This window comes from Pelodiscus sinensis, chromosome 9, assembly GCF_052426305.1.
Source record: "Pelodiscus sinensis isolate ZL-2025 chromosome 9, ASM5242630v1, whole genome shotgun sequence".
In the NCBI taxonomy this organism is placed as follows: domain Eukaryota; kingdom Metazoa; phylum Chordata; order Testudines; family Trionychidae; genus Pelodiscus; species Pelodiscus sinensis.
Genome location: NC_143060.1, coordinates 59,500,389 through 59,610,429, shown reverse-complemented (window position 1 = coordinate 59,610,429; position 110,041 = coordinate 59,500,389). Strand labels below are relative to the sequence as shown.

Sequence of the window (110,041 nt, the reverse complement as noted above, 5' to 3'; positions counted from 1 at the left end):
CACCCCCTTTTGGCCAAGAAAAACATATTTATTACTTGAATTATGAATCATTGTCACATTGTACTAGGCCTGTGCTGCCCCACCAGTTTTGAAGCCACTGTAGTGGCCACTGCTATAGTGAACTAGCAACACTCAACTGGTCAAATAGCCACATGTGGCTAGTGGCTAGTGGCTAGCATGTTGGACACCACGGTTCTAGGTGATGCACAAACACTTAACAAGTGACAATCCCAAAAGTGATGGGATCCAGTAAAACAAATACATGGAGTTTCTTTGACTTACTGTACACAGAAGCTGAATTTCTCAGAGAGAAGGCTTGCAAGCCACATGCTGAAAGAATGTTTTCTTTCCTTGCCTCGTGTGTGTGTGTGTGTGTGTGTGTGTGTGTGTGTGTGTGTGTGTGTGTGGTGGTCAGCTGTCCAGAGTTCCAGAGGAACTGCAATATCACTGTAACCCTGGCTGAGCTGCTATGAGGTTTGCATGTTGACAGCATGCCTTTTCTCTCTGGACAAGCTTGTTCAAACTTCTTAGTGGGTGATAACTCCTCCTTGAAAGCAGGAGGCTCTTGGAAAGTCTGACAGGGACCATCTCTAGCCTCTCTTCTCATCTGTCAAACTGAAACAAACAGAAAGCACTTGCTGCACAAAGCATAGAAAACTGGAAGCTATTTATATGCAACAGTGAGGGATCTTTTAAGAAAAGACATTAAAAACTAAAGTGGAAGAAACACTAGAAAATGCTTCCGGGAAGAAAGAAATTATATTAAAATTTTCTGTATCTCTCAGCTACGTCAGAGGGAAATCCTTAAGGGAGTATTGTTTCCTCCACACATAAAAATATTGGCAATCTTGACAGTTCAAAGTTAACATGACACTTTTGGGAAAACAATCCAGCCGTGAGCTAGTTCAAAAATAATGCACCATAGTGTTAGGCATAAGAGCTAGCCTTGATGCTGGAATCGGGTGAGGTTCTATGGCACCTAAGGCCCGGGGGTCAGATGCAGCCCCAGGGTTGCCTGGATCTGTCCCTCGAGGCTTAGGGTCTCTCCCAGCATTGGGGAGCCCACACTGGTACTCTAGCCTCCTCTTGGTTAAAGATGCAGTGTGTGTGTGTGTGTGTGTGTGTGTGTGTGTGTGTGTGTGTGTGTGTGTGTGTATTACGACAACAGAAGAAAGAGGATGCTTGTGTTAATGAGGCTAATCAGATCAGGGTGGATGTGGCTCCTTCCCAGCAGTTGATGTGGAAACGTGGCTATCCAGAGGGGAAATGGCCTTTGTAACCAATGAAGCTCCTTAGGCTTGTCCACACACAAACGCCCTTGACTGGACTGTGGGGGCTGGAATGGGAGCTGCCTGTCAGGAGGTACCAGGCTCACGTGAGCCCAGTTTGTCAGCTGTTCACATAAGCACCGCGTGGGGTGGGCATGGATTTGTGCCTCCTGCTTGCACTGCTTCACAGTCCCCCGAGGGCCAAGAAAGGCCAAACAAGTTTGCTCACTGCACTGTGTCGCGTGGTTCCGTTACTGCCACACCAAAGGACCCTGGGTATGCTTCCCCCAGGCACTGAATGAGTAATGAGGGCTCTCCTTTACAACATGCGTCTAGAGTGAAAGAAATGAGCCAGTTGCCCATCACTAGATCCACCCCCGCCAAGAGACCAGAACCAGACTGCTGATAGGAAAACTGTCAAAGGGAGAATACATTTAATGTACCGCCCAGGTACAAGATGGGGAGATAATTTCATGGGCCCATACCCGAGGTCCTAGTATCCAAAACACAGATAGGAAGGTTCAGGACAGTAAGTTAAGAAACTGATCCCAACTGAGGGCTGGGCTGTACATGGAGTATAAAGTGCTTCCTAACTTGTAAACAACCATCCTATAAATACCAGTGATTTGGGGGCTGTTTTTTGAGCACCAGTTGTGTAAGGTGAACTGAACATATTGCAAGAATCTGCTTCCCGGATGGATAGACGATGTATTAAGTCTTTCTTTCCTGTATCATACTGTTTTGCTGATAACCAAGCTCAGCCGAAGTATTACCTGTTAGGTCTCTGAAGAGCATTTTTCATAGCGAATCACAAATGTAGTCAGAATCAATTGGCTCTACATTTTTTTAAAGCATTTTTTAAAAACACTACTTTTTTTTCATTTTAATATAAATACATCCTCAGTGAAACCTGTGCCCGCACTTCAGACCAGCAAGCTAGTGGGCCCAAGCTAAAGCTAGCTCTCAAAAAGGCTTCTGCCTAGAAAGAACCCCAGTTAAATGGAGACACTGAGCCAGTGAATGAATCTGATCCCCTGCCTTGATATCACTTAGCAAGCTAGAGAAATTGAGTCAGTGAAGTCACAGTGGTCCATCCTTTGCAGGGGCACTAGCAAACTAGAAGTACAAAGACAGTAGTAACCTGGAGCTTCAGCCTTGACTTGAAGGTTTTCTGCCTTCCTCTGTAGCATGGGGCACAGATCACAGCTGGAAGATTCTCTGCATCTTGGGGCCTTCAAAGTATTTGAAGGCTTCAATATCTGAGACATAGATTAGAGGATTATTCTAAGAGGGGTGGGTGAGATTCTGTGGCCTGCACTGTGCAGGGGGTCAGACTAGATGATCATAATGGTCCCTTCTGACCTTAAAGTCTATGAGTCTATGAGACTTTAGCCTGGCATGCTACAATTGCTGAGATTGTGACCTCACAGAGGCTGGAACGTTGATATCAGACCAGGATGCTAGAGATACACAGCAACGATTGGGATAAAGGAGACTTGTTTGACTGGCTATAGGATTGCTTAGGAACACAGGCCCCTTTCTGGTTCATTTATTCCCCCTCTAGCCACTGGGGACATGGAATAGGCCAGACAGTGGACTCTCTGGAATGGTTTGTCCCTGAAAGACATTGTTGCATCAGCCCAGGAAAAAGTAGTGTGGGTGACCCAGTCATAGGGCCAAGTCTTGAAGAGGAGGCAGGGGTTTTTGGAGCAGGAGGAGTCTGCAGGATGAGAGGACAATGGAGAAATACCAGCTGAGGAGGGCATGAAATGAGCCAGAGCTAATTCCCAGAACGAGGTTCTACTACCAGGGAATGGACATCAGCATAAGGTATCAGACCTTAAAAACATGATAGGGCCTAACCCTTCCTGGACTTCAGAGCAAAGGGCAAGGGGGGAACTGTGGTTTCCCTTGGGAAGGAGGAATCAGTCTCTGAAAACTTGATTTTTATTTTGATCAGCGAGTGGCTACTTGAGTCTGCTCAGAGGCTTGGAATGTTAGTAGTCTTGGGTGAGATGGATTTGTGGGCAGAGTGCAGATGACCGGGCCGATGGTGCAAAATAAGGGCCACATTCTTCAAGCTGATGTGGGCATGGAGCAGCTTTCAGGATTGGGGCCAAAATATACTTAACATGTGGTTGCAGAAATATGAATGGGATTGTATGTAAAGTGAGGGGAGGGGATGATATGCAGATGCAAAGGAGGGGAAGTCGAGAGCATTATGTCCGTCAGTAGGTAAGAGTCACAAACTTCAGATTCTAAACTGCAGGGATCACCAGCTGCTCCCAGGACTGTGAGCTGAGATTATGGAGATTTGTCCGTGACTCTTTCTAACATAGCTCATGTTCAGCCTGAAATAAACCAGATGATCAAAAGTATATGAAAGTGTCACAAAGTCTCTTGCAAGACTGGGTCCACAGAACTCTTGCACAGTGACATCGATGGATAGTACTCTGGAATTCAGTACTTGGAAGATTAAGAAGTCTGGCCCTGACTAGTCCATCTTTTCTCAGCAGATCAGAAGATTTTTTTGAAGGCTGCCCGACAGCAAGTATTGAGGACAGGAGAAATCTGAACAACCAGACAGAACTCTCCTGCTTCTTGCCTCTCTGAATGCAGCCCAAGGCGCGTATACATCACCAATCTAATAGAAGGCCCATGTGATGCACTTAATGAAGTCTGTGCCATGTTCTTGGGGTCAGATAGTGTCCTTAATTATAGGCAATGATGAACAAATGATGCACTGCATTTGAAATAGTTAGCAAATATGATCCTTTTTGCACAGGGGCACTGATGGGTTTGGGCTTTTTCAAAGCTAATTCAATAACAGATTGATTTTTGTTCCTTTAGCATTTTCAGTGACTTTTTTCTATCCTTAGAGCCCTGGAGACTGAGGCGTGTGGTGGATAGGATGCTCCTCTGGCAGTCAGAGGACTCATCCCAGTTCCTTCATAGCTAATCTGCCATGTGACTAGGCTATGGCTAGACAGCTGTTTTTTGGCGGAAGAGCAAATAGCACTCCTGTAAACCTCGATTTTTGAGGAATAAGGGATCTTGCAAAAGGGGGGGGGGAGGGAGTTCTGACAAATGGCCTATCTACACGGGACTTTTTATTGGCAAAACCTCTTCCGTAAAAAGAATCGGAAGAAGATATGCAAATGTGAGCGTGATTTGCATATCCTCTTCCGCAAAAAAATGGCAGTGTAGCCGTGGCCTCACGAGTGAGTCTGTTTCTACATCTGTGAAATGGGGAAAGCTGTTCCTTGTAAAGTGCTTTGGTATTTAGATCAGTGGCAAATATTTTTGTCAACGCAAAGTTCAGGCAGTGGACTCTGTGCACTGTGTTGTCTTCCTCACAGGCGTCGGCCCCTTTCTGGAGGCGTTGCTTCTCGGAGAACGTTCAGCCTCCATGTTCCCATCAGCCTTCACATCTCGATTAGTGCTGCCAATAACGGTGCTAAACAGAGCTGGGACGATGGCTTCCAGGAGGTGCTAGCTGATTGATAACCCCTTTCAGACACTGGCTCAGATGCAAACCACTACTAGAATAATATTCCTCTCTTTGTAGTCCTCAGTCATCCAGTTACACTTGATAATAAGGAAGAAGAAGCAGAGAGGAGGAAGATGCTTCCGTAGGGGCTACAGCAATATTCCCCAAACTGTCACTTGTTTTGGAAATGCTGTGGTACAGGTTAGATTGCCCTGGTCTGGCACCCTTGGGACCTGACTGGTCCCAAACAAGGGAGTTTGCTGAACCAGGGGAGGTCAATTCTGAGACACACCTGCCTGCCACACCCTCCCGCCAGACTCTGCTCCTGACCCCACCTACTGGCCCCTTAATTGACTCCCTCAGCCCTGGCTACTGGCCCATCAGCCACCCTTCCTGCCCTGGCTGCTGGCTCGACTTCTAGCCCCTGCCAAGCTACCCACACCATTGCCACTGGTTCTGCTCAGGCACCAGCCCCACTCAGGTTGCCTGGCCCCACTAGGTTGCTGGCCACTGGCCCCAGCTGGACTGCTAGCCTCACTGTCACTGGCCCTGGTCAGACTCCCGGCCCCAGCAGGGCTCCTGGCTGCAGACCCTCCTGTCACTTGAGTCCCGTCCATTGTGGCTCTCTGGTCCATGAACATCCATGGTCTATCCCAGAGGGTCCCAGTTTTTAGAGGTTGAACCTGTAGATGAGTCTCTGTATTTCTTTTACCCTTTCTCTATCTCTGTCTCAATTCTCATACTGGTGCTTGTCACCAAAGCGTCTTAATCCTGCAGACACGTTCTCCTCAATGGGCTGGAGGAGAGGACATGGCAGTTTGAGGATACTGGTTCAAGGATGGCCTCCGTGTAAAGGAAGCACAGTCTGAGGTCATCTGACGTCCACTGCGTGGGCAAAGAAGGAATTTTGCAGCTCTCTGTATAGACTCCAGTTTACATGGCAAAAGCCTAATGACAACCCATAAAAAGGGATTCAGGTTAATCGAACCAGTTTCCATTTTCACAAAGCACTTCTTGGTTACGTCTACACTGGCATGATTTTCTGGAAATGCTTTTAACAGAAAAGTTTTCCGTTAAAAGCATTTTCGGAAAAGCGGGTCTAGATTGGCAGGACTCTTTCTGCAAAAGCACTTTTTGCAGAAAAGTGTCTGTGGCCAATCTTGACGCACTTTTCCGCAAAAAAGCCCCGATCACCATTTTCATGTAGACAGCTGGCAAGTTTTTCCACAAAAGCAGATGATTTTGCGGAAAAACTTGCCAGTCTAGACACAGCCCTTGGTTTTAGCATAGCATGGTGGAAAAGGGTGCAAGAAACCTCCCCATCAGGCACCAGGCACCATCCCCGCACGCTCCTGCACACAGGGCCAGCTCCGTCCTAGCACCACCTGGGTCACAAACCATGCCAAAGAGGGGAACGAGCAGGCCAGGTCATGACCCCGCTCTCCTTCCATTCCACCAACAGACCCTGCCAGGGTTCCCAGGGCTGTGGTTTGGTTAATGCAGCCCTAGCACCAGGCTCTGGCTAAAAGCCACAGCTGAACCTTAGCAAAAGACACCAGAGGATTAAAAGAACCACTTGCAAGATGAGGCTGAGGAAGCTGTGAGGAGCTCATGATGCGGTGATCTTGGATGGTTTATGGCTGTTGAGTTGCCGGTGAAACCAGTTTGATATTCCCCAAACTTAAGTTGTTTAGTTTTGGTTTATTCAACTGAACTGCTTTCAAGTCAGTGCACTATTAAACTTCAGTGATAGGAAATCCTGTTTTTCATTATGGGAAGGTGTAATCCTCCATGGATCCTGGCCCACAGAAGCCAAAAGTGGCCTGAACAACTCCAGCCATGTCTCCACTTAGCAGAGGATCAAAGCTCTGATGAATAATCTACCAGGGTTCAATACTGTGGGTCTAGTATAGAACACTAAATTGAATGCTAAGGACACGCATGTTGGCGAGGACATTCCTTGTGACAGCGAGGAGTAAGGAAAGTTGATGGAGCGTTTCTCCCATTGACCTCCTATTGCGGGGCCACCCCAGAAAACTGATGCAAGCTACATCGACTACAGCTATACCATGTGATGGAGTTGCACATCTTGCATTGATTTTCTCCGCCAGTGTAGAGAAGGTGGTGCGCTGGAAGGGAAATGCAGTTTAATGTTTTGTTGAACTGCTTCGAAACAAAATCTTTGAGATTAGTTAAAGCATTAAGATGTTACCTCTGGTTGAAACAACCCAAAATTATTTAATTTTGATTTTCCTAATGGGGGGGGAAAAAAGATTTTCAGCAAAATCAGTTTTCCCCACAGAAGACTTTGATTTTGCAAAAATTGCATTTTGTGTTGCAAAATCATTGACAATTGCCAAACAGGTGTATGTCTCATGGACAGGGAGGGCTGGATAACATGTGTCTGGAAGCAAATGACTTCAAAAGAAGGAAGAGCAGCCGAATGAGGAAAAAGGTGGAGTCGGAGTGGCCTGTAAATGCAGTGCTAATAAGATGCAGGACTGGACTGCCCAGGAGAAGAGATGCTTTGATTCTTGTGCAGGCATTGGAGTTCTTCTACTGTAGTCTATCCCGGAACATAGCTTAGAAAACAAGGCTATTGATAAGGATCATTTACAAGCTCCCACCTTAAATCATAAGGGGTTTCCTGGCCCTGCTTGCAAGCTAAGGAGCTTTCAAGGAAGTATCTGAGCCTGATCGTCTGCGGTCCAGAAAGAGCCAGCTTAAAGCAAGCTGGGGTGAGCTGTGCTTTTCTGTCTTCAGGAGCAGCCTGGGCTTTTTCTTTCTCTCTCTGTTTTGGCTTTTGTGTGTCAGGTTTCTGGATTCATACAAGAGTGTTATGGTCCAGCGAGAGTATTTTATGATGTTTATCTAACTTTTCTGTCTCAGTGCTATTAACATAAAAGGGGATGTTCTTGAAAACCCTGCACTAGTGACATTTGGAGAAAACAGGCTGAATTTCAGGTAGGCTGATATTTTTAAAAATAATTAGGGGCCTAAGCATGTTCCTAATCATTTCAGATGGATATTTTGGGCCCAATTCTAAGCCCCCTCCCCCATTTATGTTAGTAGAAACCTTTTATATTGACTTCAATGAGAATAGGGTTGGACCATACCCAAGCATAGAAGGATCAACTCCTCCAGTAGTGCGGGGCCAATGTAATGACTCTGCTGATCCTCCCTCCTGACTTGTGCAAAACTTCTTGACAAGAGCATGTCCACACCTCAAAGCACATCGCAAAAGCCATGTGCTTTTGCGCAAGAGAGCGTCCACACTGCATGGACGCTCTTGCGCAAGAAAGCTCTGATTGCCATTCACAGAATAGCCATCAGAGCACCTGTGCTTTTTCCCATAGGGGTTTCTTGCGCAAGAAACCCCTCTGGAGCATCCACACTTGCCTTTTTGCACAAGAACTCTTGCACAAAAGGGAGTTATGCCTCGCAAAAGGAAGTTTTACTCTTGATTTCCTTGTGGAAAAGCACATTTGAGGTGCAGATGCTCCATGGGCTTTTGCGCAAAAACCTTGCAGTGTAGACGTAGCCTTAGGGTACATCTACACTGCAGCGCTATTTTGGGATACTTCTCGTATCCCAAAATAGCTATTCTGCATCTTTGACGCACGCCTGTTATTTCAAATTAGAATAGGCTCGCTACTCCGAATTCCTTGTAAACCTCATTCCATGCGGATTACAACGTTTCAGAATAGCAGTTTATTTTGAAATTACAAAATGAGCTATTTTGAAATTAACTCGAAATAAGCCACATAATTTGCATAGCTCAAATTATGAAGCTTATTTCGAGCTAAAGGTGCCGTGTAGATGCACGTCCAGTGAATTATGGCCTTCATGCTTCAGGGCTTTGGGTCAAGCCCTAACTGAATCTGTAAATCGCTTGACAATGAATATTGAAACAGAATTCACAGAGCAGTTCAGCCTTGTATAGCATGATCTAATTCTGTGCCCACGGTTCACAGCCAAGGTATGTATGTGGGAATGTGTTCTGACTTTTTCCTCCCCTTTCCCATGTGCCAGTGTGAGAATGTTAGGCAGTGAAAGGATGGGAGTGCCTGAGAAGAAAGCAGGAGAGACACAAATGAGAGCTGGGGGGGGGGGGGGAGGGGAGGATGTGTGTGAAAGGGAGAGGTTGATATTCACAAGTCTGTGTCATGCTTTCACATTGTCAGTTCCATTGCGCTGGGTGAGAGGAGGGAAAACCTTTCACCTGAAGACATTTAAATTGAGAGAAATTGGATTCCTTGTTCAGAGCTAATAAATAAGCGATTCCCCTTGTTCACAGAACCCCAGCAACCAACTGTCCTTCCCTAGTGAATTTTGCAATGCAACATTTCAAAGTTCAAAACCCTCTGACACTTGCTCATCCTTAAAAATTAAGGCGCAACAAAACTGGTTAAATGCAGAGAGCTAGTCTCTCTGGAAGACCTCTAGAATGACACTCACTACTGGTTCCAATAAGATAGATAGTAGGAACAGGTTCTGTGTTCTCATTGCTCTTGGCCTATGTTGTTGTGACATCTAAACAAAACCAAAGCCTATAAATCCAGTCCGCATAGAATAAGGCATTGGGATGTCAAAATTTAACTTTTTAAGATGTCAGATTCAATGAGCACAAGTGGAACAAAATTCAACAATTGCTAAAGGGCTAACCTTGTGGCAGAGCAGACCACATCAAGCAACTATCAGGGAGTAATTTTGACAGGTTTTGGCCTCTGCTATGGACCCTTTAGACTGCTTCAGTAGCCATAAAAGGAGTTGAGTGGCCCCTCAGGGAACTGCCTAAAGCAGAGGCAACGTAGAGCTGGCAAATTTTTATTTTGCTCATTCTTCTCTGTCAAGATGAGCTTAGGATGAAAGAGTTGCTGCTATTTCTGGTCGCAGCACAGCCTTTGAAAGTGGACCTCTACAAGCATATGCTTGCAAATTCATGCACTCTGTGTTCAGAGCACAGACGTCTTTTGCAATGATGGGTCTAAATGAGCTGTTCCCAATCAAGAAAGATCGTGGAGTCATTGTGGAAAGGTCTCTGAAAATATTTGCTCAATATGCAGTAGCAGTCGTCAAAGCAAACAATGTTAGGAACCCTTACAGAAGAGATGGATAATAAGACAGAAAATATCATACTGTCACTAAATAAATCCATGGTGTGCTCATACTTTGCTTATTGCATGCAGTTCTGGTTACCCCATCAAAAAATGAGGACTGGGAAAAGTATAGAGAAGGGCAACAAAAATTATTAGGGGTAAAGAACAGCTCCATTTGAGGAGAAATTAAAAAGACTGAGGCTGTTCAGCTTAGACAACTAAGGGTTATAATAGAAATCTATAAAATTGTGAATGGAGTTGAAAAAGTGAATGGGGAAGTGTCATTTACCCCTTCACAGAACACAAGAACCAGGAAACACTCCATGAAATTAACAGGCAGCAGGTGTAATACAAATTTAGAGACGTGCTACTTCACACAATAGACTGTCAACCTGTGGAACTCCTTGCCAGGAGATGTTGTGAAGGCCATATGTAAAAGTGGGTTCAAAAGAAAAATTAGATTGGTTCATTTGAGGATAGGTCCATCAATGACTATTGGCCAAGATGGTCAGGGATGCATCCTCATGCTCCAGGTGTCCTTAAACCTCCAACTGCCAGAAGCTGGGAGCAAATGATGGGATAGATCATTCAATAATTTCCCTGTTCTGTTAATTTCCTCTGAAGCATCTGTCATTGGCCACTGTTAGAAGACAGGGTACTGGGCTAGATGAACCATTGGTCTATGTTCTGATCCCATTAAGTCAATGGCAAAAATCCCATGAGCTTCACTAGAGGCTTGATTTCAATGAAGGTCTTGTATTAAAACCTGGAGTTAATTCTTTTTGAGATGGCCTCTATTACATTTGTTCAAGTCCTTATCAGGACTGTCTAGGATATGGGACTGGCTTTCCAGGACATCCCAAGAGGCAAGAGCAGCCTACTATTTAATCAGATGAAAGTTGGCCCACAAACTGTGATTCATTTATTTACTAAAGTCTCTTCACAGATCTAATTCTGGCTTCCTTAGGAATTATGTGAGGTTCTATAACCCATTGCTCAACTTACCTAGATTTATAGGTCTGCACAGGAATAATCTGAGCTATATTCTTGGGCACAGAGAAAGACTGAAGGAAATAACTAGCCCTCTAAAACTATGTCTACACAGCTTCCTTCTTCCACAAAAGTGTATGGAAATGAAGCTCAGATTAGCATATTGCTGTGCTTCATTTGCATAATTAATTAGGAGCTGGTTTTGCGCAAGAGGTTTTGCTCAAGAGCCGTTCTTCCTCATTTTCTCAGGAAGAATGGCTCTTGCACAAGAGGGGCTTTTTGCACAAAATGGCACTGTGTAGACGGCACCTTCTTGCGCAAAACAGCTCCTAATTAATTATGCGAATGAAGTGCAGCAATGTGCGAATCTGCACTTCATTTGCATAATTAATGTGCTAATCTGCACTTCATTTGCATAGGCTTTTGTGGAAGAGGGAAGCTGTGTAGACGTAGCCTAGGTGTGGACATCTGAGGTAGCACGTTATGATTCCTTTAATTTCTAGAGCTCTGGTTCTAATTCACATCAGTCATCACTTTCTGCAGGCTGGTGAAGTGTGTCAGTGTGCTCCATATGATAAGCATTACAACAGAGAAGAGACTAAACTGTCATATTCTTCTTGCTGTGAAAAATGCCCCTCCAGCTGAGGGCTGGTATGTTGTATTCATGGAAAACTTGTACTGTCACTGCCTGTGTTATGTTCAGTGGACTCCAGTCTGATAGGTAAGCTTGCCCAGAAGTTAGAGTGCTCTGGGTTCAATTCCTGGATCTACCATGGATTTCCTGTGTAGCTCACGTAGTCTCTGTGTCTCAGGTCAGGAAGGTATAATAGCCCTGTTCTATCTCCTAGGGTTGTGGTGAAATAAGCATTGTGAGGTAACAGGGTCTATATATGTACCTTCAAGGGATGTCTCTAGGGCTACGACTACACTGCAGCGCTATTTCACGATACTGGAGGTATCCCAAAATAGCTATCCCGCGTCTTAACAAGCTTGCTGTTATTTCAAAATATAATGGGCTCGATATTCTGACGTCCCTATAAGAGACATTTCGGAATAGTGGGTTATTTCAAAATTACAAAATAAACTATTTTGAAATAAGATCAAAATTCCGTATCTTATTTTGACCTAGGGTGCAGTATAGATGCACCCTTGTGGTGTAAAGCTGGTCCCATTCAATGATACTAAATAGAGCAAAAAGCTAAGGGTTATTTGGGCTAAGGCAAAGTTGGAACAAACTTTCCCATTTTTTTTAACTGCTGTTTTCTGCAGTGTTAAAGGCTTCCTCCGAAATTGCGACAAGTAGTCAGCAGTGCAGACCTCTCAGCATCTCCGAGCTGTGGTAAATTAAGTTGATCCAGGAAAGAATTAATCTTCTAGTACAAAATGTCTGTGTGAGGAACGCAGTGCTTGTGAAAATATGTTGACTGTTTCACTTCTTCTCTCAATTGGAGCTCTGATGCTGACTGTTTTTATAATATCAGTTTTTATGGACACACCTCATAAGCTTTCTATTGTGTGCTTGGGGTTTTTGAGTGCTTGTTCAGCCACCATACTCATAATGTCTTTGGGTTGTCCCTTTCAAGGCCACAGCTCTGCATGGAGTCCATAAAAAGCTGAATAGTTTTCAATTTTCCATTTTAAGAAGCTGCTTCCTTGTCCCAATTACATTTTCAAGCTGCTGAAAGGAATTATTCTTACTGAGCACCAGCATTGTGCCTGGTTCTGTAGCTGCACTGAACATTACAGAAAATCTGGTCCACAATTAAGGTTAGTTGTCTGGTTTGCACTTGAAGGGAATCAACCTTTGCTGTATTTTTCATGTAAAACATCTCCTCCCCAGATCTATAGCATTTATTGCGGAGTACGGATTGGATTTTCTAGGATTTTTTTAAGTAATTCCATTTCTTAGTCTAAATTATAATTAATTGAAAGCTGCATACTTTAAGAAATACAATACCTGTTTCAGGGTTTTGTTTTGTTTTTGATTTTTGTCCTGAATAATCTTAACAAGAGAATAATGCAAAGGGCATGTCTACACTGCGCTATTATTCTGGAATAACAGCCCTTGTTCTGGAAAAACAATACTATTTGTTTTTAATTATTTAAAAAATAATACCACATAGCCATTGCATTATTTTGAAAGAAAATCGAAATAAAGGAGGGCTTTTTCTGATGCTGGTAAACCTCATTCCACAAGGAATAATGCCTCTTCTGAAAAGCTCTTTTGGAAAAGGGTGTGTGTGGATGCTCTACTTCTGCTATGTCGAAATAGCTCCTTACCAGGGCCATTCTCAGTTATTCCTCCCCAGTGCCTCCTGGGGCTCTAAATTGAGATAGCATGTCCACATTAGGGGAGCCTGCCTCAGACTAATTTTGAGGCTTCCCTGTAGTGTGGACGCTCTATTTTGAAATAAGCTATTTCAAAAGATCTCTTCTGGAATAGCTTTTTCCAAAATAAGCTTGCAGTTTAGACGTACCCAAACATTTCAAGCTTTCCGTACAGTTACATTTAAATGAAATCTTGTCCCTCTCTAATTTCTCCTATTAAAATCGGTGTAATCTCATCTTAATCCAAAGACACAAAAATGCCTTAATCATAATTGTGTGGTTATTACATGGGGTCACTACAGGGCAGAATGAAAGTTGTCTGGATACCTTAACTGTGCATTTCTTACTTTAACATTGATACATGTAAATGCAACTTTAATTCTGAAATTACCTGAGTTTATAATTTTGAGATAAACTAACTATTCCACAGATGATGATGTTATCTGGGGGTTTTACCCTTACCTGGAACTTGTATGTGCTCTCAATCCATAGTTTTTGGTAGGAAATGGAAGAAATAATCACTGAGTCAAGGATCTTGTAGTCAAAATGGTTAGCCCACTGAGAGGAATGCTGTCCCCAGTGGTTAGGCCATTATGGGAAAATGCTGGGGGAAGGAGAATGAACCTTTGGGAAATGCTAGGATTCCACAATATACATAGGGCACCACAGATAAATCAAGGCTGGACAGGGAGTATTCAAGGAAGAACAGGACCAGGTTAGGTGTTAGCTTGGCATACAGGGCGCTCTGGTTCAGTTCCCTACTCTGGGTGGTGTGACCTTGAGCAAGCATCTCTGTGCTTTAGGTCCTTGTCTATACAACAGGGGGTAATAGTCCTTCTTTACTTGTTGGGGTGCTGTAAGGATACATACATCATAGCTTGTGAGGTGCTCAGGTCCTATGATCATGAGGACTCTAGAAATATCCAAAATAGATTCTGGTTTGGGATATCATCTCCTGCTAGAGAACACAGCACTGCTCTTCCTGCCACTTCAGCTGGTACGTTCCTTTGAGTTGTTGGTAGACAGAAGGTGTAGGTGGTTGTGTACCTAGGTTCAGATAGTATCTGCATTCTCTTGTTAGCTGTGCAGAAAATCCTTTCAAGCCCTCTTCAATCAGAGCAAGACACTCTGTGGGGTGAGTAGGCCAAGGCCTGTTTCCTTACTCTGTGTGCGTGTATGTGTGTGTGTGTGTGTGTGTGTGTTTCCTTACTCCTCACATGCGTGTGTGTGTGTTAGGGCTGGGATACATTTTGAAGGGGAGCAAAAAAATACCCCACAAGAAAGTCACTTTGAGAAAGCACATTTGATCTAACTATATGTGGTTTATGTGGAGACGTGGCGCGGGCAGGTTGCAATTGTCAGTGAAAAATTTTCCTTTTCTTTTCTTTTTCCCTCCAATGGGCACCCACAAGGAGAGGAGTGAAAAGGTGCTGGTGACACCATAGATACGCCTGAAACTGTGGCTCTCTTCCCCTTTGAAGGTGAAATTCAATTCTCAGGCAGGAAGTCTAAAAGGAAATGATTTTAACTCATTTTGTGGCTGATAATCCACTTCACTAATCAGTGCTCTTGACATGTCATTGAAACCCCTATTATTCAGACAGCTTTAGTAGCGCAGTAAGTTGATAAACCAATAGAGGACTGAATACTAAAAACCTCACGCCCCGGAAGATTAAAGGCTCTTAAATATATCCTGCATAAAAGACATTTCAAATAAAGCCTTCAGTATGAGACACAATTAGCTTTATGGAAAATCCACAGTTCATTTTTTACCAATATGACAGTCAGTAAAGTAAAAGCTTGATAATAGAGGAGTCTCTCTAGGCATATTTTTGGCTTTGGAGTGGACCTTGAATCTCACCAGACTGAAACAAGACCGCCATTGAATCAACCTCTCCTGCTAACTGACAAGACAATGAAGAAAAGTGCATCTTCTTATGAACGGTGAAACATGGGCTTGTCCTACCAGAGCAGAATGCTCAAACTCAAGCTCTGACTTTGATACATTCCCCTTTTGACATCAGCATGCAAAAGCAGACATGACAGGCTTGCAGGGATGAAGACATGTTTTTGTGCCTATATCTCATGTTCGGCTCACACCAGTGCTAGCAGTCAGAAAGAATCTGTGTTCTGGTTAGTTAAAGGTTGAAACCAGTGCTAAGCTTGGATTTTAAAATATCAAATTGGCATTGGAATCATCTTTCCTTTGAAAGCAATACTGCCCGAGTTATCCCCAGGACACTGTGAGCACAGGCATGGAACATAAGGCAGCTCAAATATCAAGATGCCATTTTAAATGTAACTGTTTAATTAAGGTATGCAGTGTGGTTGTGCCATTTAGTTTGGCTTCAAAAGCGGAGGCCGATTGCCTGAAGGGGGCTCAACCACAGTAAACAGCAATAGCCTCTTGCTCAGGAGAGGGAAGGTGCCAGGAGACAGAAAGGTGGAAAGTTGTTAAATTGTTTGATCACAATTAGGAGAGTTTAGTGGGGCAATCACCCCATTCTAGAGTAAAAAGGGCTAAAAACTGCCTTGGGAGAGGGCTGTCCCAGGAGCCAATCAGAGGTGAGCTAGAGTGGACCAATGAGGGCTTGTCTAGGCCCTATTAGAAGAACTACTGGAGGAGAGGAGCACACATTCTCCTCCAGCGCTGGAGGGACAGGGACCTAGCTCTCTGCCAGTGAAGTACCATGGACAGAGCAGTGCTGGGAAAAGACAAAGTGAGCCAGGGGAGCTCCAGACAGAGTAATCCCAGGCTGTGGCCTGATGCAGGGGCCTGAGGGGTACTAGGGCTGCAGGGAGGCAACCAGGACAGGAGAAGGCAGCAGAAGGCAGGAGAAGCCTATGATGAGTGGCCATTTCAGACTGCAGTTTGCCCCTGAGGGGTCTGGGAAGGATGTGGGTCCTGATACAAGTTGGTGGAGAATGGCCAAAAGGTTACAGTGGGCAAGACATCAGCCAGAAGAGGGCACTCTGAAGGCTGGTTTGAGCTAATTCCCAGAGTAACCAGCAGCAGCCGCCATGCTGGTGAGTCACAAATTGTTACAAAGAGCAAGAGCCCTTCTACAGAAACGGTGTTGGTCACAGGCCTGGCCACAGAGTTTGCGGGGCCCAAGGCAGCATGCTGTGGTTGGCTGAGCCGCCCGGCCAGGTGGAGGGGTGGCGGGGGGGGGGGGGGATTGTCTGGGACGTGCTGCAACCCAGCTCGGTGTTTAATGTCCAGCCAGAGTGGGTCACAGCCCAGCTGCGCAGGTAGCGAGGGGCTGGAACGCTGGTCCAAGATGCGTCCCCTAATTAGAGTGGCACCAACCCCCAAGAGTGTGGGGGGTTAGCCTGGCTGTGCCTGGCCAGCTCAGGGTGACCTGCTCCCAGCCAGGGTGGGGACGGGCGGGGCAGGGGACTCTGACAGCCTATCACCTTCTACCGTGGGCAGCTGCTGCTCCTCCGATCTCATTCCCTCTCAACCCCCACCCCGCCCCGCCCTCCACCAGTGCCTGCTCCCCGCCCAAGCCTCCCCTGGAGCCCCGGGGCAGAAAGGCGGCATGAGCCAGGCCAAGGCAGCAGAGCAACCCCCCCACATTTAAAAAATGCAGATGGAAAAACAAACCCATCTGTGCTGGGTGCTTTCCAGTCAGGGCACTGAGTGAGCAGTCAGGTGGGCAGGGCCAGAAGCTGGGCAGCACAGGATCCTGAATGCGCAGGGCCCAAGGCAACCACCTCGCTCGCCTTGCCCAAAGGCCAGGCCTGGTTGGCCATATCCTCAGACAAGGGGACAGGCCACGAAGAAACTTAGGCCAACTAATTACAGGGGATGCATGACATAGGAGACATGTCCAAGGGACCAGAACATTGAGCAGAAGACCCCTGGCACAGTCCATCACAGGCTTCAGCGGATGGTGCCCAGTGGAACTCTGCTTGGATGTGTATGCATGAGTGCTAGGAATCCAGCTTCCAATCACCAAGAGCCTCATCGTCCAGCTCCCTCCTCCTACCTGTTTGAATCCAGAGTCCATCAGGATCACAGTCCATCAGGAGAATGAAGGACCCATTCCATCAAGTGAACAGAAGAGCCACCGAATCCAAGAAACAACTGACAGCAAGGGACAAACAATGAAAATATGGGGATGCAGGTGCAGGCAACGGGGTCAAAACACAGGATGCAGAAGGAGACTTCAAGCAGAGAATCCCGAACACCCTCTGCCCTTAGAAGAAGTCCAAGAATTCAGTGGCTCAGAGAAACTCTGTCTCAATGCATGTGCATGTGAGTACTAGAAATACTGTACTCTGCTGCAAAACGCCTCCCCATTGAACTTCCTCCTTCTGGAGACTGAAGTCCTCTATCACTAACACAGAGACTGCCCAGGCAAGAACAATGCACATTTCAATTCTGCATGGGTGGGATTATGCATAGGAGAAACAGGGAAGCTAAATCGCTAATCTCTGACGAGGTTTTCACCAACAGCACCAGTTAGTGACAAATATGGTGTTTTATGATGTGGCCACTTACCCATCAGCAACTGGACTGACACAACCATACTCATGTCCCATATCCCAAATTGTATCTGCTTCATCTCCTCAGATTGCCCCTACGCTATTGAATTCAGTAGCAGTTTTGTCCACATAAAGGCAGCTTCAGGTATAAAATGAATAATGAAGTAGATAAACCCCACCTATCAATTTGTTTATGTACTGACATCCTTAAGTATTATATAAAACAATCACACCTCTGAGAAATAATAATCTATTACTGTCTATTGAGCCTTCCTCTGTGAAGGGCCTGATTCTCAGGGAACTTCATTTCTGCAAGAGAAGCGGGGTCAAGGTGGGATTTAGGTTAATTCTTAAGAAACCTTTATGTGCTCTACATTCTAGGGCTGTACAGGGCATCATCTGGCCCCAAAGTTATAGCAGCCTTTGAGTCTTCTATTGGCACTTTGCAACAACTGTTCAGTTATGATTAATGCATTTTAAAGTATATCCCATATTAGATTAAATTGATTTTAAATACATGTTAGTGGCTTTGTTTGTTTATTTCTGTATTTGGGGGGGGGGGGTAGGGCTGGTTTTGTGTGTGTGTTGGCTTTTATTTTCCCATCTCTCTTCTCAATGGTACCACCGCAGGGCAGAGTTAAGGTTGTTTGGATGCCTTCACTTTGTGTTTCATATGTTTAACATGCATATGTTCCTTTTAGGGTTCACCATGTATTTTCTGGGTCGGTCATACTTGATGTTGGGATAAGAACTGTGTGTGTGTGTGTGTGTGTGTGTGTGTGTGATTGTAACATTCTTTTACTCATAAACTTCTGATATATACTCAGCCATACTTTGTTTTTAACATAGTTGTAATTCTTAATGAATGCCAGGAGTTACTCTCTTTTTAAAATGTTTCTTGGTCTGTTTAACTGTAACTACAATTTCTAATGTTTATTTTGTTTGTTAAAAGCTTTTCCCTGGATTTCACTTCTCTAAATATGAGGCTTTACATAATTTGTCTGTTACTTTTGTATCTAAAAGTTACTTTTAAGTTCCAGACTAGGAATGCTAACTCTCTCTCTAGAGAATTTATGTGCTTCAGTAGAAAAAAATCAAGACTCCTCCGCCCCCATCTATCCATAAAGAGAGAGAAAGTGGTCATGAGCTCCCTCCCAGATCTTTTCACCACATGCTCTGGGTGGATTTACAATGAAACATACTGTGCTCGGGCATGGGCCCCCCCCCCCAGCGGCATGGGGCCCCCACGGCTGGGCTGCCCAGCCCCAGATCCGCCACACACCCCGCTCCCGGGCAGTGAGCCATTCCTCTGCAGAGAGGGCTGTGGGGGTGGGGGCATGAGGGTGGGGAGGATCACCTGTAGGCTGCAGCCTCAGGAGCACTGGTAGGAGGTGGTAAGCAGTGTGAACACGGGCTGGAAGGCTTCAGAGGAGCACGGGGCAGGAAAGGTTATTATGTTTATAAAGTGCTCTTATCCAACACATTTTACAATAGTTAGCTAATGGTACAAACAATATTTGGAAAGATCATTAAGTTTTCCACTGAGACCCTCAGCAATTTTCAAGTAGTCTGTGGGGGAAAAAAGTTAGACTACAGAAACAATTGAGGTACCTCACTTAATTTTTGTTTACTTCTTATTACTTATAATATAGGAGGAGGAAGAAAAAAGAATGAAAATGGGAGGGACAGGAAGGCTGAATGTTCTTTTTCTTGGCTGGGTCCCCGGAGGACCCCAAAAATGAAGCTGAGCACAGGGCCTCACTAACTCTAAATCTGCCACTGTCACCTGCTTGAGGGTCATGGCCTCCAAGTTAAGAACCAGTGAGTTAAAGGATTTTGCCATTCTGCAAAGAGATTTTTATAAATCCATGGTGATTTTTGTGTATCGTACCAGAGATTGGACCCTGCCACTTTGTGCTCCCTTTTGTGATGCACATGCCTCCCTATAAGCACTCTCCATCCAAGCATCTGAAAGCATGTTAACATTTGTAATTTAACTCCAGAGCAGCCGCATATGGGTTTATTCAGACAAGGCTGCCAAACCCACAGTTGCATGGAGCCTCCCTGAGTCAAGACACTACCATGGGACAGGTCAAACTGCTAGCATGAGCTTTACAGCTGTGTTCCAGTGCCCATAGCTGGGCGTGCAAGCTGCTTTGTGCTGATTCAGAGCTTTGTGGTGATCTTTGATCTGCCCAAAGAGTTGGAATGTTCCCTTGTTGTAGCCTTTGCAGGGACATATCCCAGGTTTCTCTCTTCACATTCTGTTAGGCTTTAAAACAAAATAAAAATGAAATAAAACGAGTATATAAGGAATATCACAGATTCTTGCTACATTTACATGAATAAAAACAAAAATGACTTGAGTTAAGGATCCAAGCAACGCCTGGTAAATCTTGTAGTATTATAATTATGATATGCTTTTCAGCACCTTTTAAATCTGTTTATCCATTTCCTCACATTGTATGTAGCACATTTCTCTTAACTAGCTCTACAAATGCAAAGACCAGGTCTGAATCCATTCTCTTAGGCTGCGTCTAGACTGGCAAGTTTTTCCGCAAAAAACTTGCCAGCTGTCTACACTGGCTGCTTTGAATTTGCGCAAGAACACTGACTATCTAATGTAAGATTGTCAGTGTTCTTCCGTAAATACAATGACTCTCCCATTCGGGAAAAAGCTCTCTTGCGCAAATGCTTTTGTGCAAGAGGGCCAGTGTAGACAGCTAAAAACTGTTTTGCGCAAAAAAGCCCTGATGGCGATCGGGGCTTTCTTGCGCAAAACCGCGTCTAGATTGGCACGGACGCTTTTCGGCAAAAAGTGCTTTTGCGCAGAAGCGTCCATGCCAATCTAGATGCTCTTTTCCAGAAATGCTTTTAACGGAAAAACTTTTCCGTTAAAAGCATTTGCGGAAAATCATGCCAGTCTAGACGTAGCCTTAGAGTCTAGTTAGCACCCTACTTTGATAGCACAACAGAGAAGACTGGACTGGGACAGAGGCTGAAACTGAATTTTGGTCCTCTATAGCTTGAAGACACCAGGTCTGCTTGAGCTAGCCCTGGCCCCATGAGAAGGACAAGGGTTGTTATTTAGTTTGGTCAAAACCTGCAATTCCCATTCAGTGGGAAATGCCAAACAAAAAAAATCTTGACAAAAATCAAACCATTGAAATTCCATGTGAAGGGGAATTCCAAAAATTTTCTTCAGAAAAATTGAAAAAGGACCTTTTAAAGCATTTGCCAGGATATCCAAGCTGCTTGTCTTTCCTTGCTCTCCCCCTCCCCCAAGCTGTTGGTCTGCTCAGATCATGAATGCCTGACTAATTGGTGCTTCTCAGCCACCAGGTTGGTAATCAGGGAAGTATGGATTCTAGGGCATGGAGCAGTCCATACTAGCTCAGGGAGCTGAGAATCCCTGACTGGTTTCAAAAATTTTAATGGAATTGACACCTTTGCACAGAGTATTTTGATTCCATTGAGTCCTCATTCTTCATCCAGCTCTAGTTAATATCCTTATATTACAGATGGAGGCATAGAGAGGTTAAAGATGAGGCATAGAGAGGTTAAAGGTATCTCCCAAAGTCAATAGACCGCAGCAGTTAGCCTTGTGCTCTAGCAATAAGACTGCACTATCCTCCTGTACTAGCCCTTTTTGCACCATCAGTATCAACTTGCTGTTGCTACTGCTGGATTTGAACTGGCATCCTAAAACCAGGCTACTACCAATCTCCTGAGTCACCCACCACTCTACAAGATGACTAAATTATAGCTTTTTTCTGTTGGTAACTCCCTGATCCTCCCTACTGCAGACTGGCTGTAGATATTTTGCTAATATTTCCTGCAATGTCATTTCAGAGGGTGGGTATAAACAAAGCTGAGGCTCCCTGCAAAGACATTGTAAACTGAATCCCTAGCTTTGGAGCCTAAGATTCAAAGTGGGGCTTTATGCTCCCCAACCATCGCCTTCCCCAAATGGTGAGGCTAGGGAACCGCAGAGGTGTGTTTGTGGAAAAGTTAGGGGAATGAGGCATGTGAAAGTTTTACCTAAAAGGAAAATTGGAGAGAAACGATGATATGTCCAAGTCAGGGCCACAGTACATATGGGGATGGATATTCTGATTCTCCACGGAGCTTCAATTACTATCTCCACAGAGCTCTTAGCACAAAGCCACTCATGTGCCATATCATGCACAGTCTGATCTCAGAGGGATGAAGCTCAGATGACCCAACTATTCTTCCTTTGCACATCTGGCAGTCTGGTTGGAGGAGTTTCCTTCTCCAACACAGATTCTCGCTGGTGCTCTGCTAGAGCCAAGGAATGCCTGATATAAGTGAACCAGCTAGCAGGACTGGGCAAAGTTGTGCTGCTGCCCTCCAGCCCCATAGGTGGAACTGAATCCTCCCCAGCAGCCAGGATGGCAGAGAAAACAGTGGAGAGGCTGCCCATTTCAGGATCCTGTAGAGGAAGAAGACGGGTCTGCAGTAACAGTGGAGATAACACCATGGCATCATCTGGCCAGAGATCTGGAAGTTCTTTAGAAACACAAACCTGTCATCCCTCCCAAATTACAAACTGAGAAACTGAGGGACAAGAGATTGAGGTTCCACATTTTTGTACTGTAAATTACTAATACATTCTTTTAATCTTAACTCCATTTAAACTTTTTGATGAGGGACTGGCAACAGAAACCAAGCCCCCTGCTGTCCAGGGCCATGCCCTAAAAGACAGATTTTCAAACAGTTCTGCTCCTATTCAGGCATACAAATAAAGTAGGTGGATTTTCCAAAGAACTCAGCATACTGTGTGCAAATTACAGTACCAACCACCTAAGTGCTCAAAAATCATAAACTGGGCTCCAATCATTAGATTGTCTTTAAAGTGACTAGTGTTTTTTTTAATACATTTTGAATCTCTTTGTGTTCTGTTTTGGGGTTTAAAATATTTTCTCTGCAACCATGAGCGGAACGAAACAGTTTTAAAACCCTCAACAAGAGATATTCTTACACAATCACAGAACTCCAGGACCGGAGGCTTTAAGACCAGGGTGGGCAATCATTTTTGATGGAGGGCCGGCTACTCCAAGATTTTGGTAAGTGGTCAAGGGCTGCACTTTTCTATGGAGGCAGTGAAGGATCAAGGATGTACATTGGATGCAGAAGGGAGCTCGCAGTAGGGGACTGGAATGCAGAAGAGGATGTAAGGTCCAAGAGAGAGTTTGGCTGAAGGAGAGGGTTGTGACCAGGGGCAGGGGATTGGGTGCAGGGTCCAGGAGGGGATGCAGGTGCAGAAGATATTCTGGCCTGGGGAGGGATGTACATGTGGGTCTGGGAGAGAGCTATGACTTAGGGCGGGGGAGCAGGTGGTGACCTGAGGCAGGAGATTGGGATGCAGGGTCTGGGAGGGGGTATGGGTGCAGGAGAGGATTCTGTCCTGGGGGAGAGGTGGAGGATCTGGGAGGGAGTTGGGATGTGGAAAGGGGTGGGGTGTCAGAGGCTGGTTCTGGCCAGGAGGTGCTTACTTAAGCAGCTCCTGGCCGGCAGCTATCTCAAGCAGCCTTCCCTGTCTGCCAGGAGTCCCAGACTGTGCAAAGCCACTGGCTGTTCCATGTGGCTCTCTGTGCTGTGGGGGGAAGACTTCCTGCACTGCCCTGCCATAGCAAAATCTCTCAGCACCTATTGGCTGGAGACCCTTTCCGGCCAATAGGAGCTGAGAGGCAGCATGCAAACCCTCCCTACCAGCACAGAAAGCCATAGGGAGCAGCCAGCTGCTTTGAGTGGGCTGCGGGCTGGAGTAAAATCACCAAATATAATGAGATGTATGATAACACCAAAAGAGAAAGCAATACTGAGCTGTGTGCTGAATTCTTGGAAATCTGGTTCCTAGTGTGGATGCAGATGCTTGAAAGTCAGACCCTAATTGTATTACATGAGGGCTACTCAACTTTGGAAACCTTAGGGCCCACAATGATACTCACAGCAAATGCTGAGGGTGCAACTTAAGTGTGGTTGCATATACATGCAAATAGCTTATTTCACATTGATGGGCATGAATACAAACTTTAAGGCTTAAGCCCCACGCTGGACCCAAATGTGGCCAATGTGAGCCAGTCAGCACCTCTCAGGCTTTGCCTACAAGGCTAAGCAGCCAGCACTTCCCAGAATGCCGCAGTGCTCCTGGCACCTCCTCCCTGGGGGCTAGAAACACCGGCACCCTGTACCCGTTCCATCCAGCCTGTCCATTTGTGTCTTTAAATGCTCACCCTGCATGGGAGACACCTTGCCACTGTGGAGAGTGTTCCCAGTGGAGGCCACGTTCGTAGAATCCCACCTGTAGGCCGTGTGTTGAGCCCTGTGTAAACCCAAACCACACAGCAGGCTGCAAACAAATGGGCTGCGGGCTGCACACAGCCCACAGGCCACGTGTTGAGTAGCCCTGCACTACACTGTACTTCCTCCCAGAGAAGGAAAAAGCCAGTTTGCCCTGCTAGCTGGCAAGGAGCAGAGAGGAATGGAGAACCAGCATCAGCAGCAAAACGTGGGTATGTGTGAGAGAGTCAGGAACTAAGTTACCTTCCCAGGGAGAAGACAAAGAGGGTTTTGGTGGGGAGCGATAAGAACAAGGCCACCCTTCTAATAACGAACTGATGGATAGAAAACGACAGCAGAAAGAACAAAGCAACCCGTGGGAGTAAGGAGCTGGAATAGCTCTAGCCCTGGAGAAGGCAATGAGAGGTGCTCTCTAAACCACTTAGATCACTCCCCCATACAGAGAAGCAGGGACTGCATAGGGCCTTAGTTATTATTTTTCACATTACTGGCGTGACAGGCACCCTTCCTCGTTAGCTGGAGCGAGTCCCGCTTACATCAATGTCTTTTTTAAGTTCTCTCGCTCTTGTGATGAAGGCCTTTTGAATGAGCCTCGAGCATCTCCCTCCCAAGTGCTGGAATCCGCTCCTCGTTTCCTCCGTCACGGCTGGGGGCGACCGGCGCCTCCTGGAGTCCTACGCGATTCGATCCGTGACACAGCAACATTGCCTCCTGACGTCAGGGACAATGACGCGCCTGGAGCTCGCCTGGCTCGCTCCCCTCCACCAGGAGCATCCTCGGACTTCCCCGGGATGCAGGCGGGAGCACAGGGCACGTTGCTATGACAACGGCACTCAGCTGGGACCTGCGGGCTGGGACCACGCCTGGCAGCGCAGCTTTCTGCGGGGGCGGGCCGGGCTGCGCTCTGCCCAGGCGGGGGAGGGGAGACTGGCGCCAGCAGGTGGGCACGAAGCACGGGGGAGGGTTTCTGTGGCTCCCCCGAGCGACTGGCCAGCCGGCCCGCATATGGCAGCAGACAGAGCACGGGGGGGGGGGGGTTGGCAGAGGAGTAGCGGGGCCACGCGGGAGCGGGCGGCGTTCGGAGGCGCATGGAACGGGGCGGAGCTACTTTCGTTGGCTGCATTCCAATCCGGAAGAGCGGCACGCTCGGCGGTTGCTATGGGGATCGCACAGCAAACCCCCCCCCCCCCGGTTGCTATAGCAGCAGCCCAGTCCACGGGGTGGCGGGGAAGGCTTTGGCGGTCGCACCCGGCAGGAAGTGTGGCGGGGGGAGGCGTGCCCGGGCCCGGAAGTGTGGGGGAGGAGGACGGCATTGGCTGTGAAGCCCGGAGGCTGCTGCCTGCCCCGGCGCGCGGAGGCGGCGGCGGCTGCTCCTCGAGCCCGGTGGCTTGAGGCAGACAGCGAGGGCCGCGCGGGGCCGGAGCGGGTCTCGCGAGATCGGCTCCCTCTCTACGCCCACTCCCGGGCCGGCGACCCAGCGCGGGGACACCCGGCGGGCAGGAGGAGCCTGGGCCCAGCACGGGAAGATGGCGGCGGCCGGAGGCGGCGGCGGCTCCAGGGCGGCGGAGCGGCCCCGGCTGTGAGACCCGCAGAGGGGGCGCCGGGGACGCAGCGAGCGGCGGAGGATGAGCCTGCTGTGCGCGCAGTATCTCCGGTGAGGGGGCGAGGGTGAGGTGAGGGTCAGCGCCGGCCGCTCGGCCCGGGCTGTAAGGGGGGCCGGGGGCCGAAGGTGAGTGGCGGGGGCGGGGCTGGCTGTGCACCTCGGACAGGGGGAAGGTGTTGGGGAGCGTCGGCGAGAGGCGAGCAGCGATGCAGGGGAAGGGGGGTGCGCGGGGAGGAGGTACGTGCAGGGGACAGGAGACTGGGGAGCAGACGAGGAATAGGTGGAGAAGCTGGGGCGGGGGTGGGGAACCTTGCTTGGGTCGGAGGCTGCTGACCCCCAGGCAAGTAGATTTAGCGTGCTCCAGCCCCACGGTGGGATAGTGGGGGGGAGGGCTGGAGCACCAGTGCAGGGCTCCCCCAGTGTTGGGGGGGGGGAGTCCTGAGCCTGGGGGGCTAGATTCAGGCAAGCCAGGGGGTTCAGGTTCCCCATCCCTGAGGTAGGGATAACCTCCGAAGTCTCAGGAGGTGGTTTCAGGGAGTACCCAGTAGGGAACAGTGGAAGGATATAGTCAAGGAAGAAGGAGGAGAGCCATATGGGTGGGAAAGGTGAGGGAAAATAGTCCTGGGTAGAAAAGGAAACATGTGGAATAGATGGTTGGGCCAAAAGTTGGATAAGCAAATTGGGGACGATTGCATGGCAGAGTGGGATTAACTGTAGATGGGGAGAGAGTCATTGTTCAGATGAGAAATCCCAAATATTTAGTTGCATTGTTAAATACCACATAGGAGTTATGTAAGTTCAAGTATGCTAATGGTTTCATGGCTTCATTCTAACTTGGGCTATTGCATTCTTCCTGTCTGCGTTCTTCTGCAGCTTCAAATCAATACAGGGCAAACTCTGAGTTATACTGTGCAGTGTTAAGTGGATGTTACTCATAAAGCAAAATCTGTATATGTAGTCTGTAAATTGCTTTCAGTTTCTTTGCTATGAAAAAACTTAAGACAACAAGTAGTCCTGCAGCACCTTAGAGACTAACAAAAATGCTGCAGGACTTTTCATTGTTTTTTAAGATTTTTCTATTACAGATTAACATGGCTACCCTTTGAAACTTTTGCTATGGAAGGCAATATAGCAGTGGTTCTCACATTGTGGTCATTGGACCAGTAGTCTACAAAGCTTTTTCTGGTGACTTGTAGCGTTAAAACCAAGCAATTTGGGGGTTAGAAGAGGAAATAGTTAACGGGTTTTTCATAGAATTGTGGAATCCCAAAAGTATGGAAATGCACAATACAATAGTTTGCAATGGAGCATATTGGGACATAAGCTTTAAGCAAACTTAATTCTTTGCATTTAAAATCCCAGCCCTCCTGTAGTTTAGATGAGCAGTGAGTGATAAGTTATGTGAATGATTTAAAACAATTCATAGCAGTGTCAGCAAAAAAGCCTAGATGATAAGCCTAGTACTAGTATATAAACTAAAGAGAGAGAGAGATTTTTTTTTTTTTGAAGAGTCAGGGACTGAAGCAAGAGGCTCTGAAAGATGCAGTTAATATAATTTTGCAATTCTAAAATTCCTTCTGTTGAGCGATCGTAAACACTTCCGTAGCTTCAGCTAACTCCTCTCCCTCCCCCCCCCCCATAATGGCAATCCCAAAATTCTTTTTCTCTCTCCATTCTTGTATTCCTGGCTGCCTCTCAATCCTCTTGGATGTTGCCATGCTATTTCAGCCTTGTTCTTTTGAAAACAACTTTTCTTTTCTCCATCGCCCTTCTCTTCATGGACAACATCACTATTCTTCATGTCTCCCAGGCCTGTAATAATGTGTTGCATTTGATTTTTTTTTCTCCTGCTCCACCCCCCTGCTGTCACATTTTCCTTGTTAAAAGCTCCCAAATGAGTCTTTTCTATTGATTCCAGTGGTTAGATCCCTATCCATATACTTGCCATTTTTTTGCTTTTATAACTGAAGTCTTGTCTGACTGGCCTTTCTGCTTCTGGACACTTCTGCCACCCTCTAGTACCACCAATTTGACAGACCTGAAGTTATCTTCCTTTCTCTCTGTTCTGAGCAATTCCTCTTTTCCTCATTGGAAACAAAACAAACTTTGTGAAATCTTTTCATTGGCTTTCTGCCAACCCTGCTGACAAAGGTGGGGGTGTGTGAGTGAATGAGTGATATATATCAAGATCAATGGGGACAACTGCCCCAGAACCCTGCGGCAGGAGCCCCAGGCACTTTCAATTGCTTGGGGCCCAAAGGCGGGGGGCTTGCTCCAGGCAGTGCTGAAGGCTGGGGATGGTCCTGACAGGGAATGTCAATGTCCTGCAACCACCCCCTGCCTTGCTCTGGGACCTGAAGTAGCTGTCAGCTCCCCTGTGTTCTGTATTTTACCACATTAAGTTCAAGATCCTCATCTGCAAGATCTTCCATAGTCCCCTATATCTGTGTGCCTGGTACCTTTCAAATCTTTAGTGTTACTGCTCTCTTTGGTCTTGCCTATACTATCGGGCCACCAACCTAAGTTATGCAACTTCAGCTATATGAATAACCTAGCTGAAGTTGAGTATCAGAGAGGTAGCCGTGTTAGTCTGAATCTGCAAAAGCGGCGAGGAGTCCTGTGGCACCTTATAGACTAACTGAAGTGTTGGAGCATAAGCTTTCGTGGGCAGAGACCCACTTCGTCAGATACATAGCTGAAGTTGACTTTACTGTGGTAAGTCAACAGCTGAAGCTCTCCCATTGTTTCTGCATACTCTTCTCATTTTGGTGGAGTACCAGAGTTGATGGGAGAGTGCTCGGTGATTGATGTATCGTGTCTATACTAGACGCAATAAATCAACCCACGCTGGATCCATCACTGCCCAGCAATCTAGCAGATATTAAAGACATTCACTTGATCTCTTTTTGCTTAGTCTTTGCACATTGGCTAGCACAATGCGATTGAGGCATGTGAATATTAATGCAATACAAATGATAAATAAAACACTTTTGAAAATATTCTTGTCTTTGATTGGCAAAAACTTACACCCTTCTTTAAAACCACTTCTTTAAATAGTTTTTGTCATTACAGGTTGCACCTCCCAAATCTGGGATTCTCTTGTCTGGCAACATCTTTGGTCCAGCATGACCATGGATGTTCCTGGATGTTCCCGGATCAGGAGAGCCAGCAGCTGGGAGCCCAGTGCAGACCTGCAAGTCTGCTAGCAGCAGGGCTGCAGCACCCTGGCCAGAGCGCGATAGGGACTGTCTGCCGTCCGACAGCAGGGTCGGGACCACAGCAGCTCAAGTGGGGAAGCCTGATTGAGCCATGTCAGTCTGGGAGGTGGTGGGGCTGCAGCAGCCTGAGTGGCAGCAGTGGCAAAGTGATTGGGGCTGCTTATCACCCTGCAGCGGGGTTGGGACTGCAGCCACAGCAGCCCGAGAGGAGAAGCCAGCCGTGGCAGTCTGGCAGAATCAGCATGGCCATGTGCCGCTTGGCAGCAGGGTTGGGGCTACAGCAGTCCAATCAGGCATCGTGTTCTGTTCAGCAGTGGGGTTGGAGCTGCCCGGCTGTCCAGCAGTAGACCGAGGGCTGGGGCTGACCCGTAATCAGCCCAGCCGGGCTGAAGGAGCTGGCAGCAGGGAAGGGCAGCAGGCAGAGTGGCTGTTGTCAGGGGACCACCCGTTGTCCAGCAGATTCCCTTGTCTGGGACCGGTCAGGTCCTGAGGGTGTTGGACAAGAGAGGTCCAACCAGTAGTAGTTTCACATTTTTTCTCCAGAACTCTTCTTTGTCTTTTTTGACCTATATATTTTGGTGGGGGGGAGGGGAGACAGCTGTGTGGTTTTTTTTTTTTTCCCCCCCCCCCCCCCCACAGATGGAAAGTGCTACATATGTCTATAGAGCTATTTACAATTTTATAACTTCCATCTGGAAGAAATTGGGGTGTAGAGGGGTCATTTGAGATAACTGTTGCCCAAGGTCATACAGCACTGGAGCTGAAAATAGAACTTGGGTTCTTACTCTCCATTCTCCTAGTTTTGTGCCTTAAGAAGGCCATCCTCCTTCTTCCTGCAGTAGAACAACTCTCAATTGGAATTCACTGATGGAGTAATTTAATTTAAGGTTGTTGTGCATAAGGATAGGTGAACAGGATGGTGATTTGTACAGAGGTCTTGCCAATAGGAAGTATGTATGGGGGGGGGGGGAAGAGTACTCCTTTGTTGTATAAATAAAGCTTTGAAGGGCTTTTGCAAAAAGTTAGGAATTCATGTATTGTCTATCTTGAGAGACTAATGATTGAAGAACTAGTCAGATGACTTTGCAGGAATCAAGGGAGACTGAAAGATGAAGTAATAAAAAGAGAGGGGAATTTTAGCCAGAATGCCCCAAGCTTCCCCCCCCCCCGTGCATGCAACCATTTAACACATCTAGCTTTAGTGAGTCCACTCTTGAGAACTTTTTTGTTTAAATTATACTGAATCTTCCATCAGAATGTAAGAGGTGACAAACATCTGAGACACCTATAAATGTTTCTAGCAAAACCAGGGAAGGTCAAACTTGAACAGCCTGATATTTCCACAGGGTTTAAAAAAACCAAACAAACCAAGCCCAAGCCAGAGGTGGGGGAAGGAGAATCCCCTTCATTTACCTTCAAATGTCATAAAAAGGGTGAAACCCCAAATTAAAAAAGAAAATCGCTACTGGTCATCTGTTAAGCAGCATCACCAGATAATTACCTATATATAGCTGATTTTTGTGGATTTCTGTTATCACAGGATTCAGTGTCGTTGTATATGCTGTAACAGAAACATTTTAGTTTGTCGCCTGGGAGGAATAAGAAGTATTAAAATAGGAATGCAAGGATTTGCATAAAGTCTGGTGAGAGAGACAGGAAAGTAAAAGATTGTAATTAAGGTTTCATTCAGGCATATGAGACATCTCTCAAAGATCATATTTATGGTTTTCCAAGAATACCCATCTGCATGATCTCCCTATCTTATGAAAATGGTGTCTAAGATGTGTCTTATAAATTGAAGCAATTTTGATTAGTCTCTCTCTGATTATGTTTACTTGGGAATTCTCATGTACTTTTATCACCAAGCTAGGTATTAATCTGACAGGAGCAGATTTGTTTGGGTATCTCTTGTTTGTCCTGCTTTCTCTTGGTAGAGCTCGGAGAGATACCTAAAAGGAATACACCACTAACAATGAAATTCCTAATTAGAAGTTTAGTCGATTTAACCAATAAGCTTTTGCTTATTGGTTAGTGCTATAGACCACATGCATTTCCCCCCTCCACCCCCCTTGCCAGTACATTTTTTAGCAGGCTGGCTTGTGCCGGGTCCAGAACCTACCCCTGCTGCAGCTCTGCATTTAAAGTGTATTAGGAGCCAGGTGGGCAGGCAGCCCAGCTCATGCTGGGTACAGCAGCTATTCAATTAACTGATATTTAACATCCCTAATTAGAAGCCACAAAGAGCAACTTCTGGAGTACACTGCCTTTTCCTCCTACCTGAAAACTCTTTGGTCTATTCCTTTTTAAAAGATTATGATACTGTATGTTAATGTTGGTCTTTTCTGATGTTCCTCTTAAACAAAAAATCTAAAACCCAACCACCAGAAATTGGGTGAGGCTTCAGGTCTGTCTCACTGACTCAGTATCAAGCCTGTCCAGTTCATAAAATAACAGGATAACAAGCCTTGTAGATAGGAGGTGATGTAAAGGTAGGAGCAGTAGAAATAGTATCTTAACTTCAGTAAGTCTTTTTGTATTGGCTTGCATGACCTACTCATAAACAAACTAGCCCTCCCTTTTCCAGCACCCTTGGAACCTGACCAGTCCCGAACCAGGGAGTTTGCCGGATTGGGGAGGTCAGTTCTAACCCCTCTACTGCCCAGCTCTGATCCTAGCTGCCAGGCTCCTCTGGCCCCAGATACTCCTGCTGGGCTCCTGGTGGCTGAGCTTCTACCCTGGCAACTGATCTCCAGCCTGGGACTCTGTCCCAGTCGCCTGCTGGGCTTTTTTGTCTGGGAACATCCCTGGTCCTACTGTACCAGTTCCACCCCCCCCATGAGTGCTCCGACCCTAGAGTACCTTCAGGATCACAACCATGCCTGACCAGGGATATTGCCAGACAAGAGAGTCCTGGACTAAAGAGGTTCAACTTGTATAGTTTAGATGGAGCTAATATAAGTGTATGCATATCTGGTTAGAAAACTGTTCCCAGACAGTAGTTACCAATGGTTCTCAGTCAAGCTGGAAAGGGTTATCAAGCAGGTTCCCACAGGGTTCTGGGTCCAGTTCTATTTAATATCTTCATCTGTGATTTAAATAATGGCACAGAGAGTACACTTATGAAGCTTGCAGGTGATACCAAACTGAGAGTGGTATGGCAAACGGTGGAAATGGTCTGCAGAAAATATGATAATTCAGAAAGGTCAAATGTAAAGTATTCCACATAAGAAGGAACAATCAGTTGCACACATCCACAATGGGGAAATAATTGCCTAGAAAGGAGCACTGCAGAAAGAGATCTGGGGGATCATAGTGGATCAAAAGCTAAATGAGTCAACAGTGTGACACTTGTAAAAAAGCAAACTTTGTTTTGAGGTTCATTAGCCAGAGTGCTGTAAACAAGACATGAAAAGTAGTTGTTCTGTTCTATCCTTGCTGTTTCAGCCTCAATCATTATGATGTCCAGTTCTGGATGCCACGCTTCAGGAAAGATACAGACAAATTAAAGCAAGTCCAGAGCAACAAACATGCTTACGAGTCTAGAAACTTGACTTATGTGGGAAGATTTGAAAAAAAAAATGGGGGTTTTAATCTGGAGAAGAGAAGACGGAACATAAGTTTTCAAATACATAAAAGGTTTATACAAGGAGGAGGGAGACAAATTGTTCTTGTTAATTTCTGAGGATTGGACAAGAAGCAGTAGACTTAAATTGCAGCCAGAGTGGTTTAGGCTTGACATTAGGAAAGACTTCCTGTTAGGGTAGTTAAGCACTGTAATAAATTTGCCTGGGGAGGTTATAGAATCTCCATCATTGGAGATATTTAAGAGCAAGTTACACAGTCACCTGTCAGGTATGGTTTAGAGAATACTTCGTCCTCCCATGAGTACAGAGGACTGGACTAGATGATGTCTTTCTGTCCAGTCCTATGAGTCTATTGGCCTTGAGTCCTAAAGACTTAAGCATGTGTTTAACTTGACATGCTATGAGTAGTCCGTTTGGCTTTATTGTGATTACTTGCCCCATGTAACTTCTGTCTTTATGAGAACAGGATAATATATTTTTTCCCAACAGCTAGGCCTGTGAACTTACCCACATGACCTCAGCCTTCACTGTGGTTCTTGAGGTGTCATGGAAGGTAAACTTTATTACTCGCTGGTGATATGCGAGAAGGAAAGAGTCTGGCTTATCTTTCAGGATTCCAGGTGAGTTTGCAAGGCTGTTGCTAAATATTTATTTATTTTTTACAAAATACAGAAAACTAAACCCGCAAATATTTATAAATGGAGAACACTTGTTATGGAATCTGTGAAAGAATAAAGCTGACATGCCAGGTCACACTCAGCTATACATAGAATGGAATAGAAATCTTAATATAAACTGGAACTAACTTTTACTTCTTGTAAAAAGCTTAATTTTTATTTTACAGAAGAATCAAACTGTCAGCTCATTTCTCAAGTTTTCTGTGAAGAAAATATATTTTTCATAGCTGACTTGAGTTAGTTTAATTGTTAAACTCTTAGCATTTTGAGGCTAGAACTAACACGGATGCATTTCATAAAGGTATAAACTATAAATTTTAGCTAAATGTAGCTTTACTCTGGTAGAATATAGCTGTGTCCTACATTAACATAGAAGGAAAGATGATTGAATTATAGCTCTTGACTAGTCAGCACCAGAATTACTCAATAGTATTCAACAGTAACGAGGGTTCATATGACTGATGTAATCCCATAATGAAACTATAGCGTCTTTATTCAAAGTTTGACTACTTTTTTTAGCTACTTTTTTATAATTCACATTGTGTGTCTGTCTTCATGGACTCACTAATAGCTCCATTTCTTGCCTGCATCTGCTGTGTTAATCTCCTCTTGACCGGTCCCTCCCTGTCTAGCATTCGGTTCCATATTACTAATACCTCACCTTCACTGTTGTGCAGAGGAGAGTTTCTCTGGTTGCAGTCCATGTCTTGTCCGACTTTGTTTCCTATGTCTATTGGATAGGAATAAGAGTTATTTATTTGAGCCAACAGCTCTCTCTGCCTGTTCCTGGACCTGCAACCAGCTTGGGGCCCCCACACCTAATATATCAGTCTGAGGAAGTGAATAATATAAGAGAATGAGTTTAATGTGACAGGTGAACTAAAAATGCCACATCTCATCTAGTCTTTCCTGTTGAGCATATATATTGGTTGCCTAGCTTCCTTATGGCGTGAAGGCATTCTGGATCTCTTGGGGCATAGTACCAAGTCCTTAGGTGTATTTTGCGGGCAAGCAGTTTTATCACCCCTATGAACAGCGGTACTTAGAGCCTGCAAGGGACCTTCTGCTAACTCCAGGTTTAATTCCTTTTGTAACTGGACAGTCAGTACCAAATTCCTGAGGAGGCCTGTAACTATTTTTACTCTCGCCTAATCCTAGAAGTGATCTCAGTGGTAGTGGCCAATGAGAGATCTTGCTAGGCTGAAGCTTCTAGACTTGCATCTAAGAATAAATACCAAGCAATTCAACCTTTTGGGGCAGAAAAATTATGCTAAGACTACTTGGTAGGTAATGATTGGTAGTTATCAAGTAATCCTAATCCTGATGGAGAACATCTCACAGGTAAATTACAATAACTGCTGAGGAATGGGGCTTGATTTAGCTAGGAAAAGGCAGCATTTTCCATTTCAAGGTTGTCATAACCAAGGTGGTCTCCTGGGATAGGGTAGGTTTGCTAACTGCACTTGCCCACCTGGAATTTGTGAAGTGTGCTGCTTGGATGCAGAGGGAGTGCACAGCTCTTAGTCATTGTTGTGTGCAATCAGCACACACCTCCCTTCATATGCTTTTGCTTTTCATGTGTGTTACTTTAGTAATACTATTTGGGGGGGGGGGGAACTACACAGATGGAAACCAGCAAAATCTGGCAGCCTTGTGCATGGGCAACAGTAAAGAAAAAGTCTCGTGGGCCACTTGTAAAACCCTGATAGTCTGAAGGTTGCCCACCACTGTAATGGCTCTTTGTCAGCTGGGGAAATTTTAGACAATGTTTTGACAGAATCTTTGAGAGTTGGCAACAGCATGAATAGTTTCATGTTTTCTGCAAACCAGCTAGATTTCTTTGCCACCAATGACTGCCAGATATCTCCTAATATGCTTCAGAAGCAGGTAGTATCCAGATCAGCTGATGATACTCCCCTCTGGACTAGAGGCAAGAGTTTCCTTCAGCCTTGAATCCAGAACAGCATCAGAAATTGGATAAGGATGTAACTAAGATGCAGCTATTAGCCTTGACCTGGGCATGGCAATTTTGATATTCTGACAGTCTGAAACTATAGTTAAATCAACTAGTCTGGGCTCCCAGTCTACTAGATAGGCTGTCTTGGTTGGGATGAGGTTGTCCAATGGAATCTCAAGTTGACATCTTGGTTGATTGCTGGGAGCAGTGGATCAAGAGCTTTACTGAGGTTCAAAAGTAGGAAACCAATAAGACGTTCCTGCTCAATGAAATGGAAGACTCTCATTGTGCACAATTCAAAAAGTAGACTAAGTGGCTCTTCATCTGTTCCATGTATTTCCTCTGATATGTGAACTAGGGATGTAAGTAACTAGTGATGCGATGAGTCGCTCCCCCCCCTTGCTGCCTCTATCAGAGAGAGGCAGGAAGAGGTGGGGGAGCAGGAGCCGGTGCTGGGGGGGAGCTGGCTTAAAAGCTGGTTACCCCCAGCACCATCTCTGCAGGTAACAGCACAAGCGAGGACTGAAAGTCCTGGTGGGGCTCTTGTACATTTAAAAGACTCACCTGCTGCAGGGAGTGAGGCCAATCCCCTGCTGGACCTTCAGGGCTTTCACTTTTGAACTGTGGCAAGATCCCGGCAGGGCTCTTGCTACAGTTCAAAGATGGAGGCGCCTTTATCAACTAATCGAATATTTGATGGAAATCCCATCGACTATTCAATGAGTTAATCTAAATTTAACATCCCTAATGTGAACCATGCCTCTTGTGAGCAAAACCTTGTTTTCACAAAGTTCCTTAATTTATTTCCTTGAAGCTTGGATAGACTATTTGCAGTAGTCACAGATAGGAGACCGTATTCCTCATTTCTGTAACATCAGACTGGAGAGTTAGTGAGATACGAGTCCGATGGCTGAACCTTCCTTTTACTGTGTTTTAATAAAGGTAGGTAATGCATCTTTGCCCCAGATCACTGTTTAAACTTCCATCTCATTCAAACCATTATTCTGCACATTCCCCCTCAATCCCCCAAGCCTTGTATTCAAGACTCAGGGTATGTGTACACCACATTTCCTCTTTCGAGAGAGGAATGCAAATGCAGCTGAGTGAAATTGCAAGAAGGGTTTTCTTTCGAAATAACCGTATCTAGACAGCATTTCTTTTTTCGAAATAGGGTATTTCGAAATAGCGCCCGGATGCGATTATGCAAATGAAGCATGGGAAATTCAGATCCGCGCTTCATTTGCAATTTCGTTCAGCTGCATTTGCATTCCTCTCTTTCAGGAGAGGAATGAAGTGTAGACGTACCCTCAGCACTTAAGACTTTTGGGAAGTCTGATGTTATCTGCACAGGAACAGATCTATCCGTAAGTTCTCCAGACTTTTTGCGACTCATGTAGATAAAATCGGGGTAAGTCCATCTCAGTTTAATGGCAGTTCAAACAATGTACATGTGGTAACATGGTTTTATTAAATATCTAGTGACCTGCAAGTTTCTACAGAATACTTTGGTGAGTATCCATCCCTGACAAGGTTGCTACTTGGGGCTCTCTTTTACTGCACTACAGCCTCAATTTGGGCTTTAGTTCTGATGCACAGTTTGGATGAATAATAGTATTATTAATGCTATTTGGGAGCAGATTCTACAAGGTCATTATTGCTTGTCTTCCCCTCTCCCCCCTGACATCTAGCAGCAGTCAAGTAGCTCGGAGGTACTTAATGTAGAAGTCTCCTAGTAAGTTTAATTTCCCCAGCCAAGCTAAGGTAGGCTATATAGCAACTCCTAGAATTCCCATAATTTAGTGATAGATGCTGCTTGATGCCATTACGGTTTTTAGATGGAGAATAAGTGTATAATATATAGGCTGCAGTCAATTCAAATGGGTTATTTTTGTCCTGAGAGGCAAGTATTAATCTAACCAGCCAGCCTATCCAGAATAAGCTTTGTATTGAGACAATAATTAGCAGCTGTTTTAATTTACAAGTCAATCATTCTATTACTGTTCTAAATATATATAAAAACTGTATACTAACCTGTGTGTGAGACACTGATCACAGCTAATGCTGAGATGCTTTTTGTTTCTTTTTTCCACAAGTACAAAAAAGGTATAATATGGATGAGTGTGTTTAAGATGTGAGTTCCTAAAACATAACCATGCAACATAATAGGGAAGTTTAATTTTGATTAATTAACTAATCGAATAGTTGATGGGGTTTCCATCAACTGTTCAATTAGTTGATAAGGATTTCTGCGTTCCACTTTTGAAATGTACAAGAGCCCCAGAAGATTGAAATACTCTGTGGAGCCCAGAGACAGCAGGGAGTCCCGCTGCCCCCAAGGCTCCATGAGAGCCCTTCTGCTTTGAAATATACAAGAGCCCCAGCAAAGTCTCTTGCACATTTCAAAGCGGAAGTGCTGCATGGAGCCTGGGGTCAAAGTTGGCATTCTAGTGGGGGCTCTTGTACATTTCAAAGTTGGCTGCCGCTGTGCCCCTGTCCCCTCTCACGGAGCTGGGAGGAACCGGCTTTTAAGCCAGCTCCCTCTTGTCTCTCCTCTCTCCCCCCTCCCACCCTTGCTGCCTCTTTGTGATAAAGGGGATGGGGGGGAAGTGACTAGTCGCTTACATCCCTAAAACATAAGGTCATGTGCCACTTTGATTACATATGCCCTCGACATTTCAGTTTTAGAGATTTTGTAGTTGTCTACAACTTGTATGCCAAAAGCAGCTTTAATCTTGGATAAACCATTTTTGGAATCGTATGTGAAAGGTATTAATATAGGTAATTGCAAAGGTAAAATGTCTCATACGCATACAGGAAACTAAATTTATTACTGTTCTTGGGGGTGATAGATCTGTGATTGAGCAAAAGTTGATACACATCAGATTTATTCAATTTTGGTGTAATAGATTTTACAGTGAGAGACAGTTTATGGCATCACAGGAATGAAAAGCATTGAGGTTGCAAATGACAAGAATTACAAGAGATGAATTTAGCTGGTGCCAAAGTATTCTTAGTCCAGTCTCAAAAATTTGAATCTGTTGTGAATGACATTTTCAAATCTTACTGTGTAATTCCTCGAAGATGACGAGGCATCTCGTGGCACTTCAGAAACTAGCAGATTTATTAGGGCATAAGCTTTCGTAGGCAAAACCCACTTCATCAGATGAATTGGAGTGGAAGTTACAGAAGCAGGAGCATATAGAAAGAAATTGCTTGTGTTAATGAAGCTAATCAAGTCAGGATGGAAGTGGGTCATTCAGAGCATTTGGTGTGGAGATGTGAATATCCAGAGAGGGGAAATTACCTTTATAATGCATTAACCAGTTGAGATCCTTATTGAATCCAAGTTGATAGTGTTGAATTTGCAAATGAATTCCAGTTCATCTATTTCCCTTTGTAACCTGTTTTTGAAATTATTTTGTATAAGGATGGCTGCTTACAAATCCATTACTGAATGTCCAGGGAGGTTAAAGTGTTCCCTGACAGGTTTGTGTGTTACCATTCCTGATATCTGATTTGTGTCCATTTATCCTTTGGTATAGTGACTGTCAGGTTTGGCCAATATAGATGGCAGAGGGGCTTTGCTGGCAGTTGATGGCATATGTCACATTAGTGGATGTTCAGGTGCATGAGCCCCTGGTGTTGTGGCTTATGTGGGTAGGTCCTGTGATGGTGTTGCTTCTTTAGATACGTGGACAGAGTTGGCAATGGTTTTGTTGCAGAGATAGGTTCCTGGTTAAGTGTTTCTGTGGTGAATTGTGTGGCTGCTGGTGAGTATTTGATTCTGGCTCAGGGGCTGTCTGTAGGCAAGGACTGGCCTGTTTCTCAAAGTCTGTGAGCATGAGGGATTGTTTTCCAGGATTGGTTGTAGATGGTTAGTAATGTGCTGGAGGGGTTTCAGCTGGGGGCTATAGGTGATAAACAACAGAAGGCCGCTGGTTACCTTGTTGGGCCTGTCCTGAAGCAGGTGACTTCTGGGTACTTGTCTGGCTCTGTCAATCTGTTTCTTCACTTTTTGAGGTGGCTATTTAAGTTTTAAGAAGGCTTGATTAAAGTTTCCAGTATCGAGTGGTGTTTGTGACCATCTTTTATTTGTACTGTAGAATTCAGGAAGTGGATCTCTTGTGTGGATTGTTCCAGGCTGAGGTTCATAGTGGAGTGGAAATTGTTGAAATTCTGGTGGAATTCTTCAAGAGTGGTCTCCTTGTGATATGATGATGTCATTTAATATAGCCTAAGTAGAGGATGAGCGCTAGGTCGGCCCTAAAAATGTTGGCATATTGTGGGGCCATGCGGGTACCTATAGCAGTGCCACTGACTAGAAGGTATAAATTATCACCCACAACCATTTCCGATTTGGAGAGGACAAAGTCACATAGCACTGCCATCAGGTGTGCCGTGGCATTATTATAGATACTATTCCTGACATGACTGCAATTACTTGATGGCTGCGTCTAGACTGGCATGATTTTTGCAGAAATACTTGTAACGGAAAAGTTTTTCCGTTAAAAGTATTTCCACAAAAGCGCGTCCAGATTTGCGCAAAGTATCTGTGCCAAAGCATCCGTGGCCAGTCTAGACGCAATTTTGCGCAAGAAAGCCCCGATCACCATTTTAGCCATCGGGGCTTTTTTGAGCAAAACAGTTCTTCCCTGTCTACACTGGCCAAAAGGGCTTTTTCCCGAGCAGGAGCGTGAAAGTATTTGCGCAAGAAGCACTGATTTTGTACATTACAAAGTCAGTGCTCTTGCGCAAATTCAAGCGGCCAGTGTAGACAGCTGGCAAGTTTTTGCGCAAAAGCAGCCGCTTTTGTGCAAAATCTTGCCAGTCTAGACGCACCCGATGGGTTTTGAGGTAACTACTAACTGTTTTGACAGCATTCACCATGTATGCAGGCTTGTTGGTTAGGGCACTGAAGACAAAAACCAAATGTGGGGATTACCCATTTGGAGCATATTGAGTTACTGTGAAATAACCAGAATTAGGGGTATTCTTTGCGATCAAAACAGGTACTTTTGTATATGTTTTGAAATTTTATGATGGATTTAATCACCACTGTTAACTGAAGTCTTTCTTTTATGGAGAGAATACTTTTATTAGAGACCTGTGAAAGCTAAAAAGTTCTATGATGGAGCTTGTAGCAATGAGACATTTTAAGCCTTGTATTGAAATTTATCTGCAAAGGCAAAATTATAGAAAATCAAATTTATATATAATTGAACATTCAGTTGAATGTATAGTTGCTTGGTTGTCTACAATCAAATTATGATTCATACATTTTATTTTCACACAGTGACTTGGTGTTTATCAAAATTAGGTCTTTTTTGTTGTTGTTGTTTTAATGTAAGAATTGAATATGCTAGACCAGTATACATAGAAGTACGGAGTAATGCGTGTCCTAGGTTGGTGGTAGCTGCTAAAATGTCACTTGTCCCCTGTTAAATACACAGATGAACTGTTAAGAGATTTTGGTTTAGACTTCGTGGTTGTTGGAATGTCTTAAATTTATTTGGGTGCTGGTCAATGAGAATTCAAGGGCTTTCTTTTTTTTTTTATATATATAAATTTTGAATATTTTTGACATTTTGTAAAAATTCTGAAATGTTGGTAAACTACATCTGTCTTTTGACTAGGGATGTGAACCGGAAACTGGTACCAGCTCCACTCCCACGGCCTGTGCAGGTGGAGGGGCAGCTCCAGTCCTGTGGGGTCGGGAACTAGCTTCCCTTCGTTGGGGGGCGGGGCAAGCTGGGAGTGGGGGTTGGCCACCCTCATGTGTGGGGCATCCTGTGCTGCTGGCAGCAGCCCCTTTGGGGAGGGAGGTGGCGGGGGCAAAGGGGAGCACATAGGGAGATATTTCAGAACAGCTGTGGTGAAGCTAGTTGCTTCACAATTGCTGTATTGTTCAAATTCCTCATATAGGCAAGCTGGGGTATCCTCCACTATTATTCACCTCACCTGGGGTTTTGAGTACTGAATCTGTTAATTACCTGTCTCTTCGCTTTTCTGTTGCAAAGAAGTTGTTTTTGCTATTCCTCAGTTCCCTGAACTTCCAGTGTCAAGTCCCTCTTGACAATGGATAGTTGTAATGCCTGCTTCTACAATTGTTATGAAGGTTCTTGTTTCATTACTGTCCACATTAGGGATGTGAAAAAGGTTAACTGGTGAGCATCACCCTAAATGGGAAATGCTTACCTTTTCCAATTAACGGATAACCAGCGGGGACTGGAGCAACTCCCTCCTCCGCTGTACGCTGGGATTGCTCTCGTGTGGAGCAGCTCCTGTCTATGACGGGCTTGGCATCTCACAGGCAAGGGCTGTTCTGTCAGGGGCTGGAAACTGGGAACCAGCAGCAGCCCCAGTCCCAATGCGGGGTTGGGGACAAGAGCTCTATGGTCTGGGAGCTGCTCCAGCCTGGATTCCACTTAGTTGGTTATCTTGTTAAATGTTAGGTCAACCTAATGTTTAACTGATTAACTGGGTTTTTACATCCCTAATCCACACACATCTGAAAACTGACAAGACTACTCCACTTACACTTGACAGCAGCTTGTGGAATCTGTGAGCAATAAAAAAACCAGAAGTGGTCTTCTGCAGTTTGAGGAGAACAACACTGCACCAGTTTAACCCTGTAAGAGCAAATTGAGGCTGGAATCTTTTTCTGTGTCTCTTTTAAAATGAACACTTGGTTTACAGAAGATGATGGTATTTGCTGGGGAGAGTTTCTTACTTGGCCAGGACAAATGGGTTTTTTGGAGTGCGTACTGGCTAACGAAAAGGTGAGTTTTACATTCTCTGACACAGGCAACTTATATCAACTTATGGAGATACAGTCTGCTTTACTAGAGCAGTGTTTCTCAACCAATGGTACGAGTACCCTTAGGGGTACTTGAGAGACATCTGGGAGGTACATCAGCACAACTGAAATTTGGAGAGAACTGAATTTTTATTTTTATTTTTTCAGCACTTTTTATTATTTTTGTACTTTTTACACCCAAAAATATCATTGCCCGCCCAGCTACGATTACATTGTTTAAACAAATGTGTTGCAGTGGTAGGAAAAAAAAATTGTCTGAAAACTGTAGGTACTGGGGTTACTTTTTTTTAAGGGGTACTTTATAAAAAAAAAAAGGTTGGAACACTGTACTAGAGGAGTAGCGTTCAGTAGACACACAATACTTTGGAAGACACTTGAAATGTATCCAGTTTGTCTGTTTTACATGTTTGTTGGCAGTTATAAACTAGGAATGTTAACTTTTTTTGGGGGGGGCTAAACGTGTAACCCCTAAAAATTTCAGGGGCTACACATTTACATGTGGGGAGGAGGCAGTTCTGTGGGAGCTGGTATGTGCAGGGAGCTTTCAGCTGGCGGTGGGGGGAGGGGTCTTGTGTATAACCATGAAGGTTAACAGAGCACAAGTTCATTGGTTAACTGATTAAATTTAAACTGTCACATCCCTATTATAAGCCAGATTCATAGTCTTCAGAAGACCTCTGACAGCCATTCATTAGAAATAAAATTTAGCTAGGAGACTGGAGGATAATTTTTATGCTAGTGACAGCTACTCTTTGCTGTTTAGGTCCTGCAGAATGGTAACAGTGTGAATGGAGGCAGGCTCCGCGCCCTGTGTCCCTGGTCACACGGTGCCCCATGCTCCACCACAGCCTGAGTCCACGCCAGCAATGAGCTGCCCTAGTGGAACCCGCCGCTGCGTCCGGTAACCCCTGAGGCATCACAAAGGGGAGGCCCGGCAGCATTTGCAGTTGCTGCCAACACAGCCAAGTGGGGACAAGGTAGCTAAGGGGTGGGGGGTGGGGGGGGGGAGGCACGCCTGGCTCTGCATAGTGGCACCCTGAGATCCTCTTCATTGCATGGCCCTCTTTCCATGCTCCATGGCCTCAGCCCCTCTCCTGCCCCCTCATGGACTCCAGTGCCCCCTTTCTCAATCTGGTACCTCCTTTTCGTGCCCCTCCCTCCAGCCTCCTTCTCTGCCTCCTTTCCATTTCTTCAGCCCATAGACACCCCCTTTTTCTGTTTCATAGCACCCCAGCAATGCCACCTTTGCTGCCCCTTCTCTCCAGGAAGCTGTCAAGGCACCTGGAACAGCCTTTCCCCTCCCCTGAAATTTCTGCATACAGTCCTGGTGCTGTTTCTTTGCTGGTTAGGTTGCCTGTTTGTGGGAGGGGGTAGGGTGCATAGGGAGGGAGGAAGGGGGATAGGGTGTAGTGGGGATGGGTGGTAAGGTAAGGGGGGGATGGTAGGGTTGAGGGGGATATTGGAATGGAAGCAGGGGGATGGACAACGTGGAGGTGCAGGGGGTGGGTTTAGGGACAGATGAGGTATAAGAATATTAAGGAAAGGTGGGGGTAGGGATAGGCAGTGTGGGGTGGGGTGGGGGTTAGGAAGGGAAGTGGGGGTAGGGATGGAAGGAGGGGAGTGGGCAGCCCCCTAGCAATTGGTGAACTGCATTCTTATGTCATACACCGCAATAAGCCAGAGGCAGCTGTGAAAATTGCTAATTCAGTAACTACTCTAAAGTAACGAGTCTAATGTTGGTGTTGAAAAAGTTTTAAACCTAATATTGCTGTAATAACTTGTTAATATCGAAGTCACAACCCAGACTGTGTGTTTCTCTGTGTGTGGACTTTGGAGATGAAAAATTACTGATGTCATTGTTCTCCCCATTCTCTGTCATAACCATAGCATAGCTTTTATTTAGGACACTTTAGTGTCTTCCTTGGTTGCTTTCAAAGGAGCTTTGAAAAATTGTCGTAGAATATATAACAGCTACAAAAATCCACTGTCTTTATCATAATGATGGTGAAACTGATTTGTGACTTGTCAAAAACAGTTTTTCATTGGAACAAGACTGCAAAATTCTTCTTGTTCCCAAAATGTTTGGAACTAGGTTATACACAGACTGATAAATTGGAGAAGACTTTTGACTAATTTGTCTTGTGTTGCAAAAATTTTTCTTTAAATTGCTAGAACAATTCAATGAGATGAATAATGGATTTTCCCAGGGTTGAATTGAATGTCATTCACCTGTTCCCAGTGGACTGTCTGCCAGCTAATATGTGCAGTTTGACTGTGTGTGCACTATGTTACTGACAAGGGATGCTGAGGATATCTTATAATGGTTATTTGGTTATTTGAGATCTGTTTCCTGCTAGAAATGGCTCAGTGTGCTTACCTTATTCATCCTTAATAGTCTAGAGACCATCGCTGTTCTGCGCGCAGAATCCAGTGAACCCCAATACATTTGGGTAGAGAGGGAAAGGGATGGGCTTATGTTCCTCTTCCCATAGAATAAATGATAGCAGGCATATAGGTTTACTTTTCTTGGAGGTCATCTTGTATTGCCAAGTCTTGTGACAAAGTGTCTCTTCACTACATTTCTAAAGAAGCGTGATGATGATTGGAAATAGGCGATCAGATAAGGGAGTTCTTGATATGAGTGGTATTGTTAAGGGGGGGGGGGGTTGTATGGAGTCTTGAATGCAGTAATGGTTGTAAAATTGCTGGTTTCTTCCAGTCTGTCTTGTGAGTGGACCTGAGTTGAAAATCAGAGCGGGCACATGCAAGAATGAAGGTTCCAAAAATAGAACTCAGGCCAGGAGTTGAAGTTGGAGCCAAAGATACTTTTCTAGCAAAACTTTCCAATATTTTTCATTTATTTATCTTTACAATGTAAATGGCTAGAAACTTTAGGTGCAAGCATTGACCTGATGGTGGGGTGCTTTAGTTCTCTTGTTGAACAAATAGCTGAAATTTAACTAAAACCTTCTTGCATTCTCACTCAAATGTTCTATGCAAGAGTTAATGGGACTAAGTGATTTCTTTTAAATGAAGTATTTGAGCAATTGTTAATTCTGAAAATGTAACGCTTCCAAATTTATATATTCAAAACTACTTGTTAATCTTTTGAAAACTGTTTGGGAAAGCATGTCACATGAGAATATTTTATATTGTACTTGTTCAATTTATAACATTCACCCATACATTAATACCTAATTATGTCAAACTCCCCAACCCGTTGCAAAATCTTAATCACACTCTAATACCTATTTAGGCAAAATATGAACTAAATTGATGAGTGCCACTGCTTCATGAAGGTCACTAAACTTAGGATGTTTTCAACTAGTGGGGGAAGCAAATTTCAGATATTTAGGCCTTCCACTCAGGATGCCCTGCCACCATTCCCCAGATGCACAAGTCTAGAAACTGTCAGCAACAGCAATTTGCAGAGTAGAAAGGAAGAAATACTTTTGGAAGAAGTCTAAATGAACTTAGAGGACTTTGCTTCAGAACTGTCAAGCTGACAACATAATCTGTTTTTACAGAAGGGATAGGGAACTTTTTTGGGTTTGGGGCCAATGACCCACAGAAGAATCGGTTGAGGGTGGGGGGAGGCACACACCTGAGAAGCAAAAAATCTTCACTGACCAGGCCCCCGAGCAAGGAGGGAAAAACCCCTTCACAGATGTGGCCCCAACTGAGAAGCAGGGGAAAAAGACACTCCCCTAAGCTCCAGCCCCATGAATGGGTGTGTGGGGGCGGGGAGAGGGCAGGAGGCGCCAAGGTTTAGGACTAACCCCCAGGACTGGAATACATACAAATTGGGAAGCGACTGTGTAGGAAGGAGAACTGCAGAAAGGAGTGTAGGGGTCATAGTGGACCACAAGTTAAATATGAGTCAGCAGTGTGACACTGTTGCCAGAAAAAGCAAACACGTTATTGGATTCATTAACAGGAGTGTTGTTGGCAAGATGTGAAGTAATTTTTTCTGCCCTGCTCTGAGCTGATTAAACCTCAATTGGAGTATTGTGTCCAGTTCTAGGCACCACATTTCAAGAAAGATGTGGAGAAATTGGAGAAGGTCCAGAAAAGCAACAATAATGATTAAAGGTCTAGAAAACATGAGCTATGAGGGAAGATTGAAAGAACTGGATTTGTTTAATTTGGAAAAGAGAAGACTGAGAAGGGACATAACATCTTTCAAGTACCTAAAAGGACGTTATGAGGAGGAGGGAGAAAAATTATTCTCCTTAACCTCTGATGATTGGATAAGAAGCAATGTTCTTAAATTGCAGCATGGGAGGTTTAGGTTAGATATTAGGAAAAACTTCCTAACTTTAAGGGTGGCTTAAGCACTAGAATAAATTGCTTCGAGAGGTTGTGGAATCTCTGTCATTGGAGATATTTAAGAGCAGAATAGATAAACATCTGTGAGGGATGATCTAGATGGCGCTTAATCCTGCTGTCAGTGCAGGGGATTGAACTAGTTGACATCTCAAGGTCCCTTCCAGTTCTAGGGGCATCTCGATACAATAATTTGATCTTTGACATTCAAATACATTTGTTTATAAAACATCCCCTGATGAAAACTCTGGATATTAGTTTTGCACAAGAGTTTAATAAAAGTCAACATCCTAAAAACTGCCAACAGCAAATTGAGGGAATCTAATACAGGAAACAAAGAGTCCATATAATGGAATAAATGTGTGACCAGCAGTTGTCATATTAAACATCTTTAGGGGAGTGAAGGTGTAATTGTTCATGCGTACAGACATGAGACGTTAAAGAAATGTGATCTCCACACTCTAGAGCCCACAAGAGCAAAGATATGTTCAGGTCAGATCTCCCTTCTCCATTCCAGAAATGTGGTACTTTAGCTGGTCATTTACTGCACCAGTACAATTGTGGTGCTTTATAATTTTTCAAATTAGGTTTTAATTAAGTTGTGGCTTTATTCTAATAGTGTGGTGTGTCTGCTCTCCATTCTTGGGAATGTATTTTTAATTCTGAGGTGTAAATAGCGAAGCTGACTGGGATTCTACTCCTTGCAGTTACTTGGGAAAGATAGAAAAACAGAATTTGTTGACAGAAGGAACAATTGGTCTGTCTAGTTCAGCCTCTGATTTCTGGCAGATACGTACCCTATTCCAGTTTAGTAACTATTATGTTTCATTATAACTTTTAATAGAGAAGATCCTACTTTCTTGCATTATCTTTAGGCACTTAACAATGTCCTCCTTTCAAAGATGAATAATGTGTTAGAATATGTATATATTTAATCACTCACACTCGTCTCAAATTGTCGTCTTGCACTCCCAGTCCTCTGTATTTTAACTTTAAAAAAAAAAGTTACTTTGTGGCTGTGGTGGTGGTAGTAATGTTGGAAGTTTTAGGGAGATAAAGCTTCTTGTATAGCTTACATTTACCTGTTTTAATTAGACCAGCTCTGAGTGGACTTCGGTGACAATGGTGGTAAAAAGCGTTGGGCTTTTTAACAATATTGCAAAAACAAAAGTAAAAGAAAAGCATAGGCAACTAGGGAACAACAATGGGGAAAGCTATTAGAAGGATTTCCGTGCTAAAGTCTTGTCTACATGGTGGTATTTTGCAGAGTACGTTTGTGTGTGCTTTTGCAGAATAACTATTCCAAACTAATTGTCCCCATGCAATTGACTTTTGCCTATTACCCTCTGAAGCATACGCAAGACACTAACTTGTCAGAATGAGCACGTCATGTTCTGGGCAGGTATCCCACAGTGCTTTGTTGTGTTCTGTGCATTCTGGGGATGTTGTCACAGCACATTGTGGGATACCCACTGGAAATTTGAGATGTAGAGGTCATGGCAGCAAATGGTTGAGATTCCTCTGAACACATCCTATGAATTGTCTGTCTTGCCAGTTATCATCACTTTCTTACTGTTGTCAGCCAGCTTGGTAGGAACACAGCTGTGCCCCACAGTCCAGGCATTCATTGTGCTGTGCATGTGTTTGGAATCATGCATCCAGGTGGCTTTGTCAGCCAGCTGCAAGACTGACGAGTTGTTGTTTTCAGTAGAGCATGCCAAGGAGAATGAGATCAAACAGTTAATCTATACTATTATGAAAGGAGAGGTGCCCATCATGTCTGTCAGAGAACATTTGAGAAGTTTCTAGGGGGTGGCAGGCCCGCAACCCCACCTACAGCCCTGCCTCCTCTGCTGAGGGGAGGAGGAGGGAAGAGCATGTGTGCCCCAGCATCCCCAAAGCAGTGGGGAGGGAAGAAGATGCACAGCCCCAACACCTCCCAGCCCCAAGAGCAGCGTGGAGGGATGGGGCTCTGTGGCCTGAGCCAGCCCAAGCCTCAGGATCAGCGTGGAGGGAGAAGGCCTTGTGGCCTGAGCCGGCCCTAGCCTCTCTGCCCCTGGGCTCAGCAGGGAGGGAGGAGGCCATGTGTATGTCTACCATCACAGTGGATGGGTAGGGCTAGTTATGTATAAAGCAGGGCAACTCAACATGAGGCCTGTGACCTGTTTGTTTGTGGCCCATGGGTGGGATCCTTTGAACATGGCCTCCACTGGGCGCATGCTCCACAACGACGAGGCATCTCCCATGCAGGGTGAGCAATGAAAGACACAAGTGGACGGGCTGGCACAGACTGGTACAGGATCTGTGTTTCTAGTCCCCAAGAGAGGAGGTGCTGGGGGCACCAGAGCATTATGGGAAGTGCTTTGTATTCATGCCTGTCGGTGTGTGAGAAACTGTTTCATATATATTTGTATATATATGCAACCACACTTAAATTGCAGCCCTCGGCATGTGCTGTGAGTATCATTGTGGCCCTCAGAGCTTCCAAAGTTGAGTAGCCCTGGTATAAAGCTTTCTTGGAACAACTTCATTCCACTGAATACCATTTCTGGTTTCCAAAAACCAGCATTGATTTGTAAGGGATCATGATGTTTACCTGGGATATCCAGAACTTTGGGATGACAAAGAGCACTTTCCTAGAGATACACGCAGAACTGTAGTGACAGTACACCAGTCTGGATGCTCCTGGGGACAGGGGTGGCCCTCACCAGCTGAAGCTTGACACCTATGATTAGTTAGCTACCAATCAGCAGCAATTTGGTGTTGGATCAACAGTTGGGATTGTTGTCATGGAGCCATACATTGTTTTGAGACGGTGCTGATGGCATGAGTCATTAATCTTGGCAGCATGCAGCGGGTTATTGGTAGATTTGCACAGCTTGGGTTCCTGAAGTGTATTGGCAGGACACTGATGTCGTCCATGTGCCTAATCTTTGTTTCCCTCTCTCCTTGGCCAGGACTCAGAATTCATAGAAAGAATGGGGTGGTTTTCCAGGGTGCTTCAGGGCTTAGTTGATAACTGTCAGATTCACCAATGTGGTCTGGAAATGTTCATGAACTTAACACCATTTGAAACTTACTCTGGTTTTGTTTATAAACAATAATGATTTTAGTCCCTAATTAGAATGCTGTGTCATTCAGAACCTGTCTCCGCAAACTAGCGATGTAAGCGACTAGTCGACTAGCAAATCGACTAGTCACTTCATACTTCTGCCTTTGCTGCCTCTATCAGCACTGTCTCTGGGGGGGAGGAGGCAGGAGCACAGTGGGGAACTGGCGGCACTTCTGCCTCTGAAATGTAGCAAGAGCAGAGCTCTTGCTACATTTCAAAAGCTGAAGTGCCAGCAGGGGACTAGCAGTCCCCCGCTACCCCCTTGCTCCCCACTTGCTTTGCTTTTGAAATGTACAAGAGCTTTCAGGGCTCTTGTACATTTTAAAAGCAGGGAGCATGGGGCCAGCAAGGGACTGCTTGAGTCCCCTGCTGGCCCTGTGCTCCCCACAGTGTTTCCGCCTTTGGAATGTAGCAAGAGCCTATGGGCTACATTTCAAAGGCAGAGGCGCCCTTATAGACTAATTTAAATAGTTGATTAATCAAAATTTAACATCTCTAATGCAAACTGTAGCAAGTTGTCAGCAATGCCATTTGAGGCTAGGAAATGAAATGTTCAAATATAATTTTATCACACATTGCGGCCATGAGCCATCACAGTACAAACTATAGCCAACGTTGCAGTGCTTTTGTACTGACTTGTACGTGACAAAGCGCTGAGTATATGTATATCAATGCTGCACTGTTCAAAGACCTGTGTGTATGAGATTTGTGTTTGCTGTCTTTTCCTTGGAATAGTATGGGAAGAAACCTTTGCTGCTTGTGGGGGTGATGGTGAATTCTAGAACTTGCTGTTTTCAGGGTTCTGGGGTAAAGGAAGGCCTGTTTTTGGAGCCTTGCGAAAGGTACTGTTATTTCTAGAAGACCTTTGTTATCACTCAAGATGGTCTGTCTTCTGCACAAACTCTTTATTGCCTCTCTCTGACAGGATAACTTTTCTCCGCTGCTCTGTTTATACTTCTTTCGGGAAGCTGTCAAGAGTCCTCAAATGTTTTGTCCTTGGTCTTCCTTTTCCTGCCTTGGATATGTCCTGAGCTCTGCAACTGATAGCAATGCTGTTTTTGGAGATTGGTGTCAGGTGCAGAGGCTGGGAGAACTGAAAAATGGAACAAGTAATTATTGTAGGTGATTCAAGTTTCCCTGGCAACAATTATTAAAATCTCATTCTTCAGTTTTGGAATGCTTTTTCAGTAGTTTTTTCTCTCACCCTGGATAGTTTGGAGATGGGAAGCATTATTTCACCTTATTTCCCTTTTGCATAGTAATTCAGTTTTAATCCTAGTAGGTTAGTTCAGTGGGTGATGGGTGGGGTGATTGCTTTGTGGAAGTTCAGAACTCCAGAGTGCTACTGTTAAGTTGAAGATCAGTTTGGAGTGGGGAGGTCTACTGTCGGGGTAGCACTTATGCAAGTGTGCAGGGCAATAAATGGCCTTTTGCTGTGTAGGACTCTTAACTCCAGGAAATGCGGATGACATAGCAGCTGGCTTTGCTGAAGTGGACTCTCTGAATTGTGGCAAGGCACTCAATGGCACACGCATTCCCATTATAGTGCTGCCTCACATCAGTCGGAAGGGGTACTTCTCCATGGTGTTTCTGGCACTTGTGGCTCACCATGGGCATTTCAGAGACATAAATGTGGGATGATCTGGAAAGGTGCATGATGCATTCATCTTTGGAAAGCAGCAGACTGCGACTTGATTTCTAGACCAGAAAATTACAGTGCGGGATTTGGAAATGCCCATAGTAATTCTAGGTGGCCTGGCTTAACCTGCACAGCCCTGGCTCATTAAGCCTTGCACAGAGCACCTGGACAGCAGTATGGAACCGTTCAATAACAGGCTAATCCAATGGTCCATGGTTGTTGAATGTGCCTTTGTCAGGTTGAAAGGGAGATGGAGGTGTTTCTATGGCAGGCTGGACCTTTAATTTGTGAGAGAGTAAGGGTGAAATGTTTGCCATGGGTTGAGGCACTGAGGCACAGAGCCAGGTTGCACAATTTGAACAGCCAGACACTTGTGCTGTCAAGGGAACCCAAAGGGTGACCATCAATATCAGGGAAGCTTTGAGGAACCACTTTGACATTGAGGGGCACTGACATTTCTGTGTGTTGAGGTTGCTTCCCTGCCTGATCACACTGCGTATCCTGAGCAAGGTAGTCCAGTGGAAATCCAGGGATATTACAGACTTTCACAGGGGCCAGAGTGGTTGGTGTGGGTTGTCTCACAAAATAAACTCATGAAAGCCTGCATTGCATTTGTCTTTATTGATGTCTTTGTCAGGTTGTTCAATGGTAAGGGTTATTGTGACACCATTGTGGGGTTTTCCAGCTGCTTTGACAGGGGGTGGAGTGTGCTGGGGAAAAATAGTGTGGGGACATAGAGGGAGGATTGCTGTGAAATGAATTCTGCATGTATTGACTGGGAGGCCTTTGGTTCTGTTTGTTGCACATCTTGATAAAATACTTCACCATCTCATTTTGGTCTTCCATGAGCTTTAGCGTGAACTCAGTGTCTTCTGTTCTGACAACTTGCAACTCCCTAGCTCTTCTTTGCTCCCTTTTCTCTGTTTGAAGCATTGAATGGTGCAACACATCCTTCACCGGTTCCTCCCTTGCCCTCTGAGGTTTTTCCTTAATTGAGGGAGTCTGTCTGTGGGGAAACTTGACTGGTCTGGAAGAGGAACCATTCTCAAGGTCTGGTCTGGGAGAAGTAAACATTAACAATAGAGTGACTGACTTTGCTGTTCCTGATAAAGATTGTAATATTTCACTAACAACGTGCATGTCTGAACCAAATTGGCCACTTCTCTTTTCACAGATATCTTCAGAAACTCTGATTTTAAAGGTTGGTGGGGAAAAAAGGGGAAGGAGAGTTGGGCATGGGGCTCCAAGAACGTAGTCTGTGCCTGTACACCGGCACATGGAAACAATTTGTGATAATCCTACCCTTGTCCACAGACTGCCATTAGTGTGGCTGACACATTCTAGCTGAAGGTTCATAGGCAAACCTGGGCTCTCCTTCCTTATTCAGCAAACTCTGTGCCACCTTGGGTCCGGCTGCACAGTTTGTGGAATGGTTTGGGAGACTGTCATACCACGGCAATGGGCAGCCCTGCCATGGAATCTCCATGAGAAAATTAATAAGTACATCAGGCAAAGCTTTGACACCATCTCCCAGCAAGATTCTATTAATGTATCTGTGTAGATCGATGCTCTGGACATAATGCAGACCCAGACAGGGCTTAGCCAGCTCTCAGAAATACAGCCTCTAGTCATCCTGCGCTGCTGCCACCTTCCTCACCTCCCAGCTGCAACAGCAACTTCCCATGCCACCGCCTGCCCATCCTCATTCCTCTACAATACACAGCAATCTACCAAACCAGTGCCCCTGTCCCCCACCCCCGGCCGCACTAGAGCAATTTACTGCCCTACATCGCCACTGCCCATGCTGCCTTCCTCCTCCCTTCCACCTGTGCAAGAACTTACCCTGTGCCTCTTGCCTTGCTTTATGCCACTGCATCTCTTCTCTTGCCTATGCTCCACAGGCAGTTGCTGAGAGGCCCTCATAAACCTCGGGACTTGAGGACAATTCCTTGCTGCCTGGCATACAAGTTATAACCAAATTGAGCCCCACCTTCTTGTCCACTTCCACCTCTTCATCAATAATTTCTGCCTCCTGTTTCTGACTCTTTGCTATGGGACGTATCCACAGACTCATTGTGTGTGGACGTGGGACTCCCACTCAGGATTATGTCCAGTTCTTCATAAAAATTGCGTGTTTTGGATGCAGCACCAGATTGGCTATTTGCCTTCTTCACCAACTGGTACACCTGTCGGAGTTCTTTTATCTTGACTCTGCATTGTATGGTGTCTTGATCATGCTGCTTTGTACAAAGGGCTCAAGAAATGTTACCAGATGTATCCTAGTTCTTATGGGTCACTGATCTATGTTTTGCACCGATTCTTCACTCTATACACTGATAAGATCCAAAAGCTTGGAGTGCTTTAAGCAGAAGAACATCTTCCCTGAGGAAGATGCCATGAGGACCATACACAATGAGCTAGACAGCAGGAAATGGATTTTAAAGTTTACAGGTGGGAGGGGTGAATCTGTTTACCTGGCTGCAGAGCAATGGAGTTCGAAGCACTGGCCAGAGTAACTAATGGGGCATTGTGGGGAAATATGCTGGAGATCAATAAACTCAATAAAAACCTCGTGTAGTACACACATGATTGTCAACAGTAGGGGGAGGGGAAGAGACAGAAGTCCATCGCAGAGGCGGAAGTGTTTTATCGCCAAAACTGGACACTTGTTGTGACTTTTGTCGCATTGCATTGTGAATGTTTTCTGGGGTTTTCTTCGAAAAAATATTTTTGGTGACACAACTTGCCGGCGTAGACAAGGCCTTAGGCACCAGTAGCATCTTATCGTTACTTTTCTTGTAATCATTTCTGACTTTTCTGTATCCTAAATTGTCCTTAGTTAAAAATCTGTTTATATTCAGTAAACTTACTTTGTTTTATCTTATACAATGATGGGCTTTATATAATTTTGTTGTACTGCCCAGTCCTCTGCTAGACAAGACATGCATTTCTGGGGGTACATCTGGGACTGGGGGTGTGTTGGGGTCACCTTGCAATATGCCCAAGGCTGGTAAGAGCCAAAGTGTGTCAGGATGGCTGCAGTGTGCGTGCATATGCACGCACACACAGTTGTAGCTGGGAGCAACTTGAATTCCGGAGGCTGTTAGTGAGCAGTGCAGACTGGTGGCTACCACAGCAAAACATCCAAGGTCTGAGGGCAGGAGTGACACAGCTGCTCATTGGTCTGGATTGTACCTTGGACATGTGACATCCCCAAAAGGGATAGACTGTCGTCATCCATAAATCAGACACCTATATTTGCAACAGGTATTTTGACTTGGAGATGAGAGAGAAATTCTGAATTGCTGTTAATATTACCCATAGTTTAATTCCTTAGAAGTCTAGGAAATGTAGGAACAGGTATATAATTTGAAATCTAGTTATGCCTGGTCCACACCTGCAAATTTAAAGTGATGTAAGCTGCCTGATGTCATCTTCCTTGTGCATGTACCTATACTTAATTGGCCTCCAAACGAAGTAAGCACTCCATTATAGCAGTGCAGTAACCTCCCCCCCAATGGTACTTGAGTCATGGTCAATGTACTGAAGTTAACACAGCGCGAGTGTAGACACTCAACCCTAACTTTCCTTCAGTAAACTGTCTCATAGTGCCTGACTGCTTTGGTCGCAGTTGTCCGTTCCACTGCCCGGGAATCCCAAAGGTCAGATGTCCCCTTCCCTCCTCTCCCTTTTAAAGTCTGATGAATTTAAAAGCCTTTTCCTGGTTGTCTGGCTTGCCTCGCATCTCTCCATTGTTATGTGCCACCGATCATGCCAACCAGCCATTCAAGACACACTGTGGCTTGTAATAGACAAGAGATATTAGATGACCTGGAACAGGAGAAGAGGCCGGTGCAAGGACAGCTATAGAAAAGTGGACATATATGACCAGATTTCATGGGGGGGGCGGGGGAGGGGATGCAGGAGAAAGGGTACAACAGACACGGGCCAGCATTGCCTCATGAAAATGAAAGTACTGCATCAGGCATACCAGACGATCAGAGAGGCCATCAGCCAATCTAGTGCCGAGAAACAGACCTGCCGCTTTTATAAAGAGCTGCATGCCATACTTGAAGACTCCACTATCATCTGACAAAGCACTTTGCACTCCTCCAAAGAGCCTCAATCACAGGCCCCTGGCCTGAACAGCAAGGAGGAGGATGGGGATATGTGACCAGTTCCTGTTTGCCAGGTCTGCAGTGCAACCTCAGTCAAGCATGGGCAATCCTGATGCAGGGAAAGGAACCTCAGGTAAGCGTGCAACTGTATTTTCTATCACAATGGTAGAAATATTGGTATTGATGGTATTATCAGCTTAACAGGACACAGCTGCTTTTTATTTATTTTTATTAGAAGAGATAAAGGCACAACAAAGAGACGTAGAGTTATCTGCATTTTATTCCTCTGTAGAGTTAAGCAAGGAGGCCACACGAAACCATTTGTTTTTACACACAGGGATGTCCCTGGAATCTTCTTCAGAGATCTCAGTGAAATTTTCATGGTTGTACTCTGCAATCCTCTCCCAAAGATTTCTAGAGATGGTTGCCTTATTTCTTCCTCCACAGTAGGACACTTTCTCATGCCAGCCACCATTGTAATACACAGGCTAGCATCATATGGTCCCAGGGAGCTTTGGGACTCCATCAGCAGTTGGCTGTCTGTTTTTGTTGCATTCAAGAGTGAGAGATCAGCTATGTGGTGCCAGTATTCAGTGCTATTGCCTGTACTCAGTTTCATGCAACCTAGCTGTTTTTCCCCTCTACCCAGACAGGCTATATTCACCATGATTAATGTTGAGAGTGGTACCATATGCAAGCACATAAAACTTTAGAGGAGCAAGGGAAGGGAATTCTGAATCTTAACTTTTACTTTTCATTGTGGCTATATTGACAACAGTACCTCTGTGTTTTATCTGCAGCTGCTCCATTGAGGATGTTGAGGCATTTCCTCCTCCATGCCAGTAGAACTCAAGAGCTGGAAAAAGACAACGACTTGTGAGGACCTGTTTCATGAGTTCTTGCAAGCCAACATTGCATCAGACTGTGAGCAAAGGGCCAGAAGGATGAACATTGCAGACATCTGGGAAAAGGCGCCAGGAGCTCCAGCAGGAAAAGAGGGAAATGCATAAGGCCACAGCATGGCTTCTTCAGCAACAAACAGATGCTGCAGACTCTTGCAGACCCACAAGTTCCACCAGCCAAGGCTTCCCTCCCTTTGTAGTCCTGGGCCATTTCACATGGCATCATGGACTTGCATCCCGTACCCTGCCATTCCATGCTGGAGAAGACAACCACCGCTTCATATACTCTGACCTGTGACAGGCATGGTTCGGTGCATGGAAAGCTAAAATGGAGATTAACAGAACAGAACTGAAAGAAAAACACTAATGTATTAACATTTTAATGTATTTGCTTTTAAATTGTACAGGCTTTTGATTTTTTTTTTTTTTTTTTTTTTTGCACTGGTTTTGTTACTGAATAAAATTCTGTGTGGAAAAGAATTAATCTTAAATAGTTCATAATATATGCTGCAGAGTTCCTAGCAATTCAGAAAACACCCACTCATTACACTGTACAGTGACACATTAGATCAGTGACAGTATAATAATCACAAAAGGACAGCAAGCACCACAACATTAATAGGTGCATTGGCAGTGTATATATCTGTACACAAAGCACCACACAACTCTTAAGAGGCCGCAAGATGAAAAGACCAGGTAAGTCACAGTACACTACAGTGTAAATCTGCAAATCACTGGTTAAGTACTCTTTCAAAGCCTCCCTGAGTTATATAGCTCTGCATTGCGCTCTTCCAATAACTCTTGTGTTTGGCTGTTCAAATTCAGCAGGCATCTTTTCCCCATGTGCTTCACAGATGTTGTGCAGAACACAACAGGCAGTTAGAATAGTGGGAATTGTTCTTACTGTGATCCAGTTTTATGAGTAAGCAATGCCAGTGTCCCTTCAGTCTACCAAAACACATCCAGCTATCATTGTGCATCTGTTGAGCCAGTGGTTGAATCTTTCCTTAGTGCTGTTGAGATGATGCATGTATCACTTAAGTGAGGGATGAAGGGGATAGACTGGGCTCCCCAGGATCCCTGTTGGCACATCAGCATTACCAATGGTAATCTTCCAGTTGAGGGGGGAAATGTCCTTGTTTCTAGCTTTCTGAACTGTCCTAGGTTCTTAAAGATATGCGTGTCATGCACCTTCTTGACCAGCCAACATTGATGTTGGCCAAGCATATCCAGTGATACACCCAAACTTCTTATATGAAACTTTTTCTTCCATATAGACACATAATGAAAGTTTTGATCTGGGACATTAGTGATTCAGAAATATTTTTCCTACGTAGGAACCCTTCCTTTAAGGGTTTGTCTATACATGGAAGGTTTACTAATTATTGTGGTAAAGGTACATTGATTATGATTCTTTTTAGAGCGTCTTCTGTATATTCCAACTCATGGAATGCTTTGACCTGGTCATCTAAGACTGTGGAAATACCATCGAAAAGTAACCTTTTCTGTTGTACTCTGTGGCAAAATGATCTGATGCCAAAATGGGGATAGGCTTGTCATCTATTGCTGCACTATGGTTTGGGATCCCACAATGCTGCAAATCCATTATGACCTACACATTGCCAAGAGTCACTGTTGTAATCGCCCTGCACATAGAACTTCCCCTACAGTGGATTTTCAAGCTCCATATTTTTTTCCTGATGTCTGGTATCAGTCTGATATTGCAAGTTTCCACAATGCAATTGCCACTCGTTTCTTCACTGTTGGTGCAGCTTTCATTTTGGTGTCTCTGAGCTAGAAGTGTTTCAAGATAGGCAGAGCAAGCTGATTGAAATATGCTGTTCCTGGTGATCATGTTTTTATTAATAGATGTTTTTGTTTAATTATAGATCATTTAATATTATTCTAAGGTCAAAGAGTTGACATTGGTTATTGATTTGATGAAAACTGATCTTCAGTGAAAACTGATCTTAACAATTAACAATAAGAATGTTATTTTTTTTGGGTATTAAACTGAAGTGAGAGTCAATATATCTAGTGTTATGTTTTGCCTATAAGATACCTTTTTAAAATTGCATTTAATTTCCAGTGTGAAACAGCCTCTCACATGTCTATATGGATACATCTTCCATACAGACACATAATGAAGGTTTTGAGCTGGGACATTAGTGATTCAGAAATATTTTTCCTACATATTGAAACTCAAACTGTTCTTACTCTTTAAGGGTTTGTCTATACATGAAAGATTTACTAATTATTGTGGTAAAGGTACATTGATTATTATTCTTTTTTGAGCGTCTTCTGTATATTCCCACTCATGGAATGCTTTGACCTGGTCAGCTAAGACAGTGGAACCTAACCTCGTCCTAGCAGTGTTTGTTAGAGTACTCATGCATCCTTCCTACCTCTCCTCTCTGTGTTCCTGAACAATCTGAGGGCAAGGCTATGAAATGTGGATGTGGTGCCTTCTGCTTACTGCCTGAGTTCTTTCCAGCCACATCAGCAGATAGATATGGACAAGTTCACCTCTAGCAGATCAGGAGATTTCTCCTAAAGAATTTAATGATTTACTTCAGTGTAGTTTTTAGTGTCGCTGTAATAAAAAGGTTGGTTAGTTGGTTTTTATTCTTATGCTGTATAGTAGATCATTCCAGTTCTGACAACTGGCTCCATGGCAGGTCAGACAGTTCAGATTTGCTTCTGAAAGATGTACTTCTTACCGTGAAGTCTTTCTTGTTTTGAATGCCCACACAGAGCACCTTGGCGAGGGTCACTCTCCTTCAGGGTGTAGCATCATAACACACTTACGCTGAGAGCATACAAGGAATGCCACAACAGGCTGTAAGTTTTATTACTTCATGAATCTCTGGTTGCAGCGTCTCCTGGACTGGACACATCCAAGGGATATGTATTCAGGATGAAAAGAGATCGTCCTGTGAGCTACTCCTTATGCCTCTGGCATTAAGAAGAATGCTTACTTAGAAGGTTTCAAGGATCAGGATCCATCACCTCAGTACTGTTGGTTCCCCAGATCTTTGGCATTTACAGGCACTTGGACTCGGTCTCTTTCAGCCTGTGAGATGAAAGCAAAACTTTCACATCTTTCTACTTCAGTTCCAAGATATGCAAGATAAGGCTTCTGTTAGCAGGGAAAAATTGAAATTGAGAGCCTCCTCAGTTCCATTGCATCCAGACAGGAGAACAGCAGATCCTAAATCGAAGACTGATATTCTGGTTCAAGTTGTATGCCTGCCTAAGAGTCATCTCTCAGTTCTGAAGACCATATTGGATGCAAAAGTTGTTGCAGAGCAGGAAATAGTTTCTTCATCTGCTGTTCACTCTGCAGATATAGTGCAGATACACTATATAGCTCTGCAATTGCATGTTTCTGGAATCTAGAGACAAGCTTTTTCTTCTCCTGGGTGGGATAAAATGAACTAGTTCTCCTTGAATGCCCTCCTAGCTAAAGAAGAGGTCCAAAAAGTTCTCTGATATCCCCCATGTATGTCTCTTCCCCCTCTAACACTCCGTTTTACACATGCCAGGTCTTGTAGGGTACATTTACGCAGCAATAAAACCTGTAATTGGCCTGTGTCAGCTGACTTGGGCTGTGAGGCTCTGTCAGTGAAGCTATACAATTGCAGTATAGATATTTGTTCTCAGCCTGGAGTTTGGTGTCTCAGACTTTTGCCCCTCATGGAGTCTCAAAGATTACGCTCCAGCTCAAGCCACAATATCTGTGCTGCAGTTTGATGGTCCAGGAGCCTGCACCCTGAGAGCCTGAGTGAGCTGTGCTTGACCCAGGTGCAGGTTTTTTATTGAAGTGTAGACAAACCCGTAGTGTCTTCAATAATTTCTACTATAGACTTGTAAGAAGAGGAAGAATTGTATGTGTTAAACAGATCAGTGCACCTCCTGGCTTCCATTATTATAAGAAGGAATGCAGTGGTAAATATGGAGTCTATATATCATTACACTCTCTCAGATATGATGTGGAACATGAATTTGTTTACTGGCATGGATGATAGTTACTGTTTGGCTCTTGGTGACCTTTAAGTGTTATCAAATTCTTTTTTGTGTTCTCATTGGCTTAGGTGTACCTCCCACTAAAGATCAGGAAAGAATTCTCTTCTGAGAGTCTTGATCTGTTGACTTCCCCTTCTTTTATGGACCATTTCCTCTACTATAGTTCCTGATGCTGTCAGACAAGCAGCATATGGAATATCAAGTGCAAGGGGTTGCTTCCTCTTCTGAAGATGTTTTCTGTGAAATTGTGGACTGAATGGCAGTGAGACTGATGCTCTTATCTGTCACAGGGAAGAAATAGCCCAGCTTGTTTGACATCCTGAGTTCTCAATCAGAACATTGCCCTTCCAATATTATATGGACTATGGGAAACTAAGCTACCTTTTCAGGTTGCCAGTCTGTGTCTCTGACACATAGACAACTGTAAAGGTCACTGTCTCTTTACAGACATTCTCTAGATGGGTTACACCGTGCATAGAAGAGAGCTTTAAGTTAATGTCCATTTAGCTCTCTTTTGGGATTAAGTCATGCTGCCAAAGCAATGTCTGCATCCATAACACATGGTATGTAGGCTATGTCTGCACTCTTGTGGCACAGATACTTTACCATAGTGACCAAAGGGATGTCTCCGTCACTGTAGTAAATCTACCCCCTTGAGGCAGTAGCTAGGTCAGTGGAAGAATTCTTCTATCAACCTCGCTGGGTTCTCAGTGGAGACTAGGTTGACTTAACTATATCAGACAGTGTGAAATTTTTCACAGCCTTGAGTGATGTAGTTAGGTCAGATAATATTTAGAAATAGACCCGGTTCCAATATGTTCTAATTGTAGAAATCTGTAAGGTTATTACTTGGATTTCTATATATACTTTTACAAAACAATACTCCTTTGATCTAATAACTAGATCAGAGTCTCAGTTTGGGAGAGCAGGACTTGAATTAGGACTTGGAGTTCCACCTTTCATTTATGGGGCGTTGTTTGCCAAATGGGGATATGCTGAGGACACTTGACGAAATGAAGGATACTTACCTGTAGGTGAGTTCAGGATGGTTACTGCATGCTCCCTGTCCGTCGTTTCCTTTTCCTTACTCCTCAGGCAAGATTCTGTGAGGACTCCCTAGAAGGAACTGCAGTAACGGGCACCATGTCCCATTTTACAGGCTTGTTCATAGAAAGTTCAGGCATGCACAGTCAAAGGATGAGGGATGCATGAGTACTCAAAGGCCTTGTCGATACTACTGTGGGCCATTGACCTAAGTTACACAACTTCAGCTACATGAATAATGTAGCTGAAGGCAACATGCTTAGATCTGCTCACCATGACTGTGGTAAGTCAACAGCTTATGCTCTCCCATCAATTCTTCTTAGGCTACGACAACACTGTGTGGGTTTTTTTTTTTTTTTCCCCAACAGAAGATATCCAAATGGAGCACTCACTTGCATACCTTGCATTCTCTTTTGCATAGCCTCTTCCAATCCTTTTTGCAGAAGAGGTTTTTGCAATAAAAAGCAAAAATCTTACACCACTTGTCAGAAAAACCCCTTTTGTGCAAGGGCCCTTATTCCTCAAAAAATGAGGTTTACAGGCTCTTGCGCAAAAGGGTTTTTTTTCCCGACAAATGGCCCCATCTACACAGAGCTTTTTATTGCAAAAACCTCTACCACAAAAAGGATCAGAACAGGACATGCAAATGAGAGCACGAGATATGCAAATGAGTGCTCCATTTGCATATTTTCTGCCAAAAATAACATGCAGTGTAGACCGCCTGACTTGTCTCATTGTGGTGGAGTAATGGAGTCAGTGGGAAAGCACTTGTTGGTCAATTTATTGCGCTTAGTATAGACACAATAAATCAGCCCTCAGTGGATTGATCGCTGCCCGTCAATCCCTTCTATAGTGAAGACATGCCCTAAGAGGCACTGTTATGAGGTTTGACAGTGTAAACTTCATTGGCCAGCACATCCCATGAGTGTGACTATGTAGTCTGTCTCGAACTATGATTTAGGTAAGTAACATTCATTTATACCAATGTAACTCCCCACGTGGGCACCTTTATTCAGGTACAAGATTGGCTTTTATTAGTTAAACTAAAGTGAAGCCATTCTTATATGTTCCTTTGAAAGGGTTTAAGTTAAACAGCATAAGTGTTTACATCATAAGTTCTAGTGGGCTGTGTCTACACTGGTATGAATTTCCGGAAATGCTTAAAACAGAATAGTTTTCGTTATAAGTATTTCCGGAAAGAGCGTCTACATTGGCCACAGATGCTTTTCCGGAAAAGCATCTGTGGCCAATGTAGACGCGCCTTTCCGGAAAAGAGCTCCGATCGTCATTTTCGCGATCGGGGCTTTTTTCCAGAAAAGACTACTGGGCTGTCTACACTGGCCCTTTTCCGGAACAGTGTTCCGGAATAAGGACTTATGCCCGAGCGGGAGCAGCGTAGCTTTTCTGGAATAGCGTCTGATTTTGTACAGTAGAGCGTCGTTGCTTTTCCAGAAATTCAAGGGCCAGTGTAGACAGCTCGCAGCTTATTCTGGAAAAGCGGCTGATTTTCCAGAATAAGTGGCCCAGTGTAGACCCAGCCGTGGTGTAAATTCACATCTTAGCAGCTTATTGGTATAGCTTACCTGTGTAGACAAGCCCATGAGACCTAAATCTTGTCCTTACCCTACACTCAAGTAATTATATTTTTAATTTAAAAAAAAAAGGGGGGCAACAAATCCCCGCACTTGTTTTCTGTAACTTGATTATCTTAGTCAGTACTTGTTAATGTCTAATGTCTTGTCCTTTCTTCCTCTTGCAGGCAGGCAGAAGTCCTGAAGACTGACATGACAGGTAATGTCTTTTATTTTACCGCTAGTGCAGTTAATAAAATTGCATTTTGAGTCCTGTTTTTGTTTGTGCTTTAGTGACCCAATATACTTGCCAGACTTCTAATAGGAGTGAGAAGATGCACATAAAAGAAGCAGGCTATAAAATTTCGTTGTAACTTTGGACATTGAGATGTAATTGAAATCCTGAGTTCAAATTGTTACTTCTAAAGATGATCTAGTGAATAGATGGAAGGAGCTTAGACACTCATAATGTAAATTCAGGTCGAACCTCTCTAGTCCAGCACCCTTGGAACTTGATCAGTGACAAACCAGATAATTTGCTGACCCATGGGAGGCCAGTTTGCTAGCAACATTACCAATATTTCTACTACTTACTGGACTCTTAAGACATTTAAGGGTAAAATAGAGAGAAATAACAGCTCAGAGCACTGAGAGCCTAGACTGGTGGACATTAGACTAGCACATCATGCCGGGCCACAGATATTGTCAGACCAGAGAGTGCCAGACTAGAGAGGTTCATCCTGTAGTTAAAACTTTTATGCAGTGTCTTAAAACACTTACGGAGAGACAAGTTCTTTCCTTTCCCAACAGGTGACATAGGATGAGTCCAGTCTTCCAACTGGGAGGGGGAGAGCAGGACTTACCTAACTCATGTGCCTTGGGTAATGACTGATCTGATACTTATTTAAAATGAATTGCAAAAAGATCTGTCTCCAAAGATGCTGGCATTGCTGAGGCAAACGTTAAATTATGGATACTCCAAATACAGTCTATGAAATCCTAAAATGCAGCACTGGAGCATCTATCTTCCAGCTTTTACAAGATAGCATGCTGTTGTTGCTGATAGTCTGCATTTGAAATTCATGTGAAATCTTTTGGTTTCTAGCAGTTTGACATTTTGGCCCTTTGTTGCAAAGCTTGCAAATGTCTTCCTGGTATTGATTGGTGTTTCTAGTTGTGGTTTTGTTTTGTTTTAATGAAGCTGTAATTGAAGAGAGGCAGCATGACACAGTGTTTTCTTTCCCAGGGCAGGTAGGGGAAAAAATCAGTTGAAATGATGTGGTTCTGTGTATCCATTTGTGGGTTATTGTTTTTTTTCCCTCATGTCCAGATTCAAAGCTGGGTCCAGCTGAAGTCTGGACATCCAGACAAGCTCTGCAGGACTTATACCAGAAAATGCTAGTAACTGATCTGGAGTATGCTTTAGACAAGAAAGTGGAACAGGACCTGTAAGTATTCTAATCAGTTCACCCTGTATTTGTGTACTAAAGCAGGATCCTTACAAGATTTATGGAAGAGTGGGTACCACTTATAAAAAGTGGAGCCCATTTTATAAGGGGAAGTTTGAATAAACATTTTTTGAATAATCTTACACTTAATTTAAAGAACTTGGGAGAATGTACGAGAATGGAGAGCGAAAGGATGTTTACAGTTTTTTCACAGCAGTTTTTTCCCCAAACGTTCTTATGGGTATCAGAAAATCGCTAGTGGATTTGTAGTCACAAAAAAGGACTTGTATATAGTATTGTTTAGGTATGTGCAGCATACATGCAGTGGCATACACTGTTTATGAAACTGATTTAATGTGGACAAGAGGTGTCACTTGTTACATAGAAACTTTCCAGTATCTGATTCCTAGTGAAATCCCTGCAGTGGTCCCAAAATCTTGTTAAAGAATTCTAATCTGTGGACCTACTTTTTTTAATCAAACCAGTAAATAATCTGTTTTCCCCTATGTCCAAGAGGAGCTGCTCTGTCACATAAGTCTTTGTCATAAAAAAGAAAGGATTTTGGATACTCAGCCCTAATTATAGTGTAATTCCCATTGAGGTCAGGGGATGAGATCTAGCCTCACTTGAGAGCCATCTTAGTCTTTAAAGTGCTACATAGTCCTGTTTTTTGTTTCAGCTACACCAGACTAACACGGCTACATTTCTATCACTATTCTTGAGCCATACGAGTGGAGAGAGCTCTCAGAACAAGAGACTCAAAACCACACTTGCTTATCCGATAATGTCAGCTCTAACTCACATACAAGGAAGTGCCATCCTGCCTTTCAACTTGGCACTCTTCTTTTTCTGAAGCACAGGAGTAGAGTACTCTGTGGTAGTAAAACAAGCTGGGAGCCATCCTTGTGATCAGCATTCTTCTTCTAGCAGAGAAGAGGGTGCTGCAGTCATCACTGATGAAGATCCTCCTGTAGGGTGAAAAGTGGTGTTGAGCCCCTTCAATTGATGTTGAAGAAAGGAGGAAAGAGAGGGATTTGACTTCCTGATACCATCAAGGAAAGGGCACCTGACACTGGCCACGGTCTTAAGATAGAATGCTGGGCTAGGTGGATCTTTGGTCTGACTCAGTGTGGCTGTTCTTAAAGGCAGATCATAAGAGGAAGAAGTATTCCCTAACACTGCCATTCTGAGCATTTGGAAAGCTGGTAATGGAGCTCCAGCTGTACATTTATACTAATTTAGGGACAGAGACTCTGAAACAGAAATGGGGGAGAGATCTTCCGGGTTGCAGTTCTTCCATGTTTGACTTGAGATTTCCATTGCAAATTCTGTTCCATTTGAAAAGGGCACAATTAAGACACTAGAATACGTGGAGAGATTTGGAGTTAGCACCAGGTGTCTTACAATTATAACAAACATTTCCCATTCTTAAGGAGCTCAGTGTCTGTCCAGTGAGTCACTGCTGTAGCTGACAGAATTGTGTTTTATTCTCAGCTGGAATCATGCTTTTAAGAATCAGATCACGACACTTCAGGGGCAGGCAAAAAACCGAGCAAACCCGAATCGAAGTGAAGTTCAGGCAAACCTTTCTCTATTCCTAGAGGCAGCTAGTGGTTTCTACACACAGGTGAGTTTTGAAACACTAGTCTCTGTACAAACTCACAATGTTTTTACACTTTTTGTTCTGATAGTGAATGCAAGCAGCTTAGCTTGCATGGTTTATTTGCGAAGTCTTGTATGCTGTCTCCAGCAGTTGCTTGTGCTTGCACTTGACCACTTGTTTAATGTTGTACCTGGAGAAGGAAGAGCATAAGGTATTAATTCCAGATTCCTGCAACAGACTGAATCTAAAAAAGGCAAAATATTGATTATAGGTGAGGCTGGTAGACCAAGGTTCCTTAATGCTTCTGTTTTACAAGATCTCATATTCAATTGCTTATACTTTTGCCAAACTGTTTGGGCTGAAATTTTCTATGCTGGGAGACTGCCTTTTTTATTTTTTTATTTTCAGTCCATACCATTCAGCTGTTTCTGATCAAGACCATAAAAAATGCTGATTTTTCAAGGTTGGAAAAAAAACTTGAGAGCCTTTTCCTTGGAAAGCATTAGTGTCCTTACACATTGGAGCAGGGACTTGAGAGATTTGGAAAGGGATAGCCTTTGTTTCAGGGATGCGCCTTTTGCCACATCCCTGAAAATCTGGCCAAATTTGGTCAAGTTATGAGCCTTTGATAAATTGTAGTTTGCACTTGCTAGAGTTTAACAGTTAAATGCTCCAAAGATTTTATGTACACTAGGCATGCTTGAACCTTTCACTGCTCATATTATTAACTAAATTGTGCATGTACCATCTCCACAGTGTAAACTGAGCATGCTTCAATTCAGGGCTGTGGGTGCTCAAAAGGACTTCCTCTGTAGTGACTGCTCCCAGCCACTCCCAGGTCAGGATAGAACTGGGCACTGGAACAAATAGTAGGGAACCTCTTTTTCTACTACGCTCAATGCTCTCTCTTATGGCCCCTGTACAGCTTGTGGGAGGAAATTTGATTGAATTACAGAAGGGGCAGGTAGACTGAGGCTGTTCTGGGAAGGGCTAGGGGAGTAGAATGGAACAAGGACCCTAGGAACAGAGACTGGGGTGGAGGCTGCCAAAAGCATGGAGACTAGGATAGGGAATCTTTAGTGGGATGGGGAAGAGGAGGAGAGGATACAGGTCTGAGAAGGAATTGAGGCATCAGGAACAAGTGGAGCTGGTTGAGCAAAAGGAGCCAGGGGAGGGGAGGATTCTGAGATTGTGAGAGAAGCCCAGGGAAGGTGAATGGGACTAGGAGCTAGCAGGATTGTGAAACCTAAATGGGAAAGTAGAAGGTAGGGGGAGAAACCAGTGAGTTTGGAAAAAGAACTGGGAATGGCTGGCCAAGAAGACTGGGAAAGGAAGGAGATTAAAGAGGGGAGGCAATGACTTACTGGGCAAAGGGACTGGGATTAAAAGCTTCAAGTGAAGAGTGGGACTGACGGGGTGAGGAGAATGACAGTGGTGGGGAGCCAATGGTGGGGCAGAGACAGGACTAGGACTGGGATAGGATAGAGATGAGAAGCTTTAAGGGGAAGGGGCAGAACAGTCTACCTTTTAGAGACACCCCTCCCTTCTTCCCCAGAGCCTGCAATGGAATCCAAAATCCCTGAGTTTCACCATTCCCCTGCTGTCAGCAGATATCTCTGAAATCCACTGTCAAATGTCCTATCTTCCTCTAGTGCTGGTCCGAATAAAAGATAATCTGCTACTAGTACTAATTACTCTGTTCCAATGACAGAGGTCTGTGTGGTGGAGCTAAAGGTGCCAGTCCTGTTGATGACCCATGTGCATGTCAATGTGATGCCCTATGATGGAAGTTTTTTGTATGCTTTTTAAAAACATATACAATTATAATTCATGAGCAGCTATTTAATGTTTTGTTGTCTCCTTGTTCAGTGTGTGGCTCCAGGCCTTTTTTTACTGCTCACTCTTCAAACCCTGCTCTGTGGACAGAGTCATTGATTTCTTCTTTGTTTTTTCTGTGGTGCTCATCACTAATATCTGAGAGCTTCACAATTAATTTATTTTCAGCTTCACTCCTGTGAGATGAGGGGCCATCATTCCTATTTTAGAGATGGAGAATTAACACACACAGTAAAATCAAAAGTATCCACTAAATGGCTGTCCAATTTGAGACTTCTAGAACCTGACTAAGAGTATTTAGCATTAAAGATAACTTCATATGTTCAGACACATCTCCTATTGATTTGAATTGCAGCTGAGCATGCTCAATACTTCTGCAAATCAAACCAAGAGTCTCAAGTCAAGCACCTTTAAAATAAGAGACACAATTAATTGATCACCTTTTGAAAAGTGTTGTTTAAAAGATCATATGGGAATTTTGGCAGAAGAAGGGATTGAATCCAGTTCTCCAGAGCCTTCCCTGCAATCCACTACAGGCCTTCTAGTTCCTGTACAGTCTCCTTCACTGCACAGAGTGCTTGAGTTTGTAACCTTAATGTTCCTCTAACAGTTTTTTTGTGTGTAATCTTAATAAACACAGCTACTATTGTTGTTAGTCCTTAATTATCCCTCAGCAATCTTTTGACTTTCGAAGGAACAGTAGTTGAAGAGCTGGGGGGAGATGTTTCTTTGGTGATCAGCTGATGCCTTATAGGGTTGTTTTAAAAAATTATAAAACTGCTGACTTTGCATGGAAGGTCATTCTGTTTAAAAGAATGAAATTGAAATGATGCTGTGATAGAGCTTTGACAGCTCTAAAAATATGATTAATAAGAGCACTCCATTACACTCCTCCTGATAATACCAACCCTAGATATTTTCATTTTTCTTTCCATTCTTTGCAGAACATAGGGTTTTCACCAGAGCCTTCCATCTATGCCAGTCTCCAGCTGCAGTTTAGCTTCTTTCCATGCCATTTTGATAGTTTCTAGTTCTTTTTCTGTGTGTTTCAGTGTTCTCCTTACTTTGTTCCACCTGTTTTACTTACAGTGCTGCCAAGATATGACATGTCAGCCTGTGAAAGTGTTATTGGTGTTTGTTGTGTTAATTCTCATAGTTTTAATTTTCTTGGTATTTGTCAACCCTACTATTTGTGCATAAGCTTGGAGATCATTTGTGTTGGTGTACAGATCTCTATGGATATGAGACAACAAGCTGATGTCATCTGCAAAGTCAAGGTGCCCTAACTCTTGTATGAAAGTCCATTGTATGACCCTTCATTGTTCTATGGTTTCTCATTACCCAGTCCACTCCCAATAAAAAGACAAGACATTCTTGTCTGATGTCTGAAGGAACGTTTAATGGCTTAATCAGTTTGCTTTTATGTATTGTTTGGCAGGTCATATTTTCATAGACGCGCTGAAGGATATTCATAAATTTCTTAGGGATTCCACAGTGGCAGAACATCTTTCATAAAAACTGTTGTCACTGTATCAAAGGCTTTTTGGAAATCTATAAAATTCACAGAAAACATTGACTACTATCCGATCAGCAGTATTATGCTATGTGGGGCTAGTATTTGATCTATACTTGATCTTGCTTGCTGAATCCTGCCTGTTCTTGTCATAATCTGGAATAGGGATGTGAATAGCTAGTCGACTATCCAATAAGCAAATGCTTATCAGATAGTTGAGTCAACTAGTTGCGCCCCCCCCCTCCCCCCCCACCACACCACCCACCCCCCACACACACACACTGCTTGCTGCCTCTATGAGAAATACAGCAAGGGCGGGAGAGTGGAAAGGGGTTAGGGGGGACAGACCCAGGGCTACACGCAGCACTGCCACTTTGAAATACCTTGTGCAGCCCGGGGCTAGCTGGGGTGTCCTCGGCCTGCACGCAGTGTTTCAAAGCAGCAGTGCCACAAGGAGCCTGGAGTCAGTGGGGGAGTCCCCAGCTGATCCTGAGCTCCACGATGCAAATTGCATCGACTATTCGATTAGTCAATTACTCAAAATTTAGCATCCCTAATCTGGAATACTGCTTTCTTTATTCCGTCTAGAACAGGGTTGGCAACTTTTTTTTTTTGGCCCACAGAAAAGTTAATCCGAGGCTGCCAACAAGTCGGGGGGAGGGAGGAAGCGCTCACTGACATGGCCCCCCGACTGAGGAGAGAGACACTTCCCTCACACACCAGACCCTAGGAAGGCCTAGGCTAATAAATTTGTGTGCTCCAGCCCCATGGTGGGGGAGCCCTGAGTCTCGGGGGCCAGATCTAGGCAAGCTGGGAGCCGCATCCGGCCCCTGGGCCTTTGGTTCCCTACCCCGGTCTAGATGTTTTAGAACTTCCTTATTCTTTTAACGAATTGACCAGATTCTAAAGTGAGGGTCTTGGATCTGCAATTCCCAGAATTTCCGCAGCATTCTTTCTTTAAAATAGTAGGTTCAGCAGTGGCCATTTTCCAGTTCTCTTGTATAGTGTTTGATTTTAATGAAATCTCCCTTCCCTGATCCAAAATCACTTTGTGTGATAGTAATAAGGGCTGATGAAAGTTCCTTTTTAACTAGTTAACCTGTGAACTTCAGGGTCTCTTTATATGGGAAGATCACTTTCCTGGTAAAAATTATTTTATCGGAGAGTGAGGAACCTGCAGTGCCTCATCTTTTACCAAGTTTTGCAGAGATAGGGTGATATGGCTGCATCTTCAATTCCTTAATTTGAGAACGAATGAATACCTGTAATACCATTTATTGGATGATCACCTCAGCTTTCTTTCCTCTTAATCAGTTAGAGATGTTCTGTTTTTAAGGGGTTCTCTTATCTTTGTTTTTTTTCTGACAATAAGACTTTTCTTAACATGCCTGAGCAAAAAGTACTTTAAAAATGTAACAATATTGTGCATGAAGCAAGTACTCTACATTTACCAAATGACTAAAGGTTCAAGTAGGCAGAGGTTGAGTTTTATGTGCAGAGCTTGGAAAAGTACCCTGCTACACACAATTTTGTTCCTAGTTGAAAAGGAAAAAATCCTCAATACCAGAAGAGCAATTGAAGCATTCTTGAGAAGCAGCTTTGAGGGGTTTGACTCTTCAAGCAGCACATTCATCTTAAATACTTGATGCCATATGTATTTTCTGTTCTACTGTTTCCTGTATAGTCTGGACAGTTGAGGCAGACTTTGGTTTCACATTTCATTGCTTAACCTTCAAGGCTTTTCATAACTTCCTCATCTATACACTAACTCTGAAGATGGTTAGGAGTGTGACACCTTTGATTTAAAGGCACAAAGTTGTTGAGGGCCATTACATCCAAGAACTTTTCGGATAAGAGCTTCCTGTTCCCGTGAGCTGTACCAGCTACAATTCCCATTTGGGCTTCCTGTGCAGATTTATCTGGGAATGGAAACATTCTGCTTATCCATCTTTGATAGGTTGGCCATTATCTGTGTGACCCTTCATGTCTCCAGCTGGAAAACGTTTAGAGGGCAATGTTATGTCTTTGGTCATCACAGACAACTAGCTAACATAAGTAGTCCATCTTTGTTACTTGGCAATTCTGATATACAAAGACACAGCAGAAGAGGATTTTTGTGTGTGCCTTCAAAGGCTTTGTCTGAATTATTGTTAAAAGGACAAATGGAAGAAATGCTCTTACCCTGTCCCAGCAGTGCAATGTCCATTTCTGGATTATTGTTTTTTATTCATCTCAACACTAGTTCTGGATCATTCTATAGTCATGATATCACATTTTAAGTTGAAAGTTTGAGTTTTCTGTCTTGGAGAAAGCTTCTTGTTCAGTATTTGCCTATTAAGAATAAGGCGTTTTTCTTCTGAGAAACTCTTGAGCCTTGCTAAGATATTGTAGCCTAAGCCAGGTACTTTCCAAGTGGTTACCAAGACAAATACATAAATAAGAATTAACTGTCTCACCTGCCTGTCTTTTGGATTCCGCTGTCTTCAACTAATGAAGCTAAAAGCCATTTTACTCTCCTTTTGAAAAGAAAAATGTTGGGAAAGGAAGTTTACAGGGCTACAAAATGTTTTTGCATCTCTGTGCAGTTCTTAGTAATAAGGCTGTACATAGGTATTTTTGTTACGGTGGAGCAAAATGCTCTTAGTTAAAGAGTTTCTGCCAGAAGCTTATAGGCAAAACTTCAAAAGCATTAACCAGGAAAGCAAAGCTCAGCCATTCCTCAGCACTTCCTCAGGTCCGTGATGAGTTTGAGTCAGTAAACACCATCTCTGCTTTGGAACTTGAGTCTCTTGCCAATAGTTTCTGGTTTGACATTCCATCAAGTCAGACAAAATGCCAGAGGATGTCATGAACATCTACAAAATGGGAGTGGGTGCACACACTCAGCTTTTATCTGAAGAGGTAGGGGTGTTGAAAATGTTGTAGTTAACATTCAGCTCTGTGCAATCAGATTAAAAATCTTTTCCCTCCTCAACTTCTCAGGTTTTAATTGTGTATTCTCTTTGTTTCTGGCATTTGTACGTGAGAGCTTCTTTCCCATAAAGAGAGTGCCCTCCTCCCATTCAAGTTTTTGCTTAGTGATCTTGGATTTTCTTCCCTATGAATTTCATTAACAGTATTTTAAGGGAATGTGAGCCTACGGAGACTATACATTTTTGTTACCTTACTTTTTGCTCTCAACATAAAATTTCTTATAGGTTTCATCTTAAAGCCTGTTTCTTGAATTCTTTGGACCAGCCTAAAGGGGACTCAGTATTCATCCACAGATGTCAATGCATTGTGCTATGCTATAGAAAATTGACAGCGTCTTGTCTTAAAACCCATTAAACTAGGACGCTATAGTATGTTTTTGCTCAAGTTCTAATATATCTGACTGGCAACTTTGAAGCATTAGGTACAGTACATCCACTGGACCTTGCTGTATAACTTTAAGAGTAGGGTGGATGCCCATTTAAGAAAGTGGTACTATAATAACTTTTGTTTTCCTGTGAATTCTTTACCCAATTGAGTTGTTGAAGTCAGGAATTTGAAGGGAAAACCTTACTAATAACTACTGTTCTCAGAAAATATTAAATAATTACCACAACTGATCTGCATCAGCGCCCTACTTTACCTCCTTCTGCCTTATTTATGGAGGTGTTCTGCAAGGTGGAATATGCAACTCTGTGGTATTACATTTGTACTGATGTACACTGCTACACTGTATGTTTATTATTGTTTGACTTTTATTATTCATGTAGGGCTTTTCTTCTAGTTATTACAGGAGCTGTGCACAGTGTTTAATGTAGACTTGCCCTGCCGTGTGAAGTCCTCCCAGCTGGGAATTATCAGCAATAAACAGATGCACACCAGCGCTATTGTGAAGCCACAGTCTAGCTCCTGCTCATACATCTGCCAGCACTGCCTTGTCCACCTTGGAGACATTGGTGAGTGTTATGAGCAAAGAAATATGAGATGATCTGTACAGCGTATCCTTGGAATGGAATCTAAATCACCTGCACTGCCTCTAGACCAAGTATTCTGCCTTGAACTACTGCATGCATCTTGAACAGGTTGAAAGGTCTGAAATGTAATGCTTGGATGTAATGGCACATCCACACAACAGGGCAAAAGCCAAAATAAGCTATGTATGCAACTTCAGCTATGTCAATTGTGTAGCTTAAGTCAGAATAGCTTAATTCGGCTTTTGGCGCTGTTTACACAGCAGGAAGTCTGAGAGCACTCTTGCTGTGACTTGCCTTACTCCTCGTAAAATGAGGGTTACAGGAGTCTGAGTAAGAAGTCCTCCAGTTCAACTTTATTTTGACATAAGTGTTTGTAGTGTAGACGCGGACTATGTTATTTTGGAATAACGTTAGTTATTCTGAAATAACACTGCTGTGTAGACCTACCCTTAGAGTCCTTGTAAGACTTCGATTCATGAAGGCAGTGATCTTATGAAGAGTAGCTGTCTTATAGTATGCTTAGCCTTGTGTTTTCATCTAGAGATCTATTTGCAGTAGAGATGGAGAGTGAAAAGTAGAAACTTATTAAATTGCAAGAGCTATTGCAAGAATTTGTGTTACAATAAGATGGAATGTTTAACCAGCATTCATGTTCGAAAGCCCCTGTGTTAAGCAGTCTTTGCTACAAAGAACACGGCAAGAAGTCTAACTTTCATACACCTGGCTGTTTTATTTTGCATCCAGGTACGCTTAAGTTGAACAGGTTCATTCCATTTCTAGTTTTATTGTAGTGCTTTACAAACTTTGATTATATGATCCACACTAGACTAAACTTTTTGCAGAAAGGATTATTTGAAAACGAGGTATACAATAAACTAACCCTGGCAAACCATGTCCAGCCCATGGGCCCCTAATTCCCACCTCTGTTTTAAAAGGTAACCTGCAAGTACTCTAAAGTAACCTAGCATTAGGTCTAGGTACTGAATAAACCTAGTGTGAAGGAATATTCACAACCTTTTGTGTAATGTGTCTGATATAGTGTATTTAAGGGTATTGAATAAGAGCTGGTGATCTGTGACTTGGAATTGAGTGAGGAGTGGGAAAGGGAGGAGGAACTAAAAGTATGCTCTGCTTTGGGAAGTCAGTATTATGTACTTCTGTGTGTTTAAAAGTATTTGCAAGACATTTATGGGTATCCTCAAGGAAGCTGCATGTACTTATAATCTGCAGGACCAAATACTTTGAAAAGTTGAGGAGAGTTTTAGCCCTCTGAGCAGCAAGACAAACTGCTGTCTAAACTTGCCTTTCCTTCCTTTTTTAGCTCGCTACAGGAATCAGACCAGCCAGGCAGAGTCCTACTACAGACATGCAGCTCAGCTTGTTCCCTCCAATGGTGAGTCAGAGATGCCTCTAATCTCTGCTGAGTATAAACTATCCCAAATCAGTGTTTAAGGCATTAACTCTTTTCTCCACAGAAAATGGAGAAATAGTTTAAGATCTTGACTAGTTAAAAATAATACCAGCAACAAGTTCCAGTAGAACTTTGATAATTCACTTTTTATTGGTCTGCATGCATCATACTTTACACACAATCTGTTTTCCTTTCTCAGAGGTTTAGTAGCAGAATATTATAGTGAGGTGGCATAGTACTAAGACTGTTACGTTATAGAATTTGCTATGCTACATTTATGCCTTTTGTATGAAGTATTGTTAAACCTATACTGCATTTGTCAAATGAACAAACATTGTGATACACTCTTTGCTTTCTTTAATTGTTTACTTACTAATAATTAAAATTCAGTAATTCGCCGTGAATCTCCAAATCTCTCCTACAAGTTTGAGGTGGTTCTGTAGTTCAGCTTTGTGACTCTTATTTTTCTCTTAATCTCTTTTATGCAGGTGTAGCAATTTAGTAATGAATAGAACTAATTCAGTAATACAGTAAATAGAATACAAATTCCCATTTGTTGCAGATTGGTATACAGTGAAAATGTAAACCGCTTTTATTAGCCATACCCACTTGGACTCAGTTACTATAGTAGTTCTCTAACTGGCTTTTAAATCTTTGGAGCTACTTTTTGTCCTGTGTATTTTAAATTGTACTGCATTGGTAACTTCTAATAGATTTTGATCAGTATGTTAGAGGCAAAACTTTGCCTAGTCTTGACTATACCTTCCTGCTTAGACAAAGTATTTTGTTAAGTCATTTGCATCTGTTTTTAAATTTAATGGATTTGTGAAAAAAAATTATTTGATACCATGAGTTCTGTAGCTTGTGAATTATAGCAGCGCTGAGATGGGGCTGGCTAATTGGTTCATCAAATTAATTTGATCTGCATAAAGTATATAATAGGCTTTAAATGGAAGCTTGCTGTCCTTGTAGCTGAGTTTAAATTGAAATAGAGATTCTTTCCTTGACCAAATAGAGAGAGAAGATTTGGTGGTTGCATTTGACGAAAAGCTCATTTTACTTAATGAGAAACTGTCATCATCTTTTCCCGTAGGTCAGCCTTACAATCAGTTGGCTATTTTAGCTTCCTCTAAAGGAGACCACCTGACCACAATTTTCTACTACTGCAGAAGCATTGCTGTGAAGTTCCCTTTCCCAGCTGCCTCCACTAATCTACAAAAAGCACTTTCTAAAGCACTGGAAAGGTAAGTTCTTTGGAGATTTGTTCATGGTACACACTTATCTTGAATGCTACATGCAGATGTGATTGCATCATCTCAAAAATATATGTTGGCATTGGAAAAGGTTCAGAAAAGGGTAACAAATTATTAGGGGCATGGAACAGCTGCCATATGAAAAGAGCTTAATAAGGTTGGGACTTGTCAGCTTGGAAAAGACAACTAAGGGGAGCTATGATAGAGGTGTATAAAATCGTGGCTGGTATGGAGAAAGTGTATAAAAAAAAGTTTGTTTATTCCTCCCCATCACACAAGAACTTGAGGACACCAAATAAAATTAATAAGTAGCTGCAAGTTTTTAAAACAAACAAAAAGGAAGTATTTCTTCACACAATATACAGTCATGTGGATATCCTTGCCAAAGGATGTTGTGAAGGTCAAGACTATAATGGGGTTCCAAAAAGAGCAAAATAAATTCATGGAGGATAGGTCCATCAGTATCTATTAGCCAGGAATGGTAAGGATGGCAGAAGCTGTGAATGGGCAACAGGGACATGATTACCAATTCTGTTCATTCTCTCTAGGGTACCTGACATTGGCCACTGTCAAGAGATAGAATACTGGATCACATTATCCTTTGGTCTGACCCCATTTGGCCATTCTTATTTAGTTTGTCTTTGTGTATACTTACCACAGATAAGCATTCATAGTACCAAATGTAAACACAGGAGTAGATCACTGACTCCCATTCCAGCCACACACAACATATGTATGTATTGAATAGGAAGTACCTAGGTCTGAGATGGGTGGAAGCATTATTGGAGGCATGTGCGCAGTAAGACCCTAAAGATGTGTAGAGCAGCCAGTAGTGGAAATTACCTGTGCTTTCGTGCCCTGTCCTTTCTTGAGAAGGTAGTGCAGCTGTTAGCATTGTTTCTGTCAGGAGGATTCTTAATCTATGCAACTATGTCTATGTACAAAGACTGAAGCCAATTTTTTCCTCTCAAACTGCAGTCGGGATGAGGTGAAGACTCGATGGGGGGTGTCTGACTTCATCAAGGCGTTTATTAAGTTCCATGGCCATGTGTATCTGAGTAAGGGCTTGGAGAAACTGAGCCCTCTTCGGGAGAGGCTGGAGGAACAGTTCAAGGTTAGTACCACAAAAAATCCTAACTTTTCACTTCAGAAATCTAACATCTATATAAGAATCTAGTCATTCACTGAAGTAATATGTAGGGAAAACATGTTAAACATGTTCCCTTAAGAAAACTGACAAAGTACTTTTGACCAAAGGGTAAGTGTGTGTGCTTTTTTATTTTATATTTTTTTTATTTTATATTTTTATTTTATTTTATTTTATTTTATACTGAACTAGAACATGTTAAGCATGAGGTGGTCAGGAGGTTAAAAAGATTTGGTGGGGAACTTGATGATGGTCAGCCCTGTTCACCTACATAAGACAGCATGATTTCCCCTCCCCCCCTGCAGTTTAACATTTCTTACTCAAATATGTTCTTTTGTTGTGGAAACAAAGGTTAATTAAACTTAATTAAATGTTTATAACATAGATTGTATTCTGAGCTTGGAGTGACGCTTTTGATTCTCTTCCCCCCCCCCCCCTTTTTGAACTGCATGATCACTGGATGAAAAGCTCTCTCTCTCCCATCTGCTCCTGTTTCATCTGAGAATAGTCTTGTTTTTAAAATTCTTCAGTAAACTTTGAACCAATAGCTTCCTCCTTTGGTTTCCTACATTTACTATTTATTAGTACTTAAGACTGTTTTACCTCTGCTCAAGCTGCCTGCCCCTCCCATTGGCAAAGTTTACACTTGAAAGCAGTGTTTTGAAAATCTTCAATTCTGTGCATGGAGTGGAGCCAGAGCTGGATTAGCCATTAGGCTAATAAGGCAATAGCCATAGGGCCCTCCCATTGTTAAATCATAGATACCTCTCAAGTCTGGCACATACAGTGAGCTACTACCAAGCAAACCTAGGCCATCCCTGGCAGATGTTTGTCCAACTTGTTCTTAAAAATCTCCAGTGATACAGACTCCACAATAAGGATGTTAAGAGGTGGGTAATTGGCTAATTGTGTAGTTGATAGAATTTTTATCGACTACATGATTAGTCGATAAGGGAAGGTGCTCAGTTCTCGCTTGTGCTGGGTCCGGAACCTAACCCTGCGGCAGCTCTGCAGTTTAAATATACTAAGAGCTGGGCTGGCCGTGGATGAGGGCTGATGCCAGAGTAGCCTCCTTGGCCCCTTCTCCCCCACATTGGCTGTCTCTGATAGAGGAACCGGAGAACCGGCTCCTGCTTCTCTCCCTCCCGCCCCGCCACCACCTCTTTGCTGCAGATTAAGCCCATTATTTCTTAACCTACTTTCACTGCACTTGGAGAACAGTTCATCACTGTCCTCTTATAACTGCCCTTAACATATTTGAAAACTGTTATCTCCCTTCAGTCTGTTTTTCTGAAAGCTAAACAAGCCCAGGTTTTTAAACATTTCCTCATAGGTCAGGTTTTCTGAGCCTTTCATCATTTTTTGTTCCTCTCCTCTGGATTCTCTCTCCAGTTTGTCGTTCTCTTTCCTAAAGCGTGACACCTATAATTTGCCAGTACTCCGACTGAGCAGAGCGGGACAATTTCCACCTCCTGTCACAGATATATTCCTGATAATGCAGCCCAGAATTATATTAGACTTTTTCACAGCTGCATTACATTGTTAACTCACATTCAATTTATGATCCACTCTAACCCTGAGATCCTTTTCAGGATTGCTAGCCAGTTAATTCTCCATGTTGTAGTTGTGCATTTGATTTTTTTCTTCCTAAGGGAAGTACTTTGGACTCGTTTTTATGAGAATACTTTTCAATCTTTTATCCAAGTCCTTAATGAAAATTTAAATAGCCCCTGACTGATCACTGTGGAAGCTCATTAGATGCATTCTTCCACTTTGACATTTGATCCATTGATAACTGCTCTTTGAGTGGGGTCTTTCAACAAATTGTGCACCCAGTAATTGGTACGTAGGCTACTTTGCTTATGGGAGTGTCCTCTGGGATTGTCAGAATCCTTTCTAAAATTAAGATGGAGGGGAAAGCAGTAGACATGATGTGTCTACTGGGCCAGTTAGGTTGACTAGGCTATAATTTCCCATGCCCTCCTTGTTTCCTTTTTTAAAGATGGTACTATGTTTGCCCTTAAGTACAGGTGACCCTCGACTTACAGCCGCCCCACATTTACGACCGCCTTGCTCTGGCCGGCATAGCCCCCAGCCAACTCTGGGAGCAGCTCGCACCACAGACTACAACTCCCAGGAGGCAAAGTGAGCCAAGAACAGAACTCCCATTTTTATCATTGTGCCTCGGGGGGGGGGGGGGGGTTGGGTTCGACTTACGACGGCTCGACTTATGATGGTTCTCCAGGAACCAATTAGGTCGTAAGTGCGGGGGTCGCCTGTACTCTGGGATCTCACCCATCCTCCGTGAGCGTTCAGAATCATTAGCAAGTATCTTTGAGATTGCTTCAGCTAGTTTCTTCAGTACCCTTGGATGAATTTCAGCAAGACCTGCTGAATATATTTAACTTAACTTATTTCCCTGTTTTCAGCTTGGATTCCTTTTCCCTTGCTTTAGTAATTGTGTTGAATATGTGGTTACTATTAACCTTTTTAGTGAAGACTGAAGCAAAATGAACATTTAACAGCACAGCCTTCTTAATGTCATGAAACTGATGAATTACAATGGGTTATGTTTTCAGAAATATTTTCAGCTGTATGGTACTGCATGGTTTATACAGTTGGTCATGTGTCTAAACTTTTAAAGCTCTCCTTATATCAATAATTATAGAGTTAGGAATATCCAACAAAACTTGCCTTCTCATGCATCTGACTCCAGTTGTAGCATCTAGGATTGTGTATGCTTTTAGGTAGGGGTGGGCAATAAAAAAAGGCAGCCAGCCAGGGTTAGTCCCTGGTGGGCTGCTGCCACTATATTTACCTGCGCCTCTGCAGGTTTTGGACGATTGCAGCTCTTTTTGGCTGCAGATTGCCGTTCGCAGCCAATGCAAACAGCGGAGTTTCTGAAGTTATCTGTAAAATCTTAATCGTGACACTACATTTGCTGCTGTTTAATTTTTAAAAAGGGTAGAAGATTAGCTGGTTTGCATAGTCACACAATTTAATGAATTGGTCTGTTGGACATTACATTACATGGGGTACCTCAGAATACATTCCATCTTACAGGTACAGGTGTAAAGGTCTAGCAAAGACTGTCAGACTTAACTTATCCCCTTCCTGTGCCATCGTAAGTCTGTTTGCATTGAAGGAGTAATTCACTATTAAGGATAAGCCAATAGCACTTGAAAAATGTTTAGGATGAGTGCCTTCTCCCCAGCGGCTGAACCATTGCTAATGCAGTACAGTAGTAATCACAAGTCTGAAAGGTCAGTCAGTCAGCTAATCCTTTCACGTGCATTCGTTCCAGGTTATAGAACATGCATTTCTATATATTTCTTTGTTACAGAGGTTGTTATTCCAAAAAGCCTTCAACTCTCAGCAGTTAGTTCATATTACTGTGATCAACCTGTTTCAACTGCATCATCTGCGAGATTTTAGCAATGAAACTGAACAGCATAGTTACAGCCAAGATGAGCAGCTCTGCTGGACACAGCTACTTGCCCTCTTCAGTAAGTACTAAGACTCCAAATAATTCTTCTGTTCTCTTCTTGGTATCCACATAGTGTACATTTAAAATGGGATTGTTCCCCCAGTCACTTTTCTACTTGTTTACCACCTTGCTTCAGTTGTCAGAGCCTTTTTAGGAGGAGAAAACCTCAGAAAGCTAATGGTTGAACTTTGTGGTAAGAAGTAGGACAATGAAAATAAGAGGTTATGGTCTGCCAGTGGAATCTTTAAAATCACTGAGGTGATTTAAGAAGTGATTTATGGTGTAATATCTCTCTCTGTCTCTCTCTCTGTCTCTCTCTCTCTGTCTCTCTCAAAAAAAAGTTTCCTGCGTGACGTCCTGCATCACTCTGTTCCACAGCCCCTCCCTCTGCCCCAAGCCATGTGGCCTCCCCCCACCCCTATGTTACGTGGGAGCCACAACCACACAGCCTCCCCTCTCCGCTCTCCACTGTGCTCGGGTGGGGAGGTGAGGGGGGGGGGGAAGCTGTGAGTCACATGGCTCCCGGAGCGTGCAGCTTCCTTTCTAGTGCTCCAAGTGCCATGTAGCCTGCAACCGGGCCTGCTGCAGCTTCGGCTCTGCCCGACCCAACCCTCCTGGCAGCCAGGGGGAGTGAGCCAAGCCTGGCAGGGCGGGGAGAGGGGATAGGGCTGGGGCTGGCCTGGCCTGATGCGGGGGGTCAAGAATCCAGAGGTGGGGGGGCCTGAAAGCCAGGGTAGCTTTGGGGCCAGGGCCCCCCCCCCCCCCCAAGCAACCTAGGACGGAGGGGAAGAGCTGGGCTAGGGTGGCCTCAGACCCTCCCCAGTGGCAGGGGAAGAACCTCAGTCTGGTCCCTCCTGGTGGCTGGGGAGGGCCCAAGAGCCGAGTGGGGTGGGCTTGGGGCTATGCCCTCCCCTGGGTAGAGGGGAAGGGCTGGGGTGGCCTCTTACCCTCCCTGGCAGTGGGGTGGGAAGGGGGGGCAGAGCTGGGGCCAGCCTCGGCACCAGGCCCTCCCTGACCGAGAGGGGAGTTGGCAAGCCTAGTGAGCAAGGGGCGCTGCCCCCTACTACTTCTTAATTAGGTGGTTGCTCAGTTTTAAAAGTGAATACCTCTGTTGTCCTTTCAGTTTCCTTTCTTGGAGTCCTGTGCAAGTGTCCACTGCAGAATGACTTCCAAGAGGAGTCTTGGGGTACATACCCGCTTCCTGCTGTAAAGGTCTCGATGGACTGGCTGAAACTTAGACCCAGTGTCTTCCAGGAGCCTGTAGTTGATGAAAGACAGTAGTGAGTCTTTTGATACAGTTTTTCTTTCTTTCTTTTTGCTTTTAACTTTCAGTTGTGTAAGATGGTAGTGACAAATGAAGGATTTAATGATAGTAAAGAAATAGTCTTGGATTCCTTACTTGTTCACTTACAGACACTGAGTTTTTAAAATACAGAATCTATAGCTATATACATTACTATTATGAAAGGGGAGGTGTCCATCATACTGACTTGTCACAGAAAACATTTGAGAAGACTTGCGAAGTTTCTGGAAAATGCCAGGATGAGTGAGAAGTGATGAGCATGGCTGGGGCTCCTCCCCTCAGGTTGCCATTGGCCGGTGGCTCAGTACCTCCCCAGCAAGTGGCTGGCAGGTGCAGCAGGGAGCTGGCAGTGGCACCATGCAGACCTGTGCCCACTAGGGCGGGCGGCTCATAGGCCGGGGCCCCACATTGCTCTTGCACCCCGGGGGCAGCCTGTCCAGCAGGTGGGGCAGCAGGTACAGCAGAGCGTGGCAAGGGGCAGCGTTGCATGGTCCATGATGACTTCTCCGAGCGGCACATTGGGCCTGGGCCCGGGGACAAAAAGAAGCGGGAGATGCGGAGAGCTGTGGTGCTGGCAGTAATTGCCCTGCTTTCTGCTCTCTGCCTGCCCGTCCCTCGGCCCCCCACACTGGTGCCCCCCAGATCTTCCTGTGCCCTGCACTCCCCCATACCTGTACCCTGTGCTGCCCGCTCACCTGCCTCACCTTGCCACCGCATCCTCCTATCTCTCCTGCCCCTCAGCCCGCTGCACCACAGCCTTGTGGCGGGGCTCTGCTAATTTTTATAAAGAAAAGTGAGGTTGTTAGACTAAATACAATATTGGCAAATATGTAACTGTTTTTATGTATTCATAGATGCTTTTTTAAAGGTCAGAAGGGACCATTGCAAATATCTGGGCTGACTCCTGCATAACATAAGCCAAACAACCTCATCCAGTAATCTGTATTGGTTTTTTGTATTCCCCCAGTTAGATTTACTGAGGCAGATGGCTATAAAATGATTTTCCTAAAGTCCTCTATCGAGGCGCGGGTGGTTCTAGAATCCAAGTCTCTCCTACAGTACAAAACTGAAGCTTATGAATCACCACAGAGCATCCCATGGTGTTGCTTTACTCTTGTGCGTATAGTCCTCAGAAAAGCTGACTGCTGGGCAATGTGCTTCTGTGAATGCTGCAAGCCCAGGAGGAAGGGGGAGAGGCCCCCACCCCCAGCACAATCTTGCAGCTCCCATTGACCAGTTTCTGGCCAATAGGAGCTACCTGTTTGCAAGACAGGCAGCATGTGAAGTATCCCTCCCCTCCTTGCCCAAGCTCGCAGGATTCAGAGCAGCGCACGTGGCCTCTGCAGCTGCTCTTGAGCATGAGTGAGGCATGGAAGGCAGCATGCTGGCTAAGGAACCTGCTTGACTTCTGGCCAGCTGTGGAGATAAGTTCCTCCTGACAAGAGCCTGCCTCTGGCACCCCAACCTTTCTCCCCCGCACCCCCACCCTCTGCACTGCCTCTTACACCTCTACCCCATGTAACCCAAACTCTATGCACTCCCCGCTCCTACACCCATTCCCCTTCCCAGATCCTGCACCCCCTCCTACACCTCAATCCCTTGCCCCAGGTCACAAACTAGGAGATCTAATAGTGTAGTTGGTTAAATGATTAGCCAATAAGCGAAAGCTTATTGATTTAATGCTACCAACTATGCCATTCCCCACCCTTTGCAGTTCTGCCAGTACTTTTTTTTAGAGGGCTGGCCAGCAGTCCTGGCTTGTGCTGGGTCCCAGGAGCTACCCCCCTGTGGCTCTGCAATAATACTTTCCTTGCAGAGCCGCAGCAGGGGGTAGCTTCCGGGACCCGGCACAAGCTAGGACTGAGCTGGGCTGCCCACCAGCTCCTAAGTAGCAAAGTGGTTATCAGTGGTTGATGTAAGCCTGTTGGTGGCAATTAACTGTTTACACACACGGGTTCACATTTGAAAGGTTACTGGCAAACTTCTGCTTTCATTTATGTAAAAAAAAAAAAAAGCAAAAATAGTTAGAGCCTTATAGAATAAAATCATGCTGCTAAGTGCTGACTCAGTCCAGCCCTTCCATTTCACTTGCTTTGGCCCCCAGACACTCATAGCTGTGTCTCACTATACTTTTATTTTCCTTTTGACAGTAATTAAACATGGCTATCCAGACATCTGTTGTAAAATGAGTACTTTATTTCATTCTCAAACAATTCCCTGACCTTATATTTGCCCCAAAGAGTAGTCCTCGGACTTGAAACTGAAACAGTAAGGTCTATGCAAAGTATTTACAGTCATTGCATAGATAGCACTAACTTTAGCAGGGCATGAGTGAAGGTACTTTAATGTTTATCTTAAATGCCATCTGAATTTAGGATTTCCTAGCATTCCAGTATCTACTTGGAGAATTACAGTATTCTGTTAAGGTTTTAAGTAATGAGTCTTCCCTACACTAACCATATCTTACAGGATAAACTTAAACTACAAATAGTTTGGTAGGACTTTAAAGACTAACAAAACATGTAGAGATGGTATCATGAGCCCACTTCAGATGACCAGAGTGTTGGATGTCCAGAACTAAAATAAATAGGGGTGGGCGGGCGGGAGGAGAGAAGGAAAAAAAACGGGAGGGGGGGGAAACAAGAAGAGGCAGTGGGTATAAAAATATCAAGGGGAAAGCTGAGCTGGACTGTAACAGGAAAAGCAAATAGTCTATAAGCACCTAAAGACTGGATAGTCAAAAGAGAAGCATTTTACAGAAGCATTTTGTCTCTGAACTAATTTTCAGATATGATCTCTTGAGAACAGTCAGCTTTGAACTTGAAGTATGAACTACAAACAAATGCTGTGAACTCATATCCCTAGTATAATATTTGAAAATCAAGTGACACCTATGTTTTTTCTCTCCAGCTGGTAAATGCACTTGTCATACTTCCTGAGTTTGGTGATAGGAAAATGGGTTATCTTTAACTGCCTTTTGAAAGAATTTTGAGGTGCAAGGAAAATGCTCTCTGACCCTTGACAACATTGAGAGATTATAATTTCATTGCTACAAGAATTTCTTTGTAAGGAGAATAAGGACTCCTGACAGTTGCAGTAAGGGAAGGGTGCCAAAAACCTTGATAATGTTATCCACTCTTGAAAGCAGTTGGGCTGAATTGGACCTCAACTTTGTAATAGGTCTCCTAATTTAATTGGTGCAATAAGTAGAATTCCAATTCAGACATACCATGACAAGCGGAAACTATTTTCTTTTGATTTGTAGCATTTGGCCATGGCTGATTTCTCTGCTAAACAGCTTCCAGCCCCATGAGGAAGATCTTTCCAGCACTAATGGTAAGAATGCTGCTAGACTGTGTTCTGTGAAAGGGCGATGAGGCCGTGTGGGGGGAGGAGGAAGTATCTCTGGCACCATTGGTGTTGGGGTATCATGGATGGATATGAAAGTGGAATAAAACAACTTCTAGAATTAAGTGAATTTAGAATGTGAATATTTTACAAACTGCTCTTTCCTATGCTTGAGCATATTTCTCATTTGATCTGTCGTTCACTCCCTATAGATCCCACAGCATGGGCAGTGCAGTATTTATCTAGTAGTGTGAGCTGTATTGTATGTGGCGACTGGATAGCCATAACCTTACTGGTACAGCGTATTCCAGATCTTGTTTAAAAATATTCTTTCTTGTCTGATTGTTCACCAGTTACCCCACTTCCAGAGGAGTTTGAATTGCAGGGATTCTTGGCTCTGAGACCTTCATTCAGGTGGGTGGCATCTAAAGGATGCTTTATTTTTACAGGTCGTGAAGTACTGAAGTATGGTAGGAAGATAATGACATTCTTCATTAACCCTATTTTCAGAGCAAGTATAGATGAATGCAGCTCTCCTTACAGACAGTTTTAATAAGTAAAAAGTGGTCTGAGTGCAGGACTCCTGTTTGTCTCCTGATCATCATAAAATTAGACAATGACCAGTACAGGAATAAAATTTCTGAGGAATGGAACGTTTCATTTTTTGGAACATGTTTGTATCTAAACTTATTAACATTTGTAAGATCTGTGTGGTTCTTTTTTGTGGTTTTAATTTTCAAATTTTGCTTTTCTTAAATAGCCCTCAACCCAGCTTTGAAAACTGGTGATCTTAACAGAAAACTCAGAGTTTGGAAAGGAATATATTTATGAAAAATTACTTGGCCCTTGTGCTTCCTTTGCTACTTTTGAAGTTGTTGTGGGGGATTTTCTCCCTCTGAGCCTAAGCTGTTCTTCAGTTTGGTCCTGTAGCAAAGTAGTTCTGTAGTTGACATCTGAATAAATTCCATAGGATCAGAGTGCAAGAGCAAGGAGGAGATGGCTGATAAAGGAGAAACAGGGTTTTTTCTAATATGCACCCTTTTTGCCATGCCGTAAAGGACTTGGTTTCATTAACTTACTTGCTTAATGTAGGCCTTATTTATATTACTTTAATCACATGAAAATGCAATTAAAGTATTGACCTGTAACTAGGTCAGTGGTCCCCAACCTTTTGGAGCTGCCAGGCACTGGCCGTGTACGTGCCGCACCCGGGTCGCAAGAATGGCTCGGGCTGCCCCTGGTCACTAGGCGGGCGCACATAAATGCCGTGTTGGGGACCACTGAACTAGGTTATTAAATCATGCTGGAAATGAAACCTGCAATAGACTTTCTGTACAATTCATCGTCCTTTTAGAAAGCCTCTATTAGCCTTTATCATACAAGAGGCATCTGAGACTAATTTTATTTTTCACTCTTTGTTTACATCAACATTAGGAACTTGGATTTCTCCAAAGGCCACCAGGGGATTACAGGAGACAAAGAAGGGCAGCAGCGACGGATACGACAGCAGCGACTGATCTTCACTGGAAAATGGATTGCTGACAACCAGCCAAGGTATCTGCGCAGCTGTTGGTGCTGTCTCTCACTCCGGTTTTGAGTGGTGTTCTTGCTGTAAAGCTTAGTAGCAGTGACAGGTGCCACAGGCCAACCGTTTGAGTGCAAATGTTGATATATTGTGTTAGTGTATTGTAGAAAATGATATAGGTAAGTAATATTTTGTACTATGGTAGTATCAAAGAAAAGTGCATGAAGGCGTGGTGCCGATGGTGGGTGTTCATGTAATTAGGGGAGGAGCTCACGGTTTCTTAGGTTTACCTGTTTGGGGGAAGGATTTTATCTTCCTACATGTTGGTAAAGCATCGAGTACCCTAGAGCCTCTGAGTACTACTACAGTACAATTAAACAGCAACACTGAAAACAGTTTGTGACATATTAATGACTGGGCAGTGGTGGGTGAGTGTGCATATTGAAGTGTGCCATTTGCCTGGAAGGTGCATTGTAATTTGTTACATAGAGTTAGTACTGAGGCTTGTGGGTTAGTGTGCAGACTTCCTGCTTGTTGTGTATGTCATGCCATTGTTATGGCCTGTGAAGATGGTTTGTGTGGTTAAAATGACTGCTACATGCTATTCAGTACCTTTTTTCTTTCTTTTAGGCTGATTCAGTGTGAAAATGAAGTAGGAAAACTGTTGTTTTTGACAGAAATCCCAGAGTTGTTACTAGAGGACCCTAGTGAAGCCAAAGAGAGTCTCATTCTACAGGAAACATCTATTGCAGAGCCACTGTCTACAGATGGGAGCCCAGGACTCAAATCAGTTCTGTCCACTGGCAAAAATCTTAGCAATTGTGACACTGGGGAGAAACCAATGGTCACATTCAAAGAGAACATTAAACCACGAGAGGTGAACCGAGAGCAAGGGAGAATCTATCCACCTAAAGATGTGGGTAGGGAAAGGAGGGACTATAACAAAGGAATAGCAGCCACTAAAAATGATGGAAAGAAAGACAACAACAAGAGAAAGAATGAAATCAAGAAATGCGGCTTGGAGAAGATGCAGGAGGCAGGAAAACAGAATGTGGCAGTGCAGGTGAGACATTCAGAGTATGGCATCTGTCTCTTGCTCTGTTCTAAGGCCTTGTCTACGCTTACTAGGAGATCGGGGCTGTGGGGATCAATCCACAGGGTTCGATTTAGTGGTTCAAGTAAACACCTGCTGCATCGACCACTGATCGCACTCTTGTCAACTCTGTTACTCCACCTGATAGAGACGTCTAAGGGGAGTCGGCAGAGTTTCTCTCATCAATTCCCCCTGCAGTGAAGATGCCACAGCAAATTGATCTAAGGTATGTGGACTCCAGTTATGCTATTCACACAGTTGGAGTTGCGTACCTTAGTTCAACATTGCCCCATAGTCTGTACCTGGCCTTGGATGGTTAGCTCTTTTAGAGCAGGGACTGTCTTTTTGTATGTGCAGCATCTAGCTCAAAGGAGTCCTGTTGAGGTCCTAGGTGCTACTGCTATGCAAATAGTTAATAATTAAAAACGCAACATGCCTAATTTAAGGGCCAGATATAAAAGTGATTCCTGGCATTTCCTTACAAGTTTACTCTTGGGGGGAGGGAGGTGAAGGAAGGTGACCTGGTTGCTATTTTCCGTACAGGGAAGGCTTGCTATTCACAGTGGATGCGTTCCTGGCACCATTGCAAATGGCAAAATTCGTGAGGGCCAAGAGCCATTGATAACTCACCACAGCTGCCAGGAGTCATGAGCCAACTAACAAAGCTTGACTTTGAGATATCAGGTTGTTGTAAGGCTGTGTTAATAACTTGTCTCTTTTCTTGTAACTGAGCACATTTGGTAAAGAGTCATTAGTGAACTCAACCCTGAACTCCTCATATCAGTTTTAGAACCACTGATTTATAGAAAACCATTACATTTTGAGATGTCCCAAGGATATAGGAAAAATCACTTCAGTAATCTAGAAGAAGCGAGTGTGTTACCTGCATGCGTTTGCGATTTGGCAATGAGAAGGATGGGCTGAAGTATACTTGATGCTCTTTAAAGTCTTCAGAGTTTACAGGTCTGTTAGTCTTACTTTAAAAGTTGGGCATAGCAAATGCTGTTCTGGTTGTATTGGTCAATGTTTTCCTGATCTTCAGCTCCATCAGCTGACTGTGCTTTAGTATCTATCTTTTTTGCAGTGATTGATCCCCTTACTCTGCAGTGATGCCATTTATTTTCTTTGGGAGGAATCAGTGTGTGCCTTTGAGCAAATGGTCTCCTGCTCATGCTTTTTCTTAGGGTTGTCTTGAACATGTATAAATAATCTAATGCAGTGTAGTTGCACATCTGTATTCCAAAAATTAGTTTCATTTGTTTCAATTCAAGTGTTGATTTTAGTCAGGACCCAAGCCATTAAGGAGTGTGTAGACTGCCTGTCTCCTCAGCACTCCCCTTAGAGTTGAAATTGTGACAAGGATCATGCACTGAGAGAGCTCAGATTCCGAAAGGAGCTGTGGAGGCGCAATTTCTCAGTGGCAGGGAAAGACTTGTCAAATTCCCTTCCTTTGTTGGTCTGACAGCTTGAGTTTGATTTGAGGTCATTCTGCAAAGCCCATCTGTTTACTCGGGCTTTCCTTGATGAAACTGGTTGACATCTGGGATGCAGCTCCCCTCCTGTTGCTGCCCTGCCCATAGCCCCTGTGCAGTGTCTCTATGCAGAAAGGTTTGCTGGGCTTCAGCCCCTGAAGGAAGTGCTGGGATGGACTGAGCAGTGGTGGTAGGTAGGTTTGGGGAGCTACAAGCAAAGAAGGCCTGTTCCATCACTTCCTTTCCTGCCTTCAGCCTTGCAAGTCTGCCCATGGTAGGGCCTTTCCTTAAAATAAGAACTGTGGGAATGTGCAAACAATAAGATATTCGTGTACCATTGCCTATATTTAAATCCTGTTAACACTGATGTTAATGAAAATAGAATTGGCAGCATTTTGCTGGGATGCATTGACTAGAAGTTGCTAGCAATCCTAATATTAAATCAAATCTACTGTATGCCACCTTAGTCGCTTCTGAATTTGGCCTACATTTCCAACTGGAAGTAGAAGAGAAGCTAGTTGGTAACTCTCACCAAGAGAGCTGAAAAAGGGTATAACTTCTACTTATGTTGGCTCTGAATGTGGTCATGGTCTGTGGCTAGAGTCTAATGTTATTTCATTCCTGTTAATGAGTGGCTGTATTTACTATGCTGTTGGTCACTTAAGAGAAACTATGAAAGAACATCATGCTTCCCAGAGCAGCTGGAACACTGGTGAATTGAATGTTAACCAAATTACTGGCTGCAGACAGCTGCTCTGGCAACAGGGGTATATGGAACCAGCTACGCCATACGTTGTGGGAACTCCATCTGCTTTGTTCAGGCAGCCTTCTATCTCCTTTGCAAGCTAGAACAGCATAAGGGCAATGAAGCCAAGTTACAGGACATGGACCAATTTGTTTAGGATAAGTAACACTTCAGATGTTATAGCGTATAATTATATAACTTTCTTAAAGGCAATTTTCCACATTTCACAGATAAGGGTGTAATGCTTGCCCAATGGAACACCGATTATAACGATCTGGAATAGGCTGATTCTCCTTGTATCCTGCTCTGAGCACTAGACCATGCTCCTATGGGGAGCAATAAATTCTGTAGGGCAGTAGTAAGAGGTGTAAGGGAGACTTGTGTAGGAAAGAAGACACTTGGTATAATGGTCTCTGATGTAAAGCTGAATTTTTTGTAGGCATCCTGAGGTTCCCCATTCATGTCTAAATCAGAGCTGCTGATTCAGTTGATGAAAGTACTTACTGTGTTAATTTAAATCACTAAGTGGTTTGTAGAATTATAATATCTTTGCGTCAGGCTTAATGTTGCTAAGACATTTTGGGGTATGTACAAATATTGTATAAACGTATGCTGAAGAAATGACAGGGTTGCCCAGTAAATTCATGTACCAGTAGCATGTTTACTGTATTCTAAAGGGATATTGTTAGGTGATAGTGTTATAAAGGTTTCTCGCAAAGTTAAAAACATGTGCTTCTAATCTGCTTTGAGAGAGAATTTTTATTTCAGTGGGACTCTTTGTAGTTAACATTCATACACATGCTTAAAGTTTAACAGTATCTGGGTCTAAAATTGTACTCAACTTTTCTTGGAGTAACCATCTTTGATAGTTAATGTTAGAAGTAATTTTTTTATCAAAACTATTTTAACTTTTTACCTAAACACAGGCTAAAGCTTTCAAATATAGAAATATAAAATTAAGCACCTAAGTCCATATTTAGGCACCTCAAGGTGGAATTTTCAAAGTCACCTTGTGACTTAAAAGTAAAGTTGACTTCAAACCCTACAGAATAGAGTCTTGTGAAAACAATCCATCTTTCTTGTGGAAATTCAATATATTGGAAGGTGGTACTGGCTGCAGATACGTTGTTTATCAACTCTGTGGTTGGGAGCTTATGGCATCCTCACAGTAAGGTTGATAAAGGGAGAGTTTTAAATGTGAAATTTTTTTAAGATTTTTTTTTTTTGGGGTATAAAATATCAATTTGCTATATAGGAAATGGAAACTAGTAGAAGCAACCACTTCAGCAAACTAAGACTGTAAAATGGCAAGAAATTTAAAAACTAATGACATTTGGGACAGAAGACCTCTTCTCGATCGGTCCCCTTCGGAACTATTGTAAAACATCAATATTTTAATTTTCATTTAATGGAAAATACTTCGGGGTCTTTCAAACATTCCTATTGCCTGATTGCCGAGGAAGTACTTATTTTCATATTGATATTACACAATAATTTGAAAGAGGTCTGCTTCTAAATCAGGCACAGTGATAGAGTTGCCTGAAGAATGAGGAACTAATGAGCACATGAGAAATAAAACTGTTTTTTGAGTAGTAAAATTATGAAATATATTTGCTAAACAAACAAGATCACAAAGGCTGTAATACTGCAGATGAGAGAGAGCTGATACCAGACAGCTAGCAGTGTTTGCATCATTTCTTGTGGGAAGCCCTGGAATAGGCGAAGTGATTTGCATGTGGTTGTCAAGTCAAGACACCCAGTGTGTCCCGCTGATCTCAGGCTGGGTCTTAAGTTTATACATATTCAGTGATGGTTTATAAATTCTCCTGTGACAGACTGATTTCCTGTATATCTTATGGGTACTTCCACCATCAATAAAATTGGAATCCCTATCTTTAGGCACTCAATTAGACCTTTTCTCATTAGCATTTAAGTTCAATGAATGCCATGGTACATCTGCAGTTGTTTAGTTAGTTATGGTTCAGCTCAACCTCCTTTTAGATCTGTGGATTAATCATAGTTAAACTCAAGCGATTAATTTAAAAAATAATTTAATTTAGTTGTAATTGCACTGTTAAATCATAATTTATTAAATATTTTGGATGTTTTTATACACTTTCAAATATATTGATTTCAGTTACAGAATACAAAGTGTAGAGTGCTCATTTTATTTTTATTACAAACATTTACACTGTAAAAGTGATAAAGGAAATAGCATTTTGCAGTTCACCTTATACAAGTACTGTAGTACAAACTCTTTATTGTGAAAGTTGAACTTACAGTTGTAGACTTTGTTACAGAACTGCACTCAAACAAAACAATATAAAACTTTATAGAGCCCCCAAGTCCGCTTAGTCCTACTTCTTGTTCAGCCAATCACTCAAGCAGGTTTGTTTACATTTGCAGGAGATAATGCTGCCTACTTCTTGTTTACAAGGTCACCTGAAAGAGAGACTAGGCATTTGCATGGCACTTTTGTAACTGGCGTCACAAGATGTTTTCTATAGCTGGCATATAAATACCCCAAAATAATTAAATAAACGGCATTCCACTGTTTTACAGCACAATTGAGATTAATTTTTTTTTAATCGCTTGACAGTCCTAAATTAAATTTCCCTAATATTCAAAAAATATACTTTTGTGGTATCTCACTTTGCTTTTCCCCATAATATACCACTCTCATTTAATTCAATACTTATCTTGTGATTCGCGTTCACACTCTCAATTAAAGGCAGCTTACCTGGTAACACTTACGCAAAGCTAATTTTTGTAGAGATTTGAGTCCTGTAGGTCCTTGTGATAGATAGAGCCTTATGATTTATGAATGGCTCTTTTCCTCGTTTTCACGCAATACAAAATTACGTGGTTTCCAGGGCTACACAGTACAGGCATAGAGGTAATGAGAGACTTGACACTGTAGTGTGCATTTTAATGCACATCACCTACACTCAAGACCCTGTTTTGCAGTCTCTTAGTTTCTTGCATAATTCTTTGAGTCTGCTATGTAATTGTTTCCCCCCAAATAAATATTTTCATTTTGTGGTACAAAACCTTTGACTACAGGAAAATCTGGGGGCAGCATAAAATTGAATATCAGGCACTGTGCTGGATGGGGCAGAGTAGTGAGTGGAAGAGAACTGGTGTTCAGCTGGGGAGGCTTGGGGGACCTTTTAAATAATTTGGGTCACATTTGCTGCATAGAATATAGAGCCTTGAATATATCCTGCATCATTTAGGCTAGAGCAGTACACTGAAAGACATCTGCTGCTTCTGTTCCAGGCTGCTTCTGTTCCAGACTGCATCTGTTCTTGTACATTGTGAAGGAGGGAAGTAGCACTATCCCTGTTTCTCAGATTGGTAACTGAGACCCAGGCCAGCTGAGTGACTTGTAGAAGGTTATACAGGAAGCTTGTAGCTCTCCCAGGTCCTCAAGCCCTAACTACTTGGCTCATTTTTCCCTTCTGACTATTTGGACAGAGTGACTCTATCTCTCTGTTTAGCCCTCCATTTCAGAGCTGAGATGATGTGGGTGGCTATCACATTCTCTAATTATTTTTGTGTGATTTCTTGTGCTATAGGTGAAATCTCAGACTGAGATGAGAAAAACTCCGGTGTCTGAAGCCAGGAAAACACCTGTAACTCAGACCCCAACCCAGGCAAACAATTCCCAGTTCATCCCCATTCATCACCCAGGAGCCTTCCCTCCTCTTCCCAGTCGACCAGGTAAATCAGCTGATTCTGATCTGGACCAGCACTTAATCCTGTACTCTGTATTGTGAGTCTGTATTTATTTACTCTATGTCAAACTGAGTACAGTAAAACCTGTGTTATCTGGCACGCCCGGGAATTAGGACTTGCTGGTAACCTAAAAATTCTGGTTATCTGAGGGAGGGGTGCGGGAGCCGTGCGGCACCTACAGGGGGGAGGGAGGTGCACGGGAGCCATGCAGGGGCTTGGATGTGGCCTGCTGGGTGGGGGAGGGCGGTGCGTGATGCGGCCTGGTGAGAGGGGTTGGAAGCCTGGAGGTGGAGATGGTGGGGCTGGCCTGCCGGGGGTGCCAGGAGCTGTGGGGGGAGCTGAGATGCTTGCTTCTGGCTGTCGTTCACCCCTCCCGCAGCTCCTCTGAGGAGTGGCCCAGCACTTAAAGCTCCAGTTTCCATTTTTGTTTGTTTTTGTTTGTTTTGCTTTTCCCGGCATCAGGAATTTGCCGGTTTCTACAGTTTTCCGGATGCTTAAGTTCCGCATAACACAGGTTTTTCTGTATAACAGGGTTTAAGCAAGCTGCTTCACTTAGGAGTGAAGTATTCAAAAGATAAATCTGAGCACTTAAATTCGTAACTTGGTTAGATACTAAAAATCATGGACTCGATACAAACAGTGGATTTATTGTAACCCAGTAACCCTTCTTTGTCCTGTGACTACAGAAATATTGACTGTCTACTTCATCGTGAGTGGTCACTTATAGCAGGTCAACTCCTTATTTTAATAATGCTTACCCACTCACCTTATGTTTAAATGTGACAGCTTGGGTGCCTTTCCCAGACCTGTGTAAGCTTGAAATCCCGTTTTTCACCAGTAGAAGCTGGTCCAATAAAAGATACTACTTGATCCACCTAGCCTTTGTATACAATCCTCTCACCACATTGCTCATCTTTTATATTTATCTGCTTTACAGCTAAGTTTCCAATGAAGAAAGTGCGGTGTTAGTGTTTGTATTAAGATCGGTTGTCTAAATATATTTAATGATTTGCTGCTGCTGTCTCACAGGGCTTTGGTTTTCTACCATAAACAGCAAGATCTTGCCACTTTCAGTGCCCTGTCAAGTTTAATTTCTCCATGTCATGGAGCAGTTGCAGAGCCACCTTCCCCAAGTGGCTGCTCCAAGTATCAATTGAACAAAAGTGATGATGGAGAAAGAGAGCCCTCAGTTCTTACACTAAACTCAACTGAAAATCTGTGTTAGGAAGAGTGCTCTAGTCCCTGGCCTTCCTCCCCAACTTGCAACAGTGTGAACTGCAAGAAGTTAGGCCTTGTCTACATGCATTGGTGCAGCTGTGCCCCCCTACAAAAGTGCAGCTGCAGTGTGGGTAGTGAAGACGCTATTCTGACAGGAAAGAGTTCGTCACCCAGCATAATAAAGCCACCTCCTGAAAGCTGCAGAAGCTGCCAGTGGGAGAAGCTCTCCCACCAGCATATTGCTGTGCGGTAGGGATGTTAAATTTGGATTAATTGGCTAATCGAATAGATGCAACTTGCATTGGGGAAAGGCAAAAGCGCTGTGGGAAACACGGGGTCAACGGGAAACTCACAGTCTGCCACTAGCCCCGTGCCCCCTGTGGTGTTTCAAAGTGGCAGCGCTGCATGGATCCTGGGGGCAGCTGGGAAGTCCTCAGCTGACCCTGGGCTCCATGTGGCACTGCTGCTTTGAAGGCGCCCACCTCTTCTTCTCCCCTTCCCTCTCCTCTTCCTTTTTCTGATAGAGGCAGCAAGGGAGGCGGATAGTCGACTAGTCGTTCACATCCCTAGTGTGCACATGAGTGCTTATGCCAGCATCAGGCGGGTAGTTTATTCACCCTCCCGAGTAACATGAATCACGTCACAGTAAACTGGTGTGTAAACATAGCCTTAGTCTTGCTGAGAAAATGACTTGGTTCTGTTCCCACTCAGCTGTTTGGATAAATTAAGTCAGTGACTGGAGATTACCTGGGCATGGGGTGCAGCTTGAAATGCTGCCATTCCTTCCACCAGCATTGCAGTGATTCAGTGTTGGACAGAATGTGGGATGGGGGAGTTCCCTGAGAAGAGCAGATCAAAAATTTCAGGGTGGCAAAGGAAAGAAAAATGGAGAAAACTTAAAGTAGAGTAATTTTGAGTGGAGAAATTTCAGGAGTGTCTCCACTTGACCATAACTAGTAACTAGAAGGGTAACTAACAATTCAGAAATAGACTTTCCCTATAAAATTATCAAACCCCTTCCCTTGATTTTTGAAAATGTGCAGATATCAGTTGGGAGGAAGTACGAAGTCTCATCAGTGTGGAATTACAGCTCTTGTTTACAGTCTTCATGGCTGAAACACAGAAAATGGAACCATCATGCATATCCTACATTGCTTAAAGTGTACAACTCCATAATGGCTAACGTGTTTGTTTTCTAGGGTTTCCACCTCCAGCATACGTTATACCTCCTCCTGTGGCTTTCTCCATGAGCTCGGGGTACACCTTCCCAGGTGGGGTTTCTGTTCCGGGAACCTTTCTTCAGCCTACGGCTCACTCCTCTGCAGGAAACCAAGTGCAAGGTGGGAAACAGTCCCACATTCCTTACAGCCAGCAGCGGCCCTCTGGACCAGGGCCAATGAACCAGGGACCTCAGACAGCACCACCTTCCCAGCAACCCCTTTCATCCTTACAAGCTCAGGCAACAGCACAGTCAGCAAGCCAGTTACAGGTCCAAGCTCTGGCCCAGCAACAACAGTCCCCTACAAAAGCTGTGCAGGGCTTGGGGAAGAGCCCACCCCACCACTCTGGATTCCAACAGGTAAACCTAAAACATAAGAACTAAAGAATTCTTCAAACATCCATGGAAGGGCATAAATCCCACTGATGTCAATAGGACTTGTGCGCCATAGTCACTTAGAGCCTTTGGAAATTCCTGCCTTTTGGCATCTAAATATGGATTTAGGGCTATGGACTATAAGTTCCTATTTTTGAAAATTTTGGCCAGTGTAGCATGGCCAAAGTGTACAGGAGTGTATGACTTGGTGCAATGATGGCTCTCTAATTTAAACTAGCTATTGAGGTCTGAAGTGTTTCCTGTGACAGATGATGTATTCTGCATGTGTGCAGATGGCTACAGGGTCATCTTACTGACTAGATGTTTTTGCTTTAGGTTTTTCTAGCTAGCGGGATGGTTTCCTGTGTGAATAAGGAGGGTGGCTCTGGATCTTTCCTCATAACTATTCCCTCATATCCTTCTTAGTTAAATACATCACAACATGTGGTTCTTTGCCGTCCATCAGTTATACCTTCAGCACCTGAGATCTCCTTTTGAATACTACTCTCTCTGATACCTGTAACGGAGAGAGATTCCCCCAGTTACCTGGGTTGGATGTCTGTGAAGTCTGCAAACTGAACGGTTGATCTTTCTCAGGTGTTGCCTCAGAGCTTGAGTAGGAAGCATGAAGTGAATGCTCACTGCGGTTCTGAACTTTGGTGAATGAAACCTGAGAGAAACATGCTTTGGGATTTAGAATAGAGTCTGTAATCAGCCGGTTGGTGTGCGCACCAGGAATGAAAGTCTAACATAAAGGTTAACCAAACTAACTGTTCTAGTCAGTCGCCCATTGTATAGGCCTTGTGGTGAAAGTGTGCCTCTCTCTCTTAGTATCCACAGGCAGACTCATCAAAGCAGCTCTGGAATCCTCCTCAAGTGCAAGGCCCACTGGGAAAGATGATGCCTGTGAAGCAGCCCTATTATCTTCAGGCCCAGGACCCCCTAAAACTGTTTGAACAGTCATTACAGCCTCCTGTAATGCAGCAGCAGCCGCTGGAGAAAAAAATGAAGCCTTTCCCCATGGAGCCATATAACCATAACCCCTCAGAAGTCAAGATGCCAGAATTTTACTGGGACTCCTCCTATGGCATGGCTGATAGAGTAGTGATGGCACAACAGGCGAACATGGATCGCAGGGGGAAACGACCGCAAGGAGTCTTCCGCCCAGAGCAGGACACTGTGCCCAGGATGGCTTTTGAGGTAAACATACTATTCTCTTAAGTGGTGATTATCATCAGCAAGATTCTGATGTCCCTAAATGGGAAACTCTAATTTCTGGCCTGTTTTTTGCCCACCCCCCCAATAGGGGTATTGGGATATTGTACTGCCTTCTGGAGTTTGGTTCACTTGACTCTAGCCACCAGTACTGGATCTGCCACCAACTTGGTCTAATTTATATGGGAACATAGTCTTGGAGAAACGGTTGGTTCAGGGTGCTGTCAGTTGCACTCACTGTAGAAGTGATATTTACCTCTGCACTGAATCCAGAATTGCTGCTTGATAGAAAATTGAAATTTCATGCCATTTTCTGATTTTTGGGACAGGCTCCCTGCCCTCCCGGAAGAAACCTGGTTAGTGATTGACCATGTTGAGATCCTTTGTCTAGGAGCAGAGAGCAAACCTATTCAAACAATTGCAATGTAATTACTGCCTTCTAAACAAGCTGCTAACCTGTGTTTGATATCTTATTTGCCTTGACTCTCCAACACATCCAACCTAAGCTGAGAATTAAAAAAAAAAAAAAAAAAAGTCTCCTGCCTCAGTTTCCTTTTAAACTACACCAAACAGGGTGAGCTGCTTGCCTGGTCTTTTGCCAAACTCCTCCTTTGTGTCTGCTCAGCCAGTGGTGCCTCATGCTGCTGTTACAAATATTGTGGTTGATTTCTGGTCTCGTAGCCCTCCTGAAGAGAAGTGTGGAGTGCAAATGCTTTTTCAATATGGGTTAGAAGGAAACTGAGGCAGAAAGATGGCTTCCATTTTTAACCTGAGAGTCAGGCATACTTGTGTGAGTTGTACTGAGGATTAAGGGGTCAGTTCAGTTCCTTGAGGGAGAAAAGTTAGTGACCAGAAATGGCCTTGTGCCGTAGTGTCAGGTTATGTTTTTAGATAGAACTGGGCCAGAGTCCTGATCTCCTCACCCCCATCCATGGATCTCATCCATGCTGCAATTTTTGATTTGGCTTCTTGATGCATGAGCAGAAACTGTGCCACACAACCCACCTGTGGCTGATTTAGTGATTACACACACAGAAAGTGAGATGACAAATTTTGTCCACTCCCCCTTTCCCAGGTAGGGAAACCTCCTTTTGCCCAGTGGTGCATTCACTTGTGGACCATAAGAGTTAAGGGCCATTAGAGGTGGAAATGTTTTTCGAATGAAAACTGAATTTTGCCATTTAAAAAAAAAAATCAGAAAAGTGATTTGCTTACAATTAAATAAACAAAACCCCGCAGGCTGATTATAGGGGGAAAATGGTGATTTTTCTTGTCAGAAAACCAGACTTCAGATTTCCTTGCCTTACAAAATGTGGAATTAGTCTGTAGGCTGCTAATGTTACAAGGTGCATATTCTCCAAGTTAGTTATCGGTCTTTGAAAACTTCAACTTGATGGAAAGCTGCATCATTCTGCTAAATATGCACAAGGACAAGATACTAGTTTTGTTATCAGATTAGCATTCTCTTTCCATCCTTTCTTCCTTGTTTCTCTCCTTACGTGTGGTGTTCTTTTATGGTCTTGTGCTGCTTTTGCATGCTGCCTTTTTGACTGCTTTATAATATTCCTCACCCAGACACTATTCTGTCTTGCCTTATTTATGCTTGTTATGGTCTCTCTCCGCTTTCTGTGGCTTCCCTTCTCACTCCTACTCTTGCTTTTTTCTTTTCCCTTCCTTTGCTGCACCTGACTGTGCTCCTTTCTGTCACTAGGACTCCAAGAGCTCCCCTCTGCTTCCTCCGGACCTGTTAAAGAGTCTGGCTGCCTTGGAGGAGGAGGAAGAGCTGATTTTCTCTAATCCTCCTGATCTTTACCCAGCTCTGCTGGGGCCTCTCGCCTCTCTTCCTGGACGAAGCCTCTTTGTATGTATTTGACTTAATTCTGCTGCTTCTCACTCTAATTCTGGCATCTTTTTTCTGTGGAGTTGTAAGATGTGTGAAATTTTGTTTTCCTTACTGAGTTAGTCTCTGCATGGGAGTTTAAACAAGCTGATGGCACATTATAAATTTCTTCTCCAGTTATCCTGGGCTAAAGAATAGAATAGCTATTGATCCAGTTCTTGGGCTCTTGGCTTATTCAGAATTCAAAAGAATTGCTTTGTTGAAAAGTGTTAAGTCCACAAGCAAAACATTGATGCAGCATCTATAAAACCATGCCTTTTACATTGGAATGGGCTTGGTTATTCATGAGGTTCTATTTTATCCATATGTAAAATCATTTTTTCATCGCTTCTATATGTTGTTTAATATGAGAAAATTAATCCCGTAAACTGCAAAAGGATCACAGAAGGAAGAAACTATCTTTTTGAAAAGATTTGGAAGTAGATAGTTAACTTTCAATCGTGTAGATGATAATAAGGCTTGGCAGTGTGGGCAATCTTGCATGTTACGTTTTAATAGCATTTGAGTGCCGCGTTAATTGACATTGACCGGGAGAACCATTGAAAACTGCTGAATGTTGTGAATTAGTAACAGAATATCAATTAAAAAGCAGCATTTCATACTTTAATTATGGCGATTATAGTCTAAAGTAACAATTGACTAGTCAAATGCCCTGTAGAATATCTTATAATGAAAATGAAGTCTTAGCAATACTTAGATTTATAAAATGAAGAGGAACTACTAAGTACATTGGGGTCCTCTGATTCGTACACAACATATAATAAATGAGACACAAAGTCTTCACAATTCTGAACAGCCAGCAGCACAAATAAAAAAACAAGTCCCTCCCTTTTTTACAAGTCCCTTTTAAAAAACCAGTCTCTCCCTTCCTACTATTCAAACAAATCTTTTCTGAGAGGTGGAGAGCTGCCAACTTTGTTCTTGTGCTGGTTGAATGGTTTGGCCTTTTTCTGAATATTTAAACATTTTCCAAGCATCAAGTTTTCACCCTGGCAAAACACAGTAAGGCAGCATCTGCTCACTGGGGGCATGTCTACACAGCAGGGCAAAAGGCGAATTAAGATATGCAACTTGAGTTATGTCAATTGCATAGCTGAAGTTGAAATAGCTTAATTCGGCTTTTGGCGCTGTCTACACAGCAGGAAGTTGAAAGAAGAACACTCTTCCCTTACTCCCCGTGAAATGAGGGTTACAGGAGTCAGAGTAAAGTCCTCCAGATCAACGTTATTTCAAAATTCAGTAATTCCTCATTTAACACGATAGATATATGTCAGAAAATGATCGTGCTAAGCAAAAATGTGTTATGCGGGGTCAATTTTCCCATTGAAAATAATGGAAAAGGTGGGGGTTGCATTTCAAGTGCACGTGCACTCGTGGCTCCAGCCTGCACTTGCTAGCAGTCGGCCACTGAGCACAGGCAGCTGCCTGGGGACCGGGACGTAAGGTTGGGGGAGAAAGGGCACTGTGTTACAGCAGGGAGGGGAGGTGTTTGGCTCTGGGGAAGGGAGGGGAGGAGAGAGAAGGGGGATTGGGCTGGGAGTATTCCCCTGTGACAGGTCTGCCGCGACCCATATTGCGTCCGGTGGGGGGGGGGGGGGGGGTTGGCAGGGAATGGTGTGGCAAGAGGCGAACCCTCCACCGCTTTGCAGGGAGGCAGGGAAAGCCCTGTGCAGCCGCCAGTGACAGGCCAGCTGGGGAAACCGTGTTATTTCGGGGACGGTCGTGTTATTCAAAAAATGTTCCCTTAAAAAAAAAAAATCGTGCTGTCGCAAAAACGTGTTAAGCGGGCACGTGTTAAACGCGTAATTACTGTAACGGCTGCTGTGTAGACACGCATTTTGTTATTTTTAAATAACGTCAGTTATTCCAAAATAACACTGCTGTGTAGGCATGCCCTAAGAAACTGGGAGGGGAATTCCTAGTAAACTGACAGAATCAGGCATAGAGGCCTAAATTCTGGGGAAGGACTACAAAGCAAGTTTCAGTGTAATCCAAAGGATTTTATTTTAAGTATAACCAAAAATATGGTGCACTACCATATTGAAATGGTAGGATGTTAACAGGTATTAGCGATGCTGCAGTTTTAATTTTAATTTTGCGTCACACAATGCATTTGTGACTTATGTATGCTGAACTCTGACACTCGCTGCCCATCAGCACATCATTTTTTATATTATGTGGCGAAATCCAGCTTCCTGAAAACAGATTCACATTTACCCACTGTTCCAAAGGGGCACATCTTGCAAAAAAGTCTTGTGCTGGTTTTGAGGTGCATTATTGCTAACCGCGCAGTGCTAGCAGAGCAGAAGAGTAAGAAACTAGTGGGGACTCAGTGGAAGGGTATAAAGGTAAAGCTGACGAGGTCCTCTGCTGGCTGCCATCTGTGGAGGGTGATTGCTGGAATTGTACTGGCTCTCCTTGTTTCTAGCTGCTTAACTGCTTTGTAATAAGATTAAATATGTAGAGTAAAATACAGAAAATAACACAAGTAATCCCTGTAGTTCCCAGAGGGGTGTTACATGATTACATGTGGGAGGGGGATTGGTCCAGATAATTGGCGTATAGGGGGGGAGTGCTCTCTAAATGGTACCACACCTATAAAGTTTTGGGAACCCGTGCCTTCATCATAATTGGTCAGTTCTGCCTCCTTACCCCCATATGATGAGGACACTTGACCTTAAAGGCATGGGTAGCAGGTTTCAAATAATAAAAGAAAGTTCTTCTTCACACAGCGCGTAGTGAAGCTGTGGAACTCCTTGCCAGAGGAGGCTATGAAGGCTAGGACTATAACAGAGTTTAAAGAGAAGCTAGATAATTTCGTAGAGATTAGGTCCATAAAAGGCTTAGCCAGGGGATAGAAATGGTGTCCCTGGCCTCTGTCTGTCAGAGGCTGGAGAAGGATGACAGGAGACAAATCACTTGATCATTGTCTTCGGTCCACCCCCTCTGGGGCACCTGGTGCTGGCCACTGTCGGCAGACAGGATACTGGGCTAGATGGACCTTTGATCTGACCCAGTACGGCCGTTCTTAAGTTCTTATGTATTTTAAAAACAATTTTAAAAAAGCACACCCCACATAGCCACGCTTGGTGTTTCAGGAAGGAGAGTTGTATATGTTTAAGAGTGTAATAACAGTGTTATAACTAATATATTTGGCATAGCTGCAAATAAAGATAATAAAATATCATGTCAGGAGGCAACCTGATTATTTGAATTAATCTGCAAAAAACTCTCCCATTCTTGCTTCCCTAGTGTATCACATTCCAGGTTGGATGTCCCTGGTCCAGCACCAGGGACATTGGGACCTGACTGGTCCAAACAAGACAATTTGCCAGACCAGGGGAGGTGACCCCTGCCACCTGTCTGAGCCAGCTGGCCTCCTGCCTCTGGCCCCCTCTACTCCCTCCCCAGCCAGGCTGTCTGTCATTCTGCTGCTGCCATGCCCCCTGGGTTGCCATGAGCAGCCGGGGTTCTCTGGGCCCTGGCGCTGGCCTCACGCTGCTGCAGACGGCCAGATTTCCCCAGCTCTGTGCTGCCGTGGACAGCTGGGATTCTCCAGCCCCTGGCTCAGCACTGCTGAGAGTGACCAGGCTTCTTCAACTCTGCAGTGCACAGGTGGCTAAGATTCCCCGGCCCTGCACTGCCGCATGCTGCTGGGCCTCTCTGGCCCCCAGCCCCAGGCTGTCGTGGGTGGATGGGGCTCTCCAGCTCCCATCTTCACGCTGCTGTGAGCAGCCAAGGTTCTCCAACCCCACACTGTCGCAGGCTGCTGGGGTTCTGCAGCCCCAGTGCTGGCCCCAGCACTACTGTGGGGCTCCTCCAGCCCCGCTGCCCCCAGCCCTGGCTAGGCTGCTGGCCCTCCTGCCATTAGGCTCTTGGGCCCTTTGGTCCAGGAGCAACCGTGATTCGGATGTTGCCGGATCAGAGTGCCGGATTTTAGAGGTGCGACCTATACCAATAAGAACCCAGCTAATGGTGCAGAGATTGCCTTCCTCTGCAGTATCCGTTACCGACAGAGGTCAAAAGCAGGATACCAGACTTGATAAACCAATGGCCTTAATTCAGCAAGACAAATTATAAAACGTGTTTGGTTGAGATTACACCGGCAACACTGCCAAGTTTGAGAAGAAAACAACTTGTGCTTAGTAATGTGCCTTCTCTCATTCGCTACAATAACCCTCTAATGACACTTTTTTTCCCTTTTTGATCTCTGAAGAAGTCCCTACTGGAAAAACCATCAGAGCTGATGTCTCAGTCATCTTCTTTCCTGTCCCTCACTGGCTTCTCCCTAAATCAGGTATGTAAACACCAAGAACTCTTAACTCTTCGGTATTGGAAACTTCCATCAGCTCTGGTCATGTGATAGAATCAGGGTGGTTCCACTAGTTGCAAAAATATATATAAGCTGCAAAGGAATTCCCAGCTGTAAAGTTATTCCTTAGAAGTAGAATTTTTCTGGCTTTTCCATTCTGATCTATTAGATATTCTGTCTAGCCCCCTTGTCTCATTTGTTTGTTCCTCCTTTATCACCCCATTCTACAGACTTAACAGTCAAAACTCCTGTTGACTTTAAGGGGAGTCTTGCTCTTCGAGTGTGTGTCTGTCCCAATTTTCATCCTCTGTTGCTGGCATGTTTCCCAGATAAGGCCTGTGAGCACAGTCCATTGTCCAGTTACAGATCTTGTTAGGATTTTGTGGTACAGCTGGAAACATGATTCAGGAAGTGATAGGTATTTATGTAAGTAAAATGATTATAAAGGGGTTGTGGGAGGGAGGAATAAAAACAGAATTCATGAAGCGTATTTACCCACAACACAAATTCTTTCCACAGCCTTAATGTTTCACATAAGTCTGGTACTCGGATTAAACTCTCTATTTAATATTGCAGGAAAGATATCCAAATAGCAGCATGTTCAATGAGGTATATGGGAAAAACCTTAATACCAGCACAAAAGCAGAAGTCACTCCCTCAATGGCCCATCAGGAGACATCACTATATTCTCTCTTTGAAGGGACACCCTGGTCTCCATCCCTTCCAGCAAGCTCAGGTAATAATCTTGATATGGATTCTTTCCTCCACTGTACTTCAGAAGTGATTTCTGTAGCTGTTGAGATGTATTATTTGCTACATGTGACCTGCAAACCAAAAAAAACCCCAGTTTCCTTCTTCATGATATATAAAGGTCTGAAAGTCTTTTTCCAAGTCTTTTCCTGCTTGCTGACTTCAGAAACATGGTGTCTTATGAACGGTGTTTTTGATGTGCCACAGAATTACAGGGTTCTGACATCATGAGAGAGACACCCTGAGCAACTGAGCGGAGTGAGAAATTGTAGCCCATTTTATGTTACGTTTAACCAGTTAACCCATTAAACAGGATTTTTACATCCCTAGTGGTGTGCTGCATTAATACAACACAAAGAGGCAACAAATACCGGTCACTTTTTAAAGACCGTAAAATATTAATCCAGTTATAGTAGAAAGGGGACGTAAATCAAGAGGCATAGGCAAGGGAAGCAAAAATACTGTTTTCAGAAGATGGCAGCTAGTCAAAAGATGCAAATTCTCTCTCTTCCAAACGGCAGCCGTTGCAGAAGAGGTTAGCTTGTGCGGTGGAACAGAGTGGAGTGTGCTAGATGAGTGGTGAGGGTAGAAGGTTTTTCTCACTTTAAAAATATGCAATTGCAGAATGGTCTCTATTTCACTAAAATGTCTGGCCCTGCATTCTGCTTTGTCACCTCACCTATACATTGAGGAGCACTCCTTTCAACGTGCTGATCTCTTGCTACTCTGTGTTAAAGGGCTGTCCTCATGGGCAGTCACTGAAGGTAGAGTTGGGGGAGGCAAGCCCTCACCCCTGCCCCCCATTGGAGGCAACTTTTAACCAAGCTGCCTTCCCACCCCCACCACAGGGAGGCGGGATAGTGTGCTCTGGCCAGCCTGGGGGGCGGGGGGCAGGGGGGGGGGGGAATGCACCTTCCTGATAGTTTGGGAAGGCTATGCCTTCCCCTGCCTATTATACGGGACACCTATGGCTCTCCTCTGTGCTTAGACAACATTCTCTCCTGTACCAGGTAGATCTGCTAATACTCCGTAAGTCCTCAACAACTTTTGCTTGGTATTCAGTACAAGTCTGAATTTTTCAGACCACTGCAGATTTCTGTAAAAGTCAGACATTCTGAATTTGATGCTTCATCATTTAATGCCAGACTGTTTGCAAAGTGATTGAGACAATGGATAAAGAAAATCATTTTTGTGTAGAACAATGGCTTTGGTCAAACTACAAAATAGGCACATTTCGGAGTGGGAACAGGAGCTCAACACTGAGAACTGCAACCAAAACAGATTTGAAATAAATTTGGAGACCTCAGTTCCGCTGACTAGAAATCAGATCTTGCTAGGAGAGTTCCAGTGTTCTCAAGTAAGCACTCAGATGTTTTGTTCCGTTAGCTATTACGCTAAAAGCATTCAATTACAGTGATGTGGCGCACTCACATTAAAATGGTCCGATTTCAAAATCCTGAAGTGAATATAATAATAGGAAATAAGCTGACCATGACTCAGAGAAGAGCCTTGTGACTGCAGACATTGCAGCAGTTTGACATTCTCAGATGTGCTAACTTCAACTGTCTTGTTTTGATATTGTTCCACAGATCATTCAACACCAGCCAGCCAGTCTCCTCACTCCTCCAACCCAAGCAGTTTGCCAAGCTCTCCTCCAACTCATAACCACAATTCTGTTCCATTCTCCAACTTTGGACCTATTGGAACTCCAGACAACAGGGACAGGAGGATTGCAGACCGTTGGAAAACAGATAAACCAGGTGAGGGCAAGGTTCCAGTCCTGGGGCAAACACGCTGCAAGAGAGTCGGATGCTTTGCAATGCCTTTTGGTGACATACTTTTAACCAGCCTCTGTTTGCTTTAGCAATGGGAGGATTTGGGCTGGACTATCTTCCAGCAACATCCTCCTCCTCCGAGAGCAGCTGGCACCAGACCAGCACTCCTAGCGGCACCTGGGCAGCCCATGGCCCCTTGATGGAGGATTCCTCTGCTGTGCTCATGGAAAGCCTGAAGGTACATTGAACTTAGAATCCTAGAACTGCAAGGGACCTCGAGAGGTCATTGAGTTCAGTCCCCTTCCCTCACGGCAGGACCAAGCACCGAAGAGGAGAAAATAGGTTTGAGTGTTGTGTGTAATTCTCCTGTTTCCTAAATGCGGGGGCAGAGCGAGGTGATGAAATTCATTACAAGGTGTGTGTCAAGCATTTCAAGCACTGCACTGTTAATGTGGTACTTGCCTACTCACGAAATGGTGCAGCTGCAGCTAGACTTCCATAGCGCTTCAGTATAGATGCTACCTGTGCTGATAGGAGGGTTCTCCTGTTGGAATAGGTATTGCATCTCCCTGAGATGCAGCAGCTAGGATGATGGAAGAATTGTTCCATTAGCCTAGTACTGTCTACACTGAGGTTAGGTTTGCTTAACTGTGGTGTTCAGAGGATGTGGATTTTTCCCACCCTGGAGCAATGTAGATGGGTTGACCTAACTTTTTAACATGGACCAGGCCTTAGTCCTATGAGCGGAAGATTTCTTGCATGTCCAGTGCTGGAAGACATCATTGTGTACTTTTTCAGTTGGCTCACACCGTAGAAATCCCTTCCCTCACTTTGAAATATAATGGAAGAGGAATAGACTGGCTGAACTAGAAGAAACCCCAATGTTAGGTCTGATTTACCATATCTGTGTCTTAAAAGAAGTGTGTGCTGCATTTCCCTTACTGATTAGTCTGGGCTGAGTCAATGGGAGTTTGTGTTCACGGTGACTTGTTCTATGGGCGTCAAAGAAGAAAGGAGAAAAGTTAAGAGGAAGGGTCTTTTTAGTACCTAATCTGTGATCCGGCCACTTACAAAAGCATTAATCCCTGTGAAGAGCATGGTACAAATACTGAGGGGGAGAGGCAGGAGGAAAGGGTAGGAATGCAGATGAGAAGGGGCCCCTTTCGAGCAGGCACTGATGCTGACCGTTCTCTTTTTATTGTTTTAGTCCATCTGGTCCAGTTCCATGATGCATCCTGGACCGTCAGCCCTGGAGCAACTGTTAATGCAGCAGAAGCAGAAGCAACAACGCGGACAAGGCCCCATGAATCCACCACACTGAGAATGAGGTGGTAACCCTTGCAAAGAAAGGCTCCATAAACCATGGCATGCTGGGTCTGCAGGACTCGCCCACACAGTCCTGTGCAGGTGGCAGCCCTCTCTTCTGTTCCTTGCTGTCAGGAGGGCGTAAGTGCTCCACCAACCCGCTGAGTGTGCACGAAGTGTCTGCAGTGCAACAAGAAACATCAGGAACTCTCCCATCCCCCAGGCCCTCTGGAGGGAGAGAGGAACTGCTGTTGTCTCACTCAGTAACCTGATATCACCGCCTCTCACCTTCTCCATCGCGCATGTCCCCGCCACATGGGAAGTAAAAACTGAGAATGAAGGGCAGATGGGAGAAGCCAATGAGAACTTCTCAATCCTTTTCCTCTCTTTGGAGAGAGAAAATAGGAATCCATTAATGATTGCTTTGCTGACTGAGAATGTAGTTGAAATTATTCCTAAACATCCTTATTATTATTACTATCTCAGTAGTAAGATCACACTGAATTCTTCCATACACAACGTGCTTGTAGTCGGTGTGTAGCAAAGAAAGCCCCAGCCACTGCTCCGGTCAGAGGTTGGTGGTGGCAGGGTAGGGTCTATCTCCTGGGCTAGTGAAGGAGTTTCGTGAAGGAGAGTCTGGCACTTGACACCACTTCATCTTTCCCTCAAAGGCTCTGGCCAGCCCTTGTGTGGATTAGTCTCCGGCGTGAAATACCCTTTCTGTAGGTGTTCAAGCTGCAATTGGGGACGGAGTGGGCATTGCAGTGCTTTGCTGGGCAAGCAAGTAACTGCTACGGGGTTTTAAATTAATGTTTCTGATTCCTGTACATTTTACTGTAGCATAGTGACCAGCCTCACAAAGGGCAGGCTAGTGGGTGCATTCACAGCCTGGCTCCTCTTTGAAGGTAGAAGCTTTCAGTAGGGTTTTTTTTTTTTCTTTCTACCCCATCTTCCCCTCATTGCTGGATGCTAGTAGTTTTGTTCCCGATGTGCAGCATCTCACAAACAAGTGATGGGTCCAGCACGATGGGGTAAAGACAACAGTCAGCTGGGCAGTGTGGTGTGTGCACTGCCCCATAGGTATACGTCCGCTCCACAGACCCTCACGCAGCTGAGCTCCGAACCTCCACTTCCAGAGTGAAATTCCAGGCCTCAGAGAGATGTGTAACCCCCCCAGAAAAGGAGACATAGCGCCATTCGCTTCTGAAAAGGCGCAGAAAGGGAAATGCAGCATTTTATTTGCTATTTATTAGGGGGAAAGGAAGACTGGGAGTCTCCTAGACAAAAAGGACACCGGCGTTCTGTTCGTTTCCCAGGGAAGTTATGGAAACAAGCGAAATGCCCGTTTGTAATGCTAGCCAAAAGGGCGCGGTGTGTGAGGATTCAGAATCGCTGAGCTGGGAAACAGCTGCAGAGCAAAGCACGCATAGGAAGGAGCCTCAGTGACACTGGAGTCTGGGTAGCCTCAGTTAATACAAAAAGGGAAGATTAGAGCTTAATGCCCTTCCGCGGGTATGACTGGCTCCCCCATGCACTAGCAACGTGACTGTTCTCTGTTGCAATTCTAAGCTATTTCCTTTGAAAGGTTAAAGAGTGAAGCTCCCATCCTCGGGGTGGTGAATCTGAACCGCAACCTTCTGTGCTTCTCTCCGGCCCTCCCAGTTTGTGTGTTTTGAGCTGTGCCCCCAAGCAGCTGCAACATTCCAGTGCTTGAACTGTCACTGACTCTTGCACCCTAGACAAGCTAACCAGGTTCACCATCTCACGCCCAGCAGTGCCAGAGTCCCAGCCACCGAGTCCCATTTCTGCATGAGAATCTGGTGTTTGGAATGTTTTCTGAATCTTGGGCCGGGATTCTCCACCCCTCCCTCCACTGTCGGAGTTGCGTAGGGGTCGGGGATCCCCAACAGAAACTGGTTTGTGTTGTAAGCTTTTTTGTGTTTTTCGTCTGTCTGTGCAAGACCTGCAGCTGCTGAAATCAGCTTTGCCTTTAATTAAACCATGTTCTCTCCATCTAGGCCTGAGTAGCATTTCTTTCCTGTGTCACTGATTGGAAGTTATTTAGATTCTCTGCTTGTAGAAAAGGGAGCAAGGCTGATGCTAAGCAACATAAGATTCACATGGGATTGAAAATTAAGTGAGCCAGAGAGATTGACGGACGCAGCACGGATGACCCAAAAGGCAAACACAGCCCAGTGGCTGTGAACATGGAACTGAAAGTCCTGTACGGGAGGTGCTGGCAAAGCTTTCCATTGGAAGGCTGCTTGTGTCAAACTGCAAGAACCCTGAGAGTGAATTAACTCAATCGTGGGGAGCTGATGGAAAGATTTAGAGCAGGGGTTCCCAGACGGTGCTTTGGTGGAAGTAGCACACTTTAACGGGTGGTCTTTTCCTTTTAAGGGAGCCCAGCTGACCCGTTCAGGAACATGGCCCTTTAAGGAAACAGGAATCCGAGGACCTGCAACTGGCTGGGGGATGGGGTCAGGTGTTAATCAAGTAGTTGTCACCTTAACATAAAACCC

General features: G+C 44.0%; 1 protein-coding gene and 1 long non-coding RNA gene across 5 annotated transcripts; both read left to right on the top strand.

Moving 5' to 3' along the window:
* Positions 1–2,726: 2,726 nt before the first annotated feature.
* On the top strand, positions 2,727–3,959 carry LOC149523949 (uncharacterized). The gene is made up of 2 exons (XR_016350303.1): positions 2,727–3,098; positions 3,782–3,959. It is a non-coding gene; the product is annotated as an uncharacterized LOC149523949 (long non-coding RNA).
* A 21,299-nt stretch (positions 3,960–25,258) lies between these two features.
* On the top strand, positions 25,259–109,532 carry SMG7 (SMG7 nonsense mediated mRNA decay factor). Of its 4 annotated transcripts, XM_075936780.2 has the most exons (24): positions 25,259–25,644; positions 42,610–42,823; positions 62,773–62,804; positions 63,915–64,032; positions 65,527–65,659; positions 72,739–72,910; positions 74,250–74,321; positions 75,433–75,583; positions 76,571–76,706; positions 80,083–80,245; positions 81,350–81,506; positions 84,795–84,865; positions 85,231–85,291; positions 86,312–86,431; positions 87,033–87,465; positions 93,291–93,435; positions 95,868–96,247; positions 97,094–97,462; positions 99,189–99,338; positions 103,594–103,674; positions 104,266–104,425; positions 106,029–106,199; positions 106,304–106,452; positions 107,422–109,532. In XM_075936780.2, the coding sequence occupies exons 3-24, from the start codon at positions 62,798–62,800 to the stop codon at positions 107,533–107,535; spliced, it is 3,513 nt and encodes a 1,170-aa protein (XP_075792895.1). In that variant the 5' UTR covers positions 25,259–25,644; positions 42,610–42,823; positions 62,773–62,797; the 3' UTR covers positions 107,536–109,532. The 4 variants fall into 4 exon arrangements, with proteins under 4 accessions (XP_075792895.1, XP_075792894.1, XP_075792896.1 ...); XM_075936779.2 differs by lacking the exon at positions 42,610–42,823; XM_075936781.2 differs by lacking the exon at positions 42,610–42,823 and having other exon boundaries at positions 25,259–25,663.
* Positions 109,533–110,041: the final 509 nt, after the last annotated feature.

Coding starts and splice junctions, on each gene's coding strand:
- SMG7 (XM_075936779.2), top strand. CDS start 25,616: ATGAGCCTGCTGTGCGCGCAGTATCTCCG. Junction 84,866..85,230: donor AGATCTTTCCAGCACTAATG/GTAAGAATGCTG, acceptor ATTGTTCACCAG/TTACCCCACTTCCAGAGGAG. Junction 104,426..106,028: donor ATCCCTTCCAGCAAGCTCAG/GTAATAATCTTG, acceptor ATTGTTCCACAG/ATCATTCAACACCAGCCAGC.